The sequence below is a fragment of the Ammospiza nelsoni genome, chromosome 7, assembly GCF_027579445.1.
Source record: "Ammospiza nelsoni isolate bAmmNel1 chromosome 7, bAmmNel1.pri, whole genome shotgun sequence".
NCBI classification, from domain to species: Eukaryota; Metazoa; Chordata; class Aves; order Passeriformes; family Passerellidae; genus Ammospiza; species Ammospiza nelsoni.
This window is the reverse complement of record NC_080639.1, coordinates 28,871,661-28,992,176: the sequence shown is the minus strand read 5'-3', so window position 1 is coordinate 28,992,176 and position 120,516 is coordinate 28,871,661. Positions and strand designations below refer to the sequence as shown.

The 120,516-nt window shown below is 40.8% G+C and overlaps 2 protein-coding genes across 2 annotated transcripts; one reads left to right on the top strand and one right to left on the bottom strand.

Annotated features, from left to right (window-relative positions):
- Positions 1-14,990: 14,990 nt before the first annotated feature.
- Positions 14,991-81,217, bottom strand: SLC49A4 (solute carrier family 49 member 4). Its single transcript, XM_059476062.1, has 9 exons — positions 80,884-81,217; positions 60,620-60,713; positions 46,451-46,713; positions 40,868-40,997; positions 35,717-35,825; positions 35,033-35,100; positions 30,062-30,189; positions 19,625-19,807; positions 14,991-16,502 (listed from the first exon to the last, which is right to left on the bottom strand). Exons 1-9 carry the CDS (start codon positions 81,215-81,217, stop codon positions 16,387-16,389), a joined length of 1,425 nt encoding a protein of 474 aa, XP_059332045.1. The 3' UTR covers positions 14,991-16,386.
- A 56-nt stretch (positions 81,218-81,273) lies between these two features.
- Positions 81,274-119,845, top strand: HSPBAP1 (HSPB1 associated protein 1). The gene is made up of 8 exons (XM_059475900.1): positions 81,274-81,742; positions 93,783-93,968; positions 99,479-99,663; positions 103,428-103,564; positions 106,663-106,834; positions 114,178-114,261; positions 117,205-117,315; positions 117,528-119,845. Exons 1-8 carry the CDS (start codon positions 81,331-81,333, stop codon positions 118,080-118,082), a joined length of 1,842 nt encoding a protein of 613 aa, XP_059331883.1. The 5' UTR covers positions 81,274-81,330; the 3' UTR covers positions 118,083-119,845.
- The last annotated feature ends 671 nt before the right edge of the window (positions 119,846-120,516 follow it).

The following is a 120,516-nucleotide window of genomic DNA, read 5'->3' as shown; positions in this document are numbered from 1 at the left end:
CAAGAGCAGCTGGAGCAGAGCAGGATCACCAGGGAAGCAGGGTAGCACTGGTGGCAGGCAGCCTTCAGGGAGGCCCTTCCCAGGCCCTAAATCCCATTTGAGGAGTGATGACTTCGTGCCTCGTGCCATAAGGAGTTCACTGTGTCTCACTGAATTTCCACATGCCCCTCAGCAATATTTAAAATTCTGACTTAATGTAGTTCTAACAGGTATGTAGCCCAAGGGTTGGAAATTATTACATTAGACTATCAGGATGGGATTTCCCAGCTTTAATTTATGTGATTCAGAAGAAAACACTGGCTCCCAAGATCATTTCAGCCATTGTAAAATCAAAGCCATCTCTGAGCTTCCCCATCAGAATATTCCCTGTATTAATACACTCTGCAATTACCATGCACGTGGCAAGATTGCAGCTGGAGTTTGAGGGAATGCAAGCAAGTCAAACCTTGCAATTATCTCAATCTTCTATTTTTCCTTTCTCTTTTCCCCTCTCCCCTTAAATTTTTTTTCCATTTGTGGCTTCACAGAATAACATGATGTAAACTGATTTCTTTTTTGCAGAGTACCATATGAAATTATTTAAATGTTCAAGTCACCAAGATGGGTGATTATTGCCATTGTGCTCAGGAGGTGGATGTTTTGTAGGCTATTGGAGGGCAGATGCTATGAGGGTGGTGCATGTGGTTATAGTTTCATCAAGACATTCTTTCTTATCAGCCATCCAAATGGATTCAGCCCTTTTTCATATAATTGGCAATCACAGCAAGGGGCTGTAGTCTCCATTCGAGCAGAAAGCAGAATCCAGGAGAGAGTAAAAAAAAGAAATCAGAACACTGTATTACTCAATTAATGTTTGCAGAGGAATGCAGTTCTGTAAGGACGATGTTAATGCAGTGTGAGAGTTGCATTTTTTATGAGCTCTGCAATGTGTGCAAGGTTAATGACGTGATGTGCAGGGATGTTCTTGCACTCCAGGTAATTTGGCACCTTGAGCATCAGGTCTGTAATACCTGTAGAAGTTTGAGTTGCTCCTGCAGCTGGATGTTAAACATGCTAAAATTTCCTATTCCTAATGCCATCTTAAACTGGAGTGGAAATGCATTTCCTTTGGGAGCATTTCCATTGCTTTCCAGAAAGCTATATATTTTTTTTCCTTTACTTCTAAGGCAGAGAAAAGGAACCCTGGGTGGTTCCTCTGTAGGTCTGGAGACACTGTGTCTCTGCAAACCCTTTGGATAGGATTCAGGTGTACAGGACATGAAATATGATGGAAATCTTACAGCCAAGTATGTAGTGGAAACATCTGTAATTAGGCCATTCTCTGTTTTTCCATGGAAATGGCTGCCTTTCTCCCAGCTGAGGGCCGTGCCTGCTGCTGTTATCCAGGCATGGTGTGCCCTTGCTGTCGGGTTTTCCTTGAGCAGCTGCCAGTAACTCACAGCTCACTGACAGACAAACCACTTGATCATCACACCCTCACACAAGAGGTGCTGTTGCTCTAAAGGTGCACTTGAATGTTCAGCTTATGAGCCAGGGCTGCTCCCAAATGTATGACCTGTACAGATATATAGGAGAAAAACATTTATTGTCTAACCACCACTGTTCCTACTGCCTTATGTTCAGAAAATGAAGTGTTTGCTTTGAGATCAGCAGAGAGCAGGAATGGAGCCCGTGTCTGATGCAGACAATTTGATGCCTCCGGTGATAATCTGCTGTTCAGCCCACCTGGAGAGAAAACTGCTGTCCATTGAGATTGATTTATTCTTTGTACCAAATGTAGCGGGGGAGAGTTTTATATATATATATATAAATATCTATAAATATATATATAAAAATGTAAATGTAAAGTTTCTGTAACAACTTACTCTTCTTTTTGTAACAGTGTATACATCTATCAGTGGATAGATATGGTATATATTTATAATATATACACACGCAATATATATATTTAGCAAAATGCCTGCAGAGGAAACTTAGAATAAGAAAGGCAGTGCTGGTATTCAGATTCCACAGGGACAAACTGAAGAAAAAATCCTATAAAAATCTACTACCCTTTCCATTAGGTTTAAAAACACACTTTTGAGGTAAATGAAATATAATTTTTTATTGAAAAATAAATTGATTTTTCTAGTTAGAAATGCTGGTTCTCCCCTAAATCATTCTGGTTAAGAGTTATTAAGAAAGAGATACTTGATACTGTTTATATTTTCATAATAAGCCTCCTAAATTTCTCATGTGTATCACTCTATTGTTCTTGTAATTATAAGTAGGGAGTAATTGTGCAAAGAAAATTAAAATAGCAAGTAGGAGTAACAAGTCTTGTGCCATTAGAGCAAAAGACATCATCTGTTAGAATGGGGAAAATGTCATTTTCCATGTTAAAGAAGTCAGTAACTGCCTTCTGAGTTATTGATCAGCTTTGCAAACCTTGCCTTACAGTCACACCAGGAGGTTTTATCTGAAGTGTAGGAAAAGAAGCCCTGTGATCCCATATATTTTGTTTTTCAGAAGGGTCCAAAAAGGCCACCAGGCCATGGAGGCCCCTGGTGCCGTGGGTGTCTCTGGAGCTTTCTGTGTCCGTGGCCAAGGCTCTGCCTCACCTGTCCCCCCTGAGCCAGCCCTCACACACGGCAGGGCACAGCACCCTCAGAGCATGGCAGAAAGATACTCAGTAAATCAGGTCTGGAGGATTCATTCCTCTCCAACAAATCCCTTCAATGCCCTCATGACCAAAGCCTGAACTCCCAACAGATGAATCTTTCCCTTAAGCTTTTTAGAAGGAAGCTTCAGGTGGCTTCAAGAGCAGTTTGGGGGTAGCTGAGAGAGCTTTCTGTTTCCAGCTTTGTTTTTCCTGGTTGCCAGAACCTTCAAAACTGGGCAGAAACCCCTCTGGAGCTGGGTCCCAGTGGGACTTACCCAGTCTCAGCTCTTCTGCCTGGAAATTCCTTCTTTAGAACCTTTGGGCAAAATTAATGTGTTAACGCATCAATGCTGGCTGGAGGAGCAAAACGAGCTACCCACTATTTACACAGCTCCAAACATTTGTGCTCAGTAGCATTTGGTGTAAATTTGGGTCTTGAACCTGTTGCTGTTTCCATTCTGCCTCCAGCCTCAGCTGCAGACTCGCCCCTGCTATTCAAGAGGATTCAGTGCTGTAAGAGCAGCATTTGGCTTTCTGCAGGCCCCTGCCATGATTGAGTTTTAAACAAATCTGGTCATGAAAGTATTAACACTGCACTCTGGTGCTGATGCCTCTGTCAGCAGGACGCTGCTGATTCTCAGGCCACGGAGTCAAGCAGAGGTCGGCGTGGATGGGCCATTAATAACTGGAGCAAAAATGTTATTAGTACCAAAATGTCAAACAATGTAAAAGCCAGCTAGCTGCACAGCAGTGTGCTTTCTTTCCACACCCCTCCTTAGACAGCATCCAGACCTGTCCATACCTAAAAGCCATGTGCTTAATTAGGAGCATTCCCACAGATGAAGCTTTAGGGAGGATGCATGGTATGTGAGATGGAAATGATAGGATTTAGTTTGTGGTTGAGGTGGGAGAGTGACAGATGCAATATTGGATCTTGGATAGATGGGAAACAATTATGTGAACACAGAATGCTTGCCCCAAAACAATAAAACCTGGAGAGTGTTATTGGACTCTGTTGTGAAGGCACATCACCTTTCCTATGCAATCGAACTTGATGGTACTTTAGCATAAAGGTGACCTAGACTATTATCACTGCCTTTAGACACTGTGAATTTTTTTTGGGTACTCTGTATTTTTATATATTGTACAATGTAAAGAATAATTCAGAAATAAAACAGACCAACCTGACAAACCTGTGAGTTATTTCTCCTGCGTGACCAACCTGTGGCGGATCTGGAGCTCCTGACGGCTCCGGCAGGATCGGCCAGCAGGAATGAGGAGGAGCTTCCTCCTGACCTTTGTGGCCAGTGGCCATGCAACATCCACTCAGCTGGGGATGGGGAATTGCAGCATCCATCCTTCCTCCCTGTCTGCACTTCGGCCACATCCTGAGGCCCAGGTCTCAGTTGTGTTTGTCATGAGTTGCAGTCTCTGGGGACACCAAATTGTGTTACTGGATGTAAGGCTCCCTTCCCCCATCACAACCTCCAACCAAACATGGGGTGTGCCTTTCAAAGAAGGTATTTCTGAGTGAGGTGCCCACTGAGGTGAGATTGAATATGAAATTCAGGGTGCCAAATCCTTGTCCAGATCTGCAGTGAGCATCTCCCTTGTGCTCCTCAGCTCTCTGCAGGTGACACCGAGCCCCCAAGGGCACAACTGCTCTCTGTGCCAAGCCAGCAAAATACATTCATCCTCTGCAGAGCCTTTCAGCTGTGTGTGCTCAGCTGCAATGAAATCCTGTCCCTGCTGCTGCTGCTGCTGCTGCTGCTCAAGCCCTACATATTGATGCAAAAAGTTATGAAAAGCTGAGGGACATATTTTGATTGAAGGATGATCGTAGCCTCGTGTTGAAGAATGTTATAGCTCTTGTTGCATTTATTAATCAAAGTAAAGACCATGAAAAGTGACAGAGTCAGGAACATTTTAGTTTATGTTCCGATACAGCTTAAGACTTATATTGAAGTTCCATAGAGAAAATTACACCATAATGTCATAAAAAATAGATTGGATTGCTAATAACCTGAAACGTGCTACACCTGCATACATAATACTTTAATCCTACTAAATCATAAGCTATCATTTGGGTGTTTTCATATTCTCAAGTGTGCATACAGGAATTTCTTTTCAATGCAGACCATTAAAAAGTAATTGAGAGGCACAAGAACAGTAAAAACAAACTTGCTGTGAATAAGATGGATTTTTTTTCTCAGTTAGTTTGCACGATAACACAGGGAGGTCATTTTTGAACAGTTTTGTTTTGCATCAAGACACCTCTGCATACAATTAGAGCAAAGTATTACGTTGGAACCAATTTCCAATTTCCCTTAAATCTGTCTACCACCACATTTTTTTTCTAGTTGCTAATTTGACTCATTAACATAACAGCTTCACTTGTAGCGTCAGTAAATTTTGTTCTCTCACCTTCACTGTTCATCCCAACTGTACCCTTTTCTCTCTTTAATTCTTAATTGTGTGAAAAACAGAAAGTTTCATTATCTTGTGGGTTTTCCATGAGATGTGGGAGCACCCCCAGCAGCACAGGCAAAGCAGGGAGCCAGGCCAGGCTGTGGGGCTGCTTGGGGGGCCCAGCAACAGCTGCAGCCCCACAGACCCCTCCAACCTGCCTTTGGTAGTGCTCAGAGGTTTAGTATTAAAAATGCAGGAAAAGGAAAAAGCAGAAATTTCCTCATGACTCGAGTCTGGTCTCACTGTTTCCTCCCGGCTCCCTGACAGAGCAGCTTTGGGGACAGGCTGGGCCAGGTGCTGCAGTGACAAACCTGTCCCAGCCCTGTCCCTCCATATGAAGCCCATTTGCTGGTGTTTTCTTCTCTGATAAGGGATGGAAATATCCATGGCTGCTGGGGCAGTTGCCTGGGCAAGGGCACTGCCAGCACTCGGTGCTGTGGGGGTGAGAGGGGCAGGAACTGCAGCCCAGTCCAGGTGACCCTGGTGCTCGTGACAACGCTGGAGCAGAGACTGGGATGAACGAGCTGTAACCACCACAGAGCAGCTGAGCAGAGGTGTTTGGGCACCCAGGCATTATCCAGAGCAAGTTAATTTCCTCCTCTGAACAGGCACCACATCGTGCAGATAGCATGGAAATAAGAAATATCCTGCAGCCTGATTTTAGCAAGGCTGCTGACTCTCTCATACCTGAGCCTCATTTGCTGCCAGGAGCAGTGGCCAGGCAGAGCATTGTGCAGACACACTGCTGTGAAAGCAGGCAGGCTGCAGCAGTGAAAAAGGTCTCAAGTGAATCCTCTACTCCACACCCAGCACTGCTGCTGGTGCCCAGCACCCCCATCAGTGCCCCCAGTCCCCCACAACAATGGGATCACATGGCCTGGCTCTGACTGCTGAATTTCCCTCTGCCCACACAACCATATCACTCCTCTATGAAAGCCCACGTGGTTGTGCTGCTGTGACTGGGCAGGGGGACAGTCCCCAAGCTCAGCAACATTCCCTGTGTTGGCCTAAATCAGCTCAGTGCAGCCATCCTGAAGAGATCAGCACAGAGCAAGCACCTCAGTGTGGGAGAGGCAACCCTCAAGTGCAAAAGCTCTGCTCCCCATGGTACCCTGTGTGTGCTTCCCCCTCGAGGGACCACACACTCAGTTACCAAAAGCTTTGGAGACTCATTACAAACTGTTTTGCTAACAGCTGAAATGCATTCTGACATGGTTTGGTTTGTCCCTTCATAAAGAAAACACTGACAGAGTTGTCATTGCACTTTCTGTTTAAAAAAACTGAGGTTCAAATTAATCAAGAAGGTGACAGAGTTCAGCTGTTCCCAAAGGAAAAACCCAACCACATGCACACTTCCCTGTCTTTGGAGAGATTTCAGCCCTTCAAGCCGCTAACAATATCTCCAAACCAAACCATTCTCCTCTGGGATAAGTACTGGACCGGGTGAAGGTGATTCTGGTGTGACAGAAATGCAAATCTGGCTCTTGGCAGCTGGGCAGGCTGCACCTTTTCCTGCTGCCCCAGTGTGAGCACAGGCCAGGGTTATTTTGCGACCCAGCAGTTCTAGCACCCTTTTTTTGTTCCAGTTGGAACAGCAACTCAAACGTGTAAGGTCAGCTGGTTTTCCTTTTAAACCTACTAAGATGACAAGGAAATGTTGTTGTGCTGCACACCAGCCACATCCATCTGTCAGCTCCATGGTGTGGATCTCTACAGAGTATGGAAGGTGCAACTCTTTGGGTCCTCGTGGCAGCTGAGGCAGATCTGGAGCCCAGCAACCACTCAAAGCTCCTCCTGGCTGTGGGGGAGCTGTGGGCAGTGTCTTCTGGCTGAGCAGTTGTGTTGCAGCCTTGTCACCCTTCAAAATAACATCTCTGAAGATTTTCAAGGTCAATCTTCACAGTTTGTGAAAAAAGCTAAAAGTAGTCCAGGCTTTCCATCACTCTGGGGACAGTGAGGTGTGTCCCAGAGCCAGGGTTAGCATGGAGCACAGTGAACAGCAACAGGCTATGGAGGCTCCATCCATCTAACCCTGCTGCTTTCCTCTGTTTTTAAACCCCCCGTAGTCATTTCCTTGCTGTCATGGAAATAATGGAGCCAGCAAAGGATTGCTCCCCTCTCAAGCACAGGGTAATGAACAGCCATCAGAAACATTTGATATTTCCATGATGTGAAGCATCAATGGCCACAGAGAAAACCCTTCCCATTTTGGCAGTACTTAATTTACTGTCACGAGCACGCGATCTGTATGGGAGAGCAGGCACAACGCTGATACACTTTTATTACCCTGCCAGGAGCCACATTATTGTTTTCTGTTTTCACATTTCTTAGCAACAACATTTTTTTGTTCATAGGTTTCTTCCTAGGAGCTTGGCTGGAATTATTTTTATGTTGTCCCCAATTTACATGCTGACTTACATCAGCCTGTCCTCGAGCGAGAGCCTTGCTTTCTGCCTGAAAGCCTCCTGGCAATTACTGCTGTCTTGTGCTGATCCATCACTCCTTTGGCACTGCAGGAGATGAACCTCCTGCCTGGCAGAGCTGCCTGTCCTGGGGAGCAGCTCAGTCCCTGGCAGGCCCCACCGTGCCAGGAGCTGCTGGAGCCAAGGAGGGTCTGGAGTGAGCAGGTACAAACTCTGAGCATCCCTGCTGCACGCCAGCCCAGAGCCCCACAGCCCCCAGCCAGGATAAAACCATCCCTGACACACTGAGTGCGCAAGGGGGGACAAGCTGCAGTGCTTGCCATAGGCTCAGGCCTATGCTGAAAACTTCTCAAAATATGTAAAGGTGAATGCCTTGGGTCCCAAGTCCCTGATGCAACCCAAATCATGCTCCGGGAGCAGGCAGAGCCCTGCAGCTGCTCATGACCCATGGATGGAGGGTGAAGGCAGAAACCCCTGCCTGGGGGCTGCTGCTGCTCATGTTTCCCAGCATCAGCATCCTGGGTGTTTGGCTGCAGCCCAAAGATGCCAAAACACACAGATCCAGCATTTACAAGGGCCCCCAACCTTTTCCACAGCCTCTGCTGGTCCCACAACCATTAGAGATGAGGTATCTGAGAGCCCACCCACATCTGGGCACATCTGGGCACAGCACCAAGAGCTTTCAACCAGCTGGCCCCAGCCCAGCTGCTCCCCCTGTGCAACAGCAGCACAGTCACAGAGGGAGCTGCCAGCACCCAGAACTCTCTCAGGAAAGACGGAATAAATGTCATTCATGTGCCAGGGAAAGAGCAGGCTTCAACAACAGCAAAGATAAAACAGAAAATAGGAAAAAAAACCTGAGAAAGAACGAGCACAAGGACTTCACCAACACACAGAACTACATCAGGGCTCTGAGACGGATCCTCAGTTCTCATCCCCCTAAGGATGGAGATTTCTGTAACACTGCAAAGATAAATACAACTGGGAACTGTGTCATTAGAGGCACTTTAAGCTCCCATATATAGCCTGGAAAGAGACTGTTGCTAAGAATAGTGGGGCCCAGATATTCCACAACATGAGAGTTGACAGATTTCTTCCCAGCACTAATAGGATGTGAGGCTATTTTAAATTTGCCCTGATAAGTAGTCAGGCCATTCTTGAAGAGTTGGTCCTAGAAAATAAACACAGATCAAGAGATGCTGGGCTGGGTCTGCTTCAATTAAACACAGGATAAACACAAGGAAGGCTCTTAGGAAGGGTCTCCTTTCCAAAAGCCCCACAGAGACAGTGATGGTGGGAGCCAGCAAAATCAACTGGCCTGCAGCATCCTGAGCCCTGAGGAATCGGTGTGAAACCAGAGTGGTGATGATGTGTGGGGCTGCAGAGGCTGCCACCCCTGCCAGCCCTTCCCTTCCCCTCCCTGCTGGAGGGTACCAAGGGGTGCACCTGCAGTGCCAGACCACCCCTCCAAAACCTCAGGAAAAGCCATGGAAATCTTTCATTGGCTGGGTTGGGACATTGGATGAGGCTGCATTGATTTAGACTAAACAACCCCCTTTTCATGGCAGTATCTGCAGTGGGTTTTGGCAGCATTATGGTAGAAATAAACTATTCCCTTGTGCTTTCTTGGAAGTGATGAACAGTGATGGCAGCAAACTGAGTAACCTATTTAATGTGCCAGTACGTAAAATAACACACTCTTCATGGTCAGAGTCCAGTTTTAAATAGAAATTACACAGTGGGTATGTTACATTGACAAGTATATAGTGGTTTCAACATTATTTTCTCAAAAATAAAAATACATCACATTGGAATATCGCATACAAAATGTAGTATTTGCCCTAAAATAAAATTCTATCAAATCACTTTAAAAATTACAAAAGTAAAATGCATACAAATTCTAGTAAAACTGAACAGTCTTACAAGTCGAGGATAGTTTACAAAGATGCTCTCCAACATGTAAAACCCTCTTCCTTCTCCATATGTTCATGCACTTCAAAAAACCCCAACTGTTAGGTGTGTCCCATAATTAAAAGCTGTTTTTGTGACCTTATCAAGTACTTATTTCTAAAATGCACAGTGGAAGACATTAAACATGGTAGGGGGAAAAGAGATGTTAATCTAGCAAATATCACAGGCAGAGAAAAGAGATATGTTTGGAAAATGCATCATTGTCCCACAGGAGCAGGAGCTAATGGCAGCCTGCCCGTGGGGACACCTGCAGCTCTGCTGGGCTGGCTCAGCCCAGGTGGAGCAGAAGGGTCAGAGCAGAAAGAGGAGCTGTGGGCAGGGAGGGGCAGGGAGCACAGCTCCAGTTTATATTGCACATTCAGGGAGTCCCTGCTGGGGAGGGACACGGAGCATCCCCTCCCCTGGCATGGGTGGGCACCCCAACCCTGGCAGCCCTTCCCCAGGCCCCCTGGCTTGCCCCACACAAACCTGCACATCCCCTCTGAGAAGAAAAACGTGACCTTGGGCTTGTGGTGGCTTTGACAAACACGTGGACCAAGGCTGGAGAAGTGGCCTCAGCCTGAAGGGAAAATCTTCCCATAAAGAAAAAAGGTTTTGCTGCTGGTATTGTCTTCATGTAGCAATGCAGAGTGAGTGCAGTGAGTCTGTCCAGATGCAACAAGAGGATAAATCCCACGGAGGAAGCCACTGGGCAGAGAGACCTTGCAGGGAAAAGCTGTTAGTGCAGAGAGCAAGTCCCACCTGCCTTCCCTGCTGCACCTTGGAGAAGCAGCACCTCCACACGTGTGCCACCACCACAGCTGTCCCTGTGGCACAAATCCCATCACAAACAGAAAATGAAGGTCAAAAACTCATCCTTGAGGAAGGAAAAAATGAGGGTCTGGAACAAGTGGGCTGAAGTAGCCACCCGTCCTGTGCAAACAGCCCAGGTGCCCAACATCCCCTGTCCTGGGCATCCCGGCTCAGCCCTTCCCTTCCCTCTGTGCTGCAGCCCCTGCCTCCACCAGGGCCTGGAGCTTCCCACGGTGCTGCTGGGCCTGAGCAGTGAAGAAACAGTGCTGGGGCTGTGGGGGGCATGAATTGATCCAAAAACATTGCAATCCCAAGCAGTTGGCAGCAGCCAGCACATCTGTGCAAATATTTGCTTTTGCTTGTCAAAACTTTGGACAGAGTTACATTTCTTCCTTTATTTATTAGTTTCATCTGTCTTGAAACACAAACTGCAAAAATTGTGAGCAGATTGACATCTTCTTCTGACTGCACTGTGGCTGTGCCTGCTCTGGGGCAGCTCTGTGCCAGCTGCAGTGACACTCCTGGAGGAAGCAAGGCAGATGTCCTGTGCCACCCACAACCCACCTGGCAGCAGCCACGGCTGCAGGGACGTGGGATGGAGTCTGTGTGGAAGGGGATGATCCCCTCAGGTGAAGCAGGGAGCCTGGAGCTGCCTGGCTGTCTCTGATGGAAAGCAGCAGCAGCCACAAGGCAGCATTTCCCCCTTCTCCCCCCACAGCTGGAATGCTGGGACCCACAGATGGTGACAAAGTCCTTGTGGGTTTTGGCAGGGTTGGCTCTGCCCTTCACAACTGTGTATCCACACACAGAGCTCCTTGCATACCCCACATCCCTGCTCTTCCCATGTGGTGCTTGAACAACCCAGAGAATGGCAGCCCCAACATCAAACACCAAATCAATACCCAGAACTGATGTAGTTTCCACACAGTGTAGCACTTGCCAAGTTATTACAATGGTCTGCACTTAATATAAAAGGAACCTCCTCAAAACTAATGAAACATAAAAATGCCTTTGTCAGAGATACTTACTTAATTCGCAAGTGACCCAACAAAAGAAATGAACAATTAGAGCCCTGCTGTCACACCATTACAGAGCAGTAATATCCACTGTGCAAACTGTGTAATTCCCTTTCATATTTCAGTCACTCCTGACAATTAAATCACATTTCCCTTTCTTGTAAGAGCCAATACATGCACATCAATCAGGGCTGCTTGTTTATGCTGCAGTGCAAGGCCATGCAGTCACTTGCTCAGCTTACTGTAGAACAAACACAGCATTAACATCCCTGACACACAAAATTTCAGATTGCATAGGGACTTCATCAGTCCAGTGCAATATTTTGGTGCTGAAATGCCCCCTGGAACTGGGCACTTCTTGTTACTCAATCCAACCAGTTGCTTTGCCCAAGTTACCACAACAGACCACTGACAGAGTCTGGGGTCTCCCAACCCACTCCAACATTCAAGACATCCCACTCCCACTCCTTTCAGCTCTGTCAGATGGTTGGGAATAACTGAGATGCTGTGAGCCTGAATACCTGACACAGACAGTGCCCATCTGCTTGGGCTCTCCAGGTGTGGGAGCTAAAATCACAGGTTTCAGGTAAATTACAGGCTGCTTCTAACAGATTATCTGTTCATGATGTGTGCAGAATCCTTTGGGTCCGCACTTTATTCCAACTGGCACGATTTTCTAAAAAAAAAAAAAAAAAAAAAAAAATTGCCTATTTTTTTGTACATTAAGTACATAGCCAGCCAAGCTCCTTTCCCTGTAAAATTGCTCTGGAAGCAAGGAAGCTCCTCCCCACACCTCCAGCTCAGGGGAGCAGGCAGTCCAAGGGAGGGCAGAGGGAGTTAATGGGTAACAGCAGTGACCAGAGCCAGGAACCAGTGCTGCTGCATTTTGTAATCCTGAGCTCCCCATGAGCAGCATGGGAGCTTGCACAGCTCCAGAGCTCAGGAGAGGGAGAGCCAGCAGCACTGGAAGCTGAACCAGGAGTGTCCCTGAGCCAAAAAAATGTTAACAATAACCATTAGGAGAGAGTGGTCACCATGGAACAGCCTCCCAGCATTCCCAACACGAACCACAACACCATTACCTGTGCTCTTCAGGGCTGTGAACTCACAGGCCACAAAGACAGGAATATTCCAGGGCTCCTCAGGGCACTTTCCTCTGCTGGCAAGTCACAGGCCACACAGCAGCCAATGCTGGTTCAGGTTAGAGAGACTTCAAACTTTCATTATGAAGAAAAGCATGAACTGTTTTGAGCCTATTCTGCACTCCTGCTCATTGCATCTGCACTGCTAAGGGCTCTCCCTGTGCTTCAAACTCAAACTTCCGAAGAAGTGCAGGTAGCCTGGCAGCTTGGACTCCTGCTAAATCCAAACAAGGGTGACCAGGCAGCAATGCTTATCCAAAAAATACTTCTGTGAGTTGTGTTACTGACATGAAAGGGCCTGCTCCTTCACAGAAGGATGCTGCTGTGGAGCACAGATGGGGATAAAGTCTTTTTCAAAGATCTCAGCAAGCACATTTAAAATCCTCACTTCCATCCTAAGGCAGACTTGCTAATCTAATAAAATCCTAAGCTTAACCCTGTGTGTGTGGAATGCAGCCATGTCCTGCACAACTTCAAGTAACTTGGGAGCAATCCTTTGACTTTCACATGGGCAGATTTCCATCAGAGCTGCTGGAACTCGGGCTGAGCCCTGACTGCAGAGTGCCTGTGAAGCCCAAGCAGGTTTCCCAGCCCTGCAGGGCTCTGGCAGCGAGGGGCTGCAGGGCTGGTGTCTCTGAGGAGCAGTGGGAGCTCCCCATGAGGGACAGAGCCAGCCCAGCCAGGGTACAAATGCAGCTCTGGCCAAGGCTGAACCCACCAGCCGTGGTGATAACACCTCTGGGATAAGAGATTGGGAAGGGAAAGGAAGTGACTGCACATCTGGAGAGAGGAGCAGCTCTGCAGGTACCCAGGTCAGGGCAGAGGGAGGGGCAGGAGCTGCTCAGGCACTGGAGCAGAGATTCCCCTGCAGCCTGTGGAGAACCCCGTGCCCCACAGCTGGATGCCCAAAGGAGGCTGTGGGAAACCTGCTGGAGCAGACTCCTGGCAGGATGCAGAGAGGAGTCCAGGCTGGAGCCAGTTTGCTGGCAGGATTGTTCCCAAAGTCCCTGCCCACACTGGAGAAATTCGTGGAGGATTGTCTCCCCCCATGCTGGAGCAGGGGAAGGATGTGAGGAGTCCTCAGGGGATGAGATGTGTGATGGTCTGACCACAGCCCCCATTCCCTGTCCCCCTGTGCTGCTGAGGGGAAGGGGGAGAGAAAACCACATGTAAAGTTAAGCCTGGAAAGAAGGGAGGGATGGGGGAAGGTATTTTCAAGATTAGGTTTTATTTGTCTTTATCCTACTGTGATATGATTGCTAGTAAACTAAACTGGTTTCCCCAGGTTGAGTCTGCCTTGCCCATGATGGTCACTGGTGAGTGTTCTTACCTCAACTCATGAGCTTTCCATTTTATTTTCTCTCCCCTGCCCAGCTGGGGAGGGCAATGACAGAGTGGCTTTGCTGGGCACGTGGTGTCCACCCACAGTCAACTCACCACACAGAGAAACAGCCACCAAACATCAGAGCCACAGTGAGCCATTCACTCTGACTCAGAAAAACAATCAACAGGGTTTAAAACAAGAGGTTCACTTGTCCCCCAGACTACAGAGAGCCTGCATCTGGAAGCACTGACAAATATTTTAAATTGTCTGATGCCTTCTGGAACAGAGGAAGAATTGGTTATAGTCTAAGCATTGTGTAAAATGCTTCTCCATCTTAAAACAGTCAGGACAGTGAAAGGGTTAGAAATCTCTGTCACTCAGGACAGCAATTTTAATCTTTATATAGCTACAGTAAACTGCAGAAACAGAGCTCTGGAGAGCCATCCCAGCTTGCAGTTCTGCCATGACAATGCAACTCCAGACTCTTGGCAAACGATCCCTGGTTTCAGAGACAATAGGTAGCAGCAGCTACTGGATACTGAAACTAATCCAGGCACTAAAACATAGTAAAAAGAAGCTGGACAGTTAACACCACTCATCTGAAAAGTAAGGGATGATGCCAGTGGATCTGAATGTGCTGGTTGGACTGATTTCATATTCCCTATGCAGGTTAGCTCCACTACCACAAAGAACCTGCTTCAAGACAGAAAAGACTATTCAGAACTGATACAAGCAATGAGCTAAATCCATTTTCAGTACTACAGTAAGGACATCAATTGCTCTGAAAACATAAAAGCAGGGAACAGCTTGTTTTATTTTACTGCACAGATACACTCCTGAGTTAAGTCTCAGAGGTGTATTCTCTCTACAAAAGGAGAGCAGGCAGAAGGAACAGATCCACGTCTGAAAGGTTTATTTGGGTGAGCTTACCGTGTTGGTGTTGCCCCAGGGGCAAAGAAGAGCCCCACACAGGAGCAGAGGGTGCTTGATTCAACTTCTGGAGATGCAGAGCCTCCTCCAACACATGCACCCACCCCCTGCCACAGAACTGCCGGACAGGAAATCATTCCCTGAAAAGAATCCCTGTCGCAGACCGTGCACAACGCTTCCCACTCACGGCAGTGACTGGCTTGGATACAAACAAGGGCACATCACCTTCCCCAGGCAGGATCACCTGCAGTAAACCTAGGCAAACACATACCCTTGCACAACTTATATATATATATATATATGTATCTCTTATATATATAAGTTTTATTTGTGTATACATTGATATAAATATGCACGCCCCCACACACACAAACACATCCCCATAACACAAAGCACAGAACACACACACACATACAGAAATATTTTAAATGATGCTGAACTGAAATCTAAGAATATAATTAAGAAATCATTAGCAGGTTTAAAAATTGAGTTAAAAAACTATTCAAAGTGTCTTTAATATTTATGTTCAAGTAAGGGCCGGAACGACCGCAGATTAGTACTGATAAAAAGAGCTGGCAATAATTTCCCATATTATGCCAGAACTCGTGAGTTACTCATTGTCAAACTCATTGTCATTTCGCCATCAATGCACCTCCTCAACTAGAAAGGTTTTTTTAGGAAACAGTGATTTCTCCAGACTTGGGTTACAAGCAGTATTGTTTAGGCACCCTCAGTCATAAACTAATCCTAAAAACCACACACACCTTAGAGTATCAGGAGAGAGCTAGCAGGATTCAGACATCTACACCCACAGTATTCAGTGGCACAAACAGTAAAAAAGGCAGTACTGGAGATGGAGGATGAAAAGGTGACACAGTGGTGGCCTTTAGAACAGCAACATTTACCTAGAGTGACACTCCAGTACACCACAGATGCTCCATATTCAGGAACCAGGGTGGCATTTCAGAGATGACTGTGGGTGCAGGTTGGGATTCAGTGGCAGCTAAAACTATTGTTTACTTGTGCTCCAGGGTGGTAACACACACCTCTAATAAAACTGCAACGATTATTTGGGGTATTTAGTATGGCTAAAAACCCTGGTACCAGTGTCTTATATCAGAACCCACTTTATTAGAATGTTAATGTAGTGTACAAGCACCAAATCATTTTAGCTTAAATGTTTAATGAGCATTCAAAATATAAATGACTAGTGATTTTAAAGAGATCTTGAAACGATTTTTGTTTTCTTTCTTTTTTTTTTTCCTTTTGTTAAGATTATTCCCTATTTTCATTCTGATAGAAGACTCTGAAGATTACTGGTACCCTGGTGTGTATAACCATGAGTAAGCACACAGGCACACACACACAACATACACCTCACTGCTACATCAGCAGCCCCTCCAACAGAGAGCCCCAGCCCTGCACAGGGACCTGGACAGCAGAGAGATTCTCTTTGTGCATTTTGGTGTCTCCATCACCACTCCAGTTCCACATTTATGGCAAATCAAGATGGTCTTGAACATAAGAACAACCCATCCCTCACCCTCTCTAAATAAAGCCACGATTAAGTCTTGAAATTTCTTTGTTTTTCTGCTGTTCAGCTGTGCAAATCCAGGCAGTTGTGCAGACTGCAAAGCTGACTTCCAGTCTCTTCCAAGCCCTCACCAGTGCGGGGTGATCACACGGAGACGACGACGTCGAGATAGAGTCTGTCGTAGGACTCGCGGAAGCACAGGATGAGGAGCAGGCTGAGCAGACACGACCCTGGCAGGCACCAGTTGAACCAGGAGAACTCTGTAAAGCAGAACAGAGACCCAGCCTCAGTTATCAAACATGTTCTGGGTTTAAAGCGACCAAAACTTGGACTGAGGGCAGGGTTTGAAGGAAATCGCTGTGTGCTGACAAAATCCTGACGGCTCCCAATTGATTGATCCATGGTTAACTTGGTCTGTGAGCCTCCTCCACGGACACCTCAAGTTATAGATATTTATAGCCAATGCCTCCAGCTAATGGAAATCCTCCTTATTCAACCTCCCAATGAAGGGAACAGGGGAAAAAAAAATAAAAATCTATCATTGGTAATGGAGAATAAACCACTTCCAAAGACTCTGCTCATTAGTCCCTTGATTTCTATGGATTGAGAACTAAAATTAAAAGCATAGAAGAAACTGGGTTTGATTTTGAATCAAACCTGCTACATTGTATAAGAAGGGAAAACCAATTCCTCAGAAGAAACTTGTGCATAATGGGACCAATTCAATTTAAAAGTCATTGCAAAAAATAGGCCCTTTCAGCTGTTTGACATAATGTACTGTCCTTAAAAGTCTGTGCTCTGTACTCAAGAAATCCTATCATCTGATATTTGACTAATAATTAGCAGTTTGAGTCACATTTTCTTCAAACAAGTACAACAAATTCTTTTTTTCTACATGTGTCAATTTACTAAAGAAACATTCATTTTGCCAGATAGTGTTTTATTAATTTTTTTCAAATTTTCCATTATTATTATTACTATTATTATTTTTTCTCTTATTATTATTTTACAGAATCTAAACTCTCCCTCCAGGAGAGTTAATCAAATATGCATTAATCAAATCAAGGCTTCATCACTGCTACTTTCTTAAATCTGCAATTTATATTGCTGAAAGAAAAAGCATGATTTATTTTAAACAAGGCAAGGACAACAGTCAGAAAGCCTGAAAAATCAACCTTCCAAAACCAGTAACTTTCAACAACATTCTCCCTGATCCACCAAAAACCCTTATGGATTTGTTTAGGCAGTATTATTATTAAAACCATAGTAAAAATTTCCTAGGCTTGGAGAAGACTTATGTGATGCCAGAAGTCAACAGGCAAATGCTTTGCTATTATTTTCCTTACAACATTCCTCCTTAATTGAATTAAACAGGTTTTACCTCAAATATCCTAAAAGATGAAGTTTAACTTGGGAATACTTCATGTCTTTTTTGATCTAGAATTTGTGCCAGCCCTGGCAATGCAGGGAATGCATCAATCATGTGAAGCCAAAGGTCATTTTCCTTTTGTTTTTCCCTTGGAAATCCCTGCAGAAAGGCAAAGGAAACCTCATCCAGAGGCTGCAGCTTTGGGGCAAGCACTAGCAGCAAGGCTGAGCTTCAGGAAGGTTTACATCCCCACTCTGCTAGCTGAACCAAAATCTTCAGTGCACTGGAAAGCTTCCAGGGCTTGGGTCCTTCACAGCATTTGCAATATCAGTACAAGGAGAAATAGAGAAATTGGAATGAAAATTACTGAAAGATTATTTGGCTAAAAGGAAAGACCAAGGGAACAAGATGAATTTGACTGAGTTCTGGTTTATCTGTAAGCTTCTTAAATGCCATTACAGGATGTATTTGAATCAAATGAAAGCAAATGATTAAGATCATTATCTACCCTCTAACGGATTTTTTTAATCAGCGGAGCCAATAGCACCCCTGGCACTGATCCCCCCCAGTGACCACATACTCTCTCAAACTTTCTATCAAAGAATGGATTTTCCTAAGCACAAATCACTTTATTTTATTTCCTTTTGAAGAAATATGGAAAATATTTTAAGTTTATGGGTACACCAATTTCAGGTTTATCCTAACCTGCATTAACTGGTATCTCATAGGGAAAGAAATATGAGAGACAAAAAATGGTCCCAAATATTCTATTTATGGGGGAATGAGTCCACTCTATTGTAATTTTTTCATCAGAAGTGGGACACCATATCCCCATCCTCATTTATTATGTAATGCCAAACACTGAAAAAATTCTCTGAACATTCTGTGTCATCTTTCCAGCTCAGGTACAGATGTCAGAAACAACAGTATGTGTGAACAGAGTTCACATCAATTAATATCAAAAGTATACATTAAAATGTAAAGATCAGCTCTCACAACACCCAAGGCTAGTCCAGATGGCACTCAGATTTTACAATGATACAGTTCAGCATCAGTATTAAAAAATTAAATAATTTCTCTCCATTTGTGTTCACAGACCACAATTTGGAACAAGGTTGTCATCCTGCTTGCAATTTCCTGGCAGAAAGACAAACCATGCTGAAAATTTGCCCCAGGTTGAAACCTTGATAATTTATAGCAGAATTCAATCTGAAATTTGTCACTCTCCTCTTAGTTATAAAATACAACATCTTAAGAAGTAATAATACATAAAAGCTCACATTTTCTAATGGTTTACAAATATTACACCATGAAGCAAATATTTACCATAATGACAAAATACAAAGAAAAGAAATCTGCGTCTTTGAAAACCTTTAATAAAGACTTCCCTTTGAAAGCAAGCTGGGCTCTTATTTTACAGCCTAGAGCAATAATATGTATTATAGTCTACTAAACAGCAAGTTTTAAGTTATGATTATGAGTTAGGAGGAAGCAAATAATACTTGAGAGATGAGAAAGTCTGAATGAATTGATGAAAACCTGGAGTGAAATCCTGTTGAGCTGGAATAGGCCATGGGATTTCCCAAAGGAATGCCTGTTCTGTCCTTGGGCAGTGGGACCTCCTCCTCTGAACAAAGCTGGCTTTAAATGGGGTATTTCTGCTCTACCCAAGAGCAGGAGGTTGGGTGAGCTTTACTGTGGTTCTCACCACCCACAGGTACAAACATTATTAATGGTCACATTATCCAGGCCTTTATAAAATGTGATGACAGTGTGTACCTCGGTGGTTTCTGGCTACAGCAGATTCAGGCAGAATTATCCTGCATCTAAGAAATTTCATTTTTGTAAGCATGCATATAGAAAAGGATTATTAAAATTCTCCTTCCTTGCTGCCCTTGCTTGGATTCAAACATTTGGTTATTAACAGAAATTGTACGTGCAAATCCTTCCTTTTACTGACAAAGGTATGTCCTTAAGGAGTATTAAATTTTTCAAGTGTCTTATATTTCTTACCTGTATGGTAGAATGTGAGGAAAAACAAAAGCACTCCCATGAACACATTACTCAAAAAGGTGACAACTCCACAGCTTATTCCTTCTGGAACAGGGTAGACTGTCTCCACAAAGAGCTCAAAGAATATTGGTACGCTGCTGTTGAGGAATATGCCCAGCAAAATGCAGGATGTGTACAGTGTAGCTATGACAGAAACAAAACCAGTTATTAATTTCATGCTGGTGTGTTCCCCTCCTATTCAGAGCTGCCAAGAATACTAATATTTGAATAACCAAAAAATGTGTAATCTTATTTTTACCCTCTGTGTATCAAAAAGAACATCACATCCCACAAACCTTAGGAAGAATGCATGCATTGATTTGTGGAAAAAAAATCAGAAATAGTGATTGATTTATTTATCTATTTATTCAAACAGATTCCATGAAGATACATTCAGTGATTTGGACTTCACTTGTAAGTAAAACAAACAACAAAATTATGAATGCAAAGCATCACCTACAGTTTAATTTACCTCTGAAACAAACAGAAAATATTGTCCTACACACAATTAGGACAGGGAGCAATTAATGCACGAAATTGGAAATGGACATGGATTAACCTTTTGACTTAGCTCTAAAGGTCAAAACTAATTTTGCTTCCATTTTACAAATAAATACTAATGATCCACCAGCTATCAAGACATTAGTATTCAGCACAGCCTGAGCTGCAACATGTTGAATCCCTTCTGGCTTCAAAAGGAAATGAAGGGCACCCAGCTCCTGACAGGAACGGGACACATTTGATAATGGAGATTATTTGCTGCTGTACAGCAAATTGTTTTTCTTGGAAAAACCAACAGAAAAATGTGACATTTCTTCAGCAACCTCAGCTATTTTGTTCTACAATTTCTGCCAAATACTTCACAGTACTTAATACAAAAGCTTAATATACTTATATTATCCTTTAATAAACTTATTATAGCTATTTCTGGATGAAAAAAACCAAAAACCAAAAAACAAACCACAAAACTTCACAAAAATTTAGTATCTATTTAGAAATATAAGTAAGTTTTTTCTTAGTGCTGTCTTGGGCACAGGAGATTTCCTGACTTGCAACCTCAATAACCTGAGGTTACTGACCAAGTAAAAAGAAAAAGGAAATTATCAGAAGGCTTTAATAACCAGAAAACTCTGGAATAATTTGTGAGGCTCCTACCAAAATACTAAGAAAACCTAAAGAAAAGTATTTCAAATACAAAAGTGTTATGATGTCAGAGGTGAATTATTTATAGTGTCTTCGCTGCAGTGAAAAGACTCTATGGTACAAAATCCTTAGAATTTTTTTTCATATAAATATATATATGTGTGTAGATATTTCAGTTTAATTTACACTTGTTTGTCTTAGAAAAGGGAGAACAGAAACAGCTCTACTTCATCTTTTGTTAAGCACTGCTCAAGCTTTCAACTGAGAAACTGTTAGGAAGCAGGAAATGTTCAGCTTAAAAAAAAATTTTAAAATAGCTTTATAAAATATAAAAAATCATGGAAAAGAAATAAAGGGATTAAGAAGCAGAAAGGGCTATTTATTACATCCTCTATTTCATGTGGTTTGCTTCCAAGGCACAAGGACATTTCTTTTTCAACAGAGGACTTGTTGAGACAGGAAAAAGGAGGGAGAGGTGGCCCTACTTCTTTGAATATACCACAGTACTCTGAGCTGTAAGAAAAACAAACAAACACATGCAAAACCAAACAAAACTAACTCCCTCAAAAAAACCATGGTAGCTTTTCCTAGTCTTGAATTCTCCTGTCACAAACTGCAGAATAAATCAAAGAAATTGATGTAAGATGTCTCCAGGAGTCGTCAGAGAGGAAGAAAAAATCCCATACAGTATTAGGATGTTCTTCCTAATGCCCTCCTCTAGCTAACACTGAAGACCTGATTCCCTAGTTATAAGATCCATAGATTTTTGCTGCAAGTCCTCACCAGTATTTAAAGTTTCATGAGGCACTCTTTGAACTCCCATTCACCTCAAACACTGCTGCATATTGCTCTAAATCTCTCTAACTGCTGTCAGGTGTAGCCAGAATATCCAATCACACTCAGCGGTTTGAAATTTTTGTATTGGCTTGAGAGACCAACACATAAATGAAATAGAAGAATCTCTTAAGACAAATGAATATTTGCCCCTCATTACTACACTCAGTTGAAGATATCTATAGATAGGCTAGAGAACATTTTCAGAACCTCCCTCAAAGAAGGGAAGGTGGCACCCAGCTGAAGCCACAACAGCACCACTGAAAGTGGAGCAGTGAACAGATTGTCAGAAGAAAAACCTCTGCAAGAGGGCTAAAACATCTTCCAGAAGGAGCAACAGCCAGGAAAAGGGAACTCATACCTCTAAACAGAGACAATGTCTAGACATATAATTTCCAGAAACATAGAGTCACTGAGATGAAAGCAAAAATTAGCAGCCATTTAAAGACTCCAGATTTTGCTTAATACAGTAGGTGCCAAGGTTTCCATAAAATGAGAATAAGTCTTCAAACTAGATTTGCTAGTTTAAAATATGCCAGTTGAATTACATCATTGCTCACCAGGCACTGCAAGGTGTTAAGATGATCAGACCACAAGTGAACAAGGGCAGTAACTCTGCACCTTAGACACAACACCCTCAAATTTCTTGTCAGGACACTCACAGGAACACACCCACTGGCACACATCTCGCACTTCCACACTGAGAGGAGCAACCCAGCCTTGGCCTCACCCTTTGGCTGCCCCAAAGGATTGCCTGCTTTGTGTGTGCACACCAACAACTGCCAGCTGAATACCAACAGCAGCACCTCAGCTGAGACCACAGCTGGTACTGATAAAGCAAGGTCTGTGCAGAGGTACAGATAACACCCATCTCTGGAATTAACAAGGAGAAATGTCACAGCAAAAGGACAGACAGAATACAGCATCCAGTAGATGCCAATTTAAGTTCTAACATCTAATGGAAATGATAGCTTTTAACTGGGAAACCACAAAAAGAAGCTCTGAAAATGAGGAAGATGTGCACATCTGAAAGCCTTCTTTAAATGGTACGTATTGTAGTGATGGGAAACTGCTTTTTATCTCATGCATCTGTAAATCAGCCAGGGTTATCCTGAGTGCTATACAAATAAGCTTATTGCAGTAATTTAGCAACTGAGTCACAAATCCAACTGGTTGTTGACAGGAACTCAAAGATAAGATACTTCTAGAAAAGTAAGTCCCAGAAACAAGTAAAATCAGAGTTCAGAAGTTGTTTTTGTTTTTTATTTCACACATTAAAGAGTGTATCTCATATTCCAACTCGTGGATGACAGGACAGCAGGAAGATACCACCTATTAACAGGGACCATTTGCTTTCCATCACAGACACCTTGTGCTGAACAAACACAAACAATTACCACGATTTCATACTGCAGAGGAACAGCTGCTCAAATTACAGCAAATGTTCTTTCAATTAAGACAATCTTAATGACAGTCCTTGGAAATTAATATAAGGATCTGAAAGCACTGACAAAAGAAAAAAAAGAAAGAGATGATTCACCAAGAAGCTAACATTATGTCCTAAAGAATAACAAGTAACTTGGATAGGCACACACTGGAGAAGTGTGTCATATTACTACTATTTTAAAAAATCACTTTTTGTTAGGAAAAGGAATCAATTAATTGCCTATGAAGTTATGTGCAAAGTTGCGTATCCAAGACAATGGCAGCTATGGACATCAACAATGGAACTGGGCTAGGTTTCTTAAAACATTACATTAATTGAAATAGTTTAAAAGATGTTTGAGTGCATTAAGCAGCTATTTCTCAGGCTGACCACTGCAAAAAGATCAGCAAAGACAAAAAACCCATCCACAGCACAGCTGTTTCAGAGAACTGGCACGAGCTGCTGCAGCAGGAGGCTCAAGCCACATTTCATCATGTCATGCTCATGCTTGAGGTGTGAGGTAACCCTTGCTATTCCCTCAGCACTCATCCTGCTGGCCAGGAAGGGAGCAAGGAATAAAATGTGTCTTGATAACAGCACTACAGATGATGCCAGTTAGATGACTTGGGACTGATGGTGATACAGTGGCTTAGCAGAAAGAGGAGAAAAGTGGCAAGAAGGAAGGTTCCTGACTGGCTTATCTCCTACAGGCCTTGAGCTACTGGATGGCAAATACATGCCCACATCCCAGAAAAAGATTTTCTCTTCTCCCAGCCACAAGCTGAGGCAAAAACTTTCTACCTATTAAAAAAAATATTGGGGGGGAAGTTAGGAATTCAAACAGGGAAGTGATTCAAGTGACAGCCTTCACTTGGTGTCCTCAGATGAGCTTGCAATGCAGCAGAAGGAGATTCAACTATCTCTGACATACAAACAATTTCCCAGAATTTTCCAGGACATTCTGCAACATGTTTAGCAATTTACTCTTAAATTATACCATCACTAAATGTACAACTACAGAGCCTGATCCAAACCCAAATGAAACTGATGGAAGGACCTCAACTGATGTGACCAGTTCTTATCAACCATTGGCACATGTATCTTGGCTGATTTTTAACAAAGAATATGAAATATTACCATTTCTTAAAAAAAAACAGTTTTCACATAAATTTACACAGGAAATGCTGTATCAAGTGCAACAAAGAGGTAAAGCATCTCCTTCCAAAGTACTCTGCCAGAATCTCTTGAACACTGTGCATTTTCTAACAGTTCTCTTTTGAGACACACTCAGCCAAAACTCACACAAATTTTCTAGAGATAAACAGGAGAGTAAATACAATGGAATATATTCTCTTGGAAGCAGCACACAATTCACAGCAAAACCTGTGGAGATCTAGGGCACTTTGTCAGTGCCCATTATAACTGTATTGCAAACATCAAAGTGAAAGGATAATGCCTCATGTGGATGCAGCCTTTGTTGACTTCAGTGCTTCAGTATCCCCATGACCAATTTGAACAATTCAAGTTAGTTCCTGCCAAAATCTAAAGTCCATTAAAGTAGAATGAAACCTCCCTATAATCTAACTCTTGCTACTGGCTATGGTAAGAAAAGTCATTGCAGAAGTAATCCTTAATTTTTCCATGAGAAATGTGACTCCCTTAAGGTAAGACAGTAAATTTTACTGTAATTCACTTACGGGAGTGAAAAAACACAATAGAAGAAAGATGTCTCTGTAGTGCACATTTATAACATCAAAATGTTTCATTGCCTGCATTTCCATTCCAGCACACACTGATCAAATTGCTATCTCATGATATAGTTTTGAAAGTAACCAAAAATCTGATCAAATTTGATTTGTTCTACATTCTTCTCATGAGAAAAGCAAGTGGAACTTGCTGTGAAAGCAGAGCATTCCGTTTGGAGAACCAAGAAGTAAAAAAATTACTGAGTAAGCCTCAAGAAATGGAAGAGGAGAGGGCTGGAAATTACACAGTATTTTAGGTTTGCAATTGATGGATATTTAAAGTGCCCAGATTCAGAGATACTCATCTCTGAAATTATACTCATCCTCCCAAATTTCAAGCACTGTATACTACCAAACACTGTTTCTTAAAAGAAAATAACCCCCTAAATTAGTTCTTCTTTAAGCACTCTTCGATTTGTGAAGTTAAAGAAGCTGTCAGCAAAACAATGGTCATTATTCCCATCTTATGAGTGAGAAAAGCACAGCAGGAGTTGGGGTAATGATTTGCCCAAAGCCCTAAGCAGGTTAATGTTTTCAGGCCACTGTTTTATCCTCTGGGCTCCCCTGCCTTACACTTACCAAGCACATCTTGTTTATAGTAAAGAAATTAAACTGAAATAATAAACCTATCAGTATTATATTATTAATACCTTTCTTCTTCTGTGCTTTGTAGATGAGGACAGAGAGACAGATGTGTTTACAATGTTCAATCTGTTGAACCTGAAAATAAAAGTGTGGGCTGCTTAACCTAAACACAGTCATCAGCTTATGGAGTTGCCACTGTATTCAGTGTCTGCCATGCAGCACACTAGAAAAGATTTTGTAAAGCAAACTTCTGCTGAATGTGCTCATAAATATTAGAATATTCTTGATATGCTACACTGAAAATATTCAATCTGAGCTGCAAGCAACTAGTGTTGCATATCAATTTTTGGAAAATGCTGGTATTTGTATCCAGAGATCCTACCAGCAATACAAAGTGGCAAGATACTGAAACTGGCGATACAATGCCTTACACGATTATTTTGGGTCGAAGTATCCCATTGTACATAAATTCACATAATGAAGTTCAGTACAAAGCAAACTAACAATGAACTTGGCAAAGAGAAACAGATCAGCAGCTGCACTGAGAATTCAATGGTGAAAACTATTTTAATGCTCTATGTGTACATAAAATTGTCTTTGAAACTGAAATGCAAATAATACACATTAAAATTAAAATTTCTTAAAATAAAATTCAGGCTTGCTTAAAATATAAACCAATTCCAGAATCAAGGTTCTTGGAGAGCTGTGATTAGCTGATGAGAGGTGTTTTAGACAGATGATATAGTAGCTGGCACTGTATCATTATTGCCTCACTTTCTTTTTTCCCCACACTGGCTGTTATGGTTCATATATACAACTATGACTACATTTTTTATAAAGTCTTTTGGAGTTACATTAAGAAGTCAGCAAATGACACAAAACTTGTCTTCCTCCATGGGAGGAGGAAAAAATTGAGTGTATTATGCAAATATGAAACAATGCAGGCATTACTCAACACAAACAATCCTAAACAGTATAATTTAAAACCACAAATGCAGTAATTGATTTTTAATAACTGCATTAAAGGTCTCCATTCTAAGTAATTAGATTTTGTAGGAAATGTCTTTAAATGACGTTATGCCTATTTAAAAGGAATTAGAAGAATATTATACAAACAAGGTGAGGAAAATATATTTTGCTGTGACCATTTTTTCAAATACCTTCCCTCCCCCAGTATTTAAAACAGACATTACTAAAACTGCCACAAAGAACACCAATTAAAAGAGGACTTTGGTTTGTTTGTATTTTACAAACAAATATTTTGAGATTTTTTTCCTTTTATTTTAGGGTGAATAATTGGCCAAACTCTCTCATCTTTTTTATGCTTCCATAAAATCACATCCACCTACTGCCCACTCTGAGCCCAGGTGGGAGACAAGCAGAGGGTTTTCAGAAAAGGGAGATGAGCTTATGTCCCCAGTATTCACATGCTAAAGGAAAAGACTGGGTTTGGACCTGGGGAAACCACTGTCAGGGTCTGCCTAAAGAGGCAAACTTAATTCATGAATCAAGCAGCTGTTAGGTGAGATACAGCAGCCAATGGTGATGCCATCTAACCAGACCTCATCTCTGTGGTGAAGCTGCCTCAACACCTGGGCCAGTACAAAGGCTCCCAAAGGTGTCCTGTCTCCTCCCCAAAATGACCATCCTGTCCTGTGGGAGAGCTGCCTTTTAACTGAACCAGCAATCCTTCAGATCACGTGGATATTTCAGCAGTTCCCAGGTATTGCTGAAGATGGCAAAGCCTGACTTGCTCAAGAGAACAACACTGGAGGCCGGCCAAGAGAGGAGGGGGAAGTCCCTCCCAAAATGGGAGCTACATGGTTGGAAGGGAAAACCTCTTTGGAAGATCAAATGTACACCCCCACAGATTTCCATGTCAGTTTTGAACCCTGCTTGCTCCGCCTCAGCATTTGAATAAGGCTGAAAGTGTGGACTGAGATCCATCACTGGCTCTGCACCACTGCCAAGCCCAACACTTGTGCTCTTTGCCACAGGACAGGAGGAAGTGGAGGAGCCTAAGAACCTTCTGACAACATCAAAACCTGCCTTGAATAACACAACCCCTGCTTTATAGCAGGTGTCCAGTGCTGCCTGCAAAGTGGCTCTGGAATAAAAAGTATTTTATGGACCTTTTCTGGAAAAAAATAAAAAAAAGCAAAGGAAAGAAAGAGAAAAAAAGAGAACAGTAGATAAAAAAGAAAATCAACCAAAAATTTTTAAAAATATGAATGAGGGAAAAACCCCACGATGATGTCTGCTCTTGTTTTGCACATCTTCAAGCTCTACAAAAACCACACAGCAAATAACTACTTGGTAGTCCGCTGTCAACACTTGCCCACTGATATGCAGAGTGACTTCCACCTGTACCAGCTACCACTAATCACTTCCAAAAGCTGCCAGCCCACACTGCCAGCCCACAGCCTGCATCTGACCTCTTAGATTTGTACTCCAATACACTCTACATCTCAAACTTTTAATTAAAAGGAGAAGAATAAAAAGAAGTTCATCCAAATCAATTCAAATGTACCGTTTCTCCCAATTACTGTGAATGCAGAGGTCATCATCATGTTGCATCATTACACTAAGGAATAATCTAGCATGAAGTCCTATAAATTAACTTAAATAGCTTGTGTGTTTTCATCCATAACAGCATATTTCATAAAGATATAGCACTGCTTTTCTGTGTACAAGGAACTAAATTGAACAGGCACATCACATCTATTTTTTAAGAACTTTAATGAGAAAAGCCTGATAAGAACCTTCCCCCACTGCATATCTACGAAATTTAAACAGAAGAAAAAAGAGATCTTATTTTCTGGCTGCACATTAGACTCTGATGCTTCAGACTGCCTTTTTTTTTTTTTTTTTTTTTTGAGGAATGCACCACATTCCTGGCACTTCCATTCAAAACAAGCTGGTGTTTTAAAGAAAAGGGTTCAGTATTTACAGTGGCATATGCAAGAAAAGCACTGACAGAAAAATCTGATCTATAATTACAACTTAATCTAAGGAATCATCCATTTTAAGAGAAATGGTAATTGCATGAAAAGTACAACCCAATCCCTGTATTTGAATCAAGGGATGCTAGTTGAGGACACTATATATCAAACCTCAAATACCCTATCTACTTTTATGTCCTGACAGTATATGACCTTTCCAAAAAAAAACAGCACAATGCAACTACACCTATAAAAAATAAGAGTTCTTATAGAACCTATGTTGCATGCTGAATTCTTTACAAAAAAACCCAATAAAATAAAATCAGAGAGAGCTCCATCAGTTTTGTTTTGGAACACTGGTGAGTACATACGTAATGATTTTCCCCTCTTGAAACGTTTCTGCTTCATTCTTATGCATAGACTTGAAGGGTCATTTATGTGTTTGGTTTGTTGCATCAATTCAGCGTATAGAGTTACTGTAAAAATTTACATTACTGCAGGCTCGTAGTGATGAAGCAGGCAAGCATGAGAAAAAAGCTTTTATTGCTTTTATTTTAGATTTGATGGAAATGTGTAGTCATTTAGTATGACAACAGCCATCATGAAATTTGATTTATTTATTGATTAAATTATGTTTTATTTAAGCAGAATTTTTGAAAGCATTGAAATTTCAACATAAAGCACAAATTTGACCTATCCATCCAGATGGTGTTGCTCCTGAATTGATCATGTATTTCAATTTGCTGTACCCACTTTAGTTTATAGTTGTGACATTTGTAGTGCACCAAGGACACTTACTGAAACTCAAACTTAATTTGAGTAAAACACTACTCTATATACTACTCTCCCCACCAAACTCTTTTATTAAAAATAGGCTAAAAAAGTTTTCATTTCTCCTAGAATGCATAAATTGCTTGTAACAGAGATGGCCTTTCATTTAAAATGGATTTATAGAATTCTTCACTAAATAAATATATTTTTGAACTTTGATGGCTTAGGTTTTATTGCAACTTGCTACTCTGTTGAAGGTCTTGGAATCACAGATAATAAGGTGAAGGACAGATTTTTAAGAACTAAGCAGTGCTAGCTTTCACCTAAGGGTGCAGCTTGCTGGCAGCCCAACTGGACCTCTGAGCTTTTCCCCCACTCCTGCCAACTGCTTTTTTCTCTGTCTTTTTGAGGCACAGGCTGAGTTAATTTTGGGCTGGAAGAGCTCCCTGAACCTGCAGGCAGGTGCAAGAAAAGAGGACAGCACTGTGCAGGGACAGATTTGGATGGCTGAAAACACTATGGGTCACCTTGGTTTGAAATGCACCAAGCGTTTCTAATAACTAATGCAAGTATCAAACCCCTAAATTCCCAGACATGTCACTGTTTCTTATATGCAACACTACTCTCATTCATCTGATTTTTCTTGATTTATTTCTCACTTCGGTTATTCCAAAGGACCCAAAAGCAGAAAAAGACTTAGTCCCCAAATCAAATTAAAATGTGCATTCAGGGCTCCTGTTATTGAATTTTTCAAGTTTTTAATCTTTTTATTGAATTATTCAAAGCAGTGAAGGTATTTCAGGTTTCAACAGACTTTCTAAACATTTTTTTTGTCTCAGTAAAACTACTGTATTACTGAAGATACCAAACCAGGTTATAAGATATTGAAGACTGCAAATATTTGCCTGCAATATGAATTATAAAGAACAGGAATTCAAATAATTGTCAATACCTGTGGTCAAAGGCAGATGAGTGACAGAAGTTAGACAGGTGAGAGTGAACCAGGTTGATGCTAATGTTGCTCCAGATAAAAGCAGCAGCAGTATGAACTTCAGCATGCCCCTGATAAAATCTGCAAATCTAAAATAAAAACACACATCAGAGCAGTACAAACACCGATTTTCATATTATTTAAATGTTATGCTTGACAATTAATTCAGTATATCCTCATTAAACATTTTGGAGACTATAAAAACAATTTAAAAGTAATTTCTCATTTTCAGAAATAGAAAAAAGGTATTTTTATAGAATGGTGATATTTCTAGCTGTCAAGCCGAAGAGCCATGGATTTTTTAGCTGTCACAAAGTAACAATCAAACCAGAACAATTCTCAAGCAATTCTCAAGGCATCACATGAAAACACTGGAGGAGAGTTATTTTTTCCTTCTGCATTTGTTGGACACAATATCTCACCACTACTTCCATCACTGTTTGTCAGCATTTGCTAGTCTCCCTTGGCAGACACAGAGCTCCATTAGCATATGAGGAGGCTGCCGCCTTTCATTCAAGACATAGTTAAGTGTCCAGATTCATTCCTGTGGGAAATGGAAAATCTCCAAAAAAGTCCAAAGAGTCCTTGTTTGAAGATGACAAGGAACAGCTTCTGAACCCTTGGATGCATTGGTGATGAAGTTTGTGGTGGCTTAGGCAAGGAAGGAGCTCCTTACACAGGGGATCACTCTGCCAGTGGCTGGTTTGGGTTGAAAAGTTCCAGAAACCACAAGCTCAGTGCTGTTCCTCTTCTAGAGAGACCCTGCTGACAGACTGGGGGAGGATAGCCCCACAAGTCCTTGGGCAGTCTGGCTCTTATACAGAGGGAATTATGATATTTACACCACCTGATGGTACAATTGCTTTTTTCATCTTTTCCTTTTTCTCTCAAGGAGACAGAATGAGCAGCGCTCTTGTGCCATAATTATCAGTGCAACTGCTCTTTTCAAAGGGGATGTTAACCTAACTACTGGAAAAGATATATTAGAAAAGGCAATGTTATTTCTTCATGAGTAATTTTCTATAATCTCCTGCTTAGGTGTGCTTTTGGGATGGGCAGGTTAGGTATGTATTTCTAAAGCAAATCTTATGCCCCCTTGACAGGTTCCTACCTTGATTAGGTTAATAGCATCATAATCCACCTAGATTGGTCCATGATGAAATTTGTATGCCTACCAGCTGACTGCCTTATCTACCCTGACGAAGATCACTCTATAAGCAGATACCTTATAGCTTACTTGATAAAACAGGAAATGCTGCCAAAATGTTGAGAACTTCCAAATATAGCGTAAGAGACGTAGGAGTAATGCACTCAAACACACTCTGCTCCCCCAAACCAACTTCTTTCCTTGTATTTTTATTCTCTCCATGCCTGAATTCCACATTGAATTTAGCAGTGAGTAATTCAATAAGCAGCAGTGGGAGATCAATGCTACATATAATCTGAGAAGTTTATGACTGCAGTGTTCAAGTGGCTTATGCATTCATCTCCAATAGCCAGAGGTCAGCTGCTACTGGTGGATTTTTTTTCTGACAATCCAATTGAGGAGTCAGGATCACCTCACTGGTTTGCCAGTGAGTTTCTTTAATTATTCTTTGGGATCACTAGGGTCAAAATCAGCAATTTTAAAAGCTTTGCAGAAGCATCTCAAAGTGTAAACTTCCAGCTTATTCCACAGAGACTCCTACTTTGCCTGCTGGCAGACAATATCACTGTCCTTACAGGCAAGGGCAGTGATGTAGGTCCTGTCTAATGAAACAAGGTGAGAAATATCAGCCTTCTGGGAGGGACACTCACAGACTACAGGTCTGGGGTGATCTCTAAAGGATTCTTGGTCTCTATCCCACCACCAAGGACATGTGGGGATGGGAGGCTGATATGCATCTAAACCATTCATGACAGCTAAGTGGAGAAAACACCTCTTACCAAGCAGGTGCCACTCTTCCTGTCACAAGGATCCCAGTTTGGGTAGCAGCATGCTCCAAAGAGCTCTCAGGTATCATAGAACTACAAAAGGGTCAAATGTACCCCAAAGTAAAGGTTTATTTAGCTATTGGATTCAGCCAGCAATAGAAATAATAGAAAAAAATTACATAATAACCTAACCTGAACTTGGTAATTGAAGCACTTCTGTTTCTTGTCTGGTTACAGGAGAATAAAGAAGACTGTAAATCTAGTCTACTTTTCATAATACTTGCTTCAATAAAAAAATATGAGAAATTACTTTTATCTTCAGACTCTGTACCTGATTTCAAACCTTTGTTCTGTATAAATCCTTCTACATCATCTAGCATGTAAGGGGTTTCCTGCAACTGCTAAAAAAGTAGGCACAACAGGACAGAAGGTGTATACTCTGCCAGACACACCACTGAGCCTACTGCTGCTAATAGTCTCCAGCCTCCCAGCAGATCCAGCCCTACGTTGTATCCTACAGTTAAAATCACAAACCTGCACTGCTGACAACACTGTCTGTTGCTACGGAAATTATTGCCATGCCATAAAGTTTCAGCATTTTGACTACACTGCAGGTTAGAAGCAGGAACTGAAACTGAGCTGCAGAGGACAAAACCTCAGAAATATCTATGATCCTTGGCAAATGTGGGGGGAAAAAAAATTTAAAAATCTGAGAAAAGATTTCTGTTTCCATGCAATTATAGGAATGCTGCTCTTTGACACTGCTTTTCTTCAAACTAGTAGCATTTGAAAGCTGCCAGCAAAGGGTACAGCACCTACCAGCTGCCCAAAATAGGCCAGGCTTTTCAATGATAAAAATGCATCAAACACATTAGCTAAACATGTAAGTTCATGGCTATCAGGACAGCAGTGGGTGGAGAGTAGAAGGATTTATGTATAATGCTGAGAGAAACTTGAAACATTTTGAAGATAGATAAACAAATTTCCAAACTGGGCATTACTTTAAATACAGATGATTTAACACCTACTGTGATGTACAGGACCTAATGCTCAAGGGCAAGGCTCAGGTTGTTAAAAATTCTAAATTACAGAATCGGCCTTGACAAAAATGGAAGGAGCAAATTCCTAAGATGCACCAATTTTGCTTTAACAAATCAGCAGAAGAAAAAAAAAATGAAAAAAAATCCACCCCAAAACTAACAGCTTCTTGAGAGGTGGATAAGGGAGAGAGCTGCTTGCTTGGCAAATCACAGTTCTGACACTGAAATATATCAACTTGTCAGCTTTGACAAGAATCATTACTTAATTTTCCTAATTACAACTTTCAGCAGATTACAGTCAGACTCGTCATTGATTCAACCCTACACAGATAAATGCTGAATAGGCCTAGGAGGGAGAGTCATCCATCAGAAGTGACAAATCACCTCCTCCCTCCCTTTCTGTATGCAAACCCTCCCATCTGAACTGTGCATCGCCCAAGTTAGAAAGACATATTTGGAGACAGACTATTGGTATTTCTTAAATTTACTAAATGCTACAAAATACAGGTATTCAACAAGGTTTGAAATCAATTTTGAAGCAGTTAAAGGGATGGCCTGCATTTCCTGAAAGTAAACCCAGACAGCATATTAAATAAATTAATCTACCATAAAGACTGAGATTTGCATGTTGACATAGAGTTTGCAGATTCTCTCCCAGTAAAGTTAAGTGAGCTTCAAAGCCCTACTATTGAAACGCTGCAAATATACTAGAGATTAACTCATGATGAAAAATGGCAGTCTACCTGCTTCAACGTGCAACCTATGGCATCTGTGTCATTTGCAGCAGTTGCTTTTAAACATCTACTCTCTTACAGAGAGAACATTGTATCTGAGCCTGGCTAATCAACAGCAACTCTTTTTTGAGGAAATCAGGGCATGAACTTTGTTTGGCTAGATGAAGTCCTTTGGCCTGCATCTGGAGTGGATGGGAGAGAAGCACTTGTTTCTTTTCCCTAGGTCAGGAGTTTTTCCCTCTCCCTGTTGCAGTTGCTAGGCAGCCTGCAAAACGTCAGGATGTGAAACCTCACATTTCTTTATGCATTGTGTACTCTGATGAAGCACAGCAAGTGAAAACAAGAGAGTTTCCAAAAGAAAATAGAGAGTCTTAAAAAGATCACTCTCTCCATCCACAGCACCATGATGATGCAACAATTGCAGATATCTGCACATGGAATCTAAAGAGTGGACACAGAGAAGCCAGGACAATGCTCAGATATCCCAAAGCAAGGGGGGAACATGTGATTGGTTTTAATCACATAATAAACTCACTGCTCAGGGACCTCCTAAAAGACTTTTTCTCCCTCCCACCATCCCTCTTCCTAAAGTGGACCTCAATGAATGAGAAACATCAGCCTTTTGGAAGGGCAATCCTATTCTTGCTGTTCCACTCCCTGTGTCATCAGCTTTCATGATGGTCAGAGACAGCTGTGTCTGTATTTACAAAAAGCAAACACACCCATACTGTAGCCCATAGGATACAGCAGAAAATAGTTAGGCTATGCAGGAATCCAGCAACCTGCCCAAAATGGGCCCAGAATAATTTCTCTGTGAGGGAACAAAATGTTATTGTGGGTAGGCTGCCTGTGCTTTTGGGAAACAATATGCCCAAAAGTGTTAATGGAAGGAGACAGAAAATTTCTTCAATGCTTTCCAAATGTGCTGCAATGAGGTTCTTCCCCCTCATACCATGCAGCTGAATTCACCAGAGCTGTCTTTAAAAGCAGCATACAGGAAGCCATTGTCAGGAACAAGAATCTGACTTTCAAATTCAGGTATATGCATGTGGAGTTCTCAATCCCCAGCAACCACTAAGATGGTATGAATTATTGCTTTACTAGAAACACATTATAAACCCAAAAGGAATTTTCCATTTCAAGTTTCTGAAAGATGAGAGAGAAAACAAGTTCTGTTCTTAAGAGGATAAACTAAATGACAATCACAGTTGAAGAAATGGAGAAGGACCTGTAATTATTCCTACCTTGCCATTGCTATGCCAACAACACAACCTCCAACTATAGACCAAAATCCAATCCAGCCTGCATCCACCTGACAGGGAAAAAAAAACAAAACAGAACATAGAGAAATGTGTTAAAGCTCAGAAAACAAGATGGTGTTACTTTCAAAACAAGTGTTGGGCAGGAGCTCCAAACTGCTAACAAGAGCTCTCTACAATATTCTAAAGTGCAAGGCTTTTTCTGGGAAAGGAAATAAATTCACCACAAGAAAGTAAGACTAAGTAGTCTATGCCCTAAATGTGACCTCTCTTTATGGAATCTGACTCTGTTTTTTTATAATACTCTATCAAAAGCTTAGAAATCATCTTCTCCCCACTTCATCTTTTCTACCATGCATAGATTATTTCCTTTCACTAGAGACGCAGCAGCCAACAATACTCCCATTTTTTACCTACTTCTTCCTTTTTGTTAAAAGGCATGTACAGTTCTGAAAACACTCACCACTGATGGAGAGTCAGCAGGGAGAGTTTTGACACTTTGGGATGCCAAAGGTACAGTTCATTTTGTTTAAAATTTCAGGGAGTAAAGCGGTCCATACGTATTAACAGCATGTTAAACATAAAAATCTGATAAAACTGCATGCTAGTGCAAAATAAAAACATGCCACTTACAAAACAGCTGCTGATTATCAGTCAGGAGATACTTACCTGGCTTACATGAATGGGTGTTAATATCAAATCCAGAACACCAGACCAGCCAGAGAAAACACCCAGTGGTATGGCATAGGCCAAAGCAATCATCAAGAATCGGAAATTGCTGGGAAGATAAAACGTGGCCATTAGCCTCAGCTTATATTACAAACTGCACCAAGATTAGCCAGGAGAGTAAATCACAGCCTAGAATCTATATTCTGCCCATCAAGAAAATCAGAAAAGGTCTGAAGCAGGAGTGAGCCAGGGAAAACAAGAAAGGAATCCAGCCATGCCACTGAATTCCTAGTGGCTGATATGCTACCACCTTAGCACTGATAATAGAAAAAGCCAGTCTCTCCACACAGTTCAAAGATTTTTGTAACATGCTGGGCTCATATGTTTCTCATTTCTGCAAGCAATTCTTCCATGCATTGGCATGGGCAACCTACTTAGCCTAAGCGTATGTTAGGAATAATAAGCACTAATTTAAAAGATTAAAAGCTTATTTCAAAAATAAAATCAGAGATTCATCCCTCTTGAACTGCACTTAAAAGATCAAAAAAACCCCAAGCCTGTTTTAATTCTCTTTATTTTGGTGAAACACAAGGAAAGCTCTGGAAATGAGACAGATACAGTTGCAAGAGTGGAAAATTGTGACAATTTGAACTGACAAAAACAAGAGACAGCTATAATACTCTACTCTAAATAGTCAACATATTTGCTTCCCCCCCCCCCCCAATTATTCAACCTTTAGTATTCAGTGAAAGTGAAACAGTCAAAGCTGTATCATCATCTTCAATGTATAGAGCTAAACAGGAATTTAACCAACAATTTCCCCCATTCACCATAACTGAAAGCAAATGTGAAGTCCTTGCTAAGAGAAATCCAAGTTTTCCTCAAAAATGTCTCAAATGGGAAAGAAAATATACTTTGGAATCTGAAACAGTGATATTTTAAACTGAAGAGATTTTACAGTGATTCCAAGGTCAGTTATCCCATGGGGTATCTGTGTAACCTGAAACATGGCTCCCTCTGGTCAAAACAATTTACATAAAATTGATCCTGATCAGTACCAGTTCCTTGGCAAGCAGTGGCAATTTGATAGCACACAGTTACAAAAGCCAAGAGGGAGGGAGAGATTCAATTACACTCCAAAACATTTGTAAGTTTTCAGCTTACGCTGTTTTACTCCCTTAGATGCTCTGCACACAACACAAGCAGCCAGTGCTTTTTCCACTGTTCTTTTTCACACATCCTCTTCTTGAACAACACATTCCCATCCCATGAACATATCCTCTGCTTTCAATACCATTTGTGTCAGATTTATCTTTCAATGCAAAGAAAAACAACACTCAAACTTTCAGCTCTTCTATACATTAGTTATATTTCTCGGAATGCTACTGTCTTCCTAACAACTTTTCTCCTTTTTTAAGAATGCCATACTCTTATCCTAGTCTATCTTGTATCACCTTGGTATTTGATGCTATTTAATACTATCCATGAGAAAGCCATTTCAACATTTGTCAAATAAAATAAAAGGGAATTTTGCATGGACCTTATAGAGCCATATTGTGGATTGCTAAGAGGAAACAAGTCTGAATGCAGTATTCTGAAATAACACTTGGCTGAATATTAAAAATCTTTGGCTAGCTGGACCTCAACTTCATTAATGAGCTACTTTTGAGGGAGAATTTTGTCCTTTACTTGAGCAGTGTTTTCTGTGGTGTATTTGTTTTCTGTCACTCAAGCAACCAGACAGCCTGTGATGTGGGATAGCTGCTCTGTGCCACATCCAACCCCGAGTACCAATTCCTACAGTAACAGCTCTGTATGATGACAATCTCCAGGGACAGAGCCTGCTCCCCTGCCTGGTCTCCACAACAAGGAAGGTGACTAGGAGAAAGGGAGCCTTGCAGTGACAGAGATACTGATCACCAGGTGTCATTCTGCCCCCTTGCCCAGCAATACCTCGTGCTGCCTAAAGTCATTCCAAACACATATCTTCAGTAGCAGCTCCACTTCTCATGGCTCCAGTCACTTGTGCACAGCTTTTGCAATTTTGCAATTGCTCCACTGAAAGTAGAAAAATGTGCTGTCTGTCACACCATCAGCTGTTGGACCCACACTGTTTTCCATCCTATCAGCAATGACAGGATATCAGAATTAGCCTCCCTGCTAAACCATTCTGCTGGGATATGAATTGATTTTTTATTCTGTTTTTTTCAGAAACCGAATGCCACTAGAATCCGTAAGACGGCTGGTTCAGAGGGGAGCCCCATCAAAGTCAGTCATCTTTTTCAGAGTAACTTTGACAGTGCCTATTAACATCAGGCACATTCTGAGCAGCTTCCATTACTGGATGGTGTTGTTGATGAAAGTGTCATTAAAGCAATAATGATGCATAAAATCCCTGATACAAAATTTCAAAATTGCTTACATAGTCCCTAGAAAATATAAAAGCCATGTAACTGGCTAAAAGTATCTTATTACTTCAAATCAAAAATCACAACACATTTTTAAATGCAGGTTTTAAGACTTATCAACCATTTACTTGTATTAGAATTTTTTTCCACTGAAGTTTGTGGAATATCCTGAACTGGGGAAATAAATACAAGTCATATTTGCTTCACCCAAGAAACTGAGATAGGGCACCGCACATTTTCTAATGGAAATTCAAACTTACACTTGTCACAGTGTGTGATAGACTGTTAAAAGATTTGGGCTTAGCTCCCAAACCATGACCAATCTGTTGTCTCCCACTGCAGACTGAGAGAGCTGGTATCAGGAGATAATGAGACATCAACTAATTGTAACAATCTGTCAGAAGGAGGAACCCTCCAAATCAGAAGGAAGACTCAAGTTCCTAAGAAAGTCCCCCAAAAAGGGCCCACAGGGGATGGCTGACCTCTGCTGATGGTGTAATAACTCTGCAAGAAGCAGCTCACGTAGAAGACTGCCAAAGGACCTGAAGGCATGAAGGAGTATGGGAGTTGCAAGGATGTGATAGATCCCCTTGGTGTCCAAGGAGAAAAGGTCAGTGACTTCAATGTTGCTTTATTTTGAAGTAATAAAACTGTAGCTTGGTGGAGAAGACAGAGAAATGATGAACATCTCAATTCTCATGCTTGTATCTGGTGCATTGCTGGGTCAGCCCACCAGCTCACACACATCCTGAGTGCCTTACACACAGTTCTCACACCAAAGGGTAATTCTACAAAAGGAAATCATGATTTCCTGGTACTCATCTGCTGGTTACCTTCAGTCTACACCACCAAGTCTAAAGAAAGGCTCTCTAAGCCAAGATGAAGCCTAGATTAGGCAGGCAACAGAGTGTAGAAGCCTAATGAACCAGATGATGGATTCCTCCTGAAGCATGGCAGATACCATTTTCTTTTATAAAACTCCCTTGCATGACAGATTGTTACTGAACAGCTCCCCAAGATAAGTGGGCTTAATAATGAACTGTTGATTGTTTCATGTGCAGAGGAATGAAGAAGTGCCTTTGATAAAGGGTAGCATGGAAGAATGCAAGACCCGAGGGAAGAGAGATATAATTATCTACCTGTCCACATTTTAAAAAAGCCCTCTTTGTTCTTGGAGACACTGTAAACTATAGTCATCACTGAAAAGCCCAGTTTGTTTTCTGAAGTTTCACTAGTTATTGTTAACAGTAAGCCAGCTTTGCCGTTTACATCCTGACCTTACCAGTATCTCAGGTTCACTGTTTACAACACTTTAAACATGGAATCTAATGGTTATAAAACTCCCAAACGGAGCAGTGTCAACTAAAATTTTATATTTCACCTGCAAAGCCAGTTGCTGTTTGGATTTCTGTTCAACAGCAACATTTTTACAACACAGCCCTCAGGCAGGGTCTAACGGCACATCAGCTTGGGTGCAGAACAGCACTATTGTGTGTGATAAGTGTCCTTAAGAGAACTGCTATTTTTTAATACCCTGAATCAGTCACTTAGCAGACTAACCACCCAGCTGTACTCACACCTCCTGAGTGCCAGCCTGCTCCAGGATGAACACACAGGATTAAGCATCCTGCCAACTATTTACTCCCCCAAACAAAAAAAAAAAAAAAAAGCCTCCAAAAACAGAACAAAACCCAGTGACAAGGGATGAGTTGTTTTCACTGGCTCTAAATACAATTATTGAAAGTACAGCCCACAATAGGCCTGCAGTAACTAAATGTCTAAAGCTGCACAATTATTGAGCTTCAAGCAACCCTTTATATGCAGATTCAGCTCCTACATCACTCAACAAACAATTACAGCAAGAGTCAGAAGCTTCCCAGTGAAGTCAGTCATACTCTGTACCAGGGGAGCAGCTCTTCTTTGCCCCAGAAGTTCCTCTGTGCAGTATCATTCTACAGGGCATGGCCTTCACAATTATACACCCTTAATATTACAGTTGCTTTAGCTACTCCTCACAGATCATATTTACATTACACAAGACACTGTACAAACACTGGGGGAAGTGGGACTGTGTCTTACCAAAAGAACCCAAGAGGGAGAAGCTGCAATAATGTCTCTTTCTTTATAACCTCTCTTTTTCTTTAATCTAAAACTTCAAAGCAAGCTAGCTCACCTTTGAGCCTATCCAGAAACACACCTGAAAACATTTTTCCTATTCCCACTTAATATTTTAACGTACAATTAATGAGATTTAATAGATCATATAACAGTTTTAGATAATTCATTCATTGCTTCTATGGTTGAATGAAAGCAGCTGAATAATCCTTCAAAAGACAAGTAAACACCAAATTCATTCCAATATAATAAGTACAGAAAAAAACGACTTAGAAGTTAGTTTTGCCCAGTGTTATTCACTATTTTCTCACTGCTCACTTTTAACAACCTTGTATAACCTGATGTAACAGAAGCATTGCATAAGAAAAGCCATGCTAACAGGATGACTAAAGCACTGCTGGTGCTGAAGGACTGGCATGAAGAGTGGAGATACACACAGTGGTTTAAAATTTAATGTCTGCTCTTTAGCAGTTAGCATCCTTTTATGTCTTGACATTAATATTTAATTTTATTTTGTTTAAAAGTACTACAAACTGACTTGTTTGCTCAATGAGAAGATTAAAGCACACTTGTTTTTATTTACTTAGGCACTGATCTGCTTTGAAGTGGAAACCCAATGAGGTCCTACCTTAAGAGTCTGCAAAAACTTCTCCTGTAGCTGAGGCGCTGGCTCGCTGCAGCCACGCTGGGGGGGAACGGAGGGCGCGAGGGGAAGTAGGCCAACGCTGCAGAAAATATCAGGGAAACCATTCCAAATTCTAAACAGAAGGGCAAAGAAAAACAAAACCAAGAACAGATGTTAGCATTGAAAGACTTATTTCACTGCAGTGCTGTTATCAGCCCGCCTCTGAGACATAAATCCCATCACAAGTGCTTGACTGCTCCTGACAACAGAATTCCGTAACTTCAAGGAGGAATTTCTTTCTCCTTCCCCAAACAAGATTTCAAATTGAGATGGAGAATCAGTGAGACTGGCAGTCCATTCCAGTGATAGGTGCTGCAGAGAACAAGGCTCACACACAGAGAACTCAGTGAAGCAAAAGGAAAGCTTTTGCTTTTTCTCTTCAGAGAGAACTGCAATATGAGGATTTGGCCACGTTTCCTTTCAATGAAGTAGCTCAGTGCAGGTAACAGCATGCTAGAGACTTGAAACAGATGGGACTGGGGAAGCCCCAGGGCATGCAATAACAATTATTCATTGCACAAGATGATGAAGGCAAACAAAAGGTCAAGCAAGGCAGCAGTTCCAACACAAACAGTACTACATGGCAACAGAATATAAAGAGCAAAGGGCAGAAGCAACCATGGCTCATGAATAGAAAAAGTGCAGGTAAGAGGGGGAAAAAGAAAGAATACAGCTGTTTGTGGATGCTCTGCTTGTTTAGCAGCAGGAATTCCAAATCTTTGAAAAATTTCATAGCAGAAGTTTGAACCTGAGCTTGAGAAGTGATGAGCACTTCATAGAAAACAGTAAGTCCCATGAGCAGACATTCTGAAGAGAAACAACTCTACCCACAGTCAGTTTAATTAATTTGTTTTACAGGCCTTTTACAATATATATCATGTTCTCCACAGTCCTCAATCCCAGTATTTCTCCTATTGCCTTTGAAAACAAGATTCTTTGCTGATAGAGAGAAAAATGTATAGCTGAAGTGTTATCTTAAAAGAACTTGTGATCTTATAACAAAGGAGTGTTCACTGACAGCACAAATAAATTCCAGCAGAGCTGGATACTCAATTGCCTTAATTTTCTTTTTTTTCTTCTCTTTTTTAATAAATCAGTATGAACATGGCACTTTGCCAGGTCTTCTGCTAAACTAGAAGAAAATAAATTCAGGAAACTGAAAAGTAAATAACACTCAGAGTCTAAATGGATCAGCTGGAGATGGAGAAGGGAAATGAATGCTTCTATTTGGCATATGGGAAAAAAGGCATATCGGGAGTGTGACAATGCCATTTTTCATCATCAAATACTAAAGGACTCATTTTGAATTACTTGGTGTCTCTTTTCCTGCTGTGGTGTAGCTGCATGTTTCAAGGGCCAAGGGCACTTAAACTCGATCTTACTCCTCTGCTCTTCAGAAAACAGATTAATTTCTATCTTTGTGCACATTGTTTTGGACACCATGATCACTGAATAAAGACCTGGCAGTAACTGATCACCCCAGACCTAAGAAAGGGATGAGATGCTCTGTCACTACAGGATGATTCTACACAGCTCTTTAGTAAAAGCTGTTTATCTCCCCACCTCCTGCCTCTAGTTTACATACAGGTTTACAGACATATATATTACACACATTTTAATCACATATTAAAGGAAGATTTAAGATTGCAGATAGGTATAGCCAATCAAGAATGTGATCACACAATCCCATCAATTTTGTCCAAGGTACTAAAGTGCCCTTCTCATACTGCAAGGGGAAAGGCCAAGTTTTATTCTGCAGAATCACAGAAATATTTAAATCACAGAAATATTTCATAACAGGTGCCCATCTGTGCACTGCCTCAAGATTTCTACCAGTCAAATTGCTGTAGTAGGAGCAGTACAGTAACCTTTTTTTTTTCTTTTTTTGTCTTTTTTTTTTTTTTTTTAATTACTAAGTTCAGGATGCTGTCCTTGCAGTACCTTCTTGCAACTCTTTAATGTTTCCCAGTGTTATACTTTTCAGGCTAACAAATTTGCCTAGATAGCTCTGCTCCATGCCTAAATGAAAAGTGATAAATTCACAGTGGAAACAAAAGCATCTCCCTCTGTTGAAGAATATGAGTTTTTAGTGCCATCTTAGCTTTGTATACAATACTTACACCTCTAACAAAAGTCCAGGTACTGCCAAACACATCTAATGTATTGAAATCCTTCCTCAATAAGAAACCTACACCCTTATTGCCATAATTTAATTTACCAGATTAGAGAAAGAGGAATACAATCTAAAACTTTTCCTGGGCAGGTAAGTAGTGAGCGGAAGCAAAATTGAGAAGGTAAGAAATAGGTCAATGCTGAGAACGAGGGAGCTGCAGTCACAAGAGAGAGGCTCTTCTTTAGAAGCTGCCAGCTTCTCAAAAGTGCAATGAATGCTCTCAAACAAGGCAAAGTACATTAAATGGGGCAACTCATAAATTAGTGTGCAGAGACACAGATATGTACACATCTGTGTACTTGTTGAGGAGTGAAACTGGAATGCTTCACAAAAGCTGGGTATCACACCACAGTGACTTGTGATGTGAGAGATGCCTGCATCACAGCCTAGGAAGCAGGCACCATGATGCTTGTGTAAAAAAAAAAAAAAAAAAAAAAAAAAAACAAAAAAACAAAGAAAGAAAGGGAAAAAAAAAAAAGAGGTTCAAGACTCCTTGATAACAAAGTATTTTTCCTTCAGACAAGCTACTCATAGCACAAAAACCTCTTCAATCCCAAAAGCTCTCCTCCCCACCTTGTTCTGTGGGAATATTCCAGGGTGCATGAGGGCCCCTTACACACACCCCTCTTTTTTTTTTTTTTTAACAAATAATAATTTTACATTGATATTTAGGAAAGTACAAAGCTAAAGGCTCTGGCTGCAGTCTGGAATAACTCATTCCTTACACGATCCAGGTAATACAATTCAATCCTGATCTGCTACACCCATATTACTTGAGCTGTGAACCAGAATGTGCAGCAACACGGATGACATAGAAAGAGGCTGTGGCAATTCAGCTGAGCTCTGAGTCCATGTTTGAGCTAAAGGAACAGCAATTTATTAAAACACAGAAGAGACTGGACTTAACAGAGCAATTTCAGAATGGGTTTATAAGCAATTGCTTCGTAATCATGTTTGAGCTTAAGTCCTTGGAAAATCTGCACACTGTTGGCACACTACTGATCCCAAGTCAACAATTCACATCGTTACTGTCTTTTAAAAGACATCATCTAATTTTTGGAGGCTGCTTATTTAATGCTAGCTCGCACAAAAGCAACATGCTCATTAGAAATGCAGAGTGCTTACCCTGTGAAACTGGCTTTCCCATAGTATCTGAAAGAACAAGTCACCAAACCTGACCACACTGGCTGAAGAAGTGGGGAAGTGGGACATTTCTGTCCAGCAATTCTTGCTCTTCTACATTCTGCAAAATCTTTGCTTCTAATCTGTGATGTCAATCTGAGCCTAGTTTTCTGCGCAGCTGTTCAAAAGGACAAATAGTACCCTACCACACCTACCAGGTATTTTTTTGTCCCACAGGTGAACAGAGCTGTCTGTTCACTGTTACCCACCACAGAGCAGCTGTCCTTCCACCTCTGGACCCCATGTGGCACAAGAGAGCACAGGGCAGCAGTCAGAGGAACCTTGTGTCTTCAGCTCTCCAGGGAAACAGGGCTAAGCTGAGACAGAACAAATCCCACGAGGGATTCAAAGCAAACTCCTCTTTGACAGTTCTTAGCAATTTTAAACCACTTGGAGGTTTTCCATCATTACTGTGATTCACTGCAGGCCAGCAATGTTCACAAAGCAGCTCTCTGTCATTGTCTGAACAGCTACAGGGTTTGCAGCTCCTGAAAATACACATCCCATAGGACACAAACACCAGCACAAAGAAACTATCTCTGTTCAAAGCACGTTCAAATACTAAGTGAAAAATACAGCTGCCCCACAAAACACAATTCCTAGGAAGCTGAAGAGCTGCTGCAGAATCATTGCCTGCTGGGACCAGTGATCCCAAACAGGTCTACAAGGGTGTTCCCACATCCTTGCCAGATCAAAAAAGTAGAAAGAGCCCTGCTGAGGTGTGAGGCAGGCAAGACCTGAACCTTGGTGGCAACATCCGTCCCTGTTTCTGAGGAAAATGCTTAGGAAAACCTCCCAAAAGAGAACAGAAGAGAATGTGAATCTGATGCACTGCTGAAGGCAACATTTCTACTGCTACCAGACTCTAAACAGTGGTTACAAGCACAGCAGGTATTTCCTTAGGCAGATGAATTCTTTCCTCTCCCTGTAAAATCTGCAGAGGGAGAGCTACAGCACTTCTCTAATTGCTATGGTTTTCCTCCCCTTATATAGGGCTCCTCAGGACAAAACCTGACTTACTTTCGTTTTTCCTTCTTTCACATCAGACATTTTCATCTGCCAGGAGATTTTCAGAGCCTAACACCATATTTACTTGTGAAAAAGGGTTAGCTAAACCTGAATTTCCTTGTTGTTCCATTTGAGTCCAGTAAAAAGTAGCTTACTCAAAAATACTTGCTGAACTCATGATCCGAATTCTATTACACTTTCTTTAAAACAAACATTAAAGTGGCCCTCGCCCAACAGGAATATTAACTTGACAAATTTCCGTAAGGATAACGTCCAGGAATAAATGATCACAAACAGCTAACTCAATCCACTAAACTTCCACATAAACTACACAGTATATATATGTTAGGACTTCTGGAACACTTAGGACTAACTCCTGGCTGGATTTCAGAGGATGCAATTATAAGAGGGGAAAACCCCTATCAGATGCAACTCTTAAATGCTGTACCAAATTATATTCACTAAAAATTAGAATGTAGACACTTTAGCCACTTAACCAATTCTATTTCCTTAAAGTTTGCTGCTAATTTTTTTGAGTGACAGGAAGAGGCATAGAAACCATTGTATTAAAAAGAGCAAGGATAAAAACCCCAAGTTTTATCAGGCGAATTTTATATCAGTGATTTTTTCCACTAAACTGTTGTCACTTCATTGAAATTGCTCACCAGTAAGAATTACGTGGTTTTAGCTAAAACCAAAATCTATCATGTTTTAATTTCAATGTTTCTGATTCTGTGGATTCTGAAATACTAATTATCTAATCACATTTGAAAGGCACATGCAGGTCATAAATTAAGGCTCAGTTAATGCAGAATAGAATTTCATGCTAAAAGACTATTGAATTTCCATCCTTACAGAAACAGTAGTAGAAACCCAACTTGTCATGGAAACAAATTTTTAATGAAAATTCAATAAGCAAAAACCAGTTTTGAAGCTCAGGGAAACTCCAAGAAGACATTTCTCCCAAGTTCAGCCGATGCAAACAACCGAACTACTTCTTTTCAAGTCAGTCTGTACAAAAGGCTATTTAAAAAATTAATCCTCCTGACTAAATTATCTTCCCCCAGGCAGAGACTAGATCCTGTGCAAACCAGCCACTAGAGGGTAGTGAATCTCAAGCACCAACACACAGGAGAGCACGAAGATTTTGCGTTTAGTCTCACCTGCGTAGAGCACGGCCTCGATGCGGTCCTTGATGTGCTGGGTGTTGGAGGGCGCTCCCAGCTGGGCCGTCCCGTTGGGCGGCGGCACCACCAGCGGCCCCACCAGGAAGGCGGCGGCCGAGCCCAGGTAGTTGAGCAGCGAGGCGATGGCCGTGGCCGTGGCGCGCTCGTCCGGGGAGAACCAGGTGGTGGAAAGGAAGGGAGCGGCGTTCATCACCGTGGGGCCCGCCAGCCCGTTCAGCAGCTGCCCGCCGTGGATCAGCCTGCGAGACAGAGCACACGGCACTGAGAACCGCTCGCTGGGGTTTGGGAATTAAATAGGCACGTGAGGTACTGTGGAAAACGCCAATCACTCGTTTTAAAAATTTTAAAAGTTTAATTGTCGGGATCTTTAGCTTGTCAGAGTGACCCCGAGAAAAGTTCCAAAGTTTCTTTTCCCAGCCCGGCTCTTGAAGAAGGAGTCAGAGCTCTTCATTTCTTGGTCTCAAGGTTGTTTATTGTATCTTATCTGTAAAATTCTTTCTCCTGTCCTGCCGAGGTCCATCCAGCAGGACAGTTCCAGGCACTCTGCCTGCCCCTGGGGCAGTGTTATGTCTTTATACTAAAAACTACGTATACAATGTTTTCAATTACTTTCCAATACCTACTAAACTATGGTTTAGTGAGCTTCTACTCTAAACCAATCTGTAAGTGCCAACATCACAGCAGAAGATGAAGGCCAAGAAGAAGAAGAAGGAGAAAGGCTGGACACACCCAGTTCTCTCCATCTTGCCCCCTGAACCCCCATACCAAAAATGCCAAAATCTACTTTTCCACCCTGTGATAGCTTCACTATTATTCTACCTAAACTGTTGTGGCTTGCTGATCTTCATGTAAGGTTGGTAATTTGCTCCACGGGTCATAATCAAAACCACAGGTGTTTTGGGCTCTGTGCCAGGGTCTCTGAGACCCCTGGCAGGGGTCTTGGCTGCTCAGGACAGCCAGAGGGATGTTCTGGGTTCCAACATTTAATAGTAATAAAATGGTTATAAAAATAGTAATATGATTAGAGTAATAACAATTTGGACAATTTAGACTAGGACAATATGAGACAATAGAAACAAAGAGTTACAGATGTCTGGGTACCTTCTTCTGGGCAGCAAAAGCCCGGAAAAGGACACCCATTAACAGAGGATTAACCTTTAAAAACAATAGTCTGTGGCATATTCATACATCTCATACGTGATGCATAAATTCCATTTAAACACAGGATTCTGTCTGGTCAGTGTCAACTTCTTCCTCTTAATCCTAACGGCGTCATCAGGGCTGAGCGAGGCAGGAAGTTCATTTCTTCTGATAACAGAGCAATAAATTCTTTTTCTCTGAAAGATTTAGGTGTCCTGTGGTAACTAGCTCACTGCAAGTCCTTTCTTTAAAAAAAGTATCTTACATAGCATAGTTTCTATTTTAACATTATAACTTAAAACTATATTTAACACACTACTTAAGAAAATTAATACAGCATAACTTTCTAACATAACACATATAATATTCATTTTAATATTTGAGAAAAACCAATCATAAAATACGCATTTTTCACAGGTACCTAGTGCTGGAAATGGAGCTGCTGCACAAAGAAATGAAAGGCCTGTGCAAAAGAAGGATATTCTATCCACCAAAAGAAGCCAAATTAGATTGATTTAAAGAATCCAGAGCTACTCTGATCTCATTACCTCATATAAAAGGAGAAGCAAATGTTCTCTTCAAAGCAGAAAAGGAAAAGGGAATAAAAAGAACTTTCTTTCCAGCAAAAAGATATCATGACAGGATATAAAAGTAGAAAAGGTGCAGTAGCAGAAAAGCTTTAAATTATAAACATTGTAAACCTGACCCTCCTGCCTGCATAAATCCCAGCGGAAGATTTAAATTAGTTATGGCAAATCCAAAATTGAAACACTTCAGCAAAATACTCTGCATATTTTTTCACTGCATTATTTATTTTTATTTACACACTCAGATGAGCTCTGTGTATCTACAGATGAGAAGGCTGGGCTGTTAGGGTTTCCAAGAGAGTCATCTTCTGCAGCAATCTGGCCATTCTCAACACACTGCTGAAACAGCCAAGTAAACCCAGATTTTTCTCATTTTTCACACTCATTGGGATTTAACAGATAAGGCTGGTGACAGAACAGAGATAGTACTTCCAAGCAGTGAAGTCTCTGCAAAGTTTGGCTTAATAGCAGTACAATGAACAAATACAAAAAGGACTTTTTGAAGGCTCTCCTACCTGCGGAATTCAGTCAGAAATCTTCCACTTTGACTTTTTCAAAAAGTAATCAGCCATAGAATGCAAAACTATTTCAGAACTTATATAAAAACTTCATGCCTAAAAAACAGCTAGAGAGTCACATGAGATATTGCAACTCTCCAAAGTAAATCTATTCATTGTGCAATAAAGTGGTGGCAGATGATATTTTCAAATGGGTGGTGTTTTTTTAACCATAGCAGGAACTCAGTGTTATTGCTGCAAGACTTGAGTTGTGAGACATAAAAAGCTCCGGCTTGAAAATGGGGAAACATAAGCCAGCATTTAGGCAGGGTTTCAAGCCACAAATGGCTGAATAATATACAGTATGGCAGGAGTTTTTCAAGCACACAAAGGAACACAATATGCAAAAGAAATGCCTACAGACTCTTTATAGAATTAACAAGATCGATTACAGTAGAAAGGAGTAGATGCTACTGATTATCAGTGGATTGGAAATTAAATTTTTAAACAAAATTTATAAAAAACATCCAAAAAAAGAAGCATTATTATATATCATCTAAAGGAAACTCTTTCTGAGCTGGGACAGAAATAATATCCACTCTTACTTACAAGCAATTCACTGTTTTTGGAGATTTTTTAATGCTCACACAGAAATGACAAATTTCATTACTAGTGTTGATAATGTGCTTCAGATGGACACCACCAAGGCATGGTCAGGCCTTGTCAATGCTTGTTAAACTCTCACACATGCTAATCCAAAATGAAATGGTTTTAAATAAAGAAAAAGTACTATATAAACAATGCTCTGGTATTTTTCTGGAGGACATATTACATCAATACCCCATGGTTACTCTCCAGTATATTTGGGACAAACCAAGGTATCCTTGTGCACTTTGGTATTTTCATTCTACTTATCTCACTGTAGTTATTCTCAAACTTTAAAATGTTCCAGGCTATTTGCAGAGCTACAGCACATCCCCAGAAACAACTGCATTTCAGTAGCAAATAAGGTAACTACTGCAACATATAATGATTTTATTTTAGTATTTCCTCCTGTTCCAAAGTGAATTTAACGCTTAAATTATGTTCTTGTTACTGTATGTTTGGAAAACTGTGTCACCACAAAATAACCTTCATAGCTTTAGGTGTAGTACCACTTCTGTTCACTGACACCACTCTGGTGTTATTGTTTTAATCCAAATATGCCTCCTCTGTAGTCATCCTAAAGGCAAATAAAACTCAGTAAAATCAGAAAAGAGTACAATAGTTTTGCAGAATCTATGATCATGTAGGCACTTCATCTGACAGAAGAAGAAAAGTTTTGTAAAAAAACCTCTAAATAAACCATCAGACAAAAGCCCCAGTTTATATATTTTGAAGATTACACAAACATATTCCTACCATGTACTTCAGATTTAGATTATGTCTATCAAACTCCATCATCTGAATAAAGCTCTATAACCAATCTTATACTCAAAGGGAGCAATAAATGTTAATTTTACTTTGCAGATCCCGAGGGATAAAGTAGCAACTTAATCCAGTATTTAAATTCTATATTAGCCTTTTGTCTTTGTTGTTTTGGATTTGTTGTTTTGGTTTTCTTTCAGAGGGTGAGCCAATTTTGCCTCTCTCAAAGTGTCTTCTGTGGGTGTTTTCCTGGCTGCTCTCTCTCCTTGTCCTGGCTGGTGTGGTCTGTTCACAGATTTGCATTTTTGGCATTTACCAAGCCTGACATTATCATTCAGGGTAGAGCATCTCTTATCTTCATATTGTTTAATTTCTCAAGTCCAACATATTTGAGTTAATAAACACTTATTTTCAGACTAAATTGCCATCAATATACAGACTACTACCTCAAATATCTCTGCATATGATAACAGCTTAAACCCTATTTTATCTCTTTTTCAATACTGACTTGAATTAAGCTACTTTTTCCTGAGAAAAAGATTATTTGCATGGTTCTTCTGCACATCTTTAACTCATTTCCCCAGAGAGGCAGGGATGAGAGATTCCAAATGCAATTCAGAGCATTTACTAAGATGTATGTAGCAGCTGCTCCACCTGACAGAGCAATATGAACATAACAGTATTGGTGGCTTTTTGCTGTTTGTTACAACATCTTATCAGCACTGCACTAGATTTTGGTCTCACAGCCTGTGAGTCTATTCTCATACACCATCAGTGCTAAAAACTGCCCCAAGACCAAGAGAGGTTTGTTTCTGTTATCCCCTGATTTTCTTCTTGTTTCTGCTACTGGAAAGGTGCAAAGAGGAGCTGCCTTTTCCCCATCACTATTCCAATTTCATACTGCACAAGTTTTCTCTTTCCTGAGGAAAGGGATGAAAAGATAACTTTAGCTCAGGATCTTACCCAGATGGAAAAACATTTCTCAGTCTCATTGCACTATAAAGTGTAATATTCATCTGTTATTTTTCCCAGTGCTGTTTTCAGATGTGTTATTTATCCAATCATAATTTAATTATTTTCATGTATCAAAAAGCAGAAAGCTATTGAGGTCAAATGACAGGAAATAACATGAGCAGAAGGCTTTTTAATCATAATCATGAAAGAGAAAATTGGAAAAAAGTTACACCAGAAATTCATTCTCGACTTACAAAATAATTGATGACTGTAGCTTAAAGCAAAATTGAGGAAATAAACATCTATCTAAAATATTTTGTTTCTAACTGTCTCAGTGACCAGGTCAGCACTCATTTTGATATGTCAGGGTTTTTAACATCTGACCTCCCTGGTAATGAATTGATGTGCTCTGCCAAACTTGCAATTTGCAATTGAACGTGAGCCCTTTATGAGCCCTTATAAAGAAAAAAATAATAATTTGAGGAATTATGGTAAATGGTAGTGTGAAATATCACATGGCAGAACATCACAGTAATGAGTAACTTACATATTTACATTATGTATCTATCTAAGAAAATACACATATGGACACACCACACACTTCTGCACAAAATAAAGATCAATTCTGTTCCTAAACTGGCCTCTGAATTGCAAAAATATAGTACAAGGGACAGTTCAAATATAGCAATAGAAATTAGAGAAGAAAAACTCTTACTGTACTATACTGTCACCTCCTTCCCAATTTTTTTTATCAAGTCACATTATAAATAACTTTAATTATGCACTTTTCACCACTTCCCTGAGAAGATTTGATACTTGTATCAAGAACTGACCTGGCTGTACCTGTTTTACTCACTTCTTGCAGTGACTGTTAAAATATCCTAACAGGCAGCAACAAAGAAAACCATGAAAGGCTATAAATGCTGGAATTACAATATACCTGAGCAAACTGGGTATGAAAAAAGTGAGATTACACTGGAAAAAGGTTCTAGTGACTGATGATAATACCATACAGTTAAGATGGGAAAGCACTTCCATTTACAGTCGGGTTTATTTTTCTTTTTCTCCTTGTACAAGTTGAAACTTTGCATGCATGGTCACAGTCACATCAGGTACTGGATTTGTCAAGCTGTTTAAAAGCTGTGTGTTACATAAGTGGTTTTTCTAGGTAAAAAATCCAGACATGTAGTGTTCCTACCACTGTGTGTCTAATGCCTGGACTTAGGAGAATTTTAAATGAAAGAAAATCTCATTAGTTTCTGCTCTCAGATGGGGAAAAAAGGCAACACTGGAAGGAGAACTACTTACTCAAAAATTACTTTTGATACAACGGATTTAAAACCCACAACACTAAAATAAGTATCCAAAGTTCAGTTCTAAGATATGTAAAGTGAACCTTTTCTGGAAAGGCTAAGACTGGAGAAGTTGGATCAGAATTTTAACTGATTCACAGTGTGGAAAAAGCATTTTCACCTTTTCTTTGGCAGACAATACAGTGCAGAGCAGGGCTGCCAACCCCAGTGTGTTGCTCTGACTCTCTAAACACAATGACAATTTTCCAGCCCAAGTGGAAAATTCAATCCCTTTGCATCTTAGGAAGAAGCAGAGCTCATTTCAAGAGCCCTGAGAAGAGGAGATTCTGGTGCAGGTTTTGTTTGTGAAACTTCCACCCTGCTTTTCCCACTTGCTGCCATGAGAATTGACCACTTAGTCACTTTCAAACTTCTGTGCAAATACAACACATATAAGCTGCAATTCAGTTCTGCCACTCTTGGGGAAAGTGTGAGGAGCAAGGAAGTCACAAAAAGTGCTGATTCTGCAGGAAGACAGGGCTACAGTGTGCCACTTACTGTCGAAAAGGTTACTACATGAACTGCTGAGCCTAAAAATGAAAACAAAAAGCAATTCTGGATAAAGAAGTCGATGTTTTATAGAAATGGATGGCTAATATTTCTTTCACATGCCTGACAATTTCATTCACTGAAACAAGTGGATTGTTCAGCTCTTGCTAATTTGGAAGACAAACAGGTTTATGAAGTGATTAGCTCATTGTGGGAGCTCCTGGAAGCAAATGAAAGAGACCCTTCCACTGGAGGACTTCAGAGAACTTTTGAAGTGCTATTGAACTTAGTGTCACTTCATGGCAACAAAGCAAGCAAATACCTCCTACTCTAGAGTGTCTATACTGATGTGTGATGCAAACTGCTTGCCCAAAAAAAGGCACATGAAAAGCCATGGGCTTACCCACATTATATATTAGGAGACTGATTATACCTCAGAGGGAACCAACATTAGTTCTGTCAACAACCACTTCTGATTTTTCACAATCAAGCTACTAGAAGTGGACAGAGCTTTTCCTTTAAACTCACAAAAATAAATATAACAAAAGAACCTCCTAGTAAGAGGAACTTTTTCAGGTACTTTTAGGGCAAAGAGAATTAGGGAGGTCAAATTCATGCTTTGCTGCAATTCACTGCTACATTGTGTGACAAATGCAAATGATGTTTTGTTTATACCCCAAAGAGAGAACAACCAAGGCTCTATGTCTGGAAAAAGACTGGAAAGAAAAATACCTCTGGGTAAAGCAATGAATTCATCTATTAAAAATAACATTCTATAGATGAATTTCATGGAAATGCACTTCCTTTCGGTATTTTCATTAAATGATATATTTATACTATAAAAGCTTTCTGCCTTCTGGATATTCATGGATTGAGGCCATTAGCTTTTTTTTAGCTTGTTTTTGATGCATGTGACCATTGATATGTGGAATAATTTAAAGCTGTTTTTTCCCCCGATCAGTAAGAAATATTATTGAAAGCACAAAGCCTGAGTCATTGTTTGGTACATTATCTCCAGAAATAGAATGAAAAAAAAAAAAGAAAAACTTAGAAATGCACATTTTGTCATTTTCATCAGGAATTAGGCTCATGTTTTACCCCTGTATGAACCATGGCCCCGGCACAGTCAGTCAGACCACCATGGGAGTGGGCTTAGAAGGGGACACAGCATCTCCATCCCAGGCATCCCAGCCTCACGGCCCTTCTCCCACACTTAAAGAAAACAGCAAACACATTTACAATGGTCTGAAAGCTAGTGAGTTTGGGGATTAAATTTAAAGGATTGGAAAACCAGAGTTACTCCAAAACTTATTACTGAGAGCCTGCTGAGAGAGACAAGTATTTGCAAGGAGAGGAAGCAGCAATCTCAGGCAAAGAGCCTGAGGTGTCCATCACACATCCTGACAGAGGAAAGGGATGAGGTGGGTGTGCAGTGAGACCCCCTGGCACTGTGGTGACAAATTCCCTTGCATCCTCACACTGTGCTATTGTGCAGCCATCACACCTGTCACACACCTGTGGGGGGAGTTCTTCACTTTATCCAGGTTTGAAAGATAAAGGCACATAAAGTCAAAGCTGAGGGGCTTTTTTATTAAGTTCTGTTTTCTTGTTTTTCATTTAAAACTAACCAACTCCACAAACCCATTACTAAAAGAAGAAATATTTAAAGCAACACTAATAGAGGACATGCTCATCAAATATGAACAGATCCAAAGTACACAACATTGTAAACACGAAGTAGGCAATTACATTATGGGCTAATGAGGCAAAACCTACTGAAAAAAATTATCAGGGAAGTGCACCAGGACTGGCTGCTATTTGGGCTGCTGTGGGAGAAAGCTGATTAAGATTACTTAGTATAAAAGAGGTCCTAAGTAGGATTTTTTAGTAAAAGAGTAGGAGTGTACAGGAGATGCAGCAAATTAAAGAATGGGATAAACAAGACCTATTTAAATATTCCTGAATAATTTTTCTTAAGCAAGTGAAAGAGCAAGAGGGTGTTTTGATTATAATGCAGCAACTTCAATATAAATTTGATTAATATGAATTCTTTAAGGACAGAAATTAGCCACCATAATATGACTCACAAACTAAGGCAAAGAGCTCAGTATGATTAAAAAATTAAAAGCGTTCTACAGTTGAGGATACCACCTGCCATTATATGAGATGAAGCTAAATATCCCACAGAGAATATAAATCCTCTTCCCTTCCAGAACAGGCCTGCACTAACTGAGGCCTTGTAGAAGTGCTGCCCACTAAATACTGCTGCAATACCAAGCCCCTTCTGAGATAATTTTAAAATTCCAAGAATTTACAGAGGGTCTGTAAATTGCTAATTCAGCATGCACGCTGGTTGCAGGTGGGTGACACCCACAGTGCCACGGCCAAAGTCCAGGACAGGAGCACAAGGAAAAGAGCATTTATGACCAGAGCTGTCAAGTCATCTCCTTTTTGCACGAGGGCTGATCCAGCTGAAGGAGGAGCCAATGTGGCTGCCCCCCAAGCTGATCAGGAGCTGCTGGTGCATCACAGGACACGTGGCCCCAGCAGTGGCAGGCGGGACCACTGGGCAGCCAGAGGGACACTAAATCACCCCCCACCACCATCAACGAATAAGCAAAGCTGGGAAAAATCATAACCACTTCAGAATACAGGACCTCTTATCTAAAACAAATGCTTTGGAACAGAGGTTAAAAAATAAACTCTGTGTACAAGATGAAGCTGATGGAAGTAATAAAAACAAGATAAACTGTTACATTACAGAGGCATAATAAATAAGTATCCCCCATGTGAACCTCCTCATGAATGACTTGTTTCCTTTTTTCCCCACTTTCCTGTTTTTCTGATGCCATGGATTAAACCAGCACTGCAACACACATCAGCACCAAAAGCACCAAGCAAGTGCTCAGTTTTAATGTTTTCCCCCTCCGCTTGCTGAGCTACAGCACACAAACAGGTATGTTTATTCATCTTTCTACTCCCAGACTCTCACTTTAGATTAAATTCTTTTTTCATTTCTCTTCCCCAGTGAGGTAGGGAGGACAAAACACTCAGCACACTCTGTCTTTATTCCTTACAGGCTGATTTGTCTCCCTTCCTCTCCTAACAGGCTCTTCTCATTCCCTAGAACACTTTAATTCCTCTTCTCTACAGATGCTCCAATTTGGATTGTTTGGGATTTTTTGAGCACAGAAGTGTGTTCAGTATTACCAGAGAATACAGGAATTCTAGTACCTCTTTCCTTTACTGAAATAACCTCTTCCAAGATGCTCCTTTGCATATTTCATGCATAAGAATGGTGGCTTATGGCAGCCTTAGGATCAGAAAACAAAAATAATTAGATGATCTCATTAATTCTTTAGGCTTTAAGCAACAGAAAAGGGGAAAATGTGGAATTATTAAAGGGTAAGTCTAGCAAGAGTAAAATTCAAACTAGTTTGCAACTAGCTAATAGAACCAAAATATACCAAAGATGTGCTAAGAGTGAATCTTCAAAGTTCACAACAATATATATATATAAAAAAGAGAAATATTCAAAATCCTAGGAACTGTTAATATTCACAAAAAGACCCATTTATAGGTTCTACCAACTATTGGTGTGTTTCCTATAATTGACTGTGTAAACAACCATTCTGTTTCCACTGTAATTCTCTGTGCTTTTTGCTGGATTCCCAACATACATTTTAATGGTGCTTACTGCTAAGGACCATCCTCTCACTGCCATGACTTCAAGGTCCTCAGTAACTGCTTCTCTGTTTTGAAATCTAATGTGAAGGACAAACACTACCAGCCCACAGCGTAAAAAGTTCTAATAAATTGCTTAATTAATGTGTTCAATACAAATGACAAATTATGTTACATCCTTTACTTCCATGTCTTTAATTATCCTGCCTTTCAAAACATTTTAAGAAGTCTTACATCACACAATCAGTCTTAAAAGCCAAAGTTTTATGGCTGTGGGCTGATTTCTTAATTTTATTTCCTTCTTTTACACATTTCAGCTCATACAGCTTTTTGCCTAGATTTAAGACATAAGATGTATGTAAATCTATTCCTAGACACAGAACACAAGGTAAATATGAAGTGCTATGTGGAGGAGAAAAAACAACTCTGATTTAATCTATAAAAAATGGCCTCTGAGTAATGTTAATGTTCAGGATAAAATAATCAAATCCTAAAAGAATCCAATGAAAATATTTACTCAATGACAAGCAAGTGTCAGAAAGGAAAAGACTGGACAAAATGCAGGCAAAAAAGCATTAGTGATGTTCTGGTAAGCTTCAGGGAAGGGAAGAAGATTCAGGAAAGTACAATTTGGTAATATCTTTCTTTCCTTTATGTTCTATGTAATGTATATTAAATGTGAACTAAATAAATAGGTGTGGCAAATGAAGTTTTCATAACTTTTAAAAAGGAACAGTAAATTTGGAGTCAAATTTACTGTCATATATCTGGCACATCTGACGAACCCAGAAGCACCCCGTACCTAAGAAAAATTCTTTTCAACATCCTTGTATGATAGACTCATTAACCTCATAGATTGCTGGGCTGGGGAGGGAAACAGGTAAAAGCATATGTGTATATGAGAGGGACTTTATTAGTCCATTTAAAGGATGGATCCTCCATCTGACATGCAAGTTCACACTTTAACATTTTCACCATGTACTCCCACTTTGCCTGCACTGAATTCAGGCAGTTCTGGCATGGATTTCCAGTACAATTTTAAGTCACACACTGTCAGAGAACAAAAATTCACCACAGAAAATGTACAGCTGCTTCAAGAGACACAATGAAATGTGCAACTTGAATTTTCCCTCATATGCATAGTGCATATCAAATGTACTGAAAAGAGAGGTTAAGGTCTGTGTTTAAAATATGACTTGGAGGACTGGGCATGGTCTTAGTCTGATATTACATACATACTACAACCAAAAGAATAATTATGGACTAGAAAGGGGATTAAGAATACACTTGGATATTACAGGTCTGCTTGAGATAAGGAGCATAAAGCAGCCAGGATTAATGCCAGTCTTAACAGTGATTTCCTTATGTCTATGACTGCTCTGATAGGTGGTGGGCTTTAGTAGCTCTCCTTAATGTTAATCACAAGAGCTCAGGGAGCTACAAAGTACAAACCCCCCAGTCTAAGCCCTACAAACCTCATGAACATTCTTATAATTTTATGTATATTAACTCAGACAGAATTGTCCCATGGAAATCTTCAGCATATTCCCACAAATTACTCTCAGGCTGAAGGAACACACTACAAAACACACAAAAGCATTTAAAGAAATTCCAGTTACACTGGCTTCTGAAATGCTTCCAATTAGCTTGCAAGTGATCTTGTCTCTCTGACAGGCTCTGTAACATTCAAATTGTTGTATTAACATATAGACACATGCAGAATAAGTGCATAATTTGGTGCTCAGCCAGTTGTGGCTAATGCATCAAGCAATAATGTTCATCTCAAAAAAAAAATTATTTTATTTGGTATCACTTCAAAGAATGGATGAAAGCTGGCCTTAAGCCTTAATACACAAAACAATGAAGTTACACAGTATAGCATCACAGGGTCTGTACAATTATTTACAAAATCTCAAGAAAACCATTCTTTTGCTTCCCACAGTTGGCCATAATTAATTCTTGGTAGATTTTTAAAATCAAACTGTGTAAAAGATCAAGCTACTTCCTCATGTAGATCTACAATTCTGGCAAATTTCTTTTTTGGGAGTAGGATAAGTAGGCAAATTTATCAGTTTCAGCTGCAGGAGATGATACATATTTTCACAGCCTGAATATATGAAATTATTAACCTTTTCCATCCGTATTCTGCTCACACTCTTTTTTCCCCTATATAGTTTTCAATAAATTTTAACATCACATTTTATACATCTCACTCATCAGACTATAGAGTCCAAAGCCTTTCTTTGTTCCTTGAGTGTTTCTCCTTAGTTTTGTATTTCAAGTCCAAAGCCTTTCTTTGTTCCTTGAGTGTTTCTCCTTAGTTTTGTATTTCATTGCTTTCCTAGGCCTGCTTTCTGCACCTACACTGGAAAACCTTAAAGGTGGAAACTCTTCTTCCCACTGCCCAAATGATACCTCACATCCAAATCTCACCTGGGAATTTTCATCTTCTCAGGTATTTATAGTCTTCATCCTTGTTTAAGTAAAGCCTAGGACAGCACGTCTTCTGGCATACATCATAAATGAAAACTACGCAAAACACCACATTTCATTGCATTTAAGACGTGTCCCATTGAAAAGCTATCGATATTTAACCCAAGACTGATGAGAATGAACAAACTGAATGTCGAGCATCCGTTGACTTTTTAAGAAAATGAAAACCAAGGGTAAAATAAGGACAGCTCTTCCTGGCCACCCAAACAGTACATTTTTCTCAAAAGGGTCACTGTGAAGGGTAGCACAATATGGTTAGTGCAGTCTGTCCTGCTCACAGAGTTCTTGAGGACCCTGTCAAAATGGGCAGCACTAGGTAACCAACATCAGGAGCACCTTGAGTGCTTCCTCATATGCTCACTAAGCACCTAAGAACTGAAAGTGCATGATTTCATACCTCACACTCTGCTCTTAGTTTACTTATCAGGGCTAGTTTTACAATTCATGTGGTTTTCCACATTCTCAGTTCTTTCTCTGAAACTCCTTCTCTGTTTTTTCCATGGTACCCAGTCATCGGCTTTCAACTCCACACTGAACATTTTCTTTCTCAGCTTAAAAGGTGCCCAAGCTGATTTTCAGGTTAAACAGTACTAAGGGAAAAAAAAAAAAAGCCCCCAAGCCCAAATGACTTGCTGAAGTAATACCAAGACTTTGTGGTAGAATTCAAGCTGACTAGAATTCAAGGGGAAAAAAACTCAACCCACATAAAACATTTTATTTGTAAGACCTTTCCTTAGTGTTTACATATTATGCAAGCACAACTAGCAAAGAACCAGTGCTGCTGCTTTTTCAAAGTAGCAGGAAAGAGTAGTAATGCCTGCATACTCCCACCTCCTTCACACTAAGAGGCAAAAGAAAGTTAAGTGAACAAGTGATCCATGTTCCCTGGCTGTACAAAACGAGCAGTGCCGCTGTATTACTCATGATTCCTCAATTCAGGATATGTTGATGGAACAATTAAATTGTTTGGTTTGTGGGATTTTTAGGAAGGAATCTGTTTTTATCACAAATTTGTAAAGCAGAAAATCACTTCACTGGAGAAGAAGTACAAGGCTACTTTGAAACAAGGACTGGAAGAGACTACATGAAAAAAGGTATTTTGCACAAATTCATGTCTCACGGCATGATCCCACACATTCACTATGAGAAAATAAACTAATTATTTAACATTTGCATACAAATTACTTATTTTTGGGGGTTGAGGCATGGCTCCGTGTGTGATCTTGGGCCAGTTTCTGAACCTCACTAAATCTCTAGCTCCTTATTTGCAAAGCAGATTAATATTAGTTATGCAGGATGTGGTGAGAGTAAATTAACTCAAGCTTGTAAAGGGTTTTCTGATCTTCAGATACTATGGAGAAGAAGGACTAGAAAAATCCATTTAAGAAGCAAAGAAGCACGTAAACCCATGGCCACACAACAAACATGTGGTATATCAACTTCATACAAAGAATTGGTACTAACATTTCTATGTAGTAGCAGCAAAAATTATATTAGCAGAAAGAACAAAATACATGTATTAAGAATAATGAATTCACTTACTTTTTCCTAATTTCTAGGTCTGAAACTGGAACACATCTCAGGCCAGCTCCCAATACCATGAGGGATGATGTTAGTAACACTGTTACCCTCAGACCTATGATGAAAAAATAACAGTATTTTACAAGTTAAATCAGTAATGTTGCAAAACAAACATTGCTTTTATATATCTATATTTACATGGAGTTTCACAGAAATAACACATGTTCCTTTCAAATCATAAGCACTTTGGTGCTGATATAAATTCCAGACACATTCTGAAATCCTGAGTTATTTTCTACACTTGCACTCCAGAATTACAAAAGCTTACTCTTGGCATGGCAACACACAGGAGTGTATCCAAAATCTACACAGACATTCTTGAAAGTTAAAAGAAATAATAAAAGTATCATCAAAATATACAATATTCCCTTTGGAATTAGAGGCATTGGGGAACATGCTCTACTGTGTTATCTGAAATCTACACAGACGCAAAGAAAAATCTGGACTTGTTCATTCTTCTCCAACCACTTAATGAGCACAGACACAGCACTGTTATTGTTTTCTTTCATAATGCAGATATGCATTTCATCCCAAAGAAACAACCATTTATTCAGGGGAAAACAAGTACAAGTATTTTTTTGCAGTCCTTGCAATTAGGGCACTTTTTTGCTGCTCTCAGCTCCAATTGTCAGAGGTTGTAAATATCGTACATTAGAAAAAAGCCACAATTGACTGATTCCTTGAATATGTTTTTCCCTCGTGCAATTTTCATCTGAGAAGCTCTTAGATTAGAAACAACCTTATCTTCATGCTGCAATTCCTTTTGCCAGCAGTTTGTTTGCTGCTGTTAAGGTGTTTCCATCAGCAGCACAGAACAGTGACAGCTGAGGGGCTTAAGCTCCAAAATCCTGCAGAACACCAAATCATAAATACTCACAATTAAAAACCACAGAGAGAGTCTGCATCTGTGAAGTTGTAAATTTTGAAACAATTTCATAGCAACAAATAGAAAATAAAGGGCTTCCATGTTCTTAGTAGAATATAATAAAAAATATTAATGATGACAAACATGCAATACCTCTAACATTTAGGTAAAACTAGCAGTTACCCAAAATACAGATGATAAAAGAACCTGTCCTATGATGTCACCTATCAAACAAATGACTTTGGTTCTTTCTAAAGCTGCCTATCTTCAGAGGAGTGTTCCCTCTGTTAGTGACTCCTGTAATCAGTACAATTCAAGCAATAGTTGCATTAAATATTTTGTCTCCATGTATTTTACTGAAATGTGATTTTACTGGATGAGACATAATTTTGCTCATATTGTGACAGTTCTTAACAAATCTCACTCACTGGTATGCAGCTCCTGGTGCTGGACACTACACAAACCAAACATAAGATAAGTTTCTCTATCAACCAGTGTAGCCCAAGACAACCCAAACAAAAATAAGTTAGTAAGTAAAGTTACAGGTTTTCTGAAACAGAAGTGAGACTTCCTTTGGTAAGGCCCAGTCATTAACACAAGGAATGCCAGCTCCAGTGATGTGACTCCAAAGGACACTTCACATCCCTGATGCTCTGAAGAAGTATCATCAACCAAAAATACATCTTTCCTGGTAGGATTTCCCAATACCTCCTTGAGCTTAGTTGCTTGACTGTGCTCAACCAGCAAATGCTGCTGTTAAACTGGTTTTTCAAGTGTGTTCAGAGAGCCCTAAAGAAATGCCCTTTTAATATGGCTGCTCAAAACCTTCATGTTCCTGTGTTTGCTAGGCCACCATGAGTCTTCATGTGACATTTAATTCCACATTGCCATACTGCCTGTGCTGTGCTGGGGCAATTATGCGTATCTGCATTGCATACATGATGCTTCTGCCTTTTCTTCTTGGAAATTAATCTTTGTTAGCACTGCTTTTGTGGATAATGAAAATTTGTATGCAGCAAGGATTGGAATTTTATTGATGGAAAATTGAAATACAAATCTTTTATCTGAAAAACTTGAAGTTTTCCATTAGGAAATGCTATCGAAATTTTTCAGGGAAGCTCTGGTAATGTACACACCACCTTATTTTCCATGTAAACTAGGCTCTTCTTGAACTACATTTCACAAAACACAGTGCATTCTGCCTTTCAAGAGACACAAGGAGAAGGACTGCATGGAGGGTGCTGCTCATGGGGCCCTGCTTGAAGTGCAAGCCAGGGGCAAGCCCAGGACACAGATGTAAATGGGAAACAAAAATTTAAATTTAAATCACCACAAGACTTAAAATGAGTGTTTCCATATTAAAAACTCCCACTTGATTTCTAATTTTTAAGAAAATCCCTAAACCAAAATACATGCAAACCAAGAAAGTTTTAAATTAAATCTGCACAAAAATTTCCTTAAAATATCCCAACATACAATTTGGCAAAAAAATTATTTAGATGCTGAAGTTTGCCTCCAGCTTTAAATTCAGGCCTATCTTTAATGTCAACCTCATATGTCAGATAATTTTAAAGTAAAATTATCTGTTAAAGCTTCACAATCATGTAGGCCTGATCTCTTCACTCTTTGAAGCCCTAATCTTGAATACTATTTACTGTAAGATATCCCTTTAAAATGTTTTGATTGCCCAGCTTTTTCTTTGTCCTTTTTTTCTGTTTCCACCTTAACATGTAAACGCCCTCCTGCAAATTCCTTTGGTTAATGCTGCATGTTGAAAATGATGACACCAAAGTGAACAAAAGATTGTCAGACAAGCAGCATATTAGACATTTGCTTTGCTAATTACACAGTATAGTTTTAGCCTCTAAGCAACTAACCCTCTTATTTTGCTTTACATTTTAATTCTTTTTCATCTTTGTCAGAAACCAGTCTTTTTATTTATTTCAGTATTTTTGTTTTGAATGCTGCAGTTGTTGCTACATTGAATCTGACATCTTGTATTACTCTAAAAGGGGCACCCCAGAGTGCCTAAGATAGCTACCATGCATCATGGGGACTATAAACCAAAGCAACCAACCAAGCTTGAAAAACAGCCTGTGAACCTTACAGCAAATTATGTCTCTACTTTAAAAGATCTAAGTAATTCACTCAACCAGGAGATTTTGTGCAGATGTAATTAACTTCATTAATTCTACCCTGTAAATGCAAGCAGGAATTGGAAGGAGCGAGGAGGGTACAGCTTCTTAAAATCCATCATTCAGTTTCTACCCCTTTCTATCAGAGGTTTCTGACACATGGCTGAAAGGGGAAGAAATTCCTTTAAACAAGATTTTCTGCCAGTGGGTGAAGTTTTGTGTTCTATACACCTTGTCTCCTTAGCTGCTCCTTCCTATCCTCTTCCTGCAGGAGGTTTGTGGGCCCCACAGATGGCAATTGCTCTTGAGCAAACTATGGCCTTGTTCACAACAGCCAAACTTCACTGACAGCAACAGAAAAGTCCAAGCTAGCAGCATAAATTGAGTCAGTAATAAAAAGGATGTTTTAATTATCATTTATGAGTGTAACAGTCGATATTGTTCAACTGTTTAACCCTCCTGTGGCTCATAACACCATCTGCTTTATGACTTCAGCAGTCAATGCTGCATTTGCTGTTTCATATTTCTTTTTACAACTGTCTCCAAACTCTGGCCACTATTACAGACTTAACAAACTCTCAAGCCACAATCCCCACCACCCACAGGCCAACACAGAGCAGAAGCAGAACCCCCCCATGCTGGAACATGGGGGCAGCAGCTGCCAGTGGCACCCAGCTGCTCTTCAGCTCCCTCACAGCAACATCAAGCAAGAGCATTCAGAATGTGGGTGCTCATCCCCCACAGCTCCTCCAGCATGCCTTACTTTCAAGATGCTTTTCAAAGTATATGAAAAGAAAATGCATTCCCCCACGCCCCACATTACTGACTTGTAACCCAATGAGTGAATTATTATGCCCAGTTTAATAAGAAACTTAAAAAACTATGCTGCTGTCCTAATTCCAAAAATTTATACATTAGTTTGTGATTTACCAGTAGAATGTGATTAACTCATTCCTGAGCATCCCCCACCTGAGCCCAGCACAGCAGCTCCCTCAGTTCCCCACTACTGCTACAGAGCACTGCAAGCAGCCTCTTCTAGCTCAGAGCATCACACACATGGCACACACCTTTTGAGTTTGGTTTCCCCCCTGCAATGAAGCATTCATCCTAGGGGATATCTCAGTTGGATGGGCAGAACAGACAAGTTTTCACCTTTCTCCTTTATTTTTAATAAAAGTTTGGCCAGAGGAAAGGCTGCTGGATTCAGCCCTTCCCGTGCCATGGCAGCACTGATTTCCCTCATAGAGCTCACACACCCTGCTCCTAGATGCAGTAACATTTCAGGGGATTCCGAACTTCCCCTGCAGATACCAAAATCAGTTCTCACAAATACCAAGTACAGCAAGGCTCTGAGTAGAAACATGTGACATCAGCCTCCTGCCCTTTTTCACAGTTTTTAAAGACCAGGCTGAAAGCACAAATTGCTTCTTCTGACACTGAACTGAAAGCGTTTGCTTGACTTCCCCATCATTTTGACCAAAACATATCTAGCTAAGAGAAAACAGAATGTAAAAGTCTGTCTTGGTCCACACACACCAGGAAATTTTAAACTCACCAGTTGCATTAGCTGTTTCAACAATTCACTGTCAAATTATGCTTTTCCTCCCAATTTAAAGCAAATTCAAAGTTCTTGTTTTGCCCTTCTTTACAAAACAAACCACATTTCCTGGATGTTTCCTTCTATGAAATTAATCTATAAAAAACAACTTTTACATTGAGGTTCAGTAAGTAAAGTATTGAGCTCCAAACCTTCCACAATTTTTTTTCTGGACTTGGAATTGTTTTTATGTTTTGTTTATATGCCCTCCTTATGGCTCAAGCATTATTTTTAAATGGGTTTCTTTGCTGCATACCAATGTTCTGTTTCATATGATGGGTCTGCTTTTCTCCCTTTTTAATATATCCCTATACATTTAGCTATACTTTTCAAAAGGCTTAATTAAACAGCTCCCTTTATCAGGCAATCCTGAAAGCACTGCACACACACACCATCCTCTTTGATTTTTTAATGTAATTCTAGCAAAATTATACTAATAGTTGCAACATTTACTCTCATAACATCAATTATCTTTGCCATGATTAAAATACCAAAAAAAATTTGCTTTCTACTAAACACAGTGAATAAAACTTGTGTTGTGCCTGCTCTTTGCCAAATTGACTACAGCCATTAAGGAGGATAAGTGGCAATCCTCTTTCAGAAGAGACATCCTTGCATCAAGCAATACAATTTCCAAAAGAAAAGAACCTTTTCATTGATGTAAAAATACTTCATAGCTGAGATGTGGTCCCAGTCTTTCTGCTAACACATGGAATAAAATTGAAAAGTCAGTGTATTGGGTCTGCCTCAGATTCCACAAAGGCACTTGATTGCAGAGTGGCATAAATTGTGTTTGGAAACTCAATGGAAAATAAATACATTCTCAAGAATAGCATCAATAAAAACTGGGAACCAAATACAAACACTGCATGCAAGAGAGAACAACTACCAGGTTGTATGTAGCTAATCCAAAATTACAGACACACAGATAATTCTGAGGTAGAAGGGACCCACAAGGATTGAGTCCAACTCTTAGGAGAATGGCCCATAGAGTGACTGAGCCCACCACCATGGTGCTATCAGCACCATTTACAGCATGCTCTAATCATGGATTGAAGGCCAAGATATCATTGGTGCTATTAATTGCTGCTTCTGTCTTTGGGAGCTATTAATCACAACCTGGACTTCCCTTTCTCCCCAAGTACTTGATGCTGGCTCTTCTGTTATTGTCCCATTTCAAACCTCTGTTTTTAAAATAAGCTGAAGCAAACTGCTTCCACTCATCTCCCTGGCTTTATGTGGCACTGCCAAGACAGCATCCCAATCTCAACTGGAAAGATTTAGGACCCAAGTTACTTTTTATTTTCTGACTGAAATGAAGCTAACTCAATTTAAACATTCTGCAAGACAGGTGACAGCATCCTTCTGGCATCAAAATGTAGGAACCAAACTCTATCATACAGAACCTGTCTGAAATAAATTAAACCCAGAGCTACATAAACCCTCAGTCTTGTCTAGGGCACAAGAAGATATTTTTCTGTACTAATCCACAACACAGTCCAGTTCCACCTTTCAGTGGAGGATTGCAGAGTGGATTCCACCTGACACTGCTCCAATTTCTGTCTGACATAAACAGTTGGCAGACTGGGATACTCATATGAAATATGTACTAGAAATTTCTTGAAATGCAGACGTAGGAGGTAATGATCTTCAGAGGGGCAATTTCTCTTTATAGTATCTTAAAGCTGTTGCAACAGAATGTGTCAGCAATTGCTGCCCAGTTAACAATAAGGCTATCAGCAGGAGTTTGACATTTCTATATATTGATTTACTTGCAAAATTTAAATCTGAGAAAGCAAACTCTGTACACGAACACAACAAGCTGAAGTAAAACAGTTCCTGTGATTTGGACAAGCTTTCTCATTGGGGTCAGAATTTCAGTAGAGCCAACATCCCAGAAGTGTCATCACCACTGATGGGGGGAACCCACAGGGAAGTCCCTGCCAAATCAGGAAGACAGAGGGGTGCCAACAACCAGATCTGACCCAAAGACAAAATAATTTCTGCTGCTTTTTGGACAGATATAGCAAGGGTGTGTGCAAACTGAAAGCATGAGGGCCAATACACATGCTTTCTTTTTTCCAGTGTACCTCTCAGATGAGGAACATGCACTCTGCATAAACATCCTCATGTGCATCCTTGTAAGGAGGGTATCCCTCCCAAATTCTGAGGTTAGTTAAGAATTTTGTAAAAAAACACAATATAGCTCAGAGACTCAAAGCACAAAATTTAGCCTGTCAAGTGTTTCACAGAGAAGACACTCATCATGAGGGAGGTCACTGAACACATATAACCACTAAAACAGATATAGAAGCTGACAGAACATAATTGTGAGAAACAAAACTAAACAGAATGCAATTGAGAGCTATTACAACAATGACACAACCACTCTGCAATTCCTGAGCTGCTGCATCTTTTTTTTATGTGCACCCCAGCTGTAAGGAAACCAAGATACTTAAGTACACATTCTAATGCACAGCTCGCCTCTGGTATGTATTATAAATACTGTTCCTGTTTTTAAGTTATTTTTATTCTTCTCCACACACCCCTCTCCCCAACATTCATTAAAGCATGTTAAAGTCCTTATTTTTCTGTTTACTCTAGCTACAAGAACTTGTTAGAAAGAACACCTCTTAGAAAGAACAACAAGCTAAAACAACCACATCAAGAGGCTGCAGGGTGCCTTTATCTCATTTGCATGGATGAAGCCAGGCCCACATCAACAGTGGACCTGTACTGCTTTTAACATTATCCCAGCATATTAGGCAAGCACATAATCAATCTCCAAAAATATGACAAGGAAAGTATCACTTAATTCTGCTGCTCTCTACTCCTCTACCTTTAGTTATTAGAGACTTAATGAAGCAAATTCTTTACAGAGTTGGCTCCACTACCACAGATTTAACCACAGTTGGTGACACACTATCCATGTAAATACAGAGCAGTATTTCAGAGTTTGTGCAGCGATTTAAAAGTCTGGGAGTGTAAATAAAAAAGTCCTGGTTTTAAAAACTGAACAGGCTTAATCTAAGCTTTCAGGTATACAAAAAGGTAGCTTACAAGTAATGAAGCTTCCTTCCACATGGCAGTGAAGGATTTTGAAGCATCCTAACAGTTTAACATCAATAATGGGGAAAAAAGGCAAAATATGTAAATTAGAAATCTGCATTGCAAGTTTATACAAGTGCTGTAAATTCTATTCAGCAATCCAGAGGCTGACATTTTGCCTGAACAGATAAACAAAGTGCTGAGCTGAATGGTATTTGCCTGAAGATCAAAATGACGATTTTAGAATCAGTTTTAGACCCTTTATTAGAATATCTCCTATTCTTTAATAACACGTTTCTTGGTTTCAAAGGAGACCAATTATTTTAGCCAATTATTGTTATTACACATTTTACTGCAGAAAGCATCCCTTTTATCTGCGACTAATCCAAGTGCAATGAACCTCTCCTAATGCTTGCAGAGCATCTCTCAGAGAAGAGAGCACTGGCCTGGGGCAGCAGGACCTGCATCTCTCAACATTCCATATAAAACTGGGCAGGCCACTTCCCTTCTGCTTCCCCCTACCCTGTGTCTTGTTTATTCAGGCTATGAACACAGGGAAACAGGAGCCTGTCCCACCATTAGTATCAGAAAGTCTGTTAAATCAGGTTTTCTCTTCACCTGAGGTGTGTGCAGTGCTGGGACACAACAAAAAAGAGCTATTTAAGTACTTCCTAAATCTGTGACGTTAACACGTGTATGAATTGTTCTTTCTTCTCTCACCACAGGTAGCTGCTTTCTACTCTCAACACCAGTATCTAATAAAACAGGAAAATTCAGGTGAATCATTGAATCCATCTTTGCTATTTGATAAAATTAAATTACATAATGGCATGTGCTAGTGTGTACACAGAGAGATGCAGAGCAATTAACAAAAATAGCCAAAAATGCAGTTGGGGGCTAAACCTCCTCACCAACTCTGAAGCTAAAGAAAGGATGTCACTAACAAGCTGACAGAAAGTGCACAACAAGAAGCCTTTGCTCTAAATCTCCCGTATGAACACCAACAACTGAAGCACTTTCTTTTCTCTTTCCACTCCTTTCAAGGACTCCCAATTGCACAGCAGGCTCAATTACCACACCACTAACTACAGAGCCTTACCTGTGGCAACAGACAGCAAAAACAATTACTCTTATACACATCTGCCAGGGAAGGTGTTCTGTTGTTACCTTGATAGCACTTACACCACTCAACAGTGCATGAAACTCTTCTTTTTAAGAAGTACAGAGGCATTTTGTTTTGCCTCAACCAAGTATCAAGAAGCAACCGTGCAGCAAGGATTGGCAGCTCCATTAAATACTGCCTAGTGCATCTGCTAAGCAGGACACTAAGTGCAAGGTTTCCTCCTTTTATTATCCCTGCTGGGGGAGGGGGAAATAAAGAGCTGCAAGAGCTTCACTAATGTAATATCCATGCAGGTCTTGTGACTTATAGGAAAGGTCACTGAAGTGAGCTTTCAAATTTTCTCTGTGTGAACAGTTTCAGTGTTACTTGAACATGAAAATGCATCAGGCACTACTTAGGATACATAGTTCATTCTAAAAGACATTTTTCTCAGCACTGTAATGAGTCCTAAACCCATCACATTTTTTAAGGGTCCTGATCAATTCTTTAGGTTCATGTGATTAATTAAAATTATAACACCACCACCTTTCTCAAGTATTTAAAAAGGATGGCTCTCTTCAACAAATAAAGAAGTAAAACAAAAAAGTTTCTAACTGTGCTTATACTTGATGTCCTATATTCCAGAAAAACACCAGCATTCATTCTTTGCAAAAAGCAGAAGACCTCTCACTTTCAAAACACATCACTCCCTCTGGCTGAGTCACATATGTCCAGCTCTGGAAACAGGAAAAGTCTAAAAAACCCTCACTACTAAAAATCTGCATGACAAAGCTTAATTTACAGCTTTTGAGGAAGTTGGAGCATTGATCACAAGCTCCTGCAGCACAATTACAGCTACAGCACAGCTACAATAGCACATGCGTGCCAGAAGCATTAAAAAGCCAAAGGTACAGCAGGAAGTGATGGAATAGCTTTGAATGTCACCACTAGGAGAAAGGCAAGGCAAGCCACAATTTCCCCAGTACTGGGAATATATTATTTACAATATATAGTCATATAATTGTAACTAAAAAACTTCTTAAAGAATTTTTTATCATGTCTTTGGTCTGCTCAGTTAAGGCAATACCACACCATCAGTGGAAGAATTCAAAAATTCTCCAAGAAAATTTGTAAAATAATGAAACAACTGCCAAAACATATTTCTTCATTTTACTTCTGTTCTTTTCAGCACTGACCATGGTTTTGGGGGCTTGGGTGTTTTTAAACAAATATTTTGTATAAACCAAATATTTTTATTTTACAATGTCAGACTACAAATTTTCACAACAGGGAAAATTATTTCAGGACCTGTGTTATGTATGCACTGTTTCATAAGTCTGAAAAGGCAAGCAAATCCCCCATTTCACATGGCTCCTTTCCCACAAGTGAAAAGAAAGAAGAAAAAAAAGCACAGGTGAAAAACCAGCAATGCCAAAAATGTCCAAACTTTACTAACAGGTAATGAACGAACCTCATTTTTGTGTTTGCTTCAGACTTTTCACTCCTAAAACATAACACAAAACTAACTGTTAAAAACAACATCTGCTGAAAAGAATTAATAAAAATTATTTTGTTTATGCAGTTGTGTAATGCTTTTACTAGAATTCAAAAATCAGTTAAGAGCAGTAAGTTCAGCATTACCAAGTGAAAATGGTCTTTCTTTGTTCATACTTAGTTTCTTCTGATAGAAAAAAATATATCATATTAATTCCTTGAAGAAAAGCCTCAGTTTTCTTTAAAGGGAATAGATTCAGCTTCTGCAGAACAACAGCTGATCTACTCTTTTTCTCTTTAACAGAATTCTAAACTAATAGCTTGGGATTATAAATACAGTATAAACATACAGCTAGCAAAATGAATGCAATACAACTTTCCTAAGTACTTGACTACTTCCATAATAAAAACCTATGAGAAAGCCCAGGGGACTTTGATAATAGAGAAATTACTGTTGTCATTCACATTAAAAAGTTAGTACCAGCTACCTTTATGCACCATGGATGCCACACTATTAAAAACTCCCAGGAAAAAAGGAGACTGGCAAAATGTCAATGTTTTAAAAATGCAGCAAGGCAGTGCAAAACAAAACAGTATTTTAGCACTTTTAGTCCCGTTCCACAAGGCTTTCCAGAAGGGAAGAGATACCAGCCAGAGGGGCTACAAACGTCCTCTTTGCATCCCAGCGGTGCCTCCATCACGAGGCCAGACCTCCGTCAGCACCAAAGCCACACAAGAGGGAAGAGCCGCCCTCCTGTGCGTCAGCAGCGCCCAGAGAGTCCCGCAGGGGCCACAGAGGAGCTGTGACCCACCAACCTCAGGGCAGGCAGGGCTGGAGGAAGGGCCAGCTCACCCTCTGGCTGACAGACAGTGCCAGGCACGGTGCAGAGGTTTGGCTGTGAAGAGGCAAAACACCAGGATCTTGTTGGAGATAAGAAAGGGCAAAAAGGTCAACTGTGTCCCAAGAGATTCCCAGCTCCTGGTTTTAAAAGTGCCTCTCAAGAGAGCTCACAGAAGCTGTGCTGCTGACCTACACTGCTGTGCAGGCATCTGCCCCCTCCCCATTTGCTCCAGTCCCATTTCCTGCTGCCCCTCAAAGTATCCATTTCCCTGTGCCTCCTACTCAACTCATTCCTCCACCTTTCCCATTCCCAGCACTTCTTGCCCTCTGGCTCCAGATCTCATTTCTGCATCTGTGCGTCCCATACTTCACCCACTACCCTGCTCCACACTTTCCCCTTCTCTCCCTCTTCTCATCCATTCACAGGCTTTTCTCACTCCTTTGAGCCCTTGGATCTTCTTGCATCCAACCTCTCCTCCTCCTCAACAACAAGAGGAGTGGAGAAGAGGAAAACAGGATGGCAAGATGGGTATACCACAAGACAGGTGAGGCACAAAGTAGAGAAGAAGCAGTGAGATTAGAGTGAACTTGGGTCAAGAGAAGGTTATGAGGAGCAGTAAAAACATGTGAGCATACAATGGAGGTGTCAGTGCACAGCTGCCCTGGTATTACTACCCCTGTAGTCAACTTCTAAAAGCTGCTGTTGACAAAATGTCTTCCTATCTGAACCTGTGTCCTGATCCAGTTCAGGGATGCTTCAGTGCTTTAACTGCTTGTGTTAGCAGCTGCATAAGGAAAGCAAAGGATCATATTTTACACTGGTAAATTATTTCCCTATTCATCAGCTTCCCAGCATCAAGGTGTATCAGTTGCATACAGAATCACAGAATTGTCAGAGTTGCAAAGGGCCTCTGGAGATCCTCGAGTCCAAGCCCTCTGCCAAGGCTCAGGGTGACCCGGAGCAGGTTACACAGGAATGCATCGAGATGGATTTTGAGTGTCTCCAGTGAGGAGACGTGGCTCCACAATCTCCCTGGGCAGCATGTTCCAGTGCTCTGCCACCCACAACATAAAGTTCTTCCTCATGTTGAGGTGGAACTCGTTGTGTTTGAGTTTATGGCTGTCACCCCATGCTCACTGTGCTTGTGCATGCAGCGTGCCAAAGCCCAAGAGCGTTATCCCAGATAACAGGGCCATTACTGTTGTCACATGAGCTATATGCAAATAGAATTATTTTACTTTCCACCATGGAAAAGTTCTTCCAAATCAAGCATGCAGCTTCCTGATATGCTTCACCATGTGGTGTTTAAACAGCTGTCCCAGTACCCCTACTCAGCTGCAAAGACCTGTGTGAAGAGTGCAAAGGGCACAGCAGCTGCATGGGAGAGCAGCATAAAGAGAATGTATGGAAACACGGCAATAATCAGAGCTGGGGTGGAGCCCCACCCAACAGAAAGACCTAGCTCCAGTAGAGGACATCTATCTACAGCCCCAACTGATGCTTTTCAATCCAATCTGGCCCAGCAGGACGTACAGGAAGCACTACTAAGAATCAAGCTAGCATTGCTATGATGAACCAGAGCAGCATCAAGTTACTACAATTCACCAGCTCCTAATTAAAGCACTCTGTGTTGCTAATCACTGTGTATCAAGTGGTCTTTTGCAGCATGCCTGACTCCAAGGAGGGTGGGCCAATCAATTCTCTAATGCATCTCACTTCTGGAAGCCCTTGCACAAACACTCTGTGAACATTCATATAGCCACAGTAGATAAAATTTAGCAACAAAAGCCAAGTTTGGTTCCGTCTTCCTTTTTCTTCTCTTCTGATGATACAGAGGAAAAGTATGTCAATACAAATATGCACACCAGCACTCATCAAAATAAATTTTGTAAAACCAAGCTGATCAAATACCTGCTCTAGTGGGATTTACCTATATTCAGCTCTCTAATTGCTTCTTTCATCTCTCCACATGAAAAGCAACACTTCATGTCATTTCTTTCGAGATTTGTTAGCATAGGAAAATTAATCCCTTTCACAGGATTTGATAGGGGTGGATCAGTATCACTTAAAAGATAATGAAGTATGGACCATTAATAGCATGCAGTAGCTGTCTACAGGATGAGAGAGACAGACTGCAGTAAAGAAAGTATTTTCCTTCAAACTTCTTTTGTATTTGGTTCAAGTGCATCAAGCACTTGCATTTTCACCAAACACATGCACCTTTCACTTCTTGAGTCAAGGCATTCTCCCCCGGCTCCTTTCTTAGCTGAAGCCCAAAGTTCACATTTAACTTTCATTCAATCCCAAAGAGCTTCTTGCTGCTCTGGCTGGAGTTAAAACCTTTGCCATTTGTAAGAGACATAAAGGTCAAAATAGCTTGAACAGCTTTTAAGGACTTTGCCCACTATGGCAAACTGTATAAAGAAGCAACTGCTCATCTGTGACCACCAAGCTCTCCAACCTACCCCTTGAATATGACTCCATGAATTCCTGGAAATTTGGACAGTAAATTATGCCACCTGATGGGAACTTGAGATAAGATAAAGGTGCTACTATTTTCTGATTATCTCAGACCAGGAAGAGAAAAACAAGCTGGGGGAACACTGGCAATAAACACAAGGAATCTGCACTGAAAGCCAACACAGCAACTGGGCTGAAAGTTCTGACTGGGTCCTGCAGGTGGAGGCCACAGCCCACCCATTTAAGTTGAGAAGCCCCCACTCACAGAGAAAGACTGAACATGGGACTAATTAACATTGGAATAGAGGAAATCATTTAACCCATAGAATAAAAGAACTGTGTAGCCAAATGAGCACTGATTCCTGAGTTTGCTAAGATGTATAAATGGTGAAAGTCTGGAGTGACCTCAGGACCCCCCCACACTGAAAAGACAAGAAGAGGACCAACAGGATGTCATCTGGATCTGTGGGTAGAGATACCTTTCTACTTAATCTGTCACTCCCTTTCTCCCTTTTTTTCTTATTTCTATCTTTCTCTACCTCACATTTATGTTAAACAAAATCCGTACTACAAACTTGGACATATGGTCTCATTTGCACCTTAATTCACGCAGAGGCATCTCTCTAATAATCATAATTACTGGATCCTAACACCATAAATACTAAGTAGAATCAGTTGTTTATTATGAGGCTACTCTCTAATCTCTGCATCATACTTGCCTTTCTTACTTGCTCCCTTGCCATTCTACTCACATTTTTGAATCTGTAAGCTTTCCCATGGGTATTTCTTGCAGACTGTACTAACCTGCCAAAGTCAGAATGCCTAAAAACTTCTACTGTTGAAGCATGTAAATCCTTTTGGCTTGATGTCACTAAGTTAAAGTCTCACAGCCTTAGGCCAAGTCTTATCCCAGATGTTTTTAGCTGAGGCTCATGCTTGAACTCAGCACATGAATTATCAAATTGGTCACTGAAATACTGGGCACTCATCTTGCAGTCATGAATCTGAGATACGAAAATTCTATTTCTGAGATCATGACAAAAAGGAAATGAAAATGCATTTCTTTGCCAAAGGTGAAAATTCTCAGACTTTCAAGGTTCACAAGTCATCTCTTTTGTCCTTCTGTTAAGCATCTATGGCATGACAGAACTATGAATACTTCCATAAAAAACTCCCATTTTCTTCTGAGTGCCACCATGGAAATTACTCCACATAATCCATCTATATTAACAATGGAACCTATCAGCAACTACACTTGCAGTGATTCTTCTACGTTATTAGTAACACGTCAAACTTATACTTACATTGTCCAAAAGCCTGAATGACAGAGAAGGACCCTGAAATGCCAAGCATAATGGGAACACTTGAGAAAATCTTCCCCACCTGTTGGATTCACTTGGCCATTCAATGCTTTCACCAACTTCTAGAAGGACAACCTGCTTTCTCTCTGTACCCACTTTCACATCTCTCAAAATAAACCCAAAGGCATTTCACAAACACCTCCTAGACTAAAATCTCAGGAGAAAAAAAGTTCACCTGGAGTCACCTCCCTTATGTCCCAGTGACCCTATATGTGAGGTAGAGGTACCCAAAGGACCCATGAAAGCAAAACCAGAATATGCACCCAGCACCAAGTGACAATCCAAGAACTCCAAACATGAAAGCTGCCATGCACAGTTCTGCTTCTACATCATGTGTAGTTTATTTTATAGGAAGAACAGTTATTAAGAACATTTTTTGTATTAGTAAGGTCTGATTTAGTACTTGTACTCAATAGTCATGACAATTTTGTCAGACTGCATTAAAGAATTTAATCTCAAAATTCCCAAGTGGAAGAGAAAGAGCTATCAAATGTCTTCAGAAAAGGAAACCAAGATGCATGATTTAGGAGACAGCAATATAATAAAGAGTTTGGTATTCAGGAAAGAAATAACTACTCTTACAGATAAAAACTTTCATGGTGTCAATGGACAAGCCAATCTTGATTAAAACCAGAATCTGATTATTGAAGTTTTCTCTCTACTTCATAATGTAATCACTAGAATAACATCGCAGCATAAATTCAATTTCAGCAAAATAAAATTACTGAGATTGCATATGCAACCCACATAAGCATATATAATTTTATAAAAAAGGACCAAGAAATAGATTACATTCCACTTTTACAAGTAATATGTCTCATCTTCAAATTCAATATAAAACTGTTCACTGCATTCCGAAAATTAATGAAAAAAATCACCATTCTATTCAATTTGTTCAATGTAAACTATCATAAAATATTTCATCCTTCATTGCCTCTTCTTGCTTATATGGGAACATAATGAAGACTGACATATATTGCTTCTAGGTCTCACTTTGTAACTAGGAGCTTAATAAAACCCCCTTGGTGAACCAGATCCAGCTTTTGATTTCAAGTTAGACATATAAACATCCTAACAGTCCTGTGAGGTTGTATTTACAGTTCTCAGGAAATGAAACACTCAAGGCACGAAATGTACATAAACACTCAAGCATCATGTGACAAATTGTAGCTAATTTTAATCATGTAAACAACAAGGGTCCATCCAATAGCACACTTAAATAATTTCCCATTTAATTTCAGTCTTATTAAATCTCTAAAGATAATTAGAATTTAAACAAGGACTCTCTAATCCTATTGCTAAAGAAAATACACCAAATAAGACACATAGTTCCATGGCACCCTCTATCTTTTCACCTTTCTTCACTAAGAAACCAACCAAGACAACACCTCTAATCCTGCACATAGAAAACAGTTTTCAAACCCACCCAAAATGGCACATACTCAGAAGTGACATATAATTGCTGAATTTCTCAGGAAATGAAACACTCAAGGCACGAAATGTACATAAACACTCAAGCATCATGTGACAAATTGTAGCTAATTTTAATCATGTAAACAACAAGGGTCCATCCAATAGCACACTTAAATAATTTCCCATTTAATTTCAGTCTTATTAAATCTCTAAAGATAATTAGAATTTAAACAAGGACTCTCTAATCCTATTGCTAAAGAAAATACACCAAATAAGACACATAGTTCCATGGCACCCTCTATCTTTTCACCTTTCTTCACTAAGAAACCAACCAAGACAACACCTCTAATCCTGCACATAGAAAACAGTTTTCAAACCCACCCAAAATGGCACATACTCAGAAGTGACATATAATTGCTGAATTTCATCATGCACCCATCCCAGAACAGGACTAAGAAATGTGACAGATGTGACAGACACTGTCCTTACACAGCACCCAGCCAAGGAACTTGGAAACCCCTGGGGGTGCCCAAGGGCTGGCACAATTCAGCCAGAGGAAGTTGAGAGGCAGGAACAGGAACAGAGCTCATTCCCCAGAGAACTTTCAGCTGTGATATGTGAACCTCACTATGCATCTGAAAACAAATGTATATTTGAGGACAAGAGCTCAGCAAAACCACAAAGTAGCTTTTGGTTTACACAGTTTACAGAGACATGGGCTAAATCCAGACTTCCTCCATCACCTCAAAGACCCTTTGAAACAGTGTAGAAAATCCCTTCAAAAATGTCTTCTTTGAGTCTGTTCAGATCTTCAAGTAAAAAGGCTTCTTTGTGAAGCCTTGTGAAGACCAACACTACCTTCCTGATGAAAAATCATCTTCAACTTCATAAAAAACATTATATCCCTACAGATCCATAGGAACATGGTCTTAAGTCAACGAAGACTTTTTGTCATGCTGCTTCTGGCACCGAGACCCTTCTGGGTCATCCTCTGGGGAGGCATACAGTTGCCAGAATTATTCCTCAGGGAGCCAGAAGTGACACCATCTCTACACCTTTCCCAGTCCATGTATTCCTGCCATTCCCCAATTGCCCAGCTTGGGCTGGCTGCAACCAGGCCCTTCAGAGTGAATCCAGGGGATACCCTCAGCAGGCCACAGGGAAAAAGGTCACAAGGGCCAAAAAACCTTTTGAGGTTAGAAAAACCAAAAAAAAATTGTAATTCCTCCCTCCTAGAACCCTTCTGTACAAAACTGAAGAAAAGAAGTTATTTAGCACACCTCTCACTAAAAATAAACACTGCTGTTGTCTCTTCTCAGAGGGCCCCACACTTCTCTGAAAAGCTATAATGGAAGCGGCTCATGGAATCCAAGAAATGCTTCTTGTAACTATTAGCATGCTATTCATGAATATTTATTCTTTCAACTTCCAATTAGTTAAGAAGCAAAAAAAAAAGAAGAAAAGTGACCAAACCTTTCCAGTGACCAAACCTGGTAACAAGAGTACTGAAACAAGGAGCAGGTGCACAAAATGCACAACAGAAGTCTGGTACAGATACAGATTTATGCTGTGAACTATGTGCTGTGAATGAACAACTAAAAACCAAAAAGACCAATTCTTCTGAACTTCTTCTGAAGCATCATAACACAAAATCAGATTAAGTGACAGCAGGCAGATACTTATCAGTTCGATTTACCTCTGACTGTGAAGTATAGGACTATCTAACAGCACAACCTCCTCTCAGATTCTGACATGCCTCATCTACAGTGTCATACTTCTGATACTTGCCAGGTTTTACATGTTGACACTTCACAAATACATTTTTGCCTGACAGCTCCTTTACTAGCCAACTCCAGTAACAAATGATTCAAGTCAAAGAGTAAATGGTGTAGCTTCTCCAGAGTAAATCTGGTGTAACAGCAAGCAAGTGAAATATGAGCCTTGCAAGATCAGATTCAACCAACTTTACAGCTTCAAAGCAATAGTCAAGATCCTCCGGGAACATGTGTACTCCAAAGAGCAGGTAACTCCTCCCCAGAGCATGCCTCCAGTGAAGTGTGCCCCATGGCTGACTGGGGGCTCAGCAGCTTTCCTGTCTGCTCCATGATGAACCAAGTGACAGGACTCCACCATCACTTCCAAAGTGAACAGCACCACATTCTCTGTGGGAATCACCCAGACTCAGCAAAGAGCAAGAAACAGTATCAGAAAACATTCAGTGCCCTCACAAAACCTGCTGGAAAGAACTTGCTCCAGTGCCCATATGTACTCCTTACGCACACAGCGAAATGAGTTGAGATGCCCTGTTCAGGTTACCTAACAACATTCTCTCAATAAGGACAGCAACAAACCAAGAGTAAAGGGGTTGCTCATATCTGCACCTCCAATGAACATGAGAATTTAAAAAAAAAAACCCAACAAACACACAAAAGAACCCTCCAAAGCAATCGGTTAGGGAAATGAGAAGAACACCTGTATACATATTCTCATCAAAACAACCTACACGTGAAACCAAGAAATCCCACAACTACACTACTAATCATAATATAAAAGCACAAAATACTAAAGTTTCTTTTCCCATGAATTGCTTCAAAACTTTTACAGTTTTATTTTGCATTGCTCAGGATCAACTTCATAGAAAATGTAGAAATAAAAATACAGACTCAGCTCTCTAAGCATAGGTTCACATTTACCTTTATTTCCTTCATGCCATGAGCAGTCTTCACTGTAGAAACCAAACTAACTTGCTTTAATTTTAAGATCATTAACAACACTATTATGTATCAATCGACACAGATATTGCCAGCTCAAGTCTAAACTGCTTGAGAGAAAACTGGATGAACAGCCACCATGGACTCATTTCCAGAATGTACTTTCAGCCCAGTAAATTTTATTCCCCCAATGCCTCTTCAATTTTAGGAAAAGTAATTACAGTTTTGAAACAGGCCTTCTCAAATACAACTTTTCTCCCTGCCTGCTTTCACTTTCCCTTCCTCTTCCCCTTCCTTTCCCACAAATAAGCTATTAATTCCTAAATAAATGGAATACGTAGGACTTAGGATCAGGAGCCACAAGGGTCCACTGGTGACTATCTCCTGTTTAGAGGTCTGTTTAAACAGGAATTAAAAGAAATCCCTTCCGTGGATTTAGGCCCAAAAGCTGATATCTGCAAATACAGATGCTTGACCTCACTGGAATGGTCCTCTGGATGACCACAGAGGAACCACGCAGACCCTGGAGAAGTTCTCCAGAGACAAACACAATTTTGGTAAGTTTGCTACTGAGATGCAATGGTCTGAACACAAATTAGGAAACTCTGCCTTGTACTCCTCTTTGAAACACCAAAGCACAACTTCTCTGTGTTCTCTGTCTTTGTATCTCCCTAGCACAATGGAAAGAAAACCACCAACTTCATGTCCAGCCTGCTTTTAAAAATGAAGAACAACTTTCAAGATGCAGTGGCCACCCTGAGCAATGGCACTACTTGATCAAAACATCAACGCGTGTTTGTTTGACAGCTGGTAACCAGAAATCACCACCAGGTCAAACAGCTGGATGGCAATGCCGGACTGGAGCAGCTCCTCCAGACCCACACCTCGCATGCGACGTCAGATGCCCTAATTCCGCTTAGCTTAAGTATCTTCCTTGTGAATGGAGTTTGGTGAGTCTTCGTTTGGGCAGAGTACTGAAAACAGCAGTCATGATGCCTTTTAGGCGTTAGTCAACCCTTTTTAAGGCCGAGGCCATTGGGCCCGAGTGTTCCCGGTCTGGCAGGGTCCCCTTCACCGGCCACGGGACCGCGGCGCCGGGGGACACGGCCACGGCGTCGCCGCCTGGCCCGGGGAAAGCCACAGGAGCGGGTCGGGGAGTCCCGAACCCCCGGCCCCGCCGCCCCCGGCCCCGCTCACCCTTCTTGTCCATGAGCCACATGAAGAAGAAGCAGGGCGCGAAGCCGATGGGCCCCCAGAAGACGAGCAGGGCGATGTCCCAGCCGCTGAAGCCGAAGGCCAGGCGGGCCGAGTTCTGGATAGGGCCCCAGGTGTTCCACACCAGGCCTTGCGCGAAGCCCAGCAGCGAGAACAGCAGCAGCACCAGCCACCGCCGCCCGTACACGCGGCCCGACAGCGGCGGCAGCCGCCCCGCCGGGACCCCCGCCGGCCCCCGCGGCTGCGGCCGCGGCTGCTGCGGCGGCGGCGGCAGGAGGGGCCGCCGCTCCTCCGCGCTGCTCCAGCCCAAGCCCATCTGCGGGGGCGCTGCCGGGGGCCCGCAGGGGAGGAGGGGACGGGGCCGGGGGAAGGGACACCCACACTTCAGCCCCCGAGCGCGGCAGCGCTGCCCCGGCCCGGCGCTGCCGCATGCGCGGTCGGGGAGGGCCGGCGGCCGCCTCCTTCCTCCGCCGGCGAGGGGAGGAGGAACCGGCGCCGCGGAGGAGAGCCGGGCCCGCCGCCCGCGGGGAGAGAGCCGCGCCGGCAGGCAGCGGGGGCGTGCGGGACGGGGAAGGCACCGGGCCGCGCCCCGCGGGGAGCGGGGGATTGGAGCCCGGGGCAGGAGCGCGGCAGCCCGCGGGCGCGGCCGCCCGGGTGTCACCGGCTGGGCCGGGGAGCTCCGGCCGTCACGCCGCCACCGGCTCCGCCCCGCCGCGGCTCCCGGGCCGCGCTGCCCCTTGCGCCGCCGAAGGCGGTGCCGAGCGAGGCCCGCCCGAGCCGCCCCGCAGGCAGAGCCGCCGGAGCATGGCCGGGGCGCAGAGCTGCCGTCCCCCCGCGCCGGGTAGGTGCCCCTCGGCCCGGAGCCCAGCGCGGCGCGGCTGCAGGCCCGGGCCGAGGAGGGTATGGGGAGGGTGAAACGGCGGCTGAAGCGGGGCCTTGACCGGGCCTGTGACCGGACCCGCCGAGCCCCTCCATCAGCTCCTCCTCCAACACGTCCCTGTCGACCGCGGGCCCCCTCAGCAGCGTGGTACCTTCGCGCTGGGAGGTGCTGCAGCAGGGCGTCCCTCGGATATCGATCCTCTTAAAGGGAGAAGGAAATCGTGTTGCTTTGGTGGATACAAATCAACCACAGTCCGAACTGAGCGGGAAAAAATAGCAGGGTTCGGATACAACAAGCACAGAAGTCCATTTTAAAAATAATTCGGGTCAATATACCATCATGTGGGGAACACTATGCTCATTAGTATTATCATTTAAATAGATTGAAGTATGTATTCATTAGATTAGTTTATGTTAGAATTTATCTGTAGATCAACCATCTGTACTTGTCATAAAATTAATGGCTCGTATGCTGCACAGTGCTTCATGTGCCCTAAAATATTGGGTATTTCAGTGTGGCTTGATTAGACATTCTGTCACCAAGTCTGGAAGTTGGCTTGATTAATGCCTGTGTAATTAAACGAGGAGAGCTGAACGGTGGGATCCCCACAGACTGGTTTTATGTCCAGTGTCAGTGTCATAACTGTTGATGTACTGGGCAGTGCACAGCTGAGTTTTACACATGGCCACCATCCCACAATTTTGCAGCCAAAATCTCCAAGGTTTCATTTCATTCCCATGAAATTCTTCTCAGAACATAACAGACATTGCTTTTTTTTTAGTCCATGCAGCTCAGTTTCCTATACTGAAAGTATATGCTGACTGAAATCAGCTGAACTATGATCAAAAGAAAATTATATTTTGTCTACAAAACTTCAGGAAATGCCACATGAAAAATAAAATTCACACACAATTAAATAATGGGGGACATACAGAAAACTCAAATTTGAGGCTGCTGTGTACAGCTGTAGTGACAAAAGTACAGTAAAAACATAGGGTGAGATTCAGACTTCCTCATGGCTGATATATATTCTGGTAGTGCTTTGGAGCTCCCAATAAGATTAATTCCCTATTTTACTAAGTCTTTTTCATACATTACCACCTCAGCATAGTTTAGCCCATGCCAAAACATTCTTTCAATTTAAAAAGGGTATGTTACAACTGTAATTTAAGTGATTTGCTGGCATTCATCCAAAGACAAAGTGCTGCTATTTGCAGAAGTAAACAATGTGAAAAAGTACTTCTCTCTTTGAACATTTTTCAATTAACTGTAGTAATTGTGGAGGTTTCATGGTTCTAGTGGCAGGAAACCCATCAAGAAATAAGACAAGTGGGGTTTTGTGGTGTCCTTTTTAACTGCAAAACTTGTCTCATGCCTCGTATTATCTGCCTTGTCAAATGAAAACTTGAATATAAGCAGGATCATTCTTTGATAACTTAGCCAAGACACTTCATCTTACGATGGGTTTCAAGATATTTTGACTCTTTCATGAGGAAAGAGAAATTTCTGAGAAACAGCAACAAACTAAAGGGGCTGTCAAAATAGGCTTAAAAATATTTAAGTATATTTATTATTGACTTAATGATGATTTAAATAATTTATTTTAATTGCTTGATTTGAAATCGCTCCATCTTTTCATAGCTTCACAACCCATATGCACATCTTTCAGTCATGGCCTGACCTTTTCTGTTCCAGCTATTTAATTAACACAGTGTAATATTCTGTGTGAATTATTCTTGTTTGCAGGATATGGTATTGGTTAAATTTGTTAATGTAAAGGAGCAGTGTATTGTTGATAAACTGTTGGAAACCAAATTAGCTTTATCTTGCAGCTAGCTGATTGCATTATTTCACTCATGGGTATAATACTCCTCTAGATATGCTAATTTCACTCTTTTCTCCGTGTGGTGACATTTTTACTGTTCTCATTACTGACATTTGTAATATTTGAGGTGGGGAAATTTTTCTTGCTTTAACCTCATTATAATGTAGCTAAAGAGATTTGAATATTATCAGATGAAATGCACATATATTCAGGCAAGCAGAAAGGTTATTTTCTCTCCTGGCCCATAACTTTCATGTCTATGCAGGTCTTGCATGGACAGAATGACACCTGGATCCAAACTGTGATACAGATGCCCATGCAGGTACTACTTGCCTGAGCACAATAGTGTGTCCATTGGTAGGTGCCTTCATTTCCAACCTACAAGCTCTGAGGTGGTTGTGTGACCATATTCCTGCCTGTCTGCCTGTGTCTGACCTAAAACATTCAGGAATTCATCTTAGGAGGAGTTGGTTGCCTGGAGCTCTGATAGACTAGTGGTGACAGACAAAAATTACATGACTGGGGCTGTCGTTGCTTCCAAATGCTCTTGCCATTCCTGAGGCAGGCCTGGTGGATCTGCTTGCAGGTTGGCACCTGCAGTGTGCCAATTTAAGATTGGCTTATTAATATAAACTGAGGCTTTGATGGTTTGTTGCCCCACCTTGGGGCATCTGGAGAGTCTAGTTCAGCGAAAACACATCTGTCATGTAATGTTGTGCTCAGCAGTCCAGGAGAGCATCCCCCCATGGGGCACCCCCCAGTTCCTAGCACATTAGGAAGGGCCATTTGCTCTTTCCTGTCGCCATGGTTTTGACAGATTTGCCTCCATGTGACATTCCTCAGAGATTCAGTGAATGTCAGTGTCCCCTTGGTTCTTACACCTCTCTCCCAACAGCTCCTAATGTCATGTATACAATCTTGTCCTTTCTTGTGTCAACTCATACCTTGCAATGTGACAAGCAGCAAGTCATTGCATACCCCATAAAGTTTAGAAGCATTTTGGCACAAATGGGCAGAACCCAAAATTAATTCAAAGATTGAAAAGTAGTATTTTGCAGATTATGAAAATTCCTTCCAGGATCTAAAAAAAGTTCTGTTTACCAGGGATTTCCCTCAATTTCCAGACTTCAGCTGGAACTATGACAGTGCAGTTTCAGAGCTGCCATAAACAACACTGGTGTAGCAGGGATCTGTAATGGGTGAGTTCTTTACACCCCATCTTGAAAAACGCTTCTGAAGGTGAGCCTGTGAGGTGTGAGCAAATCCTGTTCTTCCTTCCTTAAGTTTTGACATTGTTTCTATTCTAGTTGCTCAGGAACAGGTTGGTTGAAATCTGCTCTGGTTTGGGCACCTTCCAATCTGTGTATTCATTCAGCATATTTTCTTGCCTTCCTTTTTCATTGGGAAGTATGTGAACTCCAGCTCTAACGTCATACAATGATTTCCTGGTCCTTCAGGTTTTACAGTGCTTCCTTTTTTCTAGTATCAACAGGAAGCAAAAATACAGACCAGACACATCTTTAGCTTATGAAAGCTGAGCAGTTTTATCCTTAAATTCAAACTTCAGTGTTTTCCAGTGGGGAATTCATTTATACCTTTTGATTGCAGCTGTGTGTATCCCCACTGCAGAGTGACCATTGTAGTGCAGAGGATTCCAGGTTTGTGGTGAGCCAGAGCCCATTGTAAGATTCTCTAGGGAGAGGTGGGATTTTCCACCTTTTCTTGTGGAGTCTACCTTTGTGGCTGGCTAATGAAAGACATGTCACTGGATTCTCTGTACACCACACTGCAGGTTCTTTAGTGCAGCTCTCAAAAGGAATATGCAAAAGTCACATCTGGCTTGGGCTTTGAGCACATTTAAAGCATTCTGTGCTCCATTTCTGCTTCTCCTTCCATTCATCACCTCCTTAATGATGAACATGTAAGTGATGATTGTATCTTCTTTGAGGGGGAGGTGGAAGCTACATGATGTCTTTCATCAAGGTAATTTTGTTGGCTACTTCCCTACCTCACTTAGCCTTCAGGCTCCATGTCTTAGACATTGTAGGGAGTTTATATTGGAACTCCAGCTTCAGCAGACTACTGCCCCTGTGTTGTCTCATTTTATTCAGGGCCACCATGTGCAAGTAACCTCAAATGACATCAGTGGAATATTTTACACCCCAAAGTTATGTTAAGGAAATTCATTTCCAAAGACTGATGGTTCCTGTCTTTCTGAAAACCTGAGAATTATGCAAATGAACTGAGTCACAGGATGCTAGGCTTGAATTGGGAAGTACAGGGTGAAAATCTCCACTGTTTCCTTGTGCTGGGACTGCCTCAGTGCAGGTCTCATTGTCTCTGGTGCCAGCAAGGAGAGATAGTCATGGTGCTCTGGTACTGGTCTGTCCTTTGTGCCTCTGGTGCACGTGTTTCTCATTTCTTATCAAACTGTGCCATTGTTCTCCTGTTGTCTTACATGGAAGCAATAAGGGGTAGTTTAATTACCTCTCTGCTATAATTAACAATGTAGACATTAGGGAGTTTGTTTGTGTTGTTCTAGTCACGTTTAGCTGTCATACAATAGGTATGCTGTGAGCTCTGCAAATGAGTTGTCTGAAGACCTGATTGTCTGGATAGGTGTTTGGGATCAAATACATATTGAGGAAAAAAGCTCACAAAATGTTTTTTGTGTCTTTGAAAATGTGACTCTAACATGTAATTCCATATAGAAAGAAGAGGCTGAATAGATTATTTCTTTGTGCTTTTCTCAGCAGGGACATATATGAATAAAGTTTAAATATTCTATGCTTTGTGATCACAGACGCAATGAAATTCTTGGGAGTAGATATAGTAGCATGAGATGTTGGGTTCTGTAAGATTATTTTTAAAAAGAGCAATGGTAAGGTAGTTTGGATGTCTTGGTATAAAAGTACAACTTTAACCTTTCACAGTTTTATTATTTCGCTAATGTTCAGGGGTTATCTTAAAATTCTATGTAAAATTCATACTTTTGAAGACCAGACATAAAAGACATCATTCCTTCTAATACTAGTATTACATCAGACAATGTTGAGTGATACTAATGTTTAAAAAGAATATGAAAATATTGAAACTGTAAGGAGTTTTCCCTATTTACTCATAGGCTGAAAAATACTGAGTTTTGGTAGATTTTACATATTGCAAGAAACTTCCAAAATTCCAAAGCAGCAGCACTGTCATAGTTTGTTGTATAATTAAAGGTCACCTTCAGTCTCCAGAAATGCAGATGCAGCTGATTACAACAGGAGTTCATGGAGATCTGAGTAGCAACTTGGGCCTGCAGTCCTTGATCTTCTCTGATATTTAGTCTTGGTGTTTACAGATACAGAAACTTTGCAGGCAGTTGTTATTTGAAAAAGAAAAGATAAAGGAAATCTCTGGAGGGAAAATGCTGAAGATATGTTGACATCACTAGCAGCAGTTCACTGTATTACAAAGTTGTGAAAAGGCTGTGCTTTTTCAGCTAAAGAAGAGTTTATGTTTAATAGTTATATTAAAAACCAGAACTAACCATGAACATGTTAAGGTTGAAAATTAAGTTAGAAAACCTTGGTAGTTCACATTTTTGTGGGCTGTTTTGGTCAAGTGTATTGCTGACATTATGTCAAAGTAAAGCAATATTTTTACATGAACCTATATGGTCTGGGTCTATATGAACCCCAGGATTCAAAATATGCACTGTTAACAGTTTTTCACCATCAAAATTCATGTTGCAGCATGAAAATCTTTATGAACAGAAATAGGAATTTGAAGCAAAGATTAAAGTCATTTCTGATTGTTTTAGCCATGCTGAAAGAACTTGAATGATGTAAACAATGGAATAATAGCCATGCTTTTTCCTTAGTATTCCTATAATAATGGCAATCCCTGAATCTAATCCCCTTATTGTGCATTTCAGAAACTGTTCTTCAGGTTCACATGGTGGGTCTCTTTCAAGTCAATAATTCATGTAATTCAAAAATTTCTTATACTCTTTTAAAGTATAATTTCATTCTGACAATTAATTATACCTCTAATTGACTTTGTCATTAATCATAATTTGTATCCTGTGCAGTATGATGGTGAACAAGGTCATGTATAGTGCCATCAGAACTCCTTTGAGGATCAAATTCAAAAGGCTCCATTGTATTAATTACTATTTATTACAATAGCTTGTAGGGACAAAAAGCATGTATTTTGAGAATACTATTGACTATTTACTACATAACTTATGGGAAAATAGTGTAAATGAGAAGATTTAGATTCTTTTGTTGCTGCCATTTTGAAGTTCTTGTCAGTCAAGTTTGCAGGACTGAACAACAATAAAGTCACAATTGGTTACAGTTTCTGACAGTGAATTTTATACAGTGTATTCATCTATTTAAGAGTAGTGCTTTCATAGGTACTACTGACAAGGAATAGAAAAAGAAATACAAATAAACTTTGCTTATAATATGAACAAATTCTTTTTTTTCCTTAGAAATACACACATTAACTTCCTGACATGCAAGTTCCCTTACCTTCAATTATAATGCTATATTAGCATTGAATTTTGTATTAAATTTTCTGTTTATTAGCAAATGTCAGAAATGTGTATCAGTGCTGGTGGGCCACTGGGAAGATGCGTTTTGGCTACTGAATTTCCTCAGTAGCAGGTGTGTGTAATTCACACCCCACAGGCTAACAGAAAGGTGGAATTTTGGCAGCCTAGCTTAAGGAAGAATAGTCTATCTTTTTATATCTTGGTGGAAGGTTTTGGTTAAAGACCACAGGCTTTTCCTTCAAGCATTTCTTCTGCTGGAGGAGACCAGAGGAGCTGAGGTCATTGAGCATTCAGTTCATGAGCTGAAACTGGCAGAGCTGCATTCTGAACCTGCACGGCAGGATGGAGGAGAGACGTCGGGCAGGGGCTGGCCAGGGGGTCAGGAAGAGCTTTCGAGGAAGAGCCGTAGGGCATTTAGGGGAACAATTTCCTAAACGTATGCTTGAGCATACGTCATTTGGAGCAGGCGGGGGGAGGTCCCTCCCCTGCTCCCCCCTAAGGAGTCTGGCAGCAATTCCCGTTGCTCTATCGGAAGGACAAGATGAGGTTTGGGCATGGCTCCCACCCCTCTCTTACTTCACGTCTGAAGTCACTTCAACTTCCTGTAAGAAAAACTGCAAGATGCTCATCCCTGCCACAGGAGTACTGGAAACTGAGTCCAAATTCCTCATTCAGCCTCTTTCTTTTCTTCCTTTGGCTGCCCTCCTTCTTCAGTAGCAGTGTCGGAGAGGAAGGAAGGCTGTGTTGGCTTCAGGCTGCCAGTCTGACAAGTGCAGACTGGTCTGTCCAGAGTCTCCGTGCAACTGCCACCTCTCCTTCAGTAACCAAAGCATCTGCACATCTGGGGTAGCTGCCACCTCTCCTTCAGTAACCAAAGCATCTGCACATCTGGGGTAGCTGCCACCTCTCCTTCAGTAACCAAAGCATCTGCACATCTGATGTGCAGGTAGCTGCCTGCTGGCTGTGTGCGTTCACAGCATTAACATTCCCACAGCCAAAATTAAGAGCAACAGCAATAGCTGGCTGGCAGGTAATACCTAGATGTTGGTGCAGCCAATCCTGAAAACCACACATGTATATTTAGAGGCATTCTGTTTGCCCAGAGGAGGCTGATTATAGTGCCTAGTGTTGTAATCACACTGCAGATTAAAATGCAGATTATTTAAAGTTGGTTTTTAAATTTACAGAATTAATGTACTGTGAAACCATTAAGTCTGACCTCCAAAGCAAGTCACTTATATTTGGTTTGGGGAGTTTGCTCATCTTCCCCCGTACCTTCTCTTTTCCCACTCTGGGTTGTTGAATAGTTAAGATTCTGGAGGTTAGGTGATTTTTATTGACTCACTGACTGCTCTGTATTAATGTATTCAAAATGTTTTTTTTTTTTTTTTAATAAAAGAAGTAAGGAAAAGGGAGCATTACAGATTTGCTAGAAAAACAATTTGATGATGTATGTACCAAATACATTACCAGGATTTCCTTGTACTTCCTATTTTAGAAAATAATTTTAATACCTCTCAATTAAATCTCATATTTAAGCAGCAGGTTGTTTTGGCAGAAGCCAACTGCCATGCACTAATGAATTCTTATAATTTGCTAAATTATTTTAAATGAATGACAGTACATTTAGCTTTTTAATGACTGTACATTTAACTTCTGAACAACTTTGATCAAGTCCACTTTTAGTTAGACTGCCTGCTGTGCTAAACTCTTAATTCCCAAACCCAACTCAGTTAGTCAGAAAAATTGTTAATCAGAAACATTAAATTATTTTCTGTTTTGGAAGCACAAAGTCTACTGGAGACTACTTGGCCAATTCATTACTTTTCTTTTACCTGCCCTCAGTGCTAAGTCTGGATGAGGCTTAATGTTTGACAGTACTTTGGGTAAAGACAACTGGAGAGCTTTCTTTTTTTTAATTGGGAGATCTCTATTTTGCAAGGTTTTGCCTTTCTAAAGAACACCTATGTGTTTTGCCAATTATATAAGCTGCCACAATTACAAAACTTTAGCTAAAACTTGGTTCATTTTTTCAGTTCCTGGCTGGATTCTGTACATGCCTTGGGTAAAGTCAAAACACGAGACAAATTATTCCTGCTTCCTTTTGTACTGTGAAGTCGCACCATTTGTTGAGCCTGATAGAAAGAGCTAAGCTGAAGTATTCCTTTTCTCTTGTGGATCAGAGTACAACTGAGAAAATTAAGACTCCCACAGAGCTTTTCTTTTTCAAGGGAATATGCATTTCTATTCTCTCCTGCTACCCAGTCTCCCCTAGGAATTTGATATTTAATGCCTAAGATGTGCAATGGATATTTTTCTTCTTTGCTACACATTTTATTTTTTCACCTTTTACTTGTGCACATCTGTATCCAAACTGTATGTATACTTATATATGCTACATAACCTCAGGTTTTGTCTTGGACTCATTACCATCAATCTCAAGCTAAAAAATACCAAGAAGCAACAGCCCAGTTTATAAGGTTTTTGTGAAACTATGATAATAACAATTAAGGAAATTATTATTTTAAACTATAACCCTGGTAATCTCTCTTCAGATCTTCTATCTTCAGATATCTCTTTTAATTACTTTTCCCCACTCCTACAGCATATGGTTTCATCAGAAATCTCTGTTGGTCTTGAGCGGAGTTCTCCAAATTATGATAATATCTATTTGCTGTATTATATGATATTTACTTTTTATCAAGTGTCTTTTCTCTAGCAGGCACTTAGATATGCATGACAAGTGTTACAGGGAAAGAATTCCGTTTAGCTGACTCTGTTCTCACCAAGAAATATACAAAGGCAAATCAAGACACAAATTCTTCACACAGATCCAGCAAGAGTCTGCATTTGTCTTTGCAAAAATCCCTAATGTATATTTGTTTAAGTCTTTAAATTTTCTAAAATGTTTCAAATGCCACTGTGCATTATATGTACCGTATGTGATTATCTATATCAGGAGAAGATATATACTTATTTAACAAAGATTTTAATACTGTTTGAAGATAGGAATTATTAGCATCTTAGTAAGACAGACTCTTTCATTTTTTCTTGATTTCATAGGGAAATACGTTTACAACTGAACATGGTGACATGACAATCATACAGTAGAGGAGAGGCTATTTAACCTAATTGTGGTTTTTTGTTTGCCAGTGGCCTGCTCTCCCAGTAGCTTCAGCTCTGAGCTTCCCACTGTGTGTGTATGCCCTGTGGTTAAAACCACACCTTGCAAAAGCATGATGTGCATGTGGAAATCACATTAGAAAGCCACACAGAATCAACAGTTGGGCTTCAAGGAGCCTTCCTGTCTCTTCCAGTAAAATTTCTGCTTTTGTAGCACATCCCAACTGTTCACTGAAGTTACAGGATAAACCTGAAACTTTTGCAATAAAAGTCAGCTTTACAAAATCTTCCAAAAAGGTGTCACCAGTTTCTTGCATTTATTTGCATTTACATCCTCTAAAATACTTAAATGTAGTGCCCTTAAAGCAAAAAAAAGCCCTGAGTAGTCAAAAAGACAGCCATGCAGTGATAAACATGGCCTAAGCAGAAGTGATTTCATTTTTATGAGCTGGAAAATCTGAAAGGTAGGTAAGGCCTGCCAGCTCCCACATGGTGAAAGCACCTCTGTGCAATATTATAATTGCCCTGGTGAAAGTCAGAAGTTATATAAACCCCCTGGGAGTGTTCAGATCTGGACCAAGTCTTGTGTTAGCTCCTGACCAGAACGGCTGTGAATAAACATGCTGAGCTTTCCCCTCTTGCCGTGCCTCCAGGCAGCTCCTGGTGGCTCAGAGCACGTGCCCTGTGTCTGCAGATGGCCTTTCTGCCTGCCCTGGAGCTGCTCCCCCAGGTGTGCCAACCTCTCCTTGGGAAGCCCAGAGCCTCCTCAGGGGTGGGGAAGAGCATATGGTGAGCCATACGGTCCCTGTGAGGCTCCTTCTGTCCTGCTTGTGTCAGCTGCTGGGTGTGAGACTGAAGGCCAAGTGTCAGAGACATCCCTGTGTCACAGCAACACCATCCTGTCAAGTGTTGCTCTGCCTAGGAGAGCAAATGTGGAAAACAAACCAAAATCCAAGCTCCCTCCTGTTGTCTGCCTTAGGAAAGAGAAGCCATTTAAAATTTTTATATTCCATGAAGATGAAATACCAGAGGTCTTTAGTTTTAAAGCTTCACAATGGAGTTTTCATGAGGGAAAAGTGAGGGATTTGATTTCCCTGAAGACTGTGGAATAAGAGACCCATTGACTCTAGGAAATCCCAGTCCCAATACCTCCCACTGAGTTTGTGTGAAGATAGCAGCCTAATTTAGAAAACCAAAAAGCACAGCTATGTGGGAGTATAAACCCTGTCAAAAGAGGAGGGACTCAGAAAAGTTACCAACAAGATACAGCACACAGCATGTACAGGACACCTCTTACTCCTGTCATTCCCACTTCAGCATTCATAGATATATTTTAGATTTTTGTTGCATTTAAATTAATACTGAAGAACTTTTCTCAGTGACATTGTTCCCAGTGGGTCACCTTGTGTTTCCCCCAGCTGGCCCCACAGGGTTGCCCCATGTGCCACTGGGTGGTTCTCTGCCATCTCCCATACATGGGGAGGAATGACAGGCAAAATTAGTACCCAGAGGGGAAGGAAATTTTCTTGGCCTGTATTTATTAAATTCATCATGTATGCCAGACCATCATTTGACCCCTGTATACAATGATTGAATTGAATTGGTTTGTTTGTTTTAAATAAACTGCTGGAAGTCACAAGGAGCCATTTGTATCAATTCAGTATGTTAAATCTTAGCCATTATACAGATAAAAATTCTGGATGAGTTAACCTCAATAGAGGTTAAAATAATGAATGGATTTTTTTATGATCTGAAGCTGTAGTCCACCTTTTCTGCTCTACAGAGATGTCATTCCTTTTAAAAAACTCCAGATTTTCCCTCTGAATATGTCCCTAAAGAAATGTTGTTCTGAAAGTGCTGAGTTAATTCAAGATTGCCAGCATTTCAGCTTGACAGTTTCAGTGGGACATATAAATCTCTAAACAGCAAAGGAATAAATGGAAATCTTGGGTTAGTTTAGTTCTTGGATTGGCATCATTTCCTTTTTCTAAAATTCTGTTGATGAAATTTTAAAACACTTCAAAAATACCTGCTGATTGGTTGTGCTACTGTTCCTCAGTTTAAAGAGAACACATGGAGAGCCCATTTGCTACCTCTGACAATACACTACAATTTTGGAAAGAATCCCATGCAGAAAAACTGCTACTCATTAAATTTATGTTCTCTAAACTCTGAACATTATTTGCAAGTTTGTTTTATTGGTAGCCTATTTCTAAGCAGTTTGGCTACAGTGCTATATTGCCTAAGATACAAGTGAAAATTCTAAACATGTGCCTATTTTTATTTTTTGCTTTATATTTTATGTGCTAATACAAAGCTTTAAACTTTAATTTAGTTCTTGCAGTCTTTGCAATACAACTTTGATTTTTAAAAAATCTACAAATATAATAAAACAATCTGTCATAAACAAAGGAGGCCTTAGTTCTAATTTTTTTCTGTCCCATGGAAGATGATAGGTAAAACTTCATGTATGATAAATCATCTCCATCGTTTTTTTTTTCTTTACATAGATGAAGATGTCAAACCATTTACTCCTGAGAAAACCAAGGAAATTGTGATGTCTCTACAGCAACCTGCAGTCTTCTGTAACATGGTTGGCAACTGGCCAGCCCTGCACTGGAATGTGGAATACCTTTCTGCTGTGTTGGAGGGAAAGACAATCCAGTTTAGGCTGGGCCTGAAGACAGTGGATTTAGGTGAGAATGAGGTGGACAGGCATTAATGTCACAAGTCTCTTTTCCAGGTCCTGCAATTATCTGCCTTTTCATTATAACTGTTTTTCCTCTAATGTATTGCTTTTCATTGCAGGCTTTGTTTTTAGGAATGGGATCTGGCCAGCAGTAGAACTCTCCCTTCTCTTTCTCATGTGTTTATTCTCAGTAGGAGGTGTGGTGGGTAACACCAGCATTTAAGAATCAAGTTTCTCAGTGTTCCTTCCTTGCTTTGTCGTATGTGTGTTTGGTCCTGGTCTTACACATGATTAGATTGTTCACATGAGCTGAGCTTCCATATCCATAAGCCTGACTGTGTTAAGGAATTAGCCAGACTTGGGGTATTTATCTGTATGGTGGTAATTCTCACCTTCCTCCATAGGTTTTTAAGATTTAGGTGATTTTCAGTACTTTAAGGTCCTGTGATGGAAGACATGATGGAAGTATAAAGCATTAAGAAAATCATTTGACACCAGTGCAGTAATTTCACTGCTAACCCTCCAGGTTCACTCATACATCTTCGAACATGCCATGGAAGAAAGACAATTTTCCAACTGGATTTTAAATACTACAACTTCATCTCTGTCTGTAGGCACACAGTCCTTGGACAGACTGAGTTTCATACCATGGGGGGAAGACAGAAGAAACATGTTCCATCTGTTATCTACTTGAAAGGTTCTGCACTGCTTTATCCCTGCCCTTTACAGCCTTTGCCCTCCCAACAACATACCTAAATACATTTTGCCATGCACTTTCTCCCTTCTGCCTATAAAGTATCTTGACTACCTTTAGGATTTTTTTTAAACCTTAGGCCAGAAAAATCCACTTTAAAAATATTTAATATGTCATGGTCTTTTAGACCCTACCCAATTATTCTTTCTGTAGTCTTCTAACCTTTTTCAGTTGGACTTCCTCTTTCTTGGAATGCAGAGTCTGCACAAAGACTCCAGATGAGGGTCTGCCAGTTCCAGTGAAAGTGGTAGGATTACATCATACTATCTTACTTAACACTGTGAAATTTGCTTTCTTCACAGCATCATGACCATGTTATTTCATGTTCCATTTTTGCAAGAGAAGTGATGAAACAGAAGTGTTAGAGGGAAAATGCTTGGTGTGTTAGGATTTCAAAGCACTTTACCAGCATGGATTAATGATTTCTGTGCCATTCCTGGGGGGAACAGATATTATTTACTCACTTTCTACAAATGGAAAAACTGAGGTGTAGAATTAAAACCTTGGTACACATCTTCATAGCAATATCTCTGTAGTTCAGTGAGGTACCACCTAATTCTTGCACTAATTGTGAAATGCATCCCATTGCCAATAGAGAAGGTGTAGCATATATATTTATATATATTTTATATATATAAATGATATTTTCCTTGTTGCCTATATACCTTGTTACCTTATACCTTGTTAACATATCTGAGTTGTAACACACAAGGCCTACCAGGTAAAAGAGTAGTTTTGATCCTACTCTCCATTAATTAGTAGGCACTTTTTGAGAGCCAGATGGATGTTCCAACTGGCAGAGTTTCTGATGGGACTGATGGAGTGTTATGTAGCTAAGTCACAGATTGATGCTACCAACTGAGTAGATAAGAGTCATCACTTAACAATAACTTGTAGTCACTAGAGATACAGAGTGGATTTAAATTGGAATTTATATCTTGAAGCATCTAACTGCATTTTGCTTTTTCCTAAAGGCATTTATCCCTGTGCAGAAATCATTTTGCCTCCAGGAGCCTCCATTATGTGGTAATGTTGGTTGGAATTGTCTTTGAGGAGATTGGTACAGCCTTCAGGGGTTATATTGTAACTGAATGAGACCTGTGATGCCATAAAAAATTTTCAATATACGAATATATTAGTGAAGCCATTTTCCAAGCCATCTCAGAGTCTGAAATAATGTAATACATTCCATGTGCCACTGTCATTTGGAAGGTGGTTGATCTCACTATTGCATGCTTAAAACTACTTTTAATGAGGGCCTCTCTTTCTTATTGTTCCTGCTAACTTTCCTAGGTGAAATGGAGCCAGTCATCTGCTCAGAGAGAGAACAGAATTTGTGTTTTAGAATACAACTAAAATTGCATTGATCTCTCTCTCTCAATATTCCTTCCATATCCCCAAGAGGTTTATTGCCTTAAGACTAGGTGGGACCTCTCCTACTATGGAATTGGAAATGCAAAAGAAAAAATCCACTCTCCTGCTTAAAGGCACATCTGGTGACACTCTGAAATGGCAGCTTCAGAATTTCTGAGGTTATTTAAGTGAGGTTCATCTGGAAAACTCAAAATTCATGGAGATCTCTTACCACAGCAATTCCTCATCTTTCTTTAGTGCCACATCTGCATCTGGATGGGTTTCCCAAGCTGAAGATTCCTTAATGTACAAAAGTGAGAATTGCAAATGGGGCAACTTGGTGGGAGTTGCAAGGATTTTATATTTGATTTTCTTACTAGTTTGTAACCTCTGAAGCATACCAATGTGGATGGCACATTTGAAATATGGAAAAATGTGAGAGCTAGCAGTATTATTTGCATATATTATTTGTACCTAAGTGTGTTTTTTATAGTATTCTGTCTGATTACAGAAGTTAAACAGTTTGTGTCCATAAGAAAGGGAAAAAACTACAATCAGAGGACTAATCATTGACAAAAGATACCTTCAAAGAGAGTACCAGAGTTCATTAGAAGAACAGTGAAGATGCTATTAATCAGGAAATCCCTACCCATCTGGTTCCAGCCACACTAAAAGATTTATTTTTCTGATGTGGGATAAGGGATAGGCCAAAGCTTCAGAAGCTTTGCTTCTGACAGAGAAAATGTGGCATTACAGCCATTGTGTCTGATGGCTACCTGGAGCACACCAGCACAAAGTAAGAAGAAAACTTACACAGAACTGACTTCTGTATGCAGCCATTTTTTGTTTTGACTGTTTTTGGTGGTTGCATAGTAAAATGAATCAACAATGAGTTTACTGTGAAGAAGCCAGAGAGAACAAGAAGCTGTCATGTTAATCAGTTTCTGAGTCACAGGATCTCTGGAGGATGTTTCTCTCTCACTGATGCTGGATAGAGCTGATGCTGTCAGATGTGCAGTTGGATAGGAAAGGGCTGCAACTTGACCATCTTGCCAAGAGGTTTTATCACTAAGGATGGCAAAAGAATTCAGATCTCTGAGGTTTGATATAGAGGGAGACTGCAAAGGTGGCTGCAGAATCAGTAGCTGAATAGGAGGCTGAAATACAGTACAAATACTGTACACAGATTAAATGTTGCATAAAGCTGAGATATGAAGTGGTTATTGGACTTGGATGTGCATGGCCAGGTTCTTTTGTTTGTGAGTATGCCTGTGCTTTGTTTTAGTATGAAGTGGCTATTCCTTGCTTGGATTATTTAATTCCCCAGCAGCTGTGAATAGGGGTTTGATTTTCTTTAAAGAAAGGAGAAGATATTTCATTTGCATTCTTAATGGAGCTTTAGGTGTTTTCTAAGGCTATTACACCTTTTTTGTCTACATTTTCCTTAGTACACATTGCAAACACTCTAAGAACAGATGCTGGCAACTGTCAGAACCAAACCTTAACTAAGGAGGAGAGCTGCTTCTCTGAAACCCACTTTTTCCTTCTCTCCTTCCCTCCAATTTCCATCTGTGGTATTAGGGGAAAGAGGAGGACTGTTATGCCTTCAGGTAGCATGTCATCAGACAGAACTGGCAGCCTACTTTAGACTTGCATGGCTTAATCTGCAATTTGTCAATTACTAAACACCCTCAGCTTTAAATCATTAAGTATTAGCAAACTGGTTAATAATGTTGTTGCTTTCTGTTGCTCATTGCTAACATTTTCACCCTTGTTGCAGCCTACAACCTACAAACCCATCTAAGCAAACTGTCTAGATTGCCCAAATGTGTTTTTTATTACTATTTATTTTTCCATAACCACCCACACCTTGGTATTGAATAAGGTATCAATCAAACCAAGAGCCCTGCCCTGAGGAGATTGCATTCTACAAGATAGTCTTGCCTTTCATAGTTGGATTTTTTTTTAATGAAACTGAGAGTGAAATATGCTGTGAGGTAGAAAGAGCATATTTCTTGCCTTTAAAACATTTGCTTCTGAGTTATCTTGGAAAATATGCAGTGTCCTAAGAGTGTCATGAAATGAAAAAGTGTCCTCTTTTTTTCTCATGAAAGTAATACAGATATTGAGGCACCCTCATTAGTGCCTCTTTTGTCTAATATTTCTGCCAGACACCTTATAGTAAAATGATAAACATTGCATTAAAACCTGGGTATCAGGAGAGGGACTGCAACACAGATATGGGATGCAAACCAGAGGGTTTTGGTTGTGATTTTGTGACTTGCAAGTGATTTATATGTCTTGTATGCAGTCCTTAGGTAGGGAGCCCATCCACTGACACTTTTAGGTAATGATTTTATAGTAGTGGGAAGGAAACCACTACCTATGCTACTACAATGGAAAATAATAGTGATAAAGGTTTGTAAAAGCTGTATGAGACTCTGTGAGAACTGCTGCAGTAACGAAATGAAAGTGGTTAAGAACCAAGAGCTGCTGCTGCACAGCAGTGAAAGGATCCCATTTCTGTGCAGCTCTCTGCAAGTTACACAAGATTAAATTGCAGCTCTGTCATTGTCATTCATGCAGGCTGCAGTAATTTTTCCTCAGTAGTAGTTATAGTAAAGTAATATTTTTTTAACACTGGATAAGTCTCTTTGAAGATGGCACAATTAGTGGTGGCAGGAAATGAAGATCTCTGATGAACTGCAATTAAAATATTCTGTGATGTGGGCTACCTTACAGGCCTTCCAAGTGACCTGACCTTGAGCTGAAAGGCTGTATCAGTCAGCCTGACCAAAGCATGCTGGGAGCAAAACCCTGCTGGTAAACACTTTCTGTGTCTGCCAAGGAACACTGCAATATGCTTTTGTCAGCCCCAAATGAAAAATAAGGCCACATAGCATTTTAGATGGATCATTGGCAGCATGTGTGTGGCTCCATACCTCACTTTCTATGCATGACCACACTGGCTTGGTCATTGCTTCAGGGAAAGGGTAAGATGAACATGTCCATCTGCATAAATCTATGGAGACAAAATGAAGGATACAGAAATACTTGATGTGCACATTTGCACCTCACACTTAGGAAGGGAGATGAAGCAAAGCTCTTTTGTGAACTTGGGTGTGTTATTGAGTTACTGTGCTGAAGAACAACACTAACTATTGGTCTGCTTTTGTCTCACAGCAAGTTCAAGGTAAGAGCCATTCAATTAAACCTTAATGAAAAAGCAATAGTCTCAGACTTTACTTATGAGTTAGGTCATGAGAACCATTTTATTGACCAGAGTCAAGCTACCTAGTCAGATTTGTATCTGATTTTCCATTTAACCACAGCTGAGAGAACCTGTATTATTTTTACTGATTCTGTGCTCAATGCTCATGTAATATTTGATTTTTCTTTTGTTGCTCTAGTTCCCCAGTTTGAAACCAGCTGTAGCTATGTGGAAGCTACACTTGAGGAGTTTTTGGCTTGGAGTTGTGGGCAGCCTTCTTGTCTCTCTGGACCATTCAGTTGTTACGATTACTCCAAATACTGGGCTTATGCTGACTACAAGTACATTGCCAGGATATTTGAAGACAAGCCAGAAATTTTCCAGGTGAAACATTAATATTATCTCTTCCTAGTTGAACCACTGCAAATTATCTAACGTAGCTTCTACTGCTATCCCTCTCTGCTCCTTTGGCCACTTATTTTAAAATTCTGAAAGAAAAGCTATTAGCTCTCAGGCAAACTGAAATCTGCCAAGTGGCAGCCATCAAAGTTCTGAGTCTCCTTATAAATTTAGAAACACCACTCCAAGTGACAAAAAATAATTACCAGCCTGGCATCACTCTCTTCCTATTTAGGCCAGATCCACCTTACACCCAAATGGTGCCCAAATGAACAGCTCCACTCAGGAGGGAGGATTGATGGCATGTATTTCATTGTAGTAACAAGGCTGTAACATGGCTTTGCTCCATGTTTTGCCTTGTGGCTCATTTTATTAAGTAGCTTAGCTCCTTTCCTTAATATAATTAGATTAACTGTTTGTGAGGAGGAGAGATTCTGTGGAGGCAGTAAAATACAGGAAATAACCTGTCCATGGAAGTATGCAATTACCATACACAGTAGGACAGCTACCCAAGGTATTTCCTTTTATTTTCTCTGTGCCTATCTCCTATTTCAATGTCTTGCTTCATCTACATTCTTGCTACTTCTCCTTGCAAATTGTAAGAGGGCAAAATTAAGGACAGCTATACAAAAGGTATACTTCTTCAAAAGATATAAAGAAAGAGTAAGTAAAGCCTTATTCATTTCTATACTTTGAAAGGGGGAAATGGAATCATAATTGCCTGTAAAATCACTGTATCACTGGGGTGACAATGAATATGAACTGATAAGCCCCTTCAAATTAATTATTTCTTCAGAAAGCATTTCCCATGTTCCTCATATGTATTTTATTCTTTTGTGCCAGTAAAACTGATGTTTTACAGTGATCAGTCTTTTTTCAGACCTTCAGACTTTTCCGACTTTCCATTGGGCCGGAAGGTAAGGATTGGGCACAGAGATCATCTTACCTTTCTTTTCCCCCTTCCCTTCCTGAGCACACTGAAACATAACCAGCATCACATAACCTTGGGCTGGTTTGTGTTGTCTGAACTAAACTGGGAGCTCCAGGGATGTTTCTGGCTTCCCCAGATCTTTGCATAACTTTGTCTATAGTTGTTCTTTGGTCTTCTCTTTGTCTGCCTCCACAGACAGCATTTCCATGTGTCTTCCAGCACAGGCCAATAGCAGCTCAGAAGTCCTGAATATCCTTCTGCTTCATTCACACTTGAAGGAAACAACCATTTTTCTGCCTCTTTCTTTCCCTTGCCCCCATTCAAGAACAAAGTTGAGGCTCCAGGAGTTGTATTTCTGTGCAGGTGCCATGCCACAACCTGATCACCTGACCTAACACACAACAGATTGTACTGCATTTTTAGAACAGACACACGTAATGGTTATGCCATGAATTTTTTTGAGAAGCAGAATCTGGGAAGGAAAGACTTGGTGGTGTTATGCAAGCAAATATGGTGTGTGTCATCTGCCATTTTCACAGGCATGGGAGAGAAATGCCTCCATCAGTTCCACACTCACATGGCTTTTGAAATACTGCTACACAATTTATACCAGCCAAAGGAGTTCTTTGTGGAAATTCTTGTGTGAATTTGATGATAACTCCTTTTTTTTCCTTCTAGATTTTATTTAGATTTATGTGAGGTTATTTGAAGGGGAAAAGAAGGCCAACTGCACTGTTATTTATAGTGATTAATAGGGCCATTTAGAAGTTGTTTGAAATTTAGATTGCACTGTTTATCATTTACAGTTGTGTGGGCTAAGGTAATGATTCCGTTATTCTAATCTATGAGCAATATCTAGCATCTTACATTTTTTGTTCAGTTGATATTTCATTACAGAATTTGAGATATAAATCAGGAGCAAGATACATGCATGAAGTTTAAATAGAAATGAGACCTTTTAAAGTGACATACGGGTACAGATTAACTTCATTATAAGCAGCAAATGAAATAAATATATATCACAAGTAATGTGCCATCTGTTATGGTTGGAACACCTTTTAGTGCATTTCCTCTTACTCTGGCTTTTTATTGTAGAAAAGGAACCCAGTGTGACAAGATTTCAGTAATACTACCAGTTCCTTTTCAGTTCATTGGTTAAAAACTATTTTACCCATAATCACTTCAACTATTTACTACAGCAGGAGCATTTTCAAAAAGTTCTTTTAAATCTGATATTGATTATGTGTGCTTTCTTTTCACTTAAATTGTAACAAAATATAAAAACTATTTAGGTGTGAGATTAAAGTGTAGAAATGGTGCTACGCTTAACTTTTTCACTGAAATAGTTGTATTGAATTCCAAATTTTATGCCTGCTGAAATCTATAGGAGCAACTTTTTCTTTTTGATCATTTGCTGTCTTTGACAAATGTTTATATTACACTTCTGCATTTCTTTCAAATGATATCTTTAAAATCAATAACTCTGAAATTCAGAATCTTTAGCAACACCTAATTTTTGGGAAGGCTATCGCTCACTTTGAGGGTCTCCTGATGCAGTGTCGTGGTGAAGTCATCCTTATAATGTCTAGCTGTCGTTTTCCTCATCCATAGATCTTAAAAAAGGATAGTCATCCACCTGTCTGCAAGCAGCAAGCTTACATACTTAAATTAGGACTCCTAGACTCCCATTTTCTCTTTATAGACAGCAGAAAGAGAGAGGCTTTTCCAAGGCTTGATTGAGAGTGCTTTGACTAGAGCAGGAGCCAAGATTAAATTAGGTTCCTAAAGTTAGGTGATGTGAATGACCCCAAAGTGCTTTACTGAAATGGAACAAATACCATTATCTTCCTTTTCAAGATGGGAAAAATAAAACTCAGAGATGAAGCGATTTGCCCAAGACCATGAGGAAGCCAGAAATTTAATCTCTGTTTCCTAAGGCTCAGTCTGGGGCTCCAGCCAAAAGGTGCCAGTATCTCTGGCCAGTATTCCTCAAGTGCTTTCCAATAAACAAATTATCAGGCCCTGCAGGTGGCAGGGAGAGCTGTAGATACATGGGAAAGCTTTAGCCAAGCTACACAGAACCATTCTGCAAACCCCTTGGATTGTCTGAAAAATGCCTCACTGTGCCTCTTTCCAACTGTCAGCCCCAAGGGATTGCTTGTGGGAGGATCAACAGACTGGAAAGATCCAGCACTGTGTTCATAATATGTGTACACCTGTTCTGCCCTTCCTTACCCTGTCATCAAGTTGTTTTAAGTTCACTGCCTCTGCATTTGCAATTGTGTCCATTAAATAATAAGAAACTTAACCTGGCATAACACTGGGTCACAGATGGGATAAAGTCTGTGTTCCCAGACTACATGGAGAAAGCTGAAATAGGAGCGAGGAGAGAGCAAAAATTCCACATAGATTATCAATTGTCTGAAAAGGGAATAGGGATTTTTCTTCTTTCCTTTCATTCTCTTTTTAAATGCCATACATAAGAAGTTTTCTAAAAGCAATCCTGAGCTTGGGTGGATGGTTAAGGGTGGAGAAAGATAAAAAAGAGTGTTTGAAAAGAAAAAGAAGTCCCATATGGCCATGAGAATTTGGGCAGCCCTTCTGTAGAGCAAAGGAGTAACTTGCATGATATGAAAGGTGAGGATGAGAATTTTGGAGGAAGGGGAACAGAATGCTCCAGAACCCAACCAGGGAAAAACAGCTGCAGTGGATAAAGAGTGATGAGCAATGGAAGGAGAAGACAGGAGACTCTCAGAACTAAGGATAGGATGTCAATCAGTTCAACAGCTTACATAAATAAACCTTTTTGTTGCTCTAGGATGTAAGGTGGTCTGACTTTGGTTTTCCTGGAAGAAGTGGAAAAGAGAGCACACTGTGGATTGGTTCTGAAGGAGCAAACACCCCCTGCCACTTGGACTCCTACGGTTGCAACTTAGTGTTGCAAGTACAAGGAAGGTAACAAGTGCACATACCTACAGTAAATACAGGGGAGAGCTATACTGTGCATAAAGTTAGTTTTGGACTCTTTTTAGTATTATTTCTACGTCCTGATTATTTCAGTTTTCTGACTTCTCAATGATTGAAGAGCATCATAACTGTTCTACAGGAAATGGCAGAACTTCAGGGCATTCTGAAGTTGACACAATTTTATTTTCTAGTCTGTGTGTAATATGGTCCAATTATAAACACTTTCATTTGCCTAGTAGTTATGAATTCAGGAATTTGGAATTAGGAGATAAAAGAGTTAAAATAAAAAAAAAAATCTAAACAAAATAGAAATAAACTACTTTAGACTTTTACAATATTGTCTGTGCAAGAGGCTCTAATAGCCTGCTAGAGTTAATTTAAAAGGGGACCATCAGGATGGGAGCAGCCAGCTGTGAGCAAAGTTGAAAGGGACATTTGAGGCTCCAAACTCATTTGGAAGCATGTAGCTGTTGCTGTATCTTTCTGCCTGTTTGCATGCTGTCTTTGGTTTTTTCCCGCATTCTTTTTTTTTTTCTCTTTTCCTTACATATTGGCTTCAGGGTTGGTGGGGTTTTTTTGGTTTTTGGATTGTTATCTATTATTGCTAGAGTAGTGCTAGAGTAACAGAACAAGTTGCACACACTTTCTATGTTTGATAGTAGAGAGTGGAAGGAGAAATTTGCTAGGAGTTTTTCAATGGGATTAATTACTCTGCCATTTTATAGAACAGTAAGACTGTGGTGGTGGTGTGATTATGGTGCAGGATTGGAAGTCAGGTGTGTTGCCTTTTAGCTGGGCAGCATCACATGCTGACTGGCTTTAAGGCCTGAGGTAAATGAATTTGTCATCATCTTATCCCTAAGAAGGGTAACTCTGTGTAGGATTTTCATTCATGTTTGCAAACAGCCTTGAGGTCCTTGGGTGGATGTGCAGCAGAGACATTCTAGAAGCCTCCCTCAGCACTGCTGTGCTGCAGCCAATCCTGTAGACTTCAGATCACTTGTGCATTGAAGTCCAGACACTTTAGTGTATTCAGGAGCCAGAAATCTCAATGAAAACCATGAGACTTAAATGCCATAATCTTCTAAGGATCCACTTAAATACTGGGTGTACTAAATAAGTACAGTGATGTAGCAGACACAATACCTGCCAAGCCTCTTTGATCTGTACCTTCAGATGTTGAACTTGAGCCAGAGTTCCAGCATCATGCAGCAATTCTGTCCACCTTCCCAAGGCACTTCCTCCCCCTCAAGTAGACCAAAATCCTTTTTCCTCTCAGGGAAAGAAATCCAAAGCCCTTACACAGCCTGAAAAGACAAAGTTGTTTTCTCTTCAGAACAAAGCCTGTAAATAGATTGCAAACTTCCACAAGCTTGTGAATCCTGTACTTCCTCAGAGCAGAAAGATTCCCTTTTGAGACTCACAAACAAGACAGGCTTTGTACCAGAATATAAGCTTATGCTAAACTTAAATAGATTTGCATTTGCAGGAAAGCCAGGGACAGCTCCTTAGCCCTTTGTTGCTATCTTGAATTTCCTCCTTGCATCCCTTAGGCTTCTTAATTTTTTGCTTTATGATATTGCTTTGCCGTGAGCCTGCAGGATTAACCCTGAGCCTCCTAACCTAGTCATTCTCTGCCCCCTCAGAGGATCTAGCTTGGAGGGCAAAATAAAGTTGCAATAAGGCTTGAGTTTCAGGAGAAGTGGTTTTATGCTTGCATCCAGCAGTTGCTTTGGTAATTACCAAGAAATATCAGCAGCCTATGGCACTTGCATCTGTGCTGGTCTCTGTAGTTCTGACTATCTCTTCTGTTCCTGTCCCTTTTGGTTTCGTGCCCTTTGGTTGCTTTGCGCCCATTTTCAGATCTGTGACTTAGAACTGACAACCAGAAGCAGTAGACAAAATTCAAGAAGTGAGTGCCAAGGGAAAGGAAACAAAGAAAAGCCCTTTCTAGAGTCCAAAACAAAAGAGAAGAGCTACACAAGGGCTCCAGCTGTGCTGTAAAGTGCTGCCTTTACTTTTCCATTGCTTAGTGTATTGGTCATGTTGCACTATTTGTCTAGCACCTCTTAAATGTAATAAATTCTCTTTGTGTATTCCTTCTGGTTATTTCTATCACCTAAAGTACTGCCATTTAAAACTTCTATTTTTAAATACCATATGTACCTGCTAAGATATTTAATTTATAATGCCCATAAAATGGGCACCACCAGTTCTGGCATATTCTTTTTTTCTCTTTGATCTGGTCTATGTAAGTGAAATAGAGACATTAGCTCCTGAGGACAAAGTGTGGTCCCAGCTCTGCTTGGCCTTTGCACTGTGGTGCCTTCATGTGCTTCTTTGGGCATGTAGGAGCAACGTGGCACATGAGTGCCCTCATGAGCAGAACAACCCTGTCCTGCTCCATCTGGCATTTAGTCACACCAGTAAGTTCTTAAATGCACAACCAGCCACATTTTCCTCATGTGAGACTGATAACACAAAAAAATACAGGCGTTTAAGGATACTTATTTCTATGGATGTATCTGGTTTTTATTCATTCCATCTTTGACATAGAAACATCAAGGTGACTTTTAAAAATGAGGGGTTCATGACTAACAGCCATATAAGGAAACAGAAGATAATGTCTACACCCTTTTGCTGTTGCCATCTTAAACACACAATGCCCTCCTTTCAAAACAAATACAGATTTTGAAAGCTTTTCATTCAGTGAACAAAAATACATTGTCTGTAACAAAACTATTTCTTCTAGTTTATAGAGCAATTTTTAATGCTCTGAGCATCTGTAAATGCTGCATGTAAAAAAGAGGAAGAAGAAACCAGACGGGAGAGGTTTTTTAAATTTTATCTGCCTTTAAAAATGATTGGTGAGAAGCTGTAAATCTTCTCAGTTAAAAAATTAAAAAGTGGAATATTTTAAAAACACTTTCAGGAGACAGCCTGTAAGCACTGGCTGTGTTCTCACTGCGTAGGAGATTCACACAGCGAGGCAGATTTATGTTTTATTGAAAACCTTGCTACTGCCTTTAGTTCTTTGCTGCAAGTGACATGCACTGAATACATTTTTGTCTTCTCTCTATTTTCAGGAAGAGATGGCACCTCTTCCCACCTGGTGACACCAGTTTCCTTTATCCTACCAGGATCCCTTATGAGGAATCCAGCATATTCAGCAAAGTCAACATTGCCAACCCTGATCTGAAACGCTTTCCCGAGTTCAGGAACTCAACAGCCCATGTTGTTACGCTCAGTCCAGGACAGGTACCACTTACATACAAGCTTCACATTACTTAATATTCTATTTAACTGACTAATTAAGGGCTAGGAAATCTTAACAAATTGACTGTGGAACTTCCTTCTTCCTCCACTCCACATTCAGACCTTCTCAGCACAGAAACTTTCTTCGCTGTTTGCGTCGACTTTTTAGTACAAAAGCTGCAGACATTTGGAGAGCTATCAATCAGCTGTCTGATTCATAGATCAGAGTTCAATCAGCTGCCTGATTCCATACAACCACCTGTCTTGCAGCCACCTCAAATTTGTCTACTTCAGAACTTTCTTGAACTCTGACCTGTCTACTCTGACAGCAGTATGTTCCATAAAATGCATTTGGTTAATGAGTATATAGAGCTAGCAAAGGAACTCATATTTTGGTAGTGAATAGGCTTCACCTGTTGGTTTAATAAATACTTTAATTATGATACTTGCTTTTAGAATGCACACCATTCACAGGTTTCATGGTGCTTTCCAGGGCTGTGAGGATGTTTTTAATCCTGCTTTACTGAGAAGGTTCAGCTGTAAGTGCCTGGCCTACAGTCACACAGGCAGGCAGCAGCAGTGTGAGAGTAGAGCTCAGGACTCTTGATTCCCAGTCTCCTGCTGTAAATAGTGTCCTTCTTTATTTAATCAGCAAGGTCTGTATTTGGAGTCTGAATTACCCTTTTTCATTTGTTCAGCCGTGCATGTCCTGCTAAGGCACTGCTGTGCATCTCAAACTGTCAGGCCCTTCCAAAGGAATTTTGCAATGGTCATTGCTCAGACAGTGGAGTTGCTGCTGCTGGAACCCTTTTGCCATTCTCCTACCAGATATTGTCACCTCTTTTGACCTGCCAGCTCAACAACTTGTATGAGCATTCCCCTGTCCCTAACTGGCAAACCCAGCTGTCTTCAACAATTTAAAGAATGGATTTTTGCTAATTAAGTTAATTCTGAGGAGGCAGAGTGGGGCAGGATAGTAGCTTCCAACAAAAGGATGATACCCTTCAACTGGAAGTGTATGCTCTGCAGTTGGTACAGATGCAAATGGAGAATCTATGATCAGCTTTTACTGTTTGCACTACATTAGCTCATACTCGTACTCCTAAAGCAAATCATTAGTTTCACATTCAGCACTTTGTAAGGTTGCAGCAGTCAGTAATTTAAAGCACAAAGAACAAATTTTTACTATTGATAAAAATGCCACATCCATTCAGCACTGCGTTATCCCTTATCCCCAATACTATTTGAATTTATAATCTCCTTTGCAATGATCAAGTGCACTAGTGAACCTTTAATATGATCTTAATTTTAATTAGGCTTAAAGCAATTACAAATTAATCTTGCTAGGAATAAAGATCTTGAGCCAGCTCAGTAATAGAATTTGTCTGCATTGCCATGAACGAGATACTGTTTGGATTTCCTGGGGGGGAAAGTGATGTAGCAGCAATGATGGAGCAGTGAGGTATTGCCTTTGTCCATTTCATCAGTGCTTTTTGTGTGGTGCTTGCCAGCATCTCATCCAGAAGCTTTCAGGGCAGGTGGCTGGGAGCTGCAGCCATTTGATGGAAAGGAATGACCTAGAAGAACTCCTTTTTTAACAAGGGAGAGAATTCCTAAATAATGTCTTGATATGTGTTTAACAGTGGTTTTCACATAGAATTAGCCCAGTTACTGGAGAATTTGTAGGCATCTTTATTTTGTGATAAAATGTAGCATCTCGACTCATTCCCAGAGGGTATGCAGAACATTTTGGATTATTGTAACAATAAAAGGCTGAAAAAACGAAGACAAAGGTGTTCTTAGGTATTCAGGAGAGCAGCTGCATGTGGAGTGAGTGCAGCTTTGAATATCAAAAACTTAATGTGTCTAATGCCACCTTCTGGTCAATGTTTGCCACCAGCCATTTTTCTGCCTGAAAGCAGAATTCCTTCATGTAACATTGTGCCAGTGCACAGAGTGTACAGTCAGTTAGATCCTTTGTGCCCTTGCACTGTATTATTCATAGGTGAACCTCTATTATGAATTTGGTAGCTGATTGAGAATTAAGGTTTTATAAGGTTTCATCCTGTACCTGACCACTGGCTGTCAGCTGCATTTCAACAGACATAACTTCTGGTTTTACATCAGTGATCTGTTCTGAAACAAATGATGAAAACATTTAGATGTCAAGCTTACTCAAATAGGCAGCTGAGTAGTGGAAGGGCTTGCAGCAGTACTATATCCACTATATCCATGAAGTTACAAGCTCAAGTTGTGTTACAGAAATGTAGGGGGTCCTTATAAATGTTTGGACCTGGTCCCCTCTGTGATGGTTGCAAAGCTGAGGATTAAGTATGGAGCAGCATTTCTAGTAACACCCTGATTTTTTTCTCAAATATACAAATGCTCCCTAAAAGACCAGAAATGGGACAAACCACATCTGTTCTTGTATCTTCTACCCATGCTCTGGGAAAAGTATTAAGAGAGTTAGGGATCTGTCACCCTCAGCTTAAATCCTGTTCAGGACAGGTGTCCTATTTGCCATCAGTGGCACTTCAGCAAGGTGGTTCATCCTTCCTGTCTTACATAATTACAGTCCTGCAGGAACATTGATCCTACCTTGTCCTTCAGCACAGGCTGTAGAAGGAGCCTATGCACATAGATGCTTAACTTTTTTGATGATTAAAAATAGGAAAGATGAATACCACTTGAAAAAGCTACAAAAAACCGAGGTGCTGTACAAGGATAAAATCATTGATCATTCTTTCCTCTGCCCCACTTCTCACTGACTTCTGGCTTCCTTCCTGCTCACTAATTGCTCTTAATCCATCTCCCTGTTAATCCATATCCACATAACCAGACAATGGTAGGGAGACTATGAAGTGATCTGGGTTTATCTGAAGGGATGGAGAACAAGCAGCTGCCCCTCTGTGCCCCTGTGAGCAATCCCATTCCCCACCTTGCTACCCCAGGCAGGTGCTGTTGAGGCAGAGCTTGCCTGCCCTGGGCCTGGCCCTGTGCCCCAGTGCAGCCTGAGGCCAGAGGAGCTGCTGGGCAGAAGTGCAGGGAAAGGCCTAACTGAGGTAGCCAAGAGGCACATTGGGTCTGAGAAGGGTGCCCTCCCTCTGGCTTTGAAAAATATTGTCATTGGATGGGAAAAAAAACTATTTTAGAAAAATATGAACATTACTGCTTGCTGGTTCTCACCATGGCCTGCTGCTCAGAAGCTCCCCTCCCCTGCTTCTGCAAAGTCTAAAAGAAACACATTGATGTGGCCACAAATACAGTTGTGTTCCTGTGTTTAGCTGCAGGATTTTCTCTTTCTGGGCTTCTGCTGCAGAATCTAACACACCATGGGATCCTGCTCAGCAGCAGAGCTCCCAGCAGTGCAGGCAAACCTCTGACCTCTAATCTAACCCTGAGCAAGAAGAAATCATCATGAAGTCAGGGAGGGATTTCCCTGTGTGCTGCCTTTAAAGAAAGGGTGTGAGAACATCAGGTTGGGCTTAAAGTGGAGAACAGAAGAACACACAGCCTGGATAGACAAGAAAAATATAATTGATACCAAAGTGTTTTAGTAAGTCAAGAAATGCAGTAATTCAAAGGTAGTGTAATGTTCCTGCTCAAAGTATACAAAAGAGTTTTTAAAAGGAGTTACAGTAAAAAAGCTACTTTTGTTGGAGAAGAATTTGAGTGATTTTACTAAAAGAGAATTCAGAGTTGGCCACACCATTATGCATAATAGATGGCTGATAATTCTGTTCTGGGAAAGCAATAAAGAGTTTTCACAGGGGAGACTGCAGAGCCTGCCCCAAGTCACCCCATAGAGAAGGTAGACAGCCCAACCCAACCTCAGGACACCAGAACTATGATTTCCATCACAGAAGAAGCAGAAGAGTCCAGGAGCTGAATTTATGCTAGGATTGGTGATAAAAACACTGCTCAACCTGCAACACCTATGGAGAGCCCTCAAAAACGAAAGGTCAAAGCTGCAATTCCCTGACTCTGCTTCTCCACCTCTTCCCTGAGCTTCCCTCATTCTCTCACCTAGGTCACTGTGGGCCAGTCCTCCTCTTCACTGTGCCTTTCCCCATGGCTGTGCCTTTCCCTTGGCTGTGCCCATGTTTCTGACTCCAGTCACCCTTGGAGCTCCATTTCAGTGCACAGGAAGACACCGGGAGGGAGGAGGAGGAGGAGGCAGGGTGAGAAGCACCTTCCAAGCACCAGGACAGGCAGGCTCCAGCTGGGATGAGGCACAGGCTGGGGCAGCAGGGCTCACACAGTCCTCAGATGGTGCTCCCACAGAATTGGCTATGCCTGCACCTACTTCATTTTATGTTTCATTGCCTGGTTGCAAACACTTCTGGGATCTCCTTGGGTCCCCCCCGTGGCTCAGTGTCTTTATCTTCCCCTGACACTGGCTTCCTTTTTGTGTGCATTTACCTAAATATCTTTTTCTAATGAGCAGAAATTTCTTGGTATAATATTTCACTTCAGGGTATGCTCTCTTTTTGAAGCAATTCCACCTCTGCCCTACCTTTGCACTGTATCAAGTTAATCATGTCCACTGAGAATTCAAACCTGCTCTGTTCTCTGTGCTGTACAAGTCTTCAGCATTGCTCCACTTGCTCTCCCAACTGTTCCTTTGGTTTCTTTCCTCCCATTACAGCATCTCATTTTATCTTTTCTGGGACTTATGTCCTACTTTAACTTCATTTGCTATATTTGGCTGTCACTAGCCTAAATATTAAAATTATCTGATTGGTTACTGTTTAGATCAGTATCTTCCCAGCACAAATAAAGTTAGATAAGTTCTGTGGAAAGCAGGCTAGCACAAGATTATCTCTTAGCTTGGAGTAGTTCTGTCTTGCTATTGCCCTTTACATTTTCCCTATAAAATGTTTGCTGCATTTGTGTGTGTTGTTTCACTGTGGCTTACTTTTATGTTTCCTGTAGAAATGTAGCTAAATCTTTGCCCCATATTCATAAACATATGGAAGTCTGCTTTTTTTAATTGTGAAATTGATTTTTAGAGGCAGCCGTGGTGGGTTGTTTTGGTTTATTTTCATTTGATTGTGCTTCTGTTTGCTTTTAATTTGAAAACCTTGAAGGATACTAGTTTGTAAATGTAGAAGAACTCTATCTTTCTTTTCTGGGTTGTTGGGGTTTTGGGGTTTTTTTTTTGGTATTATTAGTTCTGCTCTCTTGCCAGCTGTATTTTTTTGTTTTAATTACCTTTTTCCATTTCTTCATCTTTATTAAAGTTTTAGTCCTTTTGCTTTTTGATACTTTCAATTTTCTTGTTGCTATAAATCCTAATTTTAACAAGCATAAGCTTGTTCAACAATGAAGGAGGGAGAGCAAGTGTCTTTATGGACCCTCTTGCCTATTTGAGTCGCAGCTCTGTAGCTCTCCTAGAAACTGCATCAGCGAACAGTGCCAGCTGCAGAGACACAGCTTTGCAGTTATTACCCTTAACCTGCTGGCAAGGGAAACCTGATTAGTCTCTAAAGGACCAAGTTCCTCCTCTTTGGTTTGAAAACCCAGGACAAGTTGTGGGGATTGTATTTTCCTTCTGGCTGTACCTGCTCTCTCCAAAGCAATTCTGTCTCCATTTTGCATGAGTCATGTGGAGCCAGCACGTTCCATGTCTAATTTCCTTCTTGGTTTTCCAGGCAGCATTTCTTACTGAAACATTTATACATTTCCCTTAATCTGTCTCTTGCTCGTGTTCCCTTGCCACATGGTCCCTGTGCAGCACCTCCCCAGTGTCTGCTGCCCTCCTCCACGTGCTGGAGCTCGCTGTTCTGCACAGGGCTCACAGGAAGGATCCCACTGGTGCAAACAGCCACTCACAGGAGCTCTGCTTTCTTCTGCTGTAACACAAAGTTTGCCAGGGCTCACCATTACACCCAGTCACTTGGAGGGCACCCAGAGTCTTTAGCAGAGTTCAGTGTAAGAACCCCTATAGAGCAGATGAGCGTTTGGGGAGGGAGGGGATTTGTATGATTTTGCAGTCAGTGAAACTGGAAAACACTTCCTTACAGATAAACCCATTGCTGCTAATGCAACGGCACTGTTCATTTAAAGTGGATGTTTCCTTGATAAAAACAAAACTCTGAAACTCGTTCAGCAGAGAAAACATGTTTTGGCTGCAGTCTGTGGGGTTTCATACACTTACATGTCAGGACTAATTAGTGATATTTTTAAAATAATGACCCTCCACTGACTGACTTCCCTTTCTGTTCTGTGTGCTGTATTGGATTAAAGAATAATTCCAAATGATTTTGACCTTTGGAGAGCCAGTGCTTTTTGTTTGACCTAAATTTAAGCCTGTAGAGAACATTTTGTCGTCTGGCCCAAAAAATAAGTGTTCCAAGTGTCCTGTAAGTGTTTGCAGGACTGGTGCCATTGTTTGCCCCACAGACATTTTCCCATTAGCCACGTTTTGATGTGATGAAGCACAGGGCTATCTGGGTAGCAGAACATCCTTCTAAGTAATTTGTGTCTACCAAGAGAAAGAACTGTCTGCAATTCAAATACAGATCATTGCTTCACTTTCCCCATTGTGAAGTATATATTTTTATCTGTCTCTGACCATTTTTATAACTTGTCAAAAAATATCTTTTATGCTTTCCTTGATAGCTCCATGTTACTCTAATGTTCAGTAATCTGCAAAGCTTGTCCTCTATCATCAAAACAACATCAGTGTCTTGTACCATAAAAAACCATGGGTTGGAATCAATTTTCTGTCACAGCTATCATCCTGATATTGTTGTAAAGCTCTGATCTAAACTAGATTGTCCCAGAAATCATGACATTTTCTTTTAAAAGCCTGTCTACTAAAAGTGAAACATTTAATACTGGTGATTATTTACCAGAATTAAAACTGCATTTTGTCACCTAGTCACCTAGATGAGCAGAGGGATGCCTGCTTCTTGGGAAAACCAGCTGGCAATCCTACAGGAACTGGGAAATTTGCTCAGTTGGAGAGTCTACAAAAGAATTCCTGCTTGACTCAAACTCTCTCTGAAGTCCTGATGTACTGCTGCACCAGATGCACCCCCTCTGTTCTGCTGTATTTTGCTTACCCACAGCATTTAAAGGTTATAGTCCTGCTTGGGACTATATGGGAAGGAGTTTGGGTGAAAGGTAGTTCTGGATCATGTCCATGTCTTACATGGTAGTATTGATAGCGTGGGCATTTAAGTCTTGAGAAAAAGCTCTTTAAAAGAGAGAAATAAATATCACCTCTCACCTGTGTCCTTGCCTCAGTTCTGTCTCTACACCCCACATCACCTAAATTAAAAAACTGTGTCTTTCTTCAGGCTTCTGCTTGTTCCCTAATGCAATGTCTGCACTTCCAGGTCCTGTTTGTCCCAAGGCACTGGTGGCACTATGTGGAATCCATTGATCCTGTCACTGTCAGCATCAACTCTTGGATTGAACTGGTATTTTCCTTTTAATGTCCTTTTAATGGGGGTGTGGCACAAGGGATTTCTGTCCCCTGCCTGCCAGGTTCAGTCCTACTGGGTGTGTTGTGTTCAGAGGCTGGGGAGTGAAGAGCCCTTATGGATACATTTTTTCTGGAAGAACCTTTCAAGGTTCCAGATCTGAAGCCCCAGTTTAGCAGAAATCCCCTTTCAAGTTTACTTCAATCAGGTAAACAATTAAACACAAGCTAAATTTTCATGCCTAATTTCTTAAGGGCCAGCCAGCTTTGCGCTGAATAGAGAACAAAAACCAGGAACTTCACCTCAAGGACAAGCTTATGTGCAAAGCTAAATTAGAATTTAAATCAGATTAATGTGAATAGGAAGGGAGGAGAAGAAGATTTTTGGATTTTCATTCCTCTGTGATAGTTTTGCTTTGGCTGAAGTTGGATTTCCTCGTGTATTTAATTAATTTTCTTCTCCCTGGGCTTTGATTTTTCTTGCTCATGTTAACCAGTATATATGGGATGGTTCCAGGGATATTATAAAATCATAGAATAGTTTGGGTTGGAAGGGACCTTTAAAGGTTGTCTAGTCCAATCACTCTACAAGGAGCAGGGACATATTCCACTAGATCATCTCAATACTCCAGAAGGTTTTCTGATTGACATTACTTTATTATTAATCCTAGGTTAATATAAAAAAAAAAAATTTTGAAATGGCCTCACTGAAATACTCACTGCCTTTTTTTCCCCTACTTCTAAAACCTATATTAGACTGGAAATCTGCAGGGGAAAGAACACATGCTTTCAGCTGCTGTTCCAAGACCAGAGGATGCATTTCTCATACCAACATCAAACCAAGCAGAGCACAGGAACTCACTTGGGTATTTTCCTCATGGAGAAATTTTTGAGGTGAAACCTGTGTATTTAGCAAGGACAGCAGGCCCACAGCCCAGACCAGGCTCTCACACAGCCCTAAATGCAGTCAGGCTGTTTGCAGTGCCAGAGAAGGCACCAATTATATTGTAGAGCAGCCACTTAAGCCTGCCTTGAATTTGAGCCTTTGAGGTAATTCAGAGGAGCTGGCTGTGTGCCCTGGGCTTGGGAAGGCCCTGATGTCAGCACACACTTGTGCCCTAAGCTGGACCTCACAAGTTGTCCCCCTCTGGAGGAGCAGGCTGTGGTGGGATCAGCCTGCCTGGTAGCTCCCAGGTGCTGGCGTGGGGCCTGAGCATTTCTAGCTGTTCTTATGTGTTGCAAGGGGAAAAAAAAAAGTGGAGCTAAACTCTACATCCTGTTCTGTCATAAAGGTCTTGCAGAAGTCACCAAGATCCTGTTTGGTGCCAGCAGGAGTCAGTGGCTGTGTGGTGTCATAAGCAGAGGAGTCTTTGCTGGATCTTGCTAATAAATGACACACACCCTCCCCAGATATCAGTATCTGCCATGAGCAAATGTGGCTATTGCAGCCCAGGGGAAAGGTCCTTACAGAAATCACCCCTGCAGCTGATGATGCAGCATTGTTTGTGAGGTGTTGGGCACTCCATCTATAAAATAAATTCTGACATGGATTCTAAAAGACAATTCTGAGAACATTAGCATTACCAAACCAAGCAGTTCTTGCTCACAGCTGTTACCAGCTGCTTTCATATTGACAGATGTGAATCACACCAACAATTACAGTCCCAGTGAAACCATTAATTATATTGGCAAGAGTCTAGAGTAGAAATTTAATTTGTTTTCAGCTGGATGTGAGCTACCCAAGTATTCCTTGCTTTCTAACATACTGTCATGCAATCAGTACAGCCCTGTTGTTCTGCAGGCCAGGATGAATACCAAGAATGCAACACCTTAAATAGTTTCCACATGTCAATACCAAACTCTGTACTTTGGTGGTTTTTTATACAAGGCCATTAAAAAGCCTAGCATCCAAACCCACAAAATGCTAAGAGCACTTCCCCCTGCTTCTATCCCAAACTCTGCTTAAGGTTCCAGGAAAAATTGCTGCTTTCAGCCCTCATACTAGCCAGATGTGTGGTTTGCTTGACAGGTTCCCTGGAGCCACAGTTAGACTGGTCAGGGCTGTGGGTTGACCACGTTGGATCTTCCCTCCAAAACTAATACATCTAAGCATCTCAATTAAATCAAATATATGCATCCACTTCTAGGTACTTGTCATTGAGATAACAAAACCACCATCCTGTTTGAAGAGTCTACCATTCCTTCCACATACAAGAAACACAAATGGGAAAGAAAGCCAAAATCCTATAAAGTTTTTTCTGCTATCCTAACCTAGCAAGCATCCAGCTGTCCAAGGGGGATCATGAAGGAAGGCCTGAAACAAAGAGCCTATATTAAGTTAGTAAGTCAATTTTCAGTTTTGCAGGAGAGTTTTCAGAGCAAACATGCTTTTCCTTCTGGTGATGTTCAAAAGTGCAGCAGTTTGTCAGCTGCTCTTACATGATAAAATGTTTCCTAAATTTCCTTAAGATTCACTTTTGTGCTTGTGTAGTCCTTAGATAGCTGCTGCCTTGCTATAACATCCTGTCTGTTTTAATTGCTTAAATTAGACATAATATGGAGATATAAAAATGTGCTATGTACTTCTGTGGCTCTTCTAGTCCTAAAGAGCTGTTTAAATGCACACATTAATTAAATGCTAATATTGCATTATAATTTCAAGCACCAGATTCAATTAACAAAACACTAATAAGGGAAAAGATTATATACACATACTATTTTTTGCAAATCCTTATTCAGATGAGCAGTCACACCAAAGCCTGTGCTGTCACCTGTTTGGGGGCTTTGCACAGGAAGAGAGTCTGAAACCTTCCACTGACTTCACATGCATGAGTGTGGCTTTCAAACTAAGGCCATCTATGTTTTTCCTAAGATCTTTCAGCTTTCTGCAGAGAGCCATGAGCTAATCTACCCCCTAAAACCTTCTGTTCTCTTGAGGCAGGATGCAGATCATGAAGCCCGTGTAGAGGAGGCAATAACTCGAATGCTGGTATGCGCCATAAAATCAGCAGAAAATCCCAGTGATGGAGATCTCTGGCTAAATCCCACAGAGGTAAGCCCTCTACTGCTCTCATTATAGCAGCAATAACAAAGAATTACTGACATTTTGCTTAGCTCCCCCTGAGTCTTTATGCTGCTTTGAGAAAGGGAGTTTGAAGTTCCATCCCCCTTCATGTAGCAAAAGTAATTCATGGAAGATAATCACGCAAGGCTGAATTGAAACCTGTCTCCTTTTAACTGAGTGTATTCTGGGTGTTTTCTTAGGTTGAGGCAACCTCCCATGAAATCAATCTTCAGTACCTGAATAAAGCAGTGTCTGCATACCTCAAGTGTCAGGAGACAAGTGTGTCAGGACAGGCACGTTCGAGCAGCAGTGGTGCAAAGCAGAGGACAAGCACCTCATGCAAGAGGAAGAGAAGGGAAGCTGGCTGTGAACCAGAGAGCTGCACATTACTAACCCAGGAAAGTGACTTTCCTGCACCCAAAGCAGAAGAGCTGCAGAAAATACCTTTTGGGCCTCATCTTATACAGGTTTTACCACAGTCTCACAAAACCAGCGTGGTGGGTGCAGTTGCAGTTGAAAGTGATGGTAGAGATCTTCTCCATGAAAATGAAGAACATTTTGGAAAATTACAATGCAAGAGGAAGAGATTGCTAATGAGTAATGACTGTGAGGCAGCTGCACATCAAATGGATTCAGACTGCAGTCCATGCACCTCACAAACAGCCCTTTCTACCAATGACTTGTTAGACTGTCTGGTTAATCCTCGTGTCATCAGTTTAGTGGCTCAGCTGCTGTTGGAGAGAATGAGAGTGTGATGCTGGAGTGCTTTATCATTGCTGAAACAGAAATCAAACAGCAGTTCTTGTTCAGCATGTTTAAGATCTGTAATAATTGAATGTTCCATTTCAAGTAATTTTTAGGTACAGATAGACACAGTTAATGGTTAAGTGCAGGTTGAAGTTGAGCTGAAAGAAGAACAGCTGGTTAGTGATGGCTGTGAAGAGAAAGGTGTGTTTAGTCAGGGAGCTGCTCAATGTTATGAACAAGAGAGAGCACACACAGTCACACTCCCACCGTGCTGTGCAGGTGGGATCTTCACAGTGCTCTACAGCTCCGAGCTGGAAAACAAATATGGCTTGATGATGGATAGCAGAGGGAGTGCTGGGACATGGTCACGGCAAAGGGGAACCACGGGTAGGAGCAGAGAGATTAACTGACTGTAGACTGCAGTCCTTGACCACATTTAAAGTAATAATAAGCAATAAGCAATCAGTTGATTACATTAAAAATAATAAATTCAGGTAAACCTAAACCTCAGCCAAGAGAGAATGCACTCACTAATGCATCTACTTCCTCCCTTCTACTAAATAACTTCAGTTTTGTCACAGAGCTCTGGGTTGGAGTGAGACAAAAGCCCTTAGCAAGAAAGTAGCCTTTAGCTACTTGAAGGTGGGAGAGTAAGGGCATTTGGAAGTTCCTGCTATTATTTATTTAAAGACAGGTGTGCACAGTCCCCTAAGAAACAAAGCAAAACAGCTATGACTTTTTACCTCTGTCCTTCTCCTTACCATAACAATCAAAATGTATTAATTTTTTTCTTTTGGTTGTAAATGGTTGCTGTACAAGATCAGCCTTTCTTCAAAGGATAGTAATCCTTGGATTTGGTTTTAAAAGCTGGGTTGTTCTTTGATTGAAATTTAAGGAACATGAAATATAGGCAAGAGGTTTGTTAACTCTGAATCTATGCATGGAGGCTTGAACAAAACCTGGGAAGAAAGCTGCTGGCACCTTCCAGGAGGCTCTCACCTCCTCTGATTTGTTTGTGGTGGCACCAGAGGCATTTTCCCTAACTGCAGTTTCCAAAGACAGCTTCAGGGACAGCTCCTGTGAAACCTTTGCTTTTAAAATGTCTCCTTGCTTGTGTCTGCTAGAGACCAAGAAGCCAGTTTCTATCATCAGCCTGTTCTCATAGCCCTAACCTTCCACGACCAGCCCTCCAGCTGGTATTTCCTTTGCTTGATGTGTGCTCCCTGCTAAATACATGAAGCTAGTGCTGTTTTCACAAAGATCACCTTCCACTAATTTATAGTTGAAAAATCCTGACTGCAAAGGTGCTTTCTCTCTGCTTTTATTCAGATTGCATTGTTGGCAGGGCCCTGATGAATTATGGTAAGGGCTTTACATAGGCACCAGTAGATCAGAAATTCAGGGAACCTTGCCATTTCAAAAATCTCCCCAAAAACCTAATACACTTGGAAGAGGATTAAGTTGAAAAGGCTCAAATGTTCATGTTTAACAAGCACAGAAACCTTACTGTGATGGAAACAGAGCTGTGTGTGTAGTTTGCTGGAGACCCTTGCTTTGAAGCATGGCTGTGAGTTAGCAGCAGAGGCCACACGAGCTCCATCTCTGACCCACAAATGGGCAGTTTCCAGTCCTGCTCTGCCCTGGTAATTGGGCTTAGGCACTGGTAACACCTCAGCAATGAGAGACAATCCACTGTTCTTGTTTCATGTTTCTACACCAAAGGGTCTCAGCAGGGTTGCACCCCTGCAACCAGACCAGAATTTAATAAACAATCCTGTTGATACAGTTCCTGTTTGTGTGGTGGCACTGCTGTGACAAAGGGATTTGGTCAGGAATCACTTAGGAAACATCTTGGTCACCTCTGCTGCCTTTAGTGATTCACCAGGCTCATAGGGAGCAGTCTGTGGAACAAGGCAGACCCATTTTGAGGCACAGGCACATCTCAGCAGAGCTGGGTTTAGCAAGACCCTGCTCATGTCCTACTGCTGGGCTTGCCTTTCCCAGGCTGACCAGAGGGGCTGGGACCAGCTAGAGAGCTCTGCTGCTGGGAGCAGTTGTACTGGGAAGGAAGGGTTACAAATGCCTCATTTTAATTCACTGAGCAAAAATAGTCTTGCAATAAAAAAGCTTTTATGTCTATAACAGATAGAGGTGGGGGAGGAGAAGCACAGGCAGTAAAGTGGAGGAGGATGGCAGCATCATCTTCCAGTCTCCACAGTGTGAACTTGCTTAGCTTAAGCTTTCCTCCCAACACACAAATCATCTTAACACACCCCACGAAATCCACACTGAACATTTCATCCCTCTGTATTCCAAATGACTGTCCTTGGAAAAGCTCACTGAACATGTCAGGGGTCTCTGTAGGACTTGCCCTGATCACAAGTCTGTGCCAGAGGAGCCATTTCAGGCTCAGTGTAGGAGCAGCAGCATTCTCCCAAGGCT

Excerpts from the sequence above, each read along its gene's own strand:
- SLC49A4 (XM_059476062.1), bottom strand. The coding sequence starts at position 81,217 with ATGGGCTTGGGCTGGAGCAGCGCGGAGGAGCGGCGGCCCCTCCTGCCG. Across the intron at positions 30,190-35,032 it reads GTTGGCATAGCAATGGCAAG|ATTTGCAGATTTTATCAGGG; the intron begins GTAGGAATAATT and ends TTTTTATTTTAG. Across the intron at positions 19,808-30,061 it reads TCATCTGCCTTTGACCACAG|CTACACTGTACACATCCTGC; the intron begins GTATTGACAATT and ends TTTCTGTCATAG.
- HSPBAP1 (XM_059475900.1), top strand. The coding sequence starts at position 81,331 with ATGCGCGGTCGGGGAGGGCCGGCGGCCGCCTCCTTCCTCCGCCGGCGA. Across the intron at positions 93,969-99,478 it reads CCTGAAGACAGTGGATTTAG|TTCCCCAGTTTGAAACCAGC; the intron begins GTGAGAATGAGG and ends TTGTTGCTCTAG. Across the intron at positions 103,565-106,662 it reads GTGTTGCAAGTACAAGGAAG|GAAGAGATGGCACCTCTTCC; the intron begins GTAACAAGTGCA and ends CTCTATTTTCAG.